The following is a 144,179-nucleotide window of genomic DNA, read 5'->3' on the forward strand; positions in this document are numbered from 1 at the left end:
ATTAGTACTTAATAGTTACTAAACGTTGCAGGACAGAATGGGGCAAGAAATTCCAGGAGCAGTGCAGAATCAAAAGTACAGCTGAAGCAGAAAATCATCTAACAAGGAGATCAACCTTTGGCATTGTAAAGAAGCAAAGCTCATATTTCCTTCTAATCTTCAAGTACAATATATTGAACTTTACAACCAGAAGCAGCCTCTTTTCTTTAGATAATAGAAGCTGAAACCCCATGTTCAGAACATGATCTTTGTTTCACTGGCCCCTTTTACAGGCTCCAATTTCACAAATTCCATAGAGTACTTCATTTTCATGAATTTTCTCAAAAGCAAAGCCCATTTAATTTTGCTTCTCCAAACTTAACTGAAAAGCATTGCTTCCCATAATGCCTGCTTGCTCCTCTTTCCCCAAATTTCTGCAACTATAAGATCTCAGAATTGCCCACAGCCACTGGTTGTTGTACAATATTTTCCCTGCTCCAATGTTCTGCTGCATGGGCTGGGTTTCTGGCTTGTCCTAGACTCTGATTTTGCCTCTCAGATTGAGTGTAAGGGTTTGAGGTTGGAGATACAGACTGGAAGATTAGGAAGGGTCTTGGGAATTGTATTAATCCAATAAATCAAGTATGTGTGTGATTTAAAAATACAAAGGTAGTTACTATCAAAAATATATAATCAACTAAAAGTGGACGGTAGCAGTAAGAAAAGGCCAAGGGCTTATACTGGTTTCATCTTTATTCACAGTAGGCAGTCAATAGGTGTTACACAGAGAGTCAAATATGTCACATAAATAATAATTATAAAGGTAATTATTAGAACAAAAACAAACTCTAAATTATCAGGCATTACACACACATACAAAACATTATAGGCAATATAATGAAAAATTATAGAAAAGAAAATCAATATAACAGAAAACATAATATGATAATATATTGGATGAAAACTAAACATTTATGACACATAAATAAAAGTAAGTTGATTAACTCCTCATTGAAAGAAAAGAATCTCAAACTGAATCATAAAACAAATCCTAATTATATTTTCAAATTCAGGAGATATACCTAAGATAAAATAACTCATAAAAATTGAAAATTAAAGGACGAGCAAAGGCCTATCAGGCAAATGTGAAGAAAATGTTAAAGGATACAATCCACCTCGATGATCTCATCATTAGGAATACCTATTAATCAAACAACATTGTACCAAAATAATTAAAGCAAAAATTACAGGAAACAAAGAGACAATAGAGACACTTTAGTTACAGGAGATTTTAATTCCAATATCTCAGTCCATGACATAGCAAGTGAATAAGAAATAAGTTTGTCAATAGAATACATAAATAATATAAATAATAGGTAGTTACAAGTGTTTTGCATGGAACTAAGTTCCATGACTTCACATTCTTTTTATATACCCATAAAACACTGGAGTTAACTGGACATTTTTTAGGACACAAATAAAACCTTAGTCAATTTAAGAAAGTTAGATGATAGAGATAAATAAGAAGTATAAATATCATACAGAACTGGTAAATAAAACAAATGAATTCATTGGCTGTTGGAAACAAGCCAATTCAGTAAGGTGACTGGTGACAAAATTAATATGATGAAATAAATAGGCTTCTTATATGAAAGCAGTAATCAATTAGAAAATGCAATAGAAGAAAAGACTCTATTGAAAATGGCAATAAACAGATAAAATAATTAAGAAAAAATTATGAAGTATTTAAGTTCTATTATATATTTTTTAAAAATAAAATGTTGTCAGGGCACATAAAAAGAGTTTGGGTAAGAAGACAAAGCATTATAAAGATGCCAATTTTCTTTAATGCATCTATTTGATAGGATCTCAATGAAAATGTCATCTGAGTTTTACTGTAATATAGAAGAACTGATCATAAAGATCTAATAAATTTGATTCTAGAAAGATAAAAAAAATTCTGCATGGCAAAACTCACATACACACTAAATGACAAAGAAGGCAAAATATTTGCAATATGTATTATATATAAAGGTCTAATTTCTTTATTGTATAAAGAACTCCTATAAACTAATTTTTAAAAATCAGTAATATAATGTAAGCCCAGAGATCACATCAAAAGAAATCCAAGTGACTTTTACAAAAAACAACGTGCTTAATCTTACTCTTCATAAGATAAATGCAAAGGGATATATTTTCTACCTGTAAATCAGCAAAGATTCAAATATTTGATAAAAAACCTTAGCTGGAGAAGGAGAAGAGAAGCAGGCCTCATACCTTACTGGTGAGGGTATAAATCAATACATCCCCAATGAAGAGCAATTTGGCAATATCTCTCAAAATTCCAAAGCTATGTCACTTGATCAAGTAACTCTACTTTTGGGAATTTATTCTACAGTTATGCTTGTACATGTGTAACATGACGTATCCAAATAGAATCAACATAGCATTGCTGGTATTAGCAGAAGATTGAAATGAACTACATGTTCAGGAATTGGTACAAGTTAAAGAAATTATTGGCAATCTAATCCGTTCAATGGAAGCATATCTAGCTCTTTATAAATGAAGTAGCAGAAATGAGTGATGTGGAAATAGCTCCACGGTGTGTGTGTGTGTGTGTGTGTGTGTGTGTGTGTGTGTGCGCGCACGCATGTGCCCATGCACGTGTTACCGACCAGGGTTCTTGGGCTCCTTAATCAATAGAAATTGATCAGAGATCAGACAAGAAATTCAGGCGAGGCTTTACTGGGGCCCTGCTGCAGCAGGGAGGAGCGAGAACAAATAACAGTTTCCCTTGCTCACCTGCTCTCTTGGTGGGGGGGGCAAGCTGGTTCCTTATATGGGCTGAGGGTAGGGGTGTGTCCAGGGGGTCTGGCTGGAAGGGTGGCTTAGGTGGGTTGCCACACTTTTGTGGTGCTGTGTGGAGGGGGCATGTACAGTACCCTGTATTGCTCCTGGCCCCCTGCTTTTGCTCTCAGCTCTTCAGAAGTGGCAGTTGGGCTTTTGGGGCTTTTTTGTGTCTTGCTGTCCATCATTTTCCCCAGCTGCACATGCATGCAGTTATTTTTAGTCCCTTACAGTTTCTTTGTATTTTGTTGCTCCAAGAGAGATTTGTCCGGGTGCAAGCACTGCAGCACTGCAGCAAAGGGTCCCAGGTCCCAGACTTATCTTATTCCCCCAAGAGACTCTACACCCTTATTTTTAAGCGGTAAGGGGCCGAAGGTCTCTTCTTCTGAAACTTCTTCCTGCTGGGCAGGGGCCACAGACCCTAGCCTACCCCAGAGGTGTAGAAGTCCCTCACTGACTGTTCCAAGAAACTGTAGGGACCCGGGCCACTCTCTGCTGGAATGGGTTGAATTCCTTGAGCCATCATGAGCCTTACTTCAAACTGTTGGAGCCAAGAAGACACAAACTTAACTAGAAGGTTAAACAAACAAGGGCTAAAAAGGGGAAGAACAACAATAGCCATTAAAGGGCTCAGAAAGGGAAGGAACCAGGTTAACTTTGGGCTTCCTTAACCGTTGACCAGGCAGTGGATGCGATATCGCCCCTGCCAAAATTGTGAAGCTGCTCTGCCCCGGGCGTATACCTCCTTCATATTAACTTCTACCTGTCCTGTCTCGTTGACCCGGATGCAGCAGGAAGTATTAGTTATCACACAAACTGTCGATGGGGCCTGTCTTTGAATAGGCATCTCAGGTTTTCCACTGGCTCACAGGTGTATTGTTCTTCTGTTGTGAACTGTGAAGGTAAAAGCTTTAGTCTAGACAAATGTACCCAACTAGATATCCCTTACAGTCTGACAGCAGTGAGGGTAGCTAAAATTACTTTACAGGGGCCCTTCCATCTTGGCAATAGTTGGTCTTCAGGGAACCCCTCTTTCCAGGTTTTAAGAAGAACTTGGTCCCCGGGGTTTATTTGTGAAGGAACTGCTCCTTCCTCTGTATTTTTAGTGGGAGCCAGCAGTGCCTTGCGGGCATAGTCCTGGATTGCCTTCTGAACTTGTCCTGGATTAAGAATATATCTCAGGGCCTGGTTCACGTCCTCATGCAGTAGAACATCAGTAGTAAGAAAAGGCCCCCCATAGGTCATTTCAAATGGGCTAAGCCTCAGACCGCTCCTGGGGGCTACACAGACCCTAAGGAGTGCAATAGGAAGCAAGTTGGTCCAGGGTGCATGAGTTTCTTGGCAGGGCTTTGCTAAGGTTTTCTTTAAAGTATGGTTCACTTTCTCTACCTTCCCTGAAGACTGGGGGTGCCAAGAGGTGTGTGGCATGTAGCCTATCCCTAGGGCCATTGTGAGCCCCTGTATGATTTTGTCTATAAAAGAGGGCCGTTGTCGCTCTGGAGGGACATTGGAAGTCCAAACTGAGGAATTCTTTCCTTTTTTAAAAAAGACTTACAGACTTCCATGGCCTTTTCAGATTGGGTGGGGAAGACTACAACCCATCTCGTGGGAGTATCAACAAACACCAGAAGGTATTTATATCCTGATCATGGGGGCATTTGGGGTGAAATCTAACTGCCAGTCTTCCCCCGGGGAAGGCTAGGGAGTTCACGGGGGCCAGCCACTAGGGCTATAATTGCTCAGGCTCCTGCAGTCGAGCTGCCTGTGTTGCAATTTGATCAGCTTTGCTGTTCCCTTGGCTCACTAAATATCCATTCCTCTGATGGCCCCTACAGTGGGTTACTACTGCCACCTGGGTCGGGAGCTGCACTGCTTCTAAAAGAGCCAGAATCAAATCTGTGTTTTATGGGGCAATTTCTAGCGATTAACATTCTTCTTTCTTTCCAAATGGTGGCATGAGCTTATAGCACGTGGAACCCATACTTAGAGTCAGTAAAAATATTTAATTTCTTATCCTTCCCTGATTGCAAATCTCTCATTAATGCAATTAGTTCAGCCTTCTGGGCTGATGTCTGGGGTGACAGGGCCTTGGCTTCTATGACTTCATCTAGACTAACTATGGCATAGCCCGCCTTTCGGGTTCCCATTTCTACAAAACTGCTCCCATCAGTAAACCTTCGACCTCAGGGCTGTCAAGAGGCTCATCTCGAAGATCAGACCTGCTGGAGTAAGTTTGTTCTATGGTCTCTATACACTGATGCACTAAGCTTCCACTCTTGGCCACTGGAAGCAGAGTTGCTGGGTTCAGGGTTTGGCACACCTTTAAGTGAATGGCAGGGGTGTCCATTAGGAGGGCCTGCTATTTTGTTAACCATCTTCCAGTTAACACAATGATGTCTTTTGTACCTGATGAGGGGTTAACACATCTAAGTGTTTTCCCAGGATAAGCTTGGAAGCCTCATTAACCAACAGGGCTGTGGCTGCTACTGCCCTCAGGCAGCTTGGCCATCCCAGGGACACTGAGTCTAGTTGTTTTGGAAAGTTAGCCACTGGTCTCTGATCTGTTCCCAGCTGTCGGGACCCCTAGTGCTCTCCCTGACCTCTCGTGAATGTATACGGTGAAGGGCTGTCCAAATTTGGAAGCCCCAGTGCTGGTGCTTTACTCAACTCAGTCTTGAGAGTCTCAAAGGCCCCTGGTGGTCCTATTCCATTGAAGGGGTTCGCTTTCTTCTCCCTTTAGAGCCTCATATAGGGGTTTTGCTATAAGGCCATAATTTGGAATCCAGATACGATAGAACCCAGCTATCCCAAGAAAGCCTCAGAGTTGCCTCTTTGTGGTTGGAGATGGTAATGCACTAATTGCTGTTTTTCGATCTATGGCCAGGGCTCATGCCCCTGGGGTCAAAACAAATCCTAAATATTGAACCTGTTGCTGTGAGATCTGAGCCTTGGTTGGAGAGACTTCATATCCCCTTTTTGCCAGAAAACTTAGGACCCTAACAGTATTTTGATCTGAATCTTTTTGGTCTCACTGCTTATCAATAAATTGTCAACATGATTTCATTTTTTTTAATTTTTAAAAGTAAATAAATTAATTAATTTATTTTTGGCTGTGTTGGGTCTTTGTTGCTGTGCACCAGCTTTCTTTAGTTGCGGTGAGCAAGGGCTACCCTTCACTGCAGTGCACGGGCTTCTCATTGTGGTGGCTTCTCTTTTCTTGTGGTGCATGGGCTCCAGGCGCGCGGGCTTCAGTAGTTGTGGCACGTTGTCTCAGTCGTTGTGGCTCGTGGGCTCTAGAGCGCAGGCTCAGTAGTTGTGGTGCACGGGCTTAGTTGTTCCGCGGCCTGTGGGATCTTCCCAGACCAGGTCTCGAACCCGTGTCCCCTGCATTGGCAGCAGATTCTTAAACACTACTCCACCAGGGAAGCCCCAAATTGTCAACATATTGTAACAGAGTTCCTTTCTCAAGGCCCAGTTCCCTCAGTTCCCTTGCTAACACGTTTCCAAAAAGATGGGTGCTGTCCCAAAGGCCCTGAGGAAGCACTGTCCAGCTATATTGGGTAGCCCACAGGGTGTCAGGGTCCCTCCATTCAAAGGCAAAAGGGTATTGAGAGTCCGGATGTAGGGGAATACAGAAAAATGCATCTTTGAGGTACAAAACAGAGAAATACTGAATGCTCCCTGGCACTTGGGTGACAAGGGTGCGTGGATTTGGCACCGATATGTGAATAGGGATGCCTGCCTCATGCACTGCTTGTAAGTCTTGCACAAACCAATACTAACCATTATGCTTCTGAACGGGGAGGATGGGGGTGTTCCGAAGGGATTGGCGAGGCCTAATGAGTCCGTGTTTTAGGAATTTGCTGAACAGCAGTGGGTTCCCCTCAGGACCTCAGACTTTTAAAGGATATTGTCTTTTCCAGGGGTATTTTTCCCCAGGCCTTAACCTTACTTTTATTGAGGGAAGACGTTTTGCCCTTCTTGGCACCAAGGTATCCCGAAATGTAGGATCTACGCGTTCTCTAATTTCTTGGGGGATGTCTTGGGGAATATTTTGATGACCAGCAGGTGGGTCACCTGGGGCTATCAATAGGTGCATTCTGTTTGAATTCTCTATCTCCTTGGGTTTCACCCTGTCCTAAGAATACACTGGCTCCTAATTTATTTAGCACATCTCTTCCGAGGAGGGAGACAGGGCATTCTGGCATACACAAAAGAGAGTGAGTAATAATAATGGACCTGATTCCACAGGCAAGGGGAGACGTAAATCGCCCTGCCTTTGGCTGCCCATCAAATCCCTTCACAATACAGTCATGGTTGGAGAGGGGACCAGCTGGCCAAGTCAGCACAGAGCAGGTGGCCCCAGTGGCTACAAGAAATTTGGTTTTCCTACCTGCCACATTGAGGGTGACCCGAGGCGCCACTGGAGTGATGAGGATGGATCGAGTGGGATTTGGAGCCGGGCAGGCACTTGGGCCCCATCAGTCAGCGTGCGGGCATCTCTCATCCGAGAGATTTGCAAGGACCTGGGGCCAGCCAGGTTTGCCCCTCGGGTATCCCACAGGAGGGCGCTCAGGACATTCTCCCCTCCAGTGCCCCCTCAAGCGGCACTGACAAAAGGCAGATTGGTTCAGGCCCTTTGGTGGTCTGTCCAGCCTTTGGTGGTCTGTCCAGGCTTCCCGGCCCTCCAGGGTCGTCTCGAGGTGGTGGGTGGATTAGAGCAGACAAACGCTGCCTTTTCTTTATTAGCCTCTTATACTTATTGACCTCCTCCATTAAGTCTCAGTTGTTATAGATCTTGAAGGCCTCCTCTACCAAGGTTGACAACGGGGTTTGGAGCCCAGCCTCAAGCTTTTGTAATTTTCTCCTGCTATCAGGGGTAGCCTGGCTGATAAAATACATAGCCAACAGTGTCCTCCCCTCCGCGGACCTAGGGTCTGTATTGGTGTACTTCCTGAATGCTTCTGTCACTCGGCTCAGGAAGACTGCCGGGTTTTCATCTTTTTCCTGTGTAACCTCTTGGACCTTATCATAATTTACAGGCTTCACCATGCACCTTTTCATTCCTTCTGATAGACTAGGAATGTAATGTCTCATCCTAGCCTGGAGATCTTCGTATTCCCAGGGCGGGTCATGTTCTGGGATTCCATCCCCACCTGCCGGATAAATTGTCGACGGTGTGGATGGGTGACCAGTAGGCCATCTGTGTGTTCCCTGGCCTTTCTCAGTATATGCTCCTTTTCATCCAGGGTGCAACACTGGGCTAGAATAACCATGATGTCCTGCCAGGTTAGAGAGAATGTCAAACCCAGCCTGATAAATTTGTCCATAAACTTGTCAGGGTTCTCTGTGAATCTGCCAGACTTCTTACAGATTCCTAAGTCTCCCATTGAGAAGGGGACATGCACTCTAGTAATCCCTCCATTCCCATCAGCTACTTCCCGAAGGGCATAAAGACCTTGTGGGGCAGAGATGGGGGCTAACTTTGAACCTGATCCTAGGTGACAGGAAGTTCCACTACAAGTTACCCTGGAGGGACTAATCTCTCCCTCCTGGGGCAAGAGAGGATATAAAGGGACATAGAGAGGCAGAGTTTGGGATTGGTCAGAGGGACCGGGAGAAGTAGGTGGCTCCAGGGAAGTAGGTGGGACTTGGTTTCCCTCCTGAGAGCTGGGGAAGGTTAGAAGGGGATCACCTAAAACATCGGGAGTGTTTTCTGATTCCTCAGGCTTTTGATTACAGGAGCCGCATAGAACGGGGTTTTGGTAAAGGACCATGAACACTTGAATGTAGGGAACCTCAGTCCATTTTCCCATCTTGTGACAGTACAGATCCAATTGCAAGATGGTATTATAATTTAGAGACCTATTTTCAGGCCATTTTTTTTCCATTCCCCAACTTATATAAGGGCCAGGCAATGTTACAGTAGAGTTTAAGTTTTTCTCTTTTCAGCACACCTGTTTTGAAAATTTTCCAATTTTTAAGGATACGCTTCAGAGGTGCTTCTTCTGGCTTAGAAGAGGATCCTCCCATGTTGAATAACCTGCAGCCGAGAAAGAGTGCTCCTAGAAATGATGTCCAGCATCCTGCAAACATTGACCAGGAGGCTTTTGTCCTATAATGTTTCCCCATGCTGGGGGTATTTCTTGAGATTGAGCATCTATAAAACCTAGGATGTTGGCTGCTTGGAAGTGGCCAGCCCAATATGTAACCTGTAACAGTGTCTGGGCTGCCAAGGCCTGAAGTGAAGAGGGTCCTAGAGGTGCAGAAAGGAACTCCTGGAGGAATTGGAGTCGGGGATTGGAAAATGCCATGGGGGTCAGGACCTGAGGGCCTAGAGGTGGGAGTATTCCCACAGGAGATTTTTTTTTTGGACAAAGAGTAAGGTGTGATATTAGCGGCTATCCCCTATCTGTTTCGCGGCTATCATAAAATTGGGGAGAGCCTGATGACTCCATCTGACACAGGCAATAGCAAGTTTTCACAATGTGTCCCATGTAATTTAACATACCAAATGAACCCAATTAGTTTAGGATCTCTCTTTATGATGCTCCAGGGGACCCTTGAAGCATCCCAAAGTTAACTGGAAGTCAAAAGAACTTTAATTAGAATTTGATATTTGGGAAGCCTGTCAAAAAGTTCAGAAAGTTTTAAAACACCCGGTCAGATAGGATCATAGGTAGCTGTGAAACAGTACTTATGCCTTGAGCTAAGGTGAAAAAAGATTTCAAAAGTAAATACAGATCACTTAAAGGCACAGGAACTCACAAGATCTGTTATAAAAAGCCACATTCCAGGAAAACTTTGTTCTCTTATGAGAGAGAGAAACCAAATACAGTCTTGCATCAGCATACGCTTAATAAAAACCATTTTGCTAATTAAATTAATCCAACCTCAGAAAGTCCTGACCACATAAAAAATTCTTTTCCCAATATTCCTTTTCTGCAAACCTTCCGCAACTTTCTGTAGCCATATTATCCTGTCCCTTATTCTTTCCATTCAGAAATAACCAGTTCCAGGACAAAAAGTCACCTTTTTCCTTTTAACAAAATATATTTCCATTCCTCATACCTTCTTTTTTGAAAACACGCATCCTACTTTCCTTAAGCAACCATGAACTGTCTTTTATATTAGCATTCCCTGATTGGAATATCCCATAACCTCTAGAAACATGTATCTTCCCAAAGCACAAGTTCTTTCCTTAACGTGGCTCAAGACGTGTCAAATAAACCCAAACATCTTTAGCTTCCCTCTTACAAGAGAACAAAAGTGGTAGTAGTCAATTTAGACCCGCTTAGCAGTTAATGTTCCAATATTTCGTTTTACTTGAAATGGCCTGGATATGCAATGGATTCCTATCATTTAACTTACTTTAGTTTCAAGTTACCAAAATTTGGAGAGACTATTTTAGATGGACATTTCCAAAACATAATTATTCCTATAGAGTTAACCAAAAAGCTCTTATCCCAGTTACGTTTACTTAAAAGTTTAATCATATTAGACAATTTTTCTTGTTGACAGATTTGATAACAGAAACAATATGTACTTATTGACTTGCAATGATCTTAGGTACAATGAATGTATTGTACTTAATGTTGATGACTCTAAAGACAGGTCTGTATTAAGTAAACCCACAAAATTAAGCCAAAAAAGCCAATTTCTACAGAACTAGAGATCTCATAGTTTTCCCACTTGAATTAAAAATGGCCCTTTTTCCCCTCAGTCTGGGGGATTACAGTTGAATCAGGTAGTTCCTGAGAGCCCAGGCAGAATAGTTACATTGCAAAGGCAGAGGAGAGAGATGCAAGCTCCTCTCCTTTCCTTTTTTTTCTTTAAAGTCCCACTAAGTAAACCAAGGCTGGAATCACAGGCAATGTGAGCTGTGTTTGTATCTCAAGTCTTAAGAACTGCACTGTGCCCCACGATGTCAGCAGAGACTTGCCGGAGCAGCTGGACAGACAGAACTACATCACAAACAAAGATGCCAATGCCAAAACTTAAAGACACGAACAAGGAGTCTTCAGGATGAAGGGGATGGGAGTGTAGGGGTGAGGACCAAGGGAGAGGTAAAGGGAGAAGGAACGGAAAAGACTGAAAAAGAGAAAGAGGCAGAAAGAGAGAGATTGCTGTTTCAATCCGCCCTCTGTGGGTGTCTATTCAGGCACCAACCTGTGTGCTTCCAGAAAGGGCCAGCGAAGGAGGGAGCACCCTGTCCACTGCCCACTGGTGTGATCAAGCCCAGAAACCAGTCAGTTGTACGTCATCTGTGGGACTCTAACCCGTAGGTGGGACTCTCACCCAGGCATACACCAGTATATAGAAATCTGCTGCTTCAGCCCATTCCCACCAGGACTACTCTTAGCATCAGGAAAATAAAGCTGAGAATATTGGGGTGATCAGACTTCCAGCCACTACATGATATGAGGTTTGAACCTCTATCACTCTCTTAAATATCAGGTCAGGGAGAGCCTGCTGGACCAGGATCTGCATGGTGTCAGGGAAGCCTCTGCCCCCTCTGCTTGTCACCTGTCAAGGTGAGCCACTGCTGGCCAGAGGGAGCGGGTCTCACAAGCTGAGAGGAGTGATGCTGTAGCTGTCCGACATCCACTCTCTTGGAAGAATAGGATAGAAGTAGGAGAGGACAGAGAGGAGAAGTAGAGTTTTCAGGAGAGGGAAAGGGATGGTGAGGGAAAAAAGAACAAAGGAGAGGGGGAAAGCATTGCCTGAATGAGGGTACTAAGGTCCTCAGGGGCCAGGTAGGCAGACATACCAAACGTGGTGATGTTGAAACAAGAGGTTCAGGAGGCTGCTTGCTACCCACAGGGAATCTGCGTTCAGTGGTCCTGGAGGTGCCCAGAGTCTCTCCTGGGAAGGGGACAATTGTCCCTTCGTGGTTGCCACCAAGTATGTTAACTGACCAGTGTTCTTGGCCTCCTTAATCAGTAGAAATTGATCAGAGGCCAGACAATAAATTCAAATTTATTGGGGGGAGCAAGAACAAATAACAGGTTCCCTTTCTTGCTCACTCGCTGAGTGGGGGTGAGTTTGTTCCTTATAAGGGGTGAGGGTAGGAGTGTGTCCAGGGGTCGGCCAGAGGGGTAGATTAGATGGTTTGCCCACCCCTTTGTGGTGGTGTGTGCAGGGGGCATGCACAGTACCCTGCTTTTGCTCCCGGCTCTTCAGAAGTGGCAGTTGGCCTTTTTGGTCTTTCCTGTATTTGGTTGTCCATAATTTTCCCCAGCTGCACACAGTTTTTTTTAGTCCCTTATAGTTTCTTTGTATTTTGTTGCTCGATGTTTATCCAGGTGTAAGCATTGCAGCACTGCAGCAAAGGGTCCCAGGCCTGTCTCGTACACATGTGTGTGTACACTCATGTGCATGCAGTATTTACACACACACACCAAGCACTGAGGTGTAATACAGTATATGTGGTGTATTTCCAGTTGGGTAAAAAACACAAGAAAAAGAGTATGCATTACATGTGCTTGTGAGATTCAGAGCAGTGGTTGTCTCTAAGGAGAAGAGCAATGAGGTTTAGAGTATAGACTTATGAGAGAAACTTGGCATTACACACTTTTCTATAACTTTGAATTTTGTACTGTGTGTATACATTACTAATGAAAAAAACATATCGACTCAAACTTTTAAAAAATGTTTAGCATCTGAAATAAAAATCTGAATTTATACTTGCTAAGTGAGACAGAGCTATGCTTGTAGGATCCAGTCCCTGAAAAGAGCCAACTGCTGACTTTTATAGGGACTGTATTTGATCCAGTCATTAGAAATACGATTTGACGGCTCTCCTTCCTCCACCAACTATATTCACCGGGCTCCCAAACCTGTTGAAGCTTTCTGTTGCTTTGTAGACCACAGTAAAGCTCTGTGGAAAAGTATCACATAGCCTGGAGTGGAAGCAGGTGGGCCCTTAGGAAACTAGTGAAGATTTCCAAGGCAGAGGTGATGACGTTGGCTAAGGTGACACCAGTACAGCAGAGGGGTGGGGTCGATACTAAGAATTTGCGAAAGGATTGGATGTGGAGGGTGAGGGAACGGAGGAGTCAAGGATATCTCTAAGGTGTTGTTGCTTTTAAATAAACTTTAGTTTTCAGAACAGTTTTAGATTCACAGAAAAATTAAGAAGATAGTACAGAGTTCTGTTATACCCCACACCCAGTTTCCTCTGCCACTAAAACATCTTACATCAGCGCCTTTGTCACAATTAATGAACCAATAACTAAAGTCATGCTTTTATTTGGGTTTCTTGAGTTTTTACCTAATGTCCTTTTTCAGTTCCAAGATCTCATCCAGGATACTTCTGAGAGACTGAATATAAAAATGGACAACGGCCAGACCACATATAAAAATAGAACTCTGACCTGCAACCTATAGCAACCTGCCCAGGAAGCCAAATAGTAACCCCTGCAGCAATCAGCCCCAAATGACCCAGAGTTGATTAATAACTGACAGCTTCCAATTTAGGACCAACCAGAGAAAGCCAAATATGTCCTCCTAACCAATCACATAGAATGTTGGGCTTCTAGATATCTCACCTACAGCTTCCTCATGCCACAGCCTCTAATCAGGGCATACCTGAAGCCTTCCCTTCTTTCCCCTAAAAGCTTTTCTACTGCACTGCCTGCAGTGGTGATGGCTGACTCTCTTGCAAGCTCTGAGTAAAGAGCCTTTTCTTGTTCTCCTTTGGGTGGCCTTTGTTTCCGCACCACATTACATTTAGTTGGCGTTGTCTCCTTAGACTCCTCTTGGCTGTAATAGTTTCTCAGACTTTCCTTACTTTTGATGAACCTGACAGTTCTGAGGAATAGTGGTCAGGGATGTTGTAGAATATATCGGGTTTTTTTTTTTTTTTTTTACATCTTTATTGGAGTATAACTGCTTTACAATGGTGTGTTAGTTTCTGCTTTATAACAAAGTGAATCAGTTATACATATACATATATCCCCATATCTCTTCCCTCTTGCGTCTCCCTCCCTCTCACCCTCCCTATCCCACCCCTCTAGGTGGTCACAAAGCACCGAGCTGATCTCCCTGTGCTATGCGGCTGCTTCCCACTAGCTCTCTATTTTACGTTTGGTAGTGTATATATGTCCATGCCACTCTCTCGCTTTGTCACAGCTTACCCTCCCCACTCCCCGTATCCTCAAGTCCATTCTCTAGTAGGTCTGTGTCTTTATTCCCGTCTTACCCCATAGAATATATCTTTATTCTCACCATCCCTCAGGATTATGGGTCTTGGGGAGGAAGACTACAGAGGAAAGTGCCATTTTCATCACATCATATCGAGGGCAGATTCTATCAACATGACTTACCACTGTTGATGTTGACTCTGATCCAAGGTGTTTTTTACCAGAGCAAATGCAAAAGCAGAATTGCCATTCACTGGGCACGAAGAGTGTAAGTGGAGTGGGGTTATTTTGGAAACATCAAGAGTTTTCATTTGCCTCCTGATGAGACTCCTAGGTAAGCTATTAAGTAGTTTAGAGTTTAGGAGAGAATTTATGGTTGGACACATAAATGGGAGAATCTCTGGAATATAGATGGTTTTTAAAGCCATGGACTAGTCACTAAAATTGAAAAAGGGGTGCAAGGAATAAGTACTGGATCATTTCAATAGGAAGTTTTACTGCAAATGAGAACAGTATTGGTTTTTACTTTCCCTGTTAAAAATTTTAATCTCTTTCTCCATTATTACTTATTTTAAGTAAAATCTTCTAATAGCTCACCATTAACTATGATATTTTCTGTGCTGTTTTGCAGATGCCCTTTATCAGGTTAAAGATGCCTTCTAATTCTAGTTAACCAAGAGTTATCATGAATGAGAGTTGAACTTCATCAAATGCTTTTTTCCGTATCTATGGGTGTTATCAGATTCATTTTCTTTTAAAATTTATTAAATCATCAGTACTTTCTTCTGAAATGGAACCACTCTTGCATTCCTGGGGGAAAAAAACCTAGTTAATCACAATGTATATCAATATCATCATCATCATCATCATCATTGTATCCTCCTCAATTCCATCTTCTAACATTTCATCTAGGACTTTTCATCTATGTTGGTAAGTACAATGTCTTATCAGTTTCTTTTCTTGTGTTGTTAGGAAGCCAACCATAATTAACATCCAGTACGGAAATCACTTATCTATCCTTCACTTGTCAGGGGAAGAAATTGAAGCGCAGGGAAGGTAACTCCAGAGTTGCACTGCTAATTAATGGCAGTATTAGATTTCTAAGCTAGTGCATTTTCCACGTTACTCTGATGACCTGCTCAGCAGCAGTTCTGAGAGAAGTGCAAGTGGGAAGACACCAAATGGCTGTGTACATGCAGTTGGGTTGGTATGTGGTATGTGAACTGGAGTCATTAATCTCCTAGGCTGTCTTCCCAAAATTTCAATCCTAAGCCTTAGAGAAAATGCTGAATTGCCAAAAGAATGAATACAAGTTCTGAGTTTTAAACATTGTTTGAAAATGAATGTGCTTGTAAGAACAACTGTTTTATATTTCCTTTTCTTTTCTAAACTATGATATAAAACCTAGAGGGGAAAAGTGGAGTGTTCTGTAAATCCAAAGACTTGAGAATCAATACTACAGGTATAAATATTTAGGAGTTATTATGCTTCGGGAACACTTAGTTAAAATTATGCAAACTAAACTTTGTGAGAAAAAAAGTCTAGAAAAAAATTAGAATCCTTTGTAATATGTTACTGCATATTATCAGTGTGTTTTTTGTTTTTGTTCTTGTTTTTGCCAGATAACTCATTTCAGTTGCATGGTTTCTTGTTCAAAGTAAAATTTCAAATTTTCCAAAGGAAGCTTATTTGCTCAGCCACCTACATGATTATTTTTAGCAAAATAATATTTAGGGGAGAAAAAAAGATGATTTTAAGTACTTTTTGCAATGTGTGTTCTACACATGGATCTTCATAGAAAGTTCAAATCAATTCAAAAAAGTTCATAGAATACTCATATAAACATTTGTTTTTTAAATTAATTTTTATTGGATTATAGTTGATTTACAATGTTGTGTTAGTTGCTGCTGTACAGCAAAGTGAATCAGTTATACATATATCCACTCGTTTTTGGATTCTATTCCCATATAGGTCATTAAAGAGTACTGAGTAGAGTTCCCTGTGCTATACAGTAGGTCCTTATTAGTTATCTATTATATATATAGTAGTGCGTATATGTCAATTCCAATCTCCCAATTTATCCCTCCCCCTCTTACCATAAGTTTGTTTTCTACATCTGTAACTCTATTTCTGTTTTGTAAATAGGTTCGTTTGTACCATTTTTTTAGAGTCCACATTTAAGCGATATCATATGATGTTTGTCTTTCTTTGTCTGACTTACTTCACTTAGTATGATAATCTTGAGGTCCATCCATGTTGCTGCAAATGGCATTATTTCATTCTTTATTTATGGCTGAGTAATATTCCATTGTATATATGTGCCACATCTTCTTTATCCATATATCTGTCGATGGACATTTAGGTTGCTTCCATGTCCTGGCTATTGTAAATAGTGCTGCAATGAACATTGGGATACATGTACCTTTTCAAATTATGGTTTTCTCTGGATATATGCCCAGGAGTGGGATTGCTAGATAATACGGTAGCTCTATATTTTTATTTTTTTAAAGAACCTCCATACTGTTCTCCACAGTGGCTGTACCAATTTACATTCCCACCAACAGTGTAGGAGGGTTCTCTTTTCTCCACACCCTCTCCAGCATTTACTGTTTGTAGAGATTTTTAAAAAAATTTTTTATTGGAGTATAGTTGATTTACAGTGTTGTGTTACTTTCTGCTGTACAGCAAAGTGAATCAGTTATATGTATCCATATATACATATACATATATATATCCACTCTTTTTTAGAGTCTTTTCCCATATAGGCCATTACAGAGTATTGAGTAGAGTTCTCTGTGCTATACAGTACGTCTTTATTAGTTATCTATTTTATATATAGTAGTGTGTATACATCCATCCCGATCTCCTAATTTATCCCTCCCCCATTACTGCCTGGTAACCATAACTGTGTTTTCTACATCTGTAACTCTATTTTTGTTTTGTAGATAAGTTCATTTGTACCATTTTTTTTTTAGAGTCCACATATAAGTGATATCATGTAATGTTTTTATTTCTTGCTTGTAGATTTTTTGATGATGGCCATTCTGACTGGCATGAGGTGATACCTCATTGTAGTTTTGATTTGCATTTCTCTAATAATTAGTGATGTTGAGCATCTTTTCATGTGCTTTTTAGCCACCTGTATGTATTCTTTGGAGAAATGTCTATTTAGATCTTCTGCCCATTTTTTGATAGGGTTGTTTGTTTTTTTGATATTGCGCTGCATGAGCTGTTTGTATATTTTGGAGATTAATCCCTTGTCAATTGATTTGTTTGCAAATATTTTCTCCCATTCTGAGGGTTGTCTTTTTGTTTTGTTTATGGTTTCCTCTGCTGTGCAAAAGCTTTTAGGTTTAATTAGGTCCCATTTGTTTATTTTTGTTTTTATTTTCATTACTCTAGGAGGTGGATTGAAAAAGATCTTGCTGCAATTTATGTTAAAGAGTGTTCTGCCTATGTTTTCCTCTAAAAGTGTTATAGTGTCCAGCCTTACATTTAGGTCTTTAACCTATTTTGAGTTTATTTTTGTGTATGGTGTTATAGAATGTTCTGATTTCATTCTGTTACATGTAGCTGTCCAGTTTTCCCAGCACCACTTATTGAAGAGACTGTCTTTTCTCCATTGTATATTCTTGCCTGTTTTGTCATAGATTAGGTGACCATAGGTGCATGCGTTTATCTCTGGACTTTCTATCCTCTTCCATTGATCTATATTTCTGTTTTTGTGCCAGTGCCATACATACTACAAAGCTACAGTCATCAAAATAGTATAGTCTGAAGTCAGGGAACCTGATACCTCCAGCTCTGTTTTCCTTTCTCAAGATTGCTTTGGCTGTTGGGGGTTTAACACCTACCATTCTGAAACTCTTCCAGAATATTGCAGAGGAAGGAACACTTCCAAGCTCACTCTACGAGGCCACCATCACCCCAAAACCAAAGCCAGACAAAGATATCACACAAAAAAAGAAAATTACAGGCCAATATCACTGATGAACGTAGATGCAAAAATCCTCAACAAAATACTAGCAAACTAAATCCAACAACACATTAAAAGGATCATACACCATGAGTTATCCCAGGGATACAGGATACTTCAACATATGTAAATCAATCAATGTGATACACCACATTAACAAGCAGAAGGATAAAAACCATATGATCATCTCAATAGATGCAGAAAAAGTTTTTGACAAAATTCAACACCCATTTATGATAAAAACTCTCCAGAAAGTGGACATAGAGGGAACATACCTCAACATAATAAAGGCCATATATGACAAAACCACAGCAAACATTATTTTCAATGGTGAAAAACTGAAAGCATTTCCTCTAAGGTCAGGAACAAGATAAGGATGTCCACTCTCTCCACTTTTATTCAACATAGTTTTGGAAGTCCTAGCCACAGCAATCAGAGAAGAAAAAGAAATAAAAGGAATGCAGTTGGAAAAGAAGAAGTAAAAATGTCACTGTCTGCAGATAACATGTCACTCTATGTAAACATGTGAATATATTGGGATTTTAAAGACAAAGTTATTGCCATCAAGGAGCTTATAAATGAACAGTGAATATAGACAAAATCAACAAAAATGCAACGCATGAAGGTTTATAATGGAAGAAAACTTTGAGCTGGTCCTTGAAAAATGAGGATTCCTCATTTGGTGGAAAGGGAAAAGGCATTTCAGGCAGAGGGACTGATCAGAGCAAAGGCACATGGTTTCAGGAGGGGGCATATCCTTGAGGCTGGTGCCTGGAGAATATGGAGGAAGATGCAGGAAGAGGAGAAGAGTCTAGAAAATAAGGATAAGTTGAGTTTTTAAGATTTTACCATGCAGGCAATGAGGAGTCAGAGTGTTTTTATAAATCCATATTTTAGAAAGATAAGTTAGTTTTTTGAAGCAAACTGTAGTGGACTCTGGTAATGACGATTACGTGTGTTCAGGTGAGGAGCAGGTACTGACATTTCCACACTGTAACTCACATGTGCAAAGAGAGTAAATTTTTTTTTTTTTTAAGAAGATGTTAGGGGTAGGAGTTTATTTATTTATTTATTTATTTTTGCTGTGTTGGGTCTTTGTTTCTGTGCGAGGGCTTTCTCTAGTTGTGGCAAGCGGGGGCTACTCTTCATCGTGGTGCGCGTGCCTCTCACTATCGTGGCCTCTCTTGCTGCAGAGCACAGGCTCCAGATGCGCAGGCTCAGTAGTTGTGGCTCATGGGCCCAGTTGCTCTGCGGCATGTGGGATCTTCCCAGACTAGGGCTCGAACCCGTGTCCCCTGCATCGGCAGGCAGATTCTCAACCACTGCGCCACCAAGGAAGCCCAAGGGTATCTTAATATCTCTGTAACTAGGATAAGCACAAGATTTATTGTCCAAATTGGAACACCTTCTTTTTTTTTTTTTTGGTACGCGGGCCTCTCACTGTTGTGGCCTCCCCCGTTGCGGAGCACAGGCTCCGGACGTGCAGGCTCAGCGGCCATGGCTCACGGGCCTAGCCGCTCCGCGGCATGTGGGATCTTCCCGAACCGGGGCACAAACCCGTGTCCCCTGCATTGGCAGGTGGACCCTCAACCACTGCGCCACCAGGGAAGCCCTGGAACACTTTTGAGAGTAAAATGTGGGTGGTTTTAATAATTATGCTGAGAATATGGCAGTAAATTGGGAGTGTCCTGGGCAAATCAAGAGGTTGAGTCACTCTGTTTAAAACTAAACTAAATTTTCTGTCGTTGGAAACAAACAAAGAAGCATATAAAAACTTTATTTGGAAATTACAACTCAGACTCACCTAAATAAAAATCTTTTTGGTTTAAAACAGTCATTGTCAGGTGAATATTTAGGCAATTTAAAAGTCAAAGAATATATAGAGACTATTACCTCTAACACTTATCTAGAGAATACTGTGATTTAGGCACTGTTCTAAGCACTTCACACATATTCAGTTATTCAATCCACAAATAAAAAAACTATGAGGTAAGGGGCTTCCCTGGTGGTGCAGTGGTTAAGAATCTGCCTGCCAATACAGGAGACACGGGTTCGATCCCTGGTCTGGGAAGATCCCACATGCCGCAGAGTAACTAAGCCCGTGTGCCACAACTACTGAGCCTGCGCTCTAGAGCGCGCGAGCCACAACTACTGAGCCCACATGCCACAGCTACTGAGCCCGCGAGCCACAGCTACTGAAGCTCAGGCACCTAGAGCCCCTGCTCCGCAACAAGAGAAGCCACCGCAATAAGAAGCCCACACACCACAACGAAGAGTAGCCCCTGCACGCCACAACTAGAGAAAGCCGGCACGCAGCAACAAAGACCTACACAGCCAAAAAAAAATAAATTAAAACAAAAACAAAAACCAAGAAACAACAAAACTATGAGGTAAGTATTAGTATAATTCTCATTCTATAGGTGAAAAAATCAAGACACAGTGAGTTTAAGTGACATGCCCAAGGCTAGCTGTTGACCTAGCAGGTGTAGAGTCAGGATTCAAATCCAGGGCATGTGGTACCAATATCTGTGTCCCAATCTACACTACATTGCCTCTCAGACTCTCGGTCATGGCTTGCTTTCCTCCTAAAGTTGAATTCCAGATAAACAATGAATAATTTCTTAGTACAGGTATGTCCCATGCAGTGTTTGGGACAACCATCCTCCTCCTTCCTAGGTGCCAAAGGAACTTACATCTCCTCTTTGCAGGAGTTGGATGTGGGTATGAGCCCCTGATCTCTATGCATGAGCCGGTACCCTTGACACATCTGCTGATGTGTCCTTCCTGATTGTATAACTCACTGACTGTTCTCTCAGCAGAGCCCATGGTCTCTCAAACAGATTCAGCCCTGCCTCTAATCCCAGTTATGCTGCAGATGCTCAGAGCCTCAGCCTGGTCTCCTCTCCACCTGGAGATAAACACATCAATATTCATATGAATAGTACAAACTTTATGGACTGTTTTAAGACTATTTAAGAATAGATCTATTAACTACAAATTGAGCTGAAAAAAGCCTCAAGTGGGAAGTAATTTCATTTGCCTCTGGTTTTGAGCAATAAAAGCAAAATTCCACTATAGCACTGTAGCTCAGAAATGAACTCTATTATGTGTTAGAGACTTCCTGTACAAAAAAATTTGATGAGTTCTGCTAGCTAAAACCAAAAAACCTAAGTAGGTCTGTCATTAAGCTATAATCTTCCATTGACTCCCCTCAATGCCCTCCGTCTAAGAACGTATCTTCTTACCCCACCACCCCAAAAGCAGGCAAGAATCTGGGGTATAGCTGAAGAATTCTGGCTTCTAATTCCAGGCCTACACACAATTCTCAGACCCTTAATTTTATTTCTTATATTGGAATAATAATAATACCTGCCACACAAAGTTGTTTTGAAGTTTAAATGAGACATGATGAGTAAAACAATTTATAAATGCAGTTCAAGGTTAACTTCAAAACCTATTTTATAATCCTGCTTATTTGGTTGACTCCTGTTTCTCATGACCCATGTAAGTGGGTAGAACAGTGTTCTTCACAAAAAAAGACGCGTCCACCTGGAACTTGTGAATAGGAAGAAATCTAGACCCTTATTTAGAAATAGGGTCTAGATCCTCAAGGATCTTGAGATGAGATTATTGTGGATTTAGGGTGGGCCCTAAATGCAGTGAAAGGCATGTTTATAAAAGAAAGGCAGAGGGAGATTTGAGACACAGAGACACAGGAGAGGAGGCCATGTGGACATAAAGGCAGAAATTGGAGTCAGGCTGGCACAAGCCAAAGAACATCTGGCTCCCCTGAAGCTAGAAGAGGCAAGGAAGAATGCTGTCCTAGAGCCTTCAGAGAGGCCCTGCTGGCCCTTGAGTTTGGACTTCTGGTCTCTAGAACTGTGTGAGAATAAATTTCTTTTGCTTTTTTTTTTTTTTTTTTTTTTTGCGGTACGCGGGCCTCTCACTGTTGTGGCCTCTCCTGTTGCGGAGCACAGGCTCCGGACGCGCAGGCCCAGCGGCCATGGCTCACGGGCACAGCCGCTCCGCAGCATGTGGGATCTTCCTGGACTGGGGCACGAACCCGTGTCCCCTGCATCGGCAGGTGGACTCTCAACCAATGTGCCACCAGGGAAGCCCAATTTCTGTTGCTTTTAGCCAACCAGTTGTGGTAATTTTTTTTGGCAGTCTTAGGAAACTAATACAGCTACATCCAATCGATCAGTAAATCATGACAGCTTAACCTTCAAAATATGTCCACACCATGTACCCGCTCTGCCCTCATCCCATTAGTTCCTCTAAGGCACCATCATCTCATTATGATCACTCTGCTTTAGTCTTTGCACCTGCCTACAGTCCACACAGCAATCAGAATATGATTGAAAACTGAAGTCAAGTCTTGTCTCTCCTCTGGTCAATACCTTCCACCTGCTTCTCATTTCTCTCAATATAACCCGAAGGCCTTAAGATGGCCTACAAGGCTGGCTACGATTTGGCCCAGCTATCTCTCTGACCTCATTTCTTACCACCCTCTCAGTCCCGATTTCCTTCTTGTTCTGCAAGTTTGCCAGTCACCCTCCCTCAGAGCCTTTGCATGCTCTTCCTTCTGTTCAGAGAACCACAGGGCTGCTTCCTTATGATCTGTACTCAAATGGCACCTCCTCAGAGAAGGCTTGCACATCTGTCTTATCCAAAGTGGCCTACCCCAATTAGTGTCAATAATAATCACCCTATTGACTTCCTCAAAGTGCCCATCACAAACAGTACTTAGTTCTTTTATTTTCCTGCTCATAGCCTGCCTCTCCTGTGAGAAGATCTGCCTCTCAGTGTAAGGATCTTGTCTGTCTTGTTCATTGCTACATTTCCAGTACTGATGCTCAGCACATTGCAGCCACTAATAAATATTTGTTGAATGAATGAAGAAAGGAACAGTTCTTATAGCTATTAAGGGTGTAGACCAAAGAGGGCAGAGATGCTAACTATTTTCAACACCAACCCAAACAGCACTTTCTGGCGAGTAACCTAGACAGCCATCTACACACATTCTCAGTGGGTGGGATAAGAGTCACTGCCAAAGGGAACAACCCACTGCAGCTGCAAGTCATTTTGTCTGAAATTAGGGCATAGTTAAATAGTATTAACGTTTCAGTGAGGTACTGGAATTTTTAAATGCTTTCAGCTGTCAAGTCCGGGATATTATATTAATGCTAAATCTACAAATGAGTTCCTGAAGGAATTTGGGAACAATAAAAACAAGTTTTTCATGTGTTTACCTCTCAGTTTAAAAAGTGCTTTCGTATGTCTTATTTTAACTGTTATCTGCTTGATTAGAGATGGCAAACAATATTATTCCTATCTTACAGATGGAATATTGAGACTTAGGAAGAATAAGTGACCTATACAAGGTCCCATGACTGCTCAAGTAGCATTAGGGCACTCCTGGACCTAAACAGGACTTCTGATTGCAAATTCTTTATATTCCTCCATTGCACTCTATTCATTGATTTATCTAGTGTACATTATTGAGCACCGACTTTCAGGAACTGTTTTAAGTGCAGCACGTAAGGTTAAGAAAGTGGATAATCTTTGGTTTTCCATTAAAAAAAAAGAATGTGTAATACATGAACTTTGGGGGAGAAATCAGTATGGTAGCTGCCACCGTGCTCTCTCTCTTTCTTGATGCAACCGCTATTATTTGGAAATCTTTGAAAATACATAGGATAAGTCTCCTGTTTCCGGAGCAAGGTCCTTCCTGGAGGCGGGGACTGGACTGGACGACCCGGGCTGGTTCATCGTCATCCCCGCGGGCGGCCACGGCACAGAGTAAGTGAGCTACACCCGGTAACAAGGGTTCCATTCTCGCGTACGGAGGTTGCGGCGTGGAAAGTTGGGCAGCCCTGCTGGAGAATGCTGCTAGAGCTGGGCAGCACCCAGCCCTGCGGGCAGGAGGATCTTTGGCCCCAAGTACTCCAGCAGGTTAAATTTGCGGCCACTGGTCGGGGCTCCGGGCGAGCGAGACGGGGCGGGGCGCGGGGCGGGGCGGCGCGCGGCCGACGTGGCAGCGCAGGGAAGTGCACCTACGGTGGCCATCTTGGAGGCGGGGGCGTGAGCGCCGAGCGGTTTCCTGCATCTTGCTTTTCCTCGTAGTCGTAGTCCTACAGCTCAGCTTCCGTAGTTCCCGCTTTTCACTGCCACGCAGACACTCTCTCAGGCCCGCAGGTGAGCGTCAGCCTGGCAGTAACGCGGGTGCGTGCGGGCGGCCGGACGGGACGCGGGCTCCCAAACCGGTGCCCAGGGGCGCCGTGGTGCGAGGTGGGCGGGCCGGCAGGCGCCCCGAGAGCGAGGGTAGTTTGGGAGTTACGCCGTCGTGCAGTCCGGGCGCGGGCCGTGGGTGCATGCAGGGTTCAGGGTGCGCTTCAAGAGGCAAGCTGTTCTCGCCGCGGCTTACACGGTGGGTGCGGCCCGGGGGTCTTATCCGGCACTTTGCTCCAGTTCCGGGACCGGCGCCGGCGCCCCGGGTTGTTTGGCTCCACCTTCCACCGCGCTGGCCGGAGGGGAGATAAGGAGGCAGGAGCCCATTGACCTTAGCTCGGCCCGGCCCGGCCTGGAGACGTGGCAGAGCTTGGGGGGAGGCCGCTACCGCCTGGGAGACTCCTAGGTCAACAAACGGGGACGGGCAATGGAGACTCCTTTCCCGTGGAAAGGAGTCTCCATTGGAGTCTCCAATGGAGACTCCTTTCCCGTGGGTTCCCCCATCGGTGCCTAGCGCCGCTCCAGAGGGCTTTTGGACTGTGCTGTCTCTTTGTTCGTTCCTGGGAACTGCTTCGGGAAAGTTTGCCGGATAGCCTGTTCTGTAGATTGGCAGAATTTGTCCAATCCAAGAGAGTTTTTGTCATTCCAAGTAGTTATTTTAAGAGACAACATGTAGATTTCTGCGAACGTGACGCATTTTGGCATTCCAGTCTTTTCCCTGTACAGCTGCTATTTTGTCAGTGAACGTTTATGGAAGTTATTTTGGGATAAGAAGTGGGAATGCAGAGACAAAACTCAGACCTTCCTGTAGCAGTGCTCACTAAAGGGTAGTAGAGATTATCTTTTGAACCGGTAATCAACAATAATAATCGCTTTTAACAAGCTTTTACATTTATCAAACCTTTTCTTGTATCTTTATAAGTAACCACCTACTTTCTTTAACTGAAGAACCAAGACACAAGCAAATTGGAAGATCAGGGTCGGTCCAGAGACTGAGGACTCAATTTTCCAAGCCATTTCCATCACTTTTTTTTCATCACTTTTTGTTTAATGCTGATACATTAATATCCTTTTTGTGTCGAGAATGAGCACTAGAACCTTTACCAACTCTGACATTTTGCTGTTACTTTTATCACAAGAGCTTTTCTTTAGTAAAAGGTATGTTTATGCATCCAAAATTTACCCAATATTGTCATTAAGCCAATTCTCAAATAGTGTGGCTTTTAAAGACAGAAAGAAATTGACCAATTATTCCATTTTATGGGTTGTATTCATTGTACAGGTTCTTTTGCAAATGCATTAATTAATATTTATCTTTAAATATGATTTCTACTAATTACTGTGAGAATTGGTAGCATCTGTAGGAGGAAGATGAATAACCAGTAGAAAAATGAGATGAAGAAAAGAGGTAGCTATATCAGGGGGTGATAAAATCCCCAGAAGGCCATTCTGTCCCTGATTATCTTTGTCTGTAGGTATTGAATGAAAGGATTTTGCTTCCCTGGATACGTGTTTTCTACTTACTGCCATAGATCTTTCCTCTACATTCACAACAGAACTTTTTGAAAGTGTTGTACACATTTGCTTCACCTCACACCTCAGTCCAGCTGAAATTGGCTTCTATCCCCACTCCTTCTATGGAAACGGCTCTCACTAGGTTTTATCTCCAGTTTGGCAAATCTGTTGACTTTTTCATATATCATCCTATTTGTCTTTTCTGTAGCATTTGATACTGTTGCCCATTCCTACCTTGAAACAGGCTTCTCTGGCTTTTGGACACCACAGCCTCCTGGTTTTCTTCCTATCTTTCTGGTCTTTCATTCTTCTCTGCAGGCTTTTTTTTTTCTCCTGGGCTCTTCTTCAAGGGTTCGTTGGGCCATCTTCTTTTTTCTCCTGGTCTTCTCATAGAATCTCTTTTCAGCACATGGCTTTAGAGACTATCAGTAAACAGTTGAAGCCCGCATTTATGTGGTTGCTGAGCTGCAGACCAAGTCACCGGTACTTGGACGTTTCAAGGAGCTTGAACTTAGCAGGTCCAGTATTAAATACTGCATAATCCCTCCTCTCCCAGGATGTCAGACATACACCTTGACCTCCTCCAGTGATCCCTGTCTCACTGAATGGCACCACCATCTCTCCAGTTGTGCAAGTCATGCCTCTCCCCCTCCTGGACCCCATATCCAGTCAGTCACTGAGTGTTAACCACCTAAACATTTCTTGAGTCTATCCACTCTCTCCATCTCCACTATCATCACCTTAGTCTGGGGCCAGATAACTCTTTTTTGTGGAGGCATCCTGTGCATTGTAGGATTTTTCGCAGTATCCCCAGGCTTTACCTACTAGATACCAGTAATACCCCCTAGTTCTGACAACCAAATTTGTCTCCAGACATTGCCAAATGACCCTTGCGGGGGAGAGGGGCAGAATCACCCTCCTCCACTCCCCATTTGAGAATCACTAACCTAGGATGTTATTTGAACTACTTCTATATCCTTCTTAATGGTCTCTCTGCATCTACTCTGACTGCCCTAAGGCACAAACTGCATACTGTGGTCAGAGGAATTTTTCCAAAACTCAAATATGAATGGCCAGAAGCTGGAATCAGCCTAAATGTCCTTCAACAAATAAATGGATAAGCAAACAGTGGTACAACTACAAAATGGAATACTCTTCAGCAATAAAGAACCAACCATTGATATATCCAGCAATTTGGATGGATCTTAAGAGCATTCTGTGGAGTGAAAAAAGCCAATCTCAAAAAGTTGTGTGCTGTATGATTCTATTTACATAACATTCATGAAATGAGAAAATGGTAGAGAACAGTCGGTTGCCAGAGTTTATCGTTGATGAGAGGGTGTGACCAAGGAGCAGCATGTGGGAGTTTCGTTGGGGTGATGGAACAGTTCTGTGTCCTGACTGTGGTGGTAGCTACATGAGTCAGTGCATATGATGAAACTTCATAGAACTACACACACACACACACACACACACACACACACGTGAATGTAAAAACAGGTGAAATCCAAATAAGGTCTGTACTTCAGTTACTCGCATTGTGCCAGTGTTAATTTCCTGGGTTTTATCACCATAGTCTAGTTACGTAGGATGCCATCATTGGCAGAAACTGGGTTTAAGGTACTCATGAAGTCTGCTCTATTTTGGCATCTTCTTGTGAATCTGAAATTTCTTCAAAAAAGTGAAAAGACCCAATGTGTCATTCCCAGTTTGAATGCCCCACAGTGACTTTCTGTTCTTAAAAGACCCAACTCTTTAATTTGGCGTATACGTGTCAGCGCAGTCTGAGTTCCTCTCCATGTCTCCGGTCCTCATTATTCCTTTCTGCTGCATGCGTTTTCTTGAATGTGTCAATGTCCCTCAACCTTCCAGGGCCTTTATACCTTCTCTATATTCACTTTTTCTGGCATGTGCCCTCTTTAGCTCCTTTCCCTTGCCTAATTAAATTCTGATCGTCCCTCAGATCTCAGCTTATATGTGACTTCCTTGGGGAACCCTTTTCTGTCCGCAAGTCAAAACCGTATTCCCAGCGAGCAGAATTGTTCTTGCTCTCAGAGCACATCATTCAGGCTATAGTTCATTGTTATGTTGCTGTCATTGTTTGACTGTCTCCCGGACCGGACTATAAGTATCCCGTTTGTTTTGCTTACACTGTATTTCCAGAGGCATCAGTACAGTGCTTGGCAAGTGGTTGACCGTTACTGAATATTTGTTAAATGAGTAAAAACTTCAAAAACTTATTTGGTAGGTTTAGAAGTTTTGATTTTATACTTGAGGCAGGCTTGAAAATTTGTAATTTTTAAGGAAGTTTTCCCACATTTTGTAACCCATTTTTGACTGTTAGGTCAAAATGCTATCTAGTGGCATTTTTGCTACAGTTAAATTTTCTAAAACCCAAGACATATCATTTAGCCATTATGGGGCACATTTTAGAGTGTAAACTAAGAAAACCTGGGAATCGAGCACAGTAAAAAATTTTTTTTTTACTGTTAACAGGAGTAGCCCTCATACACTGCTTAATGAGAGAGGAAGTGTTTCAAGAATACTTTAAATAACTTATTTTTATTTTAAAAGTAATAGTGACTGGAATCTAGATATAAATCTACCATGCATCCATGTGGCAGAAATTAAATTAGTTAATTTACTATTTGAAATATATTGGGTAATTAATTACTTAGTTAACGTAAAATTATTTCTCAGTAATGGATTAGGTGTGTGAAAATGTCTCAGATTGTTTGCACGCTAAATATTCTCACAGACTATTAGGAATTTTGACAAACCCTTCACCTGGAGATAAGTGGCATTATAAACAGTAAAAACAGACATCTGTCTGTCTCTAACTATACAAGGTTTAAAAATATAGTTTTTATTACTGTGTAATATTTATTATATTTTTACAGTTTTACCGTAATTGAAGAAAAATGATGGAAGAGAGTGGAATAGAGACAACACCACCTGGGACTCCTCCACCAAGTTCAGCAGGACTGGCTGTCGCTGCCACAGCGGCACAGCCATCTTCCCCCCCAGCCCCTTTAGGTACGTGCAGTTGTCTAGCATCAGTATGTTTTGAGGTTAGTCAAGATACTGTTATCTTTTCTCAGAGTCATTTAAAAAAAGCATAGAGGCATACCTCAGAGATACTGTGAGTTCAGTTCCAGACCAGTACAATAAAGTGAATACTGCAATAAAGTGAGTCACATGAATTTTTTTGTTTCCCAGTGCATATAAAAACTATGGTTACACTATACTGTAGTCTGTTAAGTGTGCAATATATTATGTCAAAAAAAAGAATGTACGTACCTTAAGTAAAAACTTTGCTAAAGTATTGCTTAAAAATGCTGATCATCATCTGAGCTTTTAGCGAGTTGTCATCTTTTTGCATTAGTAACATCAAAGATCACAGATCACCATAACAAATATAATAATAATGAAAAAGTTTGAAATGTGAGAGTTACCAAAATGTCACACAGAGACACGAAGAACAAATGCTGTTGGGAAAAATGGTGCTGATAGACTTGCTTCACACAAGGGTTGCCACAACCCTTCAATTTGTAAAGCGGAGCAAAATAAAATGAGGTGTGCCTGTATATTAAAAATTCTGTAATCTTTGCCAGGATGAAGGGAGATAGCCTTTTTTAATTTAAGCCCAAAGACAGAAAACATATATGTTTTGCTTTATTCTGACTTTCGTTTTTTATGTTCATACTGACTAGAAATCTTCTTTGTTATGACAGAGACATCCTAAAAAGTATGTGTTAGCTTTGTCTAATGTTCTGTGACTTTGTGGTGATTAACCTTCTGACCAAAGTTTGAGCCTTAAATTGTGAGGTTTTATGCTCATATCAGCAGGGATGAAAAACGGCTTTATTTTATTAAAAGCACATCAAAACAAACAAAAACACAAAGGTCTGCAATACCATAACTTAATTTTACATATCTGCTGCTTTTACTGATGGGAGTTGAAAGTCATTTGCACTCAGTCATAATCATATATTTCACATCACACATTTAAAAATAACTCTTGGGATAGGGTCTGTTAAATTTTAAAATTTTCCAAGAAGACAGTAATGAGACACTTTGAAAACTAAGTGAAAAACATTTCACTGACGCACTTTTTCCTGCCCTCCTTTTTCTAGCTGCGGCCAGCGCTTTCTCTTCTCCAAGCGTGTCCTCTGTGCAGCCCCCGCCGCCACACACTTTCTCCACCCCTCAGCAGTCCCTGCCTCCTGTGAGGCCTTCGCCACCCTTGCCCTTTGTGCCTCCTTCACCGGTTCCTTCTGGTCCTCCACTCATTACCTCTTTACCACCTCATGTTTCTCCACCAACTGCTGCTGCCTTCAGTAACCCTCCTTTATCCCACTTCCCACCTTCCACTTCTGCCCCAAACACTCTCTTATCTGCCCCTGCTTCGGGTCCTCCTACATCAGGATTCTCTGTCGGCTCAGCCTATGACATTACACGAGGACATGCAGGAAGAGCTCCCCAGACACCCCTGATGCCGTCTTTTTCTGCACCTCCGGTGACAGGTAATTCTCTCTCTCACTGATACTTTGAAACAAGTGGTTATGGTGAATGTTTTATTTTTTTTTTTAAACAGCTTTATTAAGGTATAATTCACATACAATTCAGCCCTTTCATGTGTACAGTTTAATAGTTGTTACTGTATTTATCGAATTGTGCAGCCATCACCAAAATCAATTTTAGAACCTTTTAATCAGCCCCAAAGAAACCCCATACCTATTAGCTGTCACGCCCTACTTCCTCCCAATCCTCATGGCCCTCAGAACCACTAATCTACTTTCTGTTTCTATGAGTTTGCTTATTTTGAACAGTTCATATAAATGGACTCATAATATGTGTCTTTTGTGACTTAGTGTAACATTTTCAAGATTCATCCATGTTGTAGCGAACTTCCCTTTTAAGACTGAATAATATTCCATTGTATGGATATACCACGTTGTGTTTATGCATTTCATCAGTTGATAAACTGTTGGGTTGTTTGCACTTTTTGCCTATTGTGAATACTGATTCTATGAACCTTTGTGTGCAAGGTTTTATGTGAACATGTTTTCATTTCTCTTGGGTTTATACCTAGGTGCAGAATTGCTGACTTTTTTTTTTCCTGGAGGGTTTTTTTTTTTAACTGAAGTATAGTTGCTTTATAACATTGTGTTAGTTTCAGGTGTACAGCATAGTTATTCAGTTATACATATATCTATATTCTTTTTCAGATTCTTTTCCATTATAGGTTATTACAAGATATTGAGTAGAGTTCCTTGTGCTATACAGTAGGTCCTTGTTGTTTATCTGTTTTATATATAGTAGTGTGTATCTGTTAATCCCAAACTCCTAATTTACCCACCTCCTTCTCCTTTGATAACCATAAGGTTTTTTTGTATGTCTGTGAGTCTATTTCTGTTCTGTAAATAAGTTCATTTGCACCATTTTTTAGATTCCACATATAAGTGATACCATATGATACTTGTCTTTGTCTGACTTACTTCACTTAGTATGATAATCTCTAGGTACATCCATGTTGCTGCAAATGGCAGTATTTCATTCTTTTTTATGGCTGAGTAACGTTCCATTGTATATGTGTGTGTGTGTGTGTATATATATATATATATATCTCCATTCATTTGTCGATGGACATTCAGGTTGCTTCCATGTCTTGGCTGTTGTAAATAGTGCTGTGCTGTGAACACTGGGGTGCATGTCAGAATTGCTGACTTTTGAACAACTACCAGACTATTTTCCAAAGCAGCTGCACCATTTTACTTTCTCACCAGCAGTGTATGAGGGGTCCTGTTACTGTGCATGAATGTTTCATTCCCTTTTCCTTGATCTCCAGAGCTTCCTGTTTTCATTTAAATTATTAAAATAAAGCTGATGTTACTTAATATATGATTTTTATATGATATAAAACTTAGTACATGATTAGTATGTGGAATGTCAAACAGAATTCGAAACTTTTGTCCTAACATTTTGTGCAGTTATAGAGAAACATCAAGGTGAAGTCTGAGAGTTTTTTTAAAAGCTTTACTTAAAAAATTATTAGGACTGAATGGTCCAGGGAGTAGTTTTATTTAGCCAGGTAAAAGTTCAAAAACAAATAAGTGTATGTGCCATGAGTTGGTGGAATTGGACTATTTTATTTTCTAGGTCAGTTACACCTACTTTTTCGACTTCCCAGGAATGGTTATTGGAAATCAATATCAAAACTTCATCCTGTCATATTCTGCCTATTGTTTCTCATTTTAGGAAAAGAAACAATTTTGTTGTGATTTTATAATCCAACTTGGCTTGTCTACCTTAACAAATAAAAATTTTTCGAGAGTACAAGTATGACACCCATGTGTATGTGAATTTTTTTTTGAGTTAAAATAGGGTATGTGGATATGTTTACTAATTTTTACATGCTTTTTTTATGATGGGCTTGAGTGCTCATATCAGCTATTTTTATGCTTTAAAGAGATTCAAACTGTAGCTGTCTGCATCCAAGTGCTCATAGGGCAAACATGAAGTACTTTTGGATGTATATTTTCTGTCCATTTTCAGGGCACTTGGTGTAAGCTTATGAAGAGGGAAAGAAATTTCTTCTTTGGAATTTTGTGTATTTTATAAAGGTTTAGGTGATTCTTTGAGCTCATATCTCAGTGTTGAAATGCCTGAGTATATAGTTACATTATTAAAGCTGTTTTGAACTACTCATCTCATATGTTGTATCTTCTTTTTATAGGAAATAGTTTATGGAATAAATTACATATATTGACATTTTTGCCATTAACTAGGTATTTTGCCAACTCCCATTACTCAGCAAGCTGGTTTGACGTCTCTGGCACAGGGAACTGGAACCACATCAGCCATAACTTTTCCAGAGCAGCAAGAAGATCCTAGAATTGGTAGAGGGCAGGATGAAGCATCTGCTGGTGGACTCTGGGGTTTTATTAAGGTAAGGGGTGTTTACTTTAAAAATCACGTTTAATTTTTTAATTATAAAACTAACAGATATTCATTAGAGAATTTTGAAAATACAAAGAGGTGTAAAATACAAAGAGGAAAAATTAAAATACCTTTTATTCTTATTACACTTTTTCTATAGTTCCTCTGTCTTTTGGATGCGCATATCTATGTAAATCTATCTCTTTTTTAGTGAAAAGCAAACTGGAATAGTGACACATGGACACAATTTTGTGTCTTTTGTTTGTCTACCTAGCGTGTATCATGAACATCTTCCCAGCTATAATCTTCAGGCTACCTTGCCCAACATGTCATTGCATTTATTTCCCATGTTTTATTTCACTTACCTGTTATTGGCATTTTCTAATTGTAATTCTTATTAATTAAATTATGATGAGCACTCTTGTATGCCAATCTTTATGTGCATCTCTGTTTTATCAGAGTTAATTCTTGGTAAATGTCAGTGTGGACATTTTAAAAATTACTGATACATATTGCTCTCCAGGAAGGTTATACCAAGATACACTGTCATAACATCATTCATTTGCCAGCAGTGATTTTATTAATTGAAATGTAGTATTTTCTAATTTGATAGGCAAAAAAATAATACCTTGTTTAAATTTGCATTTCTTTGTTACTCAATTTGAACTTTATTTAATGTGATTTTTGGCCATTTGTATTTTTATTTCGTGAAGTCTATATTCATGTTCTTTGCTCAGTTTTGAATTGGGATGATTTTCTTTTTTAATGAATTGATAAGAACTCTTAATGTAAGAAGAATATTTTATTATATGCTATCATATGTTGCAGTAGCCTCCATTTTTATCTTACATTTCAACTTTATTATGCTTTATTGACACAAAGCCTTCTAAATTTTGGGGAGTCATTTCTATCAATTTTTTTTCAATTTTTTTAAATGTTAAAAATCACATTTACCTACTATATTATATGATAATTTTTTTTATGATTTCTTCTAATTTTCTTGTGGTTTCATTCTTTTTACTTACCAAGTTGATATAGCTGATACTTACTTTACTATATTATATGAGGTAGAAATCAAACTTAATTTTTTTCCAACCACTTAATCGACTGTTCCAAAATCATATCCCAGTGATTTGATATGTTACCTTTACCTTAGTTACTAAATTGTGTGTTAACCTCAGTTTCTGCACTCTGTATTTTATTTCACTGCTTTGCCTGTCCTTGCAACAGTACCACAATATTTTAATTATTGTAACTGTTTATTTATTACACTAATATTTATTGAAAGCCTACTCTGTGCTGAGGTGGGGATGAGTATTCTTAGATGAGTCAGATAGAAAAGTCAGTTCTGAGTCTCTGCATTCATAAAGGCAGATCAGCATTTGGTTGTGTAAGTTTGCTGTTTTCAAAATTTTTCTTTGCTGGTCTTTTCTATTTATTTTTCTTAATGAATTTTAGAATCGCTTTGTCAAGTTCCCCTCAATATTCTGAGGGTTTGGCTGCAATTTAATTACATGTTAAACATATTTTTAAATTGGTAGCTGGTTAAACTGATTTACAGTGTTTGAGTTTTATGTATCAGAAAGATGGCATTTTTCTAAGCTTGCTTCTTTATATCACTTTGTGCTTTTTAAAGGTCTTCTTTATGTAGAGACTGTCACTTCTTTTCCTCATTAAGAGCATGTGTCAGCATGTCAGTTACCAGTTGTAATACTCAGTTCAACCCTACAGATCTTGTAAATAACTCTTCTAATATTCAGCATAAGATGGGTGGACAGTCTTAAATATCAGTGTTATGAACTCATCTGTTTTTCTGAATCTCCTTAGTTTAGTAGTAGGTTGGGACAGGTGGAATCCATGGCCTGTTAGCCAGATGCCATCTCTAAGTCTCTTTGACTGTGGAAGAAGCATAGATGGAAGGAAATACTCAGATCTGGTTCCTTCTGTCTAATAGTGTGGTTTTAGGAATTCAGAGGACTAGGTCTGGCTTTATTAAAAGGGAGAATTTGGGAACAAAACAAATAGGAAGTAGGAAAAAAGAAACTTTCATAGAACAGAGTATTATATATTAAGGTAATCAGTAACTCTGGGAAATAAAGATAAGAAATGTTTTTACTGTTTTTATTTTTATATTAGGGAACAAAATATGAGTCTTCAGAGACATCCAATTGCAGTCTTTATTTGGGACCTTGATGGACAAGTTTTGCCTAGTCTTTTATATAGATAAATAAATAGTAATGAAATGAAATAAAAATATAGGTATACATAGAAATAAAATAAACATATATACATACACACATACATATATATGCAGTAAACATACTTCCGAGGCCAGTGTTGCTCGAAGTGGGGTCAGTAGATTGCTGTCAATCTATGATGAGATGAGAAGAGAAATTGAGAGGAAGCATTTTGAAATTTCATAGCAATTTGACATTGCCATAACCTTAGTTTTCTTACATTTTACAAAAGTATAGGTCTGCAATGCATTGGAAACTTAAAAAAAATTTTTTTTTTCCTCACCATCCGGTAATCATGGTGTTCTTTGCTTAGAATGAGTATTTACATGTGAATTTGTTCTGTGCAGGGTGTGGCTGGGAACCCTATGGTGAAATCTGTGCTTGATAAAACAAAACATTCAGTAGAAAGTATGATTACAACGCTGGACCCTGGCATGGCTCCATATATCAGTATGTACATAAAATAGAGCAGCATCTGCCGTATAAAGTATGTGCTCATGTCAGCCACTGAGTGTAATCCCACAGGTCTTGTAATTAGTGAAAATCCTCCTATATTCTTACATTGATTGTCAGTCTTGGTTTTGATACTTTTAATTCATCTTTTTCTTAGTCACCATTAAATAAATTTTGAAAACTTCCCAGAATGAACTTTGGAGGAGTAAAAATAATTTGAATTATTAGTATACTTACTGATTTTAATTATGAATATGGTTAGTGTTGCTTTATATGAATTTTACCATTCATTGTTGACATTTGAAGTGTTGCTTTGTTCATATTTGGTTTTGACATTTCTCCAGTTATCTATTTTAATTAAATGTGTTTATGTGTAACTCAGGAATAACATTTTTATAGGCTGTTAATCTATTTACTAATAATATATCATTACTAGATTTGTTGGGAAAGCTACTTTAATCACCTTTGAACCCTCATTACCAAGAATCCTCCAGACGGTTAACTGGAGGATAAATTTTTTATGTACATATCCAGTAAGTGAAATAACATAATCTTTTAGCAGGATTTGTGACCAATTATTAGTAATTCTGTTGAAGATAACAATTTAGTGGCCAAAGCTATGCACCAGGTACTTGAACAGAGATTCTCAGTAGCAATAAAAAGTCAGTAGCTTTCGTAAGTCTTGAGTCTGTTGGTAATTGTCTAGTAAATGTCAAAGGGCAAGACCTAATAATGATAAGTACCATTTATTAAATGCTTGATCTGCCAGATACTAATTCCCATAAGAGCTCTGCACGCTAGGTGTTATTTTTCTCAAGTTTTAGATGAGGAACTTGTGTTCAGAGAGCTTTATTATTATCCTAGGTTACACGACGTGGTGGAGCTAACACTTAGCTTCTTTGCTTCCCTTTAAGTGGAAAATTGAATCAAAGAATTAACTCAGCTGAATTGTTCTCTGTGTTTGTAATTGCAAGTGTTTAGAAATTGGACCCTACCATATATACTGATTTCATATATTCATAATAATCAAGTTCGACATAATTAATGCAGTATATATTTTCTTCTCTTCACAAGCTCTTATTTTTAGTGAGAAAAAGAAAGGAATTAATATTTTTGGAGCTCTTGTTGTTTTAATGGGTACTGTGTTAGATGGTGAAATCAATTACCTTGTTTAATCCTTAGAGCAAGCCCTGTGAGGTGGCAGGAACTTTTCTGTGAGGAAACAAGCTCAGTGACTTCCCCAAGGTACCGAAGCTAGTAAGTGATAAAATCAGGACTCAAACCAAAGACTTTTCTCAGGCCAGTACTCTGCATGACCTCCAGAAAAAGGAAAATAAAACGGGGAGAGAAAGATACAAAATAAAATTTCTATTATTAGAAGATATAATAGCATATAATCTTCATCACCTATAAAAAGCAGTAATACTGAGTGTGAAAAAGCTATTGACAGGCAGCAAAAACGAGACCATTTGGATCTAACAAAACTCTAGTAAAACTTACCATGTTTTTATATAAATATTTTAGAAATCACCATAACAATTTCAAATGTATCAAGAAAGCACAAGAACTATTAGAAATGGACTTTAACACAGTTTCAACATTTTTTTGATTAGCTCTCCCTTTATAATCATTAAAAGTGGCATGAGTCATGACAAAAAACCGAAAAGCTTTTTGAGCTGAAGCCTAATGGAACAGTACTTAGCTAGATACGGTTAAGAGATATGTCCCACGTGGAGGAAAAAAAAAAGAAAAACATATAGTCTTCCTCTTCTTTCCTATGGTAACCCTTGCTTTTAGGTTTTAATAATTTAAGAAATTCCAGTAAAGATGGGATCTGTGGAACATTGTTTCAATCAGGAAAAAAGAAATCCATAATAAAAAGCCCAGATATTTGGAAAATATTTTCAGCTGTTTCAAAAGATACTTAACTGAGGAAAAGCATTGTTTCTAGGGCAAAATATTTCACAGTACAAACAGCTTTCTTGAGAAATCTCAGAGTAAGATGCTATTAGATGACAGGGTGAAATGTGTCTGCTTGCATCAGGCAGTGTAGTGAAAAGATACAGACCTAGATCTGAGTCCTGACATCATTGCTAAGTAGCTGTGTTACCTTGGGTGAGACCTTATCAGCCTCAGTTTCCTCAGCCAATAAAAAGGTAATCTATAGCTTGCATTGTTTTGCCAGGTTAAGAGTAATTATGTAATAAAATGTTAGTGCATGGTAGTAATTATGAGAATTTCATTATTTTAATTTGGAATTGAAATTTTCTTCTGGTCTTTGTAGAATCTGGAGGTGAACTGGACATTGTAGTGACCTCAAATAAAGAAGTAAAAGTTGCCGCTGTCCGAGATGCCTTCCAGGAGGTCTTCGGCTTAGCTGTGGTGATAGGGGAAGCTGGGCAGTCCAGCATTGCCCCACAACCAGTGGGCTATGCAGCTGGATTAAAAGTGAGCAATGGAGCATCTTTTTCGGGATATAGTAGCTGGCAGTTCATTTTTTAAAATTTCTGATGATAATCCTATGGTCTGTATGGAGCTTTTGGGTTTTTACATACTGAAATATTGATTTGGTTTTTAATTAGACAATTCTGTAGTGTTAGGAAGATACAGTGGAGTTTTAATTTAAAGAAACATAAAGTAGGTTTTGATTATCGGGGGAGGGGAGGAACCACATGCCAAGAGCACAGAAAGAGAGCAGTTTTAGTCCTGAAAGAGATCTTCTTAACCCAGTATTAACGTTTAAATCCATTACTGAAATTATAATATCCCTTGAATCCCGTAAGCTTTTTATTACTATCACTATTAATAATACTTTACACTTTATGTATTTCTTCATGGTTTATGGGATTCTCATATATTTGGAAGTTTCCAGAGTAGTAATGGGGTTCTAGTAAGCAGGTTGTAAATACACCTGACAAAGTCCCCCTTTTCCCTTGTATTTTCCGTTACGGAAAAACCCGAACGAAGTTTTTGGCCAAGCCAGTACTTGACGAGGGGACTCGGCGCTCATCCAGAAAGTTTTCTTAACTTACTTTCTTTGAGTCTTCCCTTTCCCTGTCCTTTTAACTACCTTGCCTTAGAGACCTGACTAGCTGGCATGTTATAGGCACAAAGCCTGTATATAACCAGAGTGTGCCAAGGTCTCATCAGCATATAGAGACCTATTAAATTACATTACCAGTAGTAATGCACTTACCAAAGGAAGACACTGCCATAGTTTTTGGTAGTGAGGGAAGAAGACCTTGTGATTAAGTCTATAGATACCTATATAATCCCTGTGTAATAGTGGCAGATAATAGAATGGCTTATTTTGAAAACAAATTTCACACACTTGCATACTCACACCACCACTTGAATATTGTACACTTTGTCTTCTGGACTGCTACCATTAAAAAATTTGTCACATACACAAGCCAATCCCATTACCATAGTAGACCTGGCCCCCTCTTGCGTGCTAAGTGCTAAAATTCCAAGAGTTCTGCCCTCCCTCTCATACACTTTTTACCATCAGTATACAAACACACAAAAACAAATGAACAGTTCATCAGCATGTAAACACTGCTCCCACCTTAAAAAACAAAAATAAACTAAAGAAAACCTTAACAAATTTTTTTACCTTACTTTCCCCATCACCTCCAACCCTAGGTTTTCACTTCGTTTTGCAGCAAAACTTGCAGAGAGTTGCCAACAGTTTGATCTCTAGTTCTTCTCTTCGGTCTCTTACACCCACCCCAGCCAGGCTCTCACCTTCACCCCTCCACTGAGAATGCTTTCAAGGTCGCCAATGTTGTGCATCTTGTTTGACCTACGACTGGCTTTGAGACTCCTCTGTAATGTCTTTTACGCTTGCCTTTGGGGATGCCACACTTGGTTTCTTCCCTGCCTCACAAATTCCTCTGTGCTTCCTTTGCTGGCTCCTTTTCTCCACAACCTCCTGATGGTCTCCTTCCCTTCATCTACGTTCACTCAGTGATCTCAACCAGTCCCACGGCTTTGAATACCAGCTGTGTGCTGACAGTTTTGAGTTTGTATCTCCAGCAGAGACCTCTCATGTAAACTAGGTTAATATAAAAGTTGCCTTTTTAATACCTTTACTTGAATGTCTCAAACTTATCATGTCTAGTACTCAACTGCTTTTCTTTCCTTCCAACCTGTCCCCCGCCGCAGCTTTCTCCATCTCAGTTGATGACGGCTCTGTCCTTCCGTTTTCTCAGTTGAGAAACCTTGGAGTCATCCTTGACTTCTCTCGTTATCCATGTCCAGTTCGTCAAGAAATCTTGTTCACTGTACCTTCAGAATACATCCAGCCTCTGACTGCTTGTCACTGTCTCCATTGCTCCCACCCTGGGTGAAGCCACCACAAAGCCTTGTTGGAATCTTGGGTTCACCTCCTAACAGGTCATCCCGTTTCTACCTTTGTGGCCCTATATGTTATCCTCAACAGAGTAGCCACGGTAATTCTTTCAACACACAAGATCAAACCATTTCACTATTCTTTTCAGAACTTTATATTTCACTGAGTGTAAAATCCAAATTCCTTACCAAGGCTTCCACAGCCCCATGTGGCCTGGCTGAACTGGCCTTCTATTTTTTTTTTTTTTTAAATTGAAGTATAGTTGATTTTCAGTGTTTCAGGTGTACAGCAGAGTGATTCAGTTATACCATATATATATATATATGTATATATATACATATATGTGTATATATATATCCTTTCTCAGATTCTTTTGCTTTATAGGTTATTACAGGATACTGAGTATAGTTCCGTGTTGTACAACAGTAGTTCCTTGTACAACAGTTGGTCCTTGTTGTTTATCTTTTATATGTAGTAGTGTGTATCTGTTAATCTCAAATTCCTAATTTATACCCCCACGCTTTTTCCTTTGGTAACTATAAGTTTGTTTTCTATGTCTGTGAGTCTATTTCTGATTTGTAAATAAGTTCATTTGTACTATCTTTTTAGATTCCATGTATAAGTAATATCATAAAATATTTGTCTTTCTCTGATTTACTTCACTTAGTGTGATAATCTTTAGGTCCGTCCATGTCGCTGCAAATGGCATGATTTCACTCTTTTTTATGGCTGAGTAATATTCCATTGTATATACACACCACATCTTCTTTATCCATTCATCTGTCGATGGACACTTAGTTTGCTTCCATGAGCTGACTATTATAAATAGTGCTGCTGTGAACAGTGGGGTGCGTGTATCTTTTCGAACTAGAGTTTTCATCTTTTCCAGGTATGTGCCCAGGAGTGGGACTGCTGGATCGTATGGCAGCTCTATTTTTGATTTTTAGGAAACCTCCATGCTGTTCTCCACAGTGGCTGCACCAGCGGCCTTCTGCTTTTCTCTGGTCTTCCCCCTTGCTCACTCCATGCCAGCCACATTGGCCTCCTTGCAGGTCTTTGCGCTTGTCTGACAGGCTGCTCTCTTCTCACAGCCTTTTCACAGCTCTCTCTGAGCCACTCTTTCCTCAGTTATCTACTTGGTTGAGTCCCTGACCTCCTTCCAGTCGTCACTAAAATCTTCCCTCCACAGTGGGGCCTGTCCTGACCGCCCTGTTCAGTACTGCAGTCTGCACCTACCTGCCCTGCACTCCTGATCTCTCTAGCCCTCCTCTGATCTTTCTCCTATAGCAGCCAGCATCTTCTGATTTAGCATATAATTTACGTTGATGTAATTTTATTTTTTAATACTTTTTTCCCACTAGAATTAAGTTCTACAAGAGCAGAGATCTTTGTTTCGTTTACAGATATAAACTTTTAGAATAGTGCTTCATGTTCTTTAAAATGAATATCTAGCAGTCCTATTGAGATATATTGGTATAAAACCCCAAACAGTAGAATTTAAAGTGCTAGGGTAAACTTTTTAAATTAATAATTTATTTCCTCAAGTAAGCAGTCTAATGCAGAAGATGTTTTCACTCTGGGATCTGTTTTGAATTTTGGTTTAACAACATGTCAGCCATATGAGAATAGAGATTTTTCCCCTTAACAGAGCTCTAGCTGCCCACCTGTTGCTGTACTTTGATAGTACCTTTACCATCAAACAGTGGTCTTCAGACTTGTGTATAAGTACCTCTGGTGACATGCAAAGATTTTACAAGGTCCAGGTAGACCCAGATAGTTTTCAGGAACTCAGCTTCTCCTTCCTCAACTTCCGTATGTATGCTTTCCTAAAATTTTCTGCCTGAATACATACTTGTAATGGAGGCAACGTGCCATCTCCTTTCTCATCTCCTCTTCATAAGCTCTGACCTCTCCCATTAGAAAGTAAAGATATACCGCTCACCCACTGATTGCCTCAGAACCTAAAATCCTCCTGAGTGTCATACGAAGGGACAATTCAAAATAATGTTTTAGATGTTAAGAATGCAAATGACATAATGACTCGGTAAGATCTTCTTGCAAGTCCTGTGGTTTCTAATTGTTCTCAAAAAAACTGATAGGGTTGTCATTCATAATTTCTGATGATAGATCACCACATGATTTTTGGAACATAACTCAAAATTTATGGTTTTTAAAACATGAGTCTTAAATATTTTATGTTAAATATCATTGCATAAAAGACACTTCAGATCGGTATAAACTGAACTTGAAAGGCTGATGGAGATTTTTTTCTGTTAGAAAAATCTTATTTTCTGAATATTAATAGTTCAGTTTATATTGTGATTTTATTAGTATTTGACAGATTTGTTTTAGTATTGGTTTTTGCCCTTCAAATTTAGAAATGTGTTCCTTTTCCACAATCTTTAATACAAGCTTAAAATTAAAGTTGATTGAAACTGATATATATAGGAAAGTGATTAGTAATTTTCCCAGCTGTTTGTTTTTTTTCAGAAGCAGTAGAGGGAACTAACAAAAAGAAAATAATGTAGAATATTAAAATTTCAACCCAGATTTTTTTCTCCCCATCAGATTTTATTTGAAGTGAATGTCTTTTTTGACTAAACTTGTTTTCCTTTAAACATATGAAATTGTTTAAGGAAATAAATCAGCTGTAATTAAAGTTAGGAAGCTTCTGAAACTTCTCCAATGCCAAGTATTAATTTTACTGAAAAGCCAATTATATTTCTGACCATTGTTTTATAGCTTATAGTCAAGAAAAATGTAGTTAATATCTGTAAGAATTTTTGAAGAAGCATGGAATTTTGATTATCTGAACCAAGTTGCTTAGTATAAGCTCTCAGAGTACAGTATAAGCTCTAGAGGCATTTCTGCATCTTACTTCAGTTCTGAGACAGTTACTTCAGTGTGGCCTCTAAACTACCTAATTTTTGGTACCCTGCACTGCTGAAAAATAAAGTTAAAATTCCCTTCTCAAAACATTGGTAGTGACTAATATCAAAGTGTCTCTGTGACGCCAAAAGATGCCATGTAAGTAATGTTGTGGTCAGAGGAGGAAAGAGGCTGATTTACCCCCTCTTCATTTTCTCTTCTGGATTCCATAAAAACAAGCATTACACTTGTCTACCTAACTCATTATCCTATCTTTATAGGTGCTAATTAATTTCAGTTCAGTATTTTGTGAACCCTATGAAGTATAAAGCCCTGTAGGATAGTAGGATAGTAAAAAATGAACCAACTTAGTTTCTGTTTCCTGGGAGCATAGAATCTAGGAATATTTTGTCGTAGTGTGTAGCTGAAATAGCACCTTTGAAGAGTTGCGAATGAATCTCTAAACATCCCACTAATCCCCTAATAGTTTTTTACTGAATTAACATTTATTTAAACTTCTTTATAGTAAAAATTAGACATAACTACCTTTTGGGAGGAGGGAATTATTTTACTTTTCGGAACAGATTTACATTATCCAGTACAAAGAATTAGGTTCATCTTAGCTATTGTATTTTCTTTCAGGTTCAACAGTGACCTCCTCGTGCACTATTAGATTTGGTGATGCCATATTTACACTCTTTAGATTCCTAATATTAGCCATATAGGCCTTCAGAAGCCCTTAGTTTTTATCCCTTGTTCACTTTTTCATGTAGTAAGTTCTCACTGGCTGCCTATTAGGTTAGACACTATGCTAGGTACCAGAGATACAAGAGTAAGCAAAAATACAGCTTGACTTTATTGTAGTTTAACTCATATCTTCTTTCATGTTTCATGTTTATAAGCTAATGACAGATTGGCCTACATGTTCTCATGCAGTTGTCACTTCTTTATTTATCTGAAATAAATTCAATTGTCTCTAGAAGTATCTTAGCTTTCTTCATTTTCATTTGAAGAAGAATTGACCCCTTAATCTCATTCATCTCATTCACTGCTTAGCTCTGCTGTTCATGATAAAAATAGGGGTATTATCCATGACTAGTTTTATTCAGAAATAGCTTTATCTTGCTTTTTGAACACATTCTCATCATATCATTCATGATCACTTTTATGAAGTGATTCAAATAAAAGTAGTAAACAACAACCTTGTCCTCATTAATCCAGCTTTTAGTTTTCTGCCATAAGTATATATTTAATTCATGATTTTGAGTTATCTATATAGTGTTCTCAGCCCCTCAATTTTGTTTCATAAATGGTACTAATTTTCTTGAATAAGCTTTGATGTAATGCATACATTTGAAGTTAAAATAACTGTTATTTTGGTGCAAACTTTAAAGGCTATATATAAAAGGAATCAGAAGAAAGAGAAAAAACATATTTGCTATTGATACGATTGCCTGCCTAGAAAAATTCAAGAGAGAATCAACTAAAAAACTACTAGAATTGATAAATGATTTTTATTTAGTAAGATGGCCTCTTGCCATATCAACATTAAAAAGCACAGTTTCCTTTTATTAGTAATAACCAATTAGAACATGTAATATAAAAATTATCCATTTCATGATAGCAACCAAAATAATAATGCATATAGGAATAATTTGGAAGATGCACTGCAGACTCTTAGTACTGAGGGGAATACAGTGGGGCTTTTTCACTTTTTACTCTCTGTGTTTCTGTATTGTTTTCATGTTTACAATGAGTATATATGTGTGTTTCTGTATTGTTTTCATGTTTACAGTGAGTATATATGTGTTTGTGTATAAATGTATATGCATATTGCTTATACAGTCATAAATTAGTATGTTTAAAACCGAATAATTTAAAATAGTTTCTAATGTACACTGTTTCAGGGTGCCCAGGAACGGATAGATAGCTTGCGTCGAACTGGAGTGATCCATGAAAAACAGACTGCTGTGTCAGTAGAAAACTTCATTGCAGAATTGCTTCCTGACAAGTAAGAGGATTTTTTTTTAACATAGTTATAATTTTTTTAGAAAACTTACAAGACAAAATCTATTCTCTTAGCAGCTTTCAAATGTACAAAAAGTATTATTAACTATAGTCACCATGCTGTACATTATATTCTCATGTCAACTGGAAGTTTGTACCTTTTAATCCCCTTTATCCATTTTACTCCCCCTCCCACCCCTGTCTCTGCATCCACCAATCTCTCCTTTGTATCTGTGAGTTTGCTTTTCCCCCCACATGTGAGATCATACAGTATTTGTCTTTCTCTATTTGACTTACTTCGGTTAGCTTAATGACTTCAGTGTCCATACACGTTGCTGCAAATGGCAAGGTTTTCCTTCCTTTTCAATGGAATAATATTTCATTGTATATATACGTACATATTTATGTGTGAGTGTGTGTATAAATCACATTTTCTTTATCATCAGCAGACATTTAAGTTGCTTCCATGCCTCGGTTGTTAGAAATAATGCTGTAGTGAACAGGGGGATGCATATGTCTTGTTGAGTTAGTATTTTCGTTTCCTTTGGATAAATACCCAGAAGTGAACTTTATGGATTATTTGGTAGTTCAGTTTGTGAGGAACCTCCATACTGTTTTCCATAGTGGTTGTACCAATTTACAGTCCCACCAACAGTGCACAAGGGTTCCCTTTTCTCCACCTCTTCGTGAACACTTATTTCTTGTTTTTTGATAATAGCCATTCTAACAGTGTGAGGTGTTATCTTATTGTGGTTTTGATTAGCATTTCCCTGGAGGATTAGTGATGTTGAGCACCTTTTCACGTATGGCCATCTGTATGTCTTCTTTGGAAAAGGAGGCTAATCAGATCTTCTCCTCATTTTTTTATTGGATTGTTTGGTTTTTGCTGTTGATTAGTATGAGTTCTTTATATATTTTGGATATTAGCCCCATATCAGATATATGATTTGCAGGTATTGTCTGTCATTTGGTAGGTTTCCTTTTCATTTTGTTGATAGTTTCCTTTGCTGTGCAGAAACTTTTTAGTTTTATGTAGTCCCACTTGTTCTTGATTTTGTTGCATTTGCTTTCGGTGTCAAACCCAGAAAACATCATTGCCACAACAGATATCAAGGAGCTTACTGCCTATGTTTTCTTCTAGTTTTTTATGGTTTCAGATGCTATGCTCAAGTATTTAATCCATTTTGATTAATTTTTATCTCTGGTGTGAAATTGTGGTCCAGTTTTCTCAACACCATTTATTGAAGAGACTGTCCTTTCCCTATTGTATATTCCTGGCTGTTTTGTCATAAACTAATTGGCCATAAATGCATGGGTTTATTTCTGGGCTCTATTGCATTGATCTATATTTTTGTTTTTTATGCAAGTACCATACTGTTTTGATTACTGTTGCTACGTATTATAATTTGACATCAGGGAGCATATTCCCTCCAGCTTTGCTCTGCTTTCTCAAGATTTGCTTTGGCTATTCAGGGTCTTGTGGTTGCATACAAATTTTAGGATTGTTTGTTCTATTTCTGTGGAAAATACTGGAATTTTGATAGGGATTGCATTGAGTCTGTAGCTTCCTTTGGGTAATAGGAGCATTTTAACAATGTTCATTCTGCTAGTCCATGGGCATGGAATATATTTCCATTTATTTGTGTCTTCTTTAGTTTCTTTCATCAATGTCTTACAGTTTTCAGAGTAGACAACTTTCACCTGCTTGGTTAAATATATTCCTAACTATTTTATTCTTTTTGATCTAATTGTAAATGGTATTTAAAATTTTTTTCTTCTGATAGTTTGCTATTAGTGTATAGAAATACAACAAATTTTGGGGTATTGAATTTGTATCCTGCAACTTTACTGAATTTACTAGTTTTAACAGTTTTTTGGTGGTAGCTTTAGGTTTTTCTATATATAATATGTCATGTGCAAATAGTGACAGTTTTACTTCTTCCTTTCTGATTTGGATGCATTTTTTTTTGTTGCCTAATTACTCTGACTAGGACTTCCAATACCATGCTGAATAAAAGTGGGAAGAGTGGGCATTCTTGTCTTGATCTTAGAGGTAAAAGCTTTTTAGCTTTTCACTGTTGAGTATATTAGCTATGGGCTTGCCATAGATGACTTTGATTATGTTGAGGTATGTTCCTTCTGTATCCACTCTGTTGAGAGTTTTTGTCATTGAGAGTTTTTGTCATTAATGGATGTCGAATTTTGTCCAATACTTTTTATAGCTCTGTTGACATGATCGTATGATTTTATCTTTCATTTTGTTAATGTGGTGTAGCACATTGATTTATTGGCACATTCTGAACCATCCTTGCATCCCTGGCCCACTTGATTATGGTATAGATCCTTTTAATGCATTGTAGAATCCGGTTTGCTAGTATTTCACTGAGGATTTTTACATCTCTGTTTTTCAGGGATATTGGGCCTTTAATTTTCTTCTGTGTAGTGTCCTTGTCTGGGTTTGGTATCTGGGTTTGGTATCAGGGCAATGCTGGCCTTGTAAAATGAGTTTGGAAGTGTGTCTCATCTTCTATTTTTTGGAAGAGTTTGAGAAAGATTGGTATTAATTCTTCTCTAAATCTTTGGTAGAATTCACCAGTGATACCATCTGGTTCTGGACTTTTGTGTGTTGGGAGGTTTTTGATTACTGATTTGGTCTCCTTACAAGTGATCCGTTTGTTAATTTTCTGTTTCTTTTGATTCAGGTTGTGTGTTTTTAGGAATTTATGCATTTCTAGGTTGTCCAGTTTGTTGGCGTATAATGGTTCAGTAAGAGGCTTATTATGTTTCTCTTAGGAGCAAAATATGATTGCTTACACTGAACATCTAGTAAAAAAATGTATCCTATTTTAGAACCAGAGAGAAAATTACGTTCTGGTCTAGCTCTGTCATCTAACTAGCTATGTGACCTGTGTAGCTCAGCTCACCTTTCTGCTCGTTTCTCCTTTTTAATTATAAAATGGACATTGTGTTCCCTGCATGCTAAGATTGTGTTAATAATCAATTACATATGATACAGTGATTTAGTTATTGGCTTGGATGTTGACCTCCAGTAACAATCATTTACGCAGTCATTCAGAGTAATGGAAGGTATGGCAGGAGGGCCTGGAGGCAGTCACTAGGTTTGAGTTCTGTTGAACACTACCTCTCATCATCTATTTAGTTTGGAAAAACCCTCCAGCAACATAATTCATCTTTTTTTTTTTAAAATATCTTTTCACACTGATAGGTATCACCAAACACCTGTCAGTAGAGGAACATATTTTTTTATTTTTTAAATTCTTGGCTGCATTGGGTCTTCGTTGCTGCACGTGGGCTGTACATAAAATGCTATGTACATTTTCAATGGGATTAACTTGATGTGGAGATGGTGTCAGATAAGATCCGTGAATGATTGGGACTTGAGCTGAATTTTGAAGAGTAGGTAAAATTTGGTTAAGTAGAAAAGAATAGCTAGGACGTTCTGCATGGAGAAGTGTGCAGATGATTAAGATGTATTCAGGGGTCAGTGATTTTATCAGCTTGGCTGAACACTGTTGGATAGGAAATCAGAAAGTAGCTTGAAGAGCTTTGATTGCTAGGTTGGGAAGTTTGAACTTTCTGTGTAAGCACCAAGCAACCATCCAGTGATGATGACTATTAAAAGGTTAACAGAGGGGGAAACTGAAATATTCATTTAAGGGCTACCTTAGAGATTCCATTGTGCCTTTTTCCATGTATTATGTTTTAATAAAAATTATGACTTTGATAATACTGAACTACTTTCAATACCATTTACCCCCTTCATCTTTTGCAGTATTAAGTATCTTAATTGTGTACATATTTTAAACTCCTAAGATATTAGTATAGTTCTGTACACTCTATTCACTTATATTTATTCTCTGAATTCTTTCCTGCATTTTTGGTTTTTCTGTCTGGGATCATTGTCATTCTGCCTCAAGAGCATCCTTTGGTACATATACATTGTGATGGAAGACTTTAGCCAGGAGTTCTCTCAGCTTTTGTCTGAAAGTGCCTTTAAAGCACCTTTATTTTCACAGGGTGTTTTTTTCTGGATGTAGAAGTATGGATTGGCAGATCTTTTCTTTCAGTACTTTAAAGATGCTGTTGTACTGTTTTCTGGCTTCCATCATTTCTGTTACAGCAGCTATCCAGCTTGTTTCTGTGAAGAGAATGTATTGTTTAGCTGCATTTAGGATTTTTTCTGTCATTTTATTTTTGCAGTTTTGTATGGTAGGTACAGGGGTGTGTGTTTGCTTAGGTATTGAATTTTTGTGGATTCCCTGAGCTTGATTCTTTCTTTCATTGGATTTTATGTCTTTCATCAGTTTTGGAAAGTTCTTGGCCATTGGATCTTCAGAATTGGCTTCTGGCCCATTTTCTCTCTTCTCTTTCTAGGACTATAATTACATGCTTGTTCACCTTCTGACTGTGCCTCAGAGTTCTCATTTGGTCAGTCCCCTCTTTCCCCTACTTCCTCACTCTGATTCTTCTGCTGTGTAGCCCATACATTGATTTTTTTTAAAAAAGTAGATTTAATTTACTATTGAATACCTGTATTTTCTATTTCGACTATCTTTACCTCTCTCTTTCCTTGAATATGAGTCATATTCATTTTAAGATCTTTGTCTACTGAATCCAGCGCGTGGGCCTCTTTTAGCCTCCTTTTGGTGTGACAATAAGGTGCTGTCTTTGTGGATGCCTCATAATCTTTGAAAGCCAGGCATTGTTTATAAGAAACTCGAGAGTCTTGAGGTAATTTTGAGAAGGTTCACTCTTCCCTCTAATAAACAGAGTAGTGAGGTGTGTGGACGGGGTAGTTTGGTGCACTTTAGATAGACTGACCTGAGTCCAGGCTGGGTTGTGCTCAGGGTCAGCTGAAAGTCTTCAGCATACCTTTGAAAGGTTGTCCCTGTCCAGAATGTTACTCCATTTTGTCTTCCTTGCTTCTACAGCTCTTGGATGCCATTAGGTATGACTTGTATACTCATCCAGCTTTTCATTGGGAGCACTGGTCTGCCATCAACTGCTCCATCATACCTAGATGTGCTATTTTTCCTACCTTTTTTTGAGCAGAAGACTAGCAAATAAGGAAGATTAGGAATAGTAATTGGTATTAGGAAGTCTGTGGATGGTTTCCAGTATGGTTTAAGGAGGAGAGGGTGAAAAGGCTGTAATATTAAGATACAGAAGGGGACTAGAGGAAGGACATGAGAACAAACAGCAAACCCATGACGCAAAACAAACACTTGATCGTTTGCTTTGGCTACTTCTCTCTGTGGTGTTCCCATGAAAAATAAATGGACAGAAGATAGTCAGGAAAATACATGCTTATAACTGAGTCAAGAAAAGACCATTGGTGTTTGCCTCCTAATAGTAAAGCCAGTATAGACCTAGCTATTTGTGATAAACTTTGCATCAGTTCATGCTACATGAGGGAAATTAGCATGTTTTATACCAAAATGGAAAAATAACCTGTGTGAACATGAATTGTCCTTATTCTGAGATTAACCTATCAAGTTCTAAAACCAAGGGTTATGTGTGAAATGGGTTAAAATGTCCTTCTGTGAAGTGACTGGTGGTAGTGGATGGTCTTTCTTTGATAAAATACAAATTGGCATACCTGTGTCAGCTCCTCAGGTGCTATTTTGATTTTTTTTCTGCTACATGAAATCTAAATGTCTTGGAACCACCATTCTTAAGCCTTTTTTAAGTCTAATCGAGTCTGTCTTATTTCCCCAACCGCATGGAGAGGGTGTGGAGAAGGAGAGCATTCTTTAGCAATTGTCCTTGAGTGTGAACAGTGGAGAGCACCACTTTTCCTCCTGCTGGGTGGGGAGTGGGAGTGGGGTGGAAGGACAGGAGGAAGGAGAGAGAAGACAGCGTTTCCTCAGCCAATAGCACTAGTCAGGGAAATGGAAGAGGTCTCGGTGGGCTTGACAGTGACGGCAGTTTAGATTTGAGTTGAGAAGGACGGGATATCCAGGTTGACACGCTCGGGAGTGTGACAGTAGTTTGGAGAGGAAGGGGAGTTTTTCTCGTGTGATCACCGGCATTGTAGGGGAGACTGCTCGTACCTTCAGGGTTGCTGCTTTTCAGGACGTCCGTGCTGTGCCTGGAAGCTTAGTCACTACAGTTATTCTCTGCCATCTGCATAATACACAAATCATATAAAATAAAACACTGATTCATCATATACCAAATAAATTATTTAAAATAATGATTCATATAATAAATAAAATAACTAAGGTTCTTAATTTAAAGGAAAATTTTAGGATGTGAATACTACAGACATTATAAACACTCAAAGTTATTCTACATATTGTTTTGTTGTTTCTTTGAATATGTAAATAAGTTTCCTAATCATATTGTATTTCATTGCACTTTAATCTGTATATTTTAAAATTTTCTTGCTCTGTATCTTATTTAAACTCATGATTTCCTGATTCTGGCTAGTTAAAATGCTAGTGATATTACAGATGACCTCACCTAAGTCAGTTTATAACTATCACTTTTTACGTGTATCTTTAAATTGAAGAAAGTTTTCTTGATTTCATGAGGCTGTTTTCAAACTGATTCGTTGTGAACAATTCAGAAAGTGTGATTAGAAGGAATTATCAGGAATGAGGAGAGGATTTGTTATTTCCTGAATGAGTTTATTTTTATAGTAACTTTGCAACTTGCCTATATATTATAGAGTTGGTAATATAAATTTTCCCATATTTTAGCAAGTGACATTTTTAATTACGATGTTATTTGCATTTTCAAATGAGTAGATTTATCTGTTGCATATTTGAGCACCCCTAATTGCCATTCTTTTCTCCAAATCTTAGCAAGAAAAGGAACTTTCTTCAATTATTTTTTCTTTGTTGTTTTTCCTTCTCTGAATTAAGCCAACAGGGTAATTTTATATGTTGTTTTATAGATTGTCCTATTGAAAATTTCAAGGAAATGTTTTTCTAGTCAATCTGGTAATGTTTTATCGGAATGTTAGTACTTTATCTATTCACCATAACTCATTTAGCACATACACAATGTGAAACTCATACATTCTGTTGCAGATGGTTTGACATTGGCTGTCTGATAGTTGAAGACCCTGTGCATGGTATTCATCTAGAAGCATTTACACAAGCCACACCAGTACCCTTGGAATTTGTACAACAGGTTAGTTTTATCCTTTTCTTTTTCATTATGCTTCAGAGAAACCTGAAATACTGTTTTCAAAATAAGATTTTTCATTGTTTTGCTTCACTTGTTCCTTTTAGCCTTTTCTCTTTGCTTTTCAATTTTCTATTCCTTCCATGTTGTTTTAGTACCTCCCTACTTTCGTTTTCCAGCGGTCTTTGTCAAGGTAAGCCATTACATGGTTAATGCTCTTTTTCTCATTGTTTTCCCTCTTTTTATGATTGTGTTCACTACCTTGTGATTGGAAAAAAAATTTGTGTTCACCTTTCATTAACTCTCCTTTATCTCACATTTTATTTTCTGCTGTTACTCTATTGTCCTCATTTTCCTCTTTAGTTTGTTCAGCTCTAAAAACATGTAGAAACACATTTAGAAGTTTACAAACCTTGGATGAAAGTCACATGTCTTTTCAGTTTGTTGAAAACATAGTTTCCAGAAGAATGTTAGCATTAATATAAAATGGTTTTCATTCCTTCTATATTTTTATGTACTTTTAATCCTTAAATGAAATAGAATGTAAGTTTGTTTACATTGGAATCTTTGTACTCTGAAATGATATTTTTCCTGTCTTCCATTTAATTTCCATCACATTTTTATGTATGTACCTTGTTAAATGTCATTTCAAAACTCTCTAAAGTTATTTGGGACTTTAGGTATTTGAGAATTTGCTAAAGCTACTGGGTTCTCCCCCAAAAGCATGCATGTATGATGTATGCACTCACATATAAATTTGGCTCACATGTTTACAGAGCCCCTGAAAGCAACCTGTGGCCTTCTTAGGGGTTTACAGGTTAGATGGGGAATAAGAATTTATGCTTGGAATTTTTAAGTTTATTGAACCTTTACTTACACCATAATTTTACCAAAATTTCTCTTCAGAAGTTTTCTCTTCAGAAGTTGAAGACATTTTTATACATGGTACTATTAAACTCACTCCAATGTGAAGGTGATTAAAAGATTGTACACTATTATACAATAATTTAGAAAAATTACAGAAAATGGTTGATTTTCTAGGAAAATACTCTTGAATCAACAATGGCAGTTTATAACCATTAGGTTGATCAAAACCAGTCACATTTTGGCAGTTTCATATGATTTAACCTAATTATCTTAGTGAAGCCTTTTGATGCAAGAGTTTCATCTAGCTCCAAAAAAATCACTGAGTTTTAATGGTGTTGTGAGGTCTACAAGGTATTCAAAGAATACGTGATTCTCGTGCATAGAGGTAGAAAGTTTTCCATTTTATTCTGTGAGACTAGCTTGTAACCTAACGAAAAAATAAATTATAATACAGTCAGTATCACTTAAGTAAACAGTAAAACTAATAAAAGTTTGAAATGTATTTATTAGAACATTAAAGTGTGGGGTGGGTAGTTTTCCCCATGCCACCTAGCAGTTCTTAGGAACAGCTGGATATCCTATGGATATCCTATAATTCAACTCAATTCTGACACCTATCCCACAGGTTAAGGGCTCAGTCTGACAAGACTGCCTGCACCCTTCCTTTCCAGACACCTATCAATCACAAGTCCAGGTTGTTACCTGAACTTCTGACTGACTGGCTGTATATCAGAGGAAGTCAGAGATTCTCATTTGCTAGAGTAGCTCACAGAATTCAGGAAACCCACTTCACCCTAGATCACAGGTTTATTATAAAAGGATATAAGTCAGCAGCAGCCAGATGGAAGAGATGCATAGGGCAAGCTATGGAGAAAGGAGGTGGAGCTTCCATACCCTCTCCTAGTGCTCCACTCTCTCCAAATCTCCACACCTTCACCAACCAAGGAACTGTCTAAACCCTGTCCTTTATATTTTATAAATCAGAATATCACAATCCACTCCCTGGTCTTTGAACATGTATCCCTTATAGTAAAACAGCCATAAATGTTAAATGATACCTGGCATCCCAGTTTGTCATTAATAACTATTTAGTACATTGTCATATCATGAGAAAGTCTCCCAGCATGAGGGCACATGGGTTTGCAGGTTTCAAAAGCAGGAGTGGAAAATTGTTTTCTTAAGTTCTCAGAAAGAGAAATTAAGGAAGAAATTAATGAAGCAATCCCATTTACCATTCACATCAAAATGAATAACATACCTAGGGATCAACCTATGTAAGGAGGCAAAAGACCTGTACTCCAAAAACTGTTTAAGACTGAATGAAGAAATTGAAGATGACACAAACAAATGGAAAGATACCATGGTTTTGGATAGAAGAATCAATATTGTTAAAATGACCATACTACCTAAGGCAATCTACAGACACAAGACCCCTAATAGCCAAAACAATCTTAAGAAGAATGAAGCTGGAGGAATCACACTCCCTGACTTCAGACTATGCCACAAAGCTACAGTCATCAAAAACAGTATGGTACTGGCACAAAATACACAGATTTAATGTAACAGGATAGAAAGTCTGGAAATTAATTGACCTCAGGTGTGTCGGTTTATCTACAGCAAGGGAGATAAGGATATACAATGGAGAAAAGATAGTCTCTTCAATAAGTGGTGCTGGAAAAAGTAGACAGCTACATGTAAAAGAATGAAATTAGAACATTCTCTAACATCATGTACAAAAATAAACTCAAACGTGGATTAAAGACCTAAATGTAACACTGGATACTATAAAACTCTTAGAGGAACACATAGGCAGAAGACTCTGACATAAATCACAGCAATATTTTTTGGATACGTCTCCCACAGTAATGGAAATAAAAGCAAAAATAAACAAATGGGACCTAATTAAACCTTAAAAGCTTTTGCACAGCAAAGGAAACCATGAACAAAATGAAAAGACAACCTGCAGAATGGGAGAAAATATTTGCAAAGGAAGCAACCAACAGGGATTAATCTCCAAAATATACAAACAGCTCATAAAACTCTACCACAAAAAAACAACCCAATCAAAAAATGGGCAGAAGACCCAGAGACTTTTCTTCAAAGAAGACATACAGATGACCAACAGGCACATGAAAAGATGTTCAACATCAATAATTATTAGAGAAATGCAAATCAAAACCACAATGAGGTTATCACCTCCCACCAGTCAGAATGGCCATCATCAAGAAGTGTACAAATAATAAATGCTGGAGAGGGTGTGGAGAAAAGGGAATCCTCCTGCACTGTTGGTGGGAATGTATGGAGAACAGTATAGAGGGTCCATTAAAAAAACTAAAAATAGAGCTATCATATGATCCTGCAATCCATATACCTAGAAGAGGCAAAAACTCTAATTTGAAAAGATACGTATACCCCTATGTTCACAGCAGCACTATTTACAATTGCCAAGACATGGAATCAACCTAAGTGTTCATCAACAGATGACTGGATAAAGAAGATGTGTACATATATACAATGGAATATTACTCAGCCATTAAAAAGAATGAAATAATGCCATTTGCAGCAACATGGATGGATCTAGAGATTATCATACTAAGTAAGTCAGACAGAAGGAAAAATACATATCACTTATATGTAAAAAAAAAAATGGTACAAATGAACTTATTTAGAAAACAGAAATAGACTCAGAGACTTAGAAAGCAAACTTGGTTACCAAAGGGGATAGTGGTGGCGTGGGGCAAGGAGATAAATCAGGAGTTTGGGGTTAACAAATACACACTACTATATAAAAAGTAGATAACAAGGACTTACAGTTTCCTGTGCTATACAGTATTCAATATCTCGTAGTAGTCTATAATGAAAAAGAATCCGAAAAAGAATAGATCTGTACATACATATGTATAAATGAATCATTTTGCTGTATACCTGAAACTAACCCAACATTGTAAACCAACTATACTTCAATTTAAAAAAACAGCAGGAGGGGTGTCAGAGATACAGTATATGGCTTCACCCTTTCAGGCATGTAGTATAATAGAGCTAAGAGATGGTATCATCTCTTGCTCTGTGCCTTTTTTTTTTTTTTTTTTTTCCCTTTTCTCCATTCATATCCAAACTTCTCCACCTTTGGAAGGGACATTAGGTTCAGCAACTGTGCTGGTCTAGATTACAGACAGCAATACTAGGCTAGCAGATGCCTCCCCCTCATCCACTTCTATTCAGATAAGTTAAGGTTACATAGGTGCAGAACAGGTGGGCTGTCTTTACCACCAGCCCATATAGCAGCAATCACTGTTAGCCCCATTTTTTCAGATGGAGTGAAGGCACATCTTGCCCTAAAGGCCCTTAGGAGTTGTAACAAAGATTAAAAACATAGTTACAATAAAGGTGTTAACAACAACAACAAGAGTGCTGAACCAGAAACTGTAACTGAGCATTTACCTCTACCACTGGGTAAGAAAAGCCCCACCTAGAGTCACTGTCTCTACCTGTAAAGAACCGTTTGTAGTCCCCCAGGGCTACCAACTAACTTGCTATGTTCAGGGCCTTCCTAACAGGAAATCTGCCACATAGCCATCTGCAGTCTCTGTCTTTTTTGCTGGTCGACAGAACAGTTTTTATTGGCATTTTGTGACTCAGAGTGTACAAGAAGAATGGGTCTAGATTCAGCCCATCTCTGCATTGCTGCACTAACCCCATATTCACTCACTTCATGGACCCAGGTGGCTGTCTTGAGAGAGAGCAGGGGGATATCTGATTGTTGATTCCATTCACCTTCCAAGCCTGGAAAGGAGTTCTTCTGATGGGCATCAACATGTTCTAGTTTAATGCATCCCTCTAGTTCCCACAGTGATTTCCACAGGGTTGTGTGTCCCATATGGGCATCCTGCTAATAGGCCAGGTTTCCATTGCCCTCCTGCCTGACCATATGGCCAGGCCATTGACCACTGCCCATGACTCAGGAAAAACCAGAAGATAGGAGATTATATCACTGTTCAATTCTTTCATCACTGCTGGGAAAACAGCATGCAGTTCAGCCTTGCCTGTCTGATTTGTTTTTACCTTCCTCAGTCAGAGCAGTGGACTTCCAAATAGTATGTTATCCATCCACCTTGGAACTGCTACCCATAAACCAAGCAGCTCTTGGTTGGTCAGTTAAGAGCTGTTCATAGGGCACTGTCTACATGCCAGTCGGTTCCGGCAGCTTCTCGGGTGACTCCAAAATCTGTCCTAGAGGAAAAGAGACACCGAGCTTGTTAGTCTCCTCCCTGTATTCCCCAGACAGCATGTTCCTGTATAAACCGTTTCCATTATGGTGGAACTCTTCCGGGCACTGCCATCCCTATTAGGGTGTTTCTCCATCATCCCAGACATTTTGGGTATTTCACATTTCAGTATCATTTTATGCCCTTTAGTCATATGAGTAGCTTCAATTAATAATGTCCAGTGGCTAGGTAGTAAACATGCCTCAAATGGAAATTCTGTAGTTCGAAGTTCAAGTAGTCATTGCTGGGAGGCACTCACAGATTTTTGCCATAAGCCTCAGTCTACGTTCCACATAGGGCTGTGGCGCAGAGAGTTTTGTCCCTACCAGCACTCCAACTTCTGTTCCACACTGCAGGCTCAGACAGTCTTACTGGTTCCATAGAGCATGTCCAGTTAATAATGCTTGAAGGGTGGCTTTCCATCCCTTCTGTTTTACAATACTAGATAAGGGAAACGTTCCCCAGTGAGATACAGTGTCCATCCCCAAAATATAATCAGGTGAAAAAAAACACCATCACTTCACATGAAACCAGTTCAAACACACCAAGTCTCCTACAAACTTATACTGTAATTCCATCATCACTTATGTTCCTCACTGTAGCCCCCATTGAGACTTCATCAGTGGGTTTTGGTTTTGTAATACTAGGTAGGGGAAGTGTCAACTTTCATAATCCTATCAACCATTACATTTTTACTTTCTTTCAGTCTAATTGTAGCACACATCAGGCCTTCACTAGTGGACTTTGGTAACACAGCTCAAGGGAAACTTCTCTTCTCCACTCCTGACCATTTTACTCACTCTTGTACAAAAGTCTTTGGGTCCCCAGCTAGGGATTGAGCCAAGGGGTTTTGGCCCATTTGTCAGTCTTTATCTTGATTAATCTGCCTAGTCACTGCCCCAATTGATTGCTGCTTAAATTTCTCATTGTCATTTCTACCTTCAGACTTTTAAAATTTCTCCTAACTAGGATAAATAGAGCAGACTTATTTGGGGCCCTTCAGTGTTGGGGAACCAGCAGGGAGTCCCACTCAACCTTTGGTAATGCTGTGTTAAAACCTGTTTTAATCCCACCTATGTCTGTTTTATTCATCCTGTTTCTTAATGGCCATCTGAAGATTTCCACCCTGCTGGGATAAGTTCTGTGAATCTCCTGTTTCCTCTGTTTCATCCCAATCAAAATTTACTTTATTCACCTATGTCTTCATAACTTTTTAAAATTTCCACCTTGTTGGGCAACTAGAGAAAGAAGAACAACCAAAAAAAAAAAAAAAAAACCCTAAATTAGCAAAAGGAAATAAATCATAAAGATCAGAGCAAAAATAAGTATTGGGTTGGCCAAAAAGTTCATTCGGTTAGTAAATACATTGTTCAATAAAATTCTTGGTGAAAATGAAAAACTGTGTCTTATTTTTACTTAAAACTGAAAGAACTTTTTGGCCAACCCAATAAAATAGAGATGAAGAAAAAATAGAAAAGATCAATGAAACTAAAAGCTGGTTCTTTGAAAAGATAAACAAAATTGATAAATCTTCAGCCAGACTCATCAAGAAAAAAAGGGGAGGGTACAAATCAATAAAATTGGAAATGAAAAAGAAGTTAACAACAGATGCTACAGAAATACAGAGGATCATAAGAGACTACTACAAGCAACTATATGCCAATAAAATGGACAACCTAGAAAAAATGGACAGATAAGAAAGGTATAGCCTTCCAAGACTGAACCAGGAAGAAATAGAAAATATGACTCACAAGTACTGAAGTTGAAACTGTGATTGAAAATCTAACAGCAAACAAAAGGCCAGGACCAGATGGCTTCACAGGTGACTTCTATCAAACATTCAGAGAAGAGTTGACACCTACCCTTCTGAAACTCTTCCAAAAAATTGCAGAGGAAAGAACACTCCTAAGCTCATTCTACAAGGTCACCATCACCCTGCTACCAAAACCAGACAAAGTTATCACAAAAAAAAGAAAATTACAGGCCGATATCAGTGATGAACATAGACACAAATATCCTAAACAAAATACTAGGAAACAGAATCAAACAACACATTAAAAGGATCATACACCATGATCAAGTGGGATTTATCCAGGGATGCAAGGTTTTTTCAATTTCCACAAATCAGTGTGATACACCACATTAACAAGCTGAAGAATAAAAAACATATGATCATCTCAATAGATGCAGAAAAAGCTTTTGACAAAATTTAACACCTGCTTATGATAAAAACTCCAGAAAGTGGGCATAGAGGGAACCTACCTCAACATAATAAAGGCCATATACAACAAACCCACAGCAAACACTGTTCTCAACGGTGAAAAACTGAAAGCATTTCCTCTAAGATCAGGAACAAGACAAGGATGTCCATTCTCACGACTGTTATTCAACATAGTTTTGGAAGTCCTAGCCACAGCAATCAGAGAAGTAAAAGAAATAAAAGGACTCCAAAGGAATCCAAATTGGAAGAGAAGAAGTAAAACTGTCACTGTTTGCAGATGACATGATACTATACATAGAAAATCCTAAAGATGCTACCAGAAAACTACTAGAGCTAATCAATGAATTTGGTAAAGATGCAGGATACAAAATTAATACACAGAAATCTCTTGTATCCCTATACACTAACAATGAAAGGTCAGAAAGAGAAATTAAGGAAACAACCCCATTTACCATCGCATCAAAAAGAATAAAATACCTAGGAATAAACCTACCTAATGAGGTAAAAGACCTGTACTCAGAAAACTGTAAGATACTGATGAAAGAAATCAAAGATTACATGACCAGGTGGAGAGATATACCATGTTCTTGGATTGGAAGAATCAATATTGTGAAAATGACTATACTATACAAAGCAATCTACAGATTCAATGCAATCCCTATCAAATTACCAATGGCATTTTTCACAGAATTAGAACAAAAAAATTTACAATTTGTGTGGAAACACAAAAGACCCCAAATAGCCAAAGCAACCTCGAGAAAGAAAAACGGAGCTGGGAATCAGGCTGTCTGACTTCAGACTATACTAGAAAGCTACAGTAATCAAGACAGTATGGTACTGGCACAAAAACAGAAATATAGATCAATGGAACAGGATAGAAAGCCCAGAGATAAACCCATGCACCTATGGTCAACTAATCTATGACAAAGGAGGCAAGGATATACAATGGAGAAGACAGTCTCTTCAGTAAGTGGTGCTGGGAAAACTGGACAGCTACATGTAAAAGAATGAAATTAGAACATTCTCTAACACCATACACAAAAATAAACTCAAAATGGATTAAAGACCTAAATGTAAGACCGTATACTATAAAACTCTTAGAGGAAAACAGGCAGAACACTCTTTGACATAAATCACAGCAAGATCTTTTTCAATCCACCTCCTAGAGTAATGGAAATAAAATAAAAAATAAACAAATGGGACCTAATTAAACTTAAAAGCTTTTGCACAGCAAAGGAAACCATAAACAAAATGAATAGACAGCCCTCAGAATGCGAGAAGGTATTTGTAAATGAAGCAGCTGACAAAGTGAGAGAGTGGCATGGACATATGTACACTACCAAATGTAAAACCGATAGCTAGTGGGAAGCAGCTGCATGGCACAGGGAGATCAGCTCAGTGCTTTGTGACCACCTAGAGGGGTGGGATAGGGAGGGTGGGAGGGAGGGAGTTGTAAGAGGGAAGAGATATGGTGATATATGTTTATGTATAGCTGATTCACTGTTATAAAGCAGAAACTAACACACCATTGTAAAGCAATTATACTCCAATAAAGATGTAAAAAAAAAAAAAGAGTCAAGACTATACAATGGAGAAAAGATAGTCTCTTCAATAAGTGGTGCTGGAAAAACTAGACAGCTACATGTAAAAGAATGAAATTAGAACATTCTCTAACAAAAATAAACTCAAAATGATTAAAGAGCTAAATGTAAGACTGGGTACTGTAGAACTCTTAAAAGAAAACATAGGCAGAACACTCTTTGACATAAGTTGCAGCAATATCTTTTTGGATCCACCTCCTAGAGTAATGAAAATAAAAACAAAACTAAACAAATGGGACCTAAGTAAACTTAAAAGCTTTTGCACAGCAAAGGAAACCATAAACAAAATGAATAGACAGCCCATAGAATGGGAGAAAATATTTGCAAAGGAAGCGACAAACAGGAGATTAATCTCCAAAATATACAGACAGCTCATGCAGCTCAATATAAAAAACAAACAAACAACCCAAAAAAAAAAAAATGGGCAGAAGACCCAAATAGACATTTCTCCAAAGAAGACATACAGATGGGTAAAAAGCACATGAATAGATGCCCAACATCATTAATCATTAGAGAGATGCAAATCAAAACTACAGTGAGGATCCACCTCACACCAGTCAGAATGGCCATCATCAAAAAGTCTGCAAATAATAAATGCTGGAGAGGGTGTGGAGAAAAGGGAACCCTCCTACACTGTTGGTGGGAATGTAAATTAGTACAGCCACATGGAGAATAGTGTTGAGGTTCCTTAAAAAACTAAAAATAGAGTTAATATATGATCCAGCAATCCACTCTTGGGCATATATCCGGAAGCAAACCATAATTTGAAAAGATACATGCACCTCAATGTTCATTACAGCACTATTTATAATAGCCAGGACATGGAAGCAACCTAAATGTCCATTGATAGATGAATGGATAAAGAAGATGTGGTACATGTACAATGGAATATTATGCAGCCATAAAAAAGATCAAAATAATGCCATTTGCAGCAACATGGATGGACCTAGAGATTGTCATATTAAGTAAGACAGAGAAAGAAAAATATCATATGATATAGCTTATATGTGGAATATACAAAAAGGGTACAAATGAACATACTTACAACAGAAACAGAGTCACAGATGTAGGAAACAAACTTATGGTTACCAAGGGGGGGCTAGGGGGGAAGGGATAAATTGGGAGATTGGGATTGACGTATAAACACTACTATATATGAAATAGATAACTAATAAGAACCTACTGTATACCACAGGGAACTCTATTCAGTACTCTCTAATGGCCTATAATGGAAAGGAATCTAAAAAAGAGTGGATACATGTATAACTGATTGACTTCACTGTACACCTGAAACTAACACAACATTGTAAATCAATTACACTCCAATAAAAATTAAAAAGAAAAAAAAAAGAAATTACAACCGTGCTAATAACTCTTAGCTAATTAGGATTAGAAGGGTATGTGTATACTGGAAAGTCAAAGCAAAAATCAGATCTAATGGTAAAACATTAGGAACCTTGTAATTGTAAGGCTGCTTCTGTCACTGTCATTCTTACATTGCTTGAAATCAGGGACTAGCACAAAAAAAAAAAAAAGAAAAAAGTCTTACAGCCAAATCTGGCCTGACCCCTGTTTTTGTAAAGAAGTGTTTTTTTGTAAAGAACATACGTGGGCCCGTTTGTTTACATACTGTTTACAGCTGCTTTTTTGCTACAGCAGGAGAATTGAGTAGTTGCTATAGAGACTGTCTGGCCCACAAAGCCTAAGATATTTACTACGTGACCCTTTTCAGAAAATGTTGGTGACTCTTTTGCTAGATGTCTGATCACTGCAAGGACAATTTTTATTCTGTTTTAAAAATATATATTGGAAAGAAACAGACATTATGCTCAAGGAACAAAGCATCAAAAGTATATATACTAATAAAACTATATATACTAATATTCAAATTTGTCTGTGACATTGCTAAGTGAAAATAAACTGCATGTAGTATCCATATATATACACACACACATATACCCATATATACTTTAAAATGTATATAAATGAATAGGACAAAAAGGCCTGGAAAAGTACACACAGGCTCTTAATGTGGTTAACTGTGAACAGTGGTATTCAAAGAGTGTCGTTTGCTTTTTGTTTTGCCATTTCTGCTGTCATTTCATTTCTTTCACAAGGTACAAAGTTGAGATACAAAAGTATAGGTATTGAGATTCCTTCCTCTTGTCCTTGCTCTTCAGTTCTACGCTGTTTCTTGTTTTATCCACTGCAAGATGTTCAATTCTATGTTCCCTTGTAGTTGAAATTTTTAAAGAGAATTTAAGAGACTAGAAATCAGCCCTTAAGGGGATTATAATCAGCATATATCAATATATTAGTGAAAATCAGGAAAAATTTTTATACAGTTTATGCTGGTTAAACAAATGTAAATGATCCCTCCTCCCCCAATTAAAAACCCAGTTTCTAGATGTTAGCTGATAATGTCAAGTATTTTGATCCTCAAAAGTATGATCCTAGGCCTAGCATCATAATCATCACCTGGGAACTTGTTAAAAATGCACGCTTGAGGAAGGGTGGTAGGAGAAAGGTGGTCATAAGGTACAGACTTCCAGTTACGGGAGAAATAAGTACTGAGGATATGATGTATAGGATGGTGACTGTAGTTAACGCTATTGTATGCTATATGAAAGTTGTTAAGAGAGTAGATCTTAAGAGGTCTTGTCATAAAGAAAAAGGTTTTTTTTTTTTGCTTCTTTTTATTGTATCTAAATATGGGGTGATTATCATGGTAATCGTTTCACAATAAATGTAAGTGAAGCCATATGTGGTGTACATCTTAAACTTAAATAGTGATATATGTCAGTTTTATCTCAAAAGTGGAAAAAAAGGATTTGTGCATTGCCCATTTAGTCTTAAAAAAAAAAGTACTCTTGGGCCCTAACCTAAGGCTATGGGATTAGGATCTGCAACTTTAGAAGCTCCCCAGATGCTTCATGTGCACATCGCACTTGAGAAACACAGTTCTGAGGACCATAGTGGTTTATCTACTATCTCTCTTTAAAACATAGTAGAATACTGATAGTGCAGTGTACCCTGTGGAAGGGAAGACAGAGCAGGCTCCCCAGCAAAATTTCTCAGAAACTATTTTATAAGTATTGTGCTCTTTCTCTTGGAACCATCTGTGAGTTTCCAATTCATTGGCCTTAGGTGGAGCATGAAAAGTGGTTTTGTTAAAAAAAAAAAAAAAATGCATCTCAGGCGATTGTAATATATAGCACATTTGGGAATCACTGCATGGATCCTTTCTACATATGGGTATACTCCTCTGGACTATACTTACCACCCTAAAGCCAAAAAACTATCATTCTTGGATATCAGGCAGTGGGTTTATTTTTTCATTCCTGTGTAGGTGAATAAATGATTGCCATGGAGCAGATGTAGGCTGGGTCAAGTACAAGTGATGTAACAGTGGTTGATGCTCTCTCCTGGACTGGATGTTGTTTGATATATATTGGTACTAACTTATTCACACATAAATGAAGTTTCCAGGAATACTCTTCTGCAGATTAATTTAACAATTCTTTTCTGATAGGGTTGAAGCCTTAATATATGCAGTATTATCTCTCTTTCTTGTAATTGTAAGGAATTTTATTACTGTAAAAAGATAAAATAACATTTCTATTTTAGCACTAATCTTATTAACCTAAAGTGACACTGAATATAGAACTGACACTTAGGCCCTCTGACACTGAGCTCTGTTAGATAGAGTCATTAGCTTTAAGACTTAGATTGTATTTAAACAACAAAATGAGCTTAGTGTGGACATTGTAAATCAAGTCCATGCGTGCAATATTGTTTTGTGTTTTTTTTGTAGCCTTGTAACTTCATACATTTGGCAGCATAGCCGTGTTTCTCAGGGTCTGTCATAATCTCTATGAGAAGTAACCTGAGAGACTTTGAAATGTCACTTATGACATAACTACTTCCAGTGATGTTTTTTAATGTATTAAAATATCGATTTCTTTTTTCCTTAGGCTCAAAGTCTAACTCCCCAGGACTACAGTCTGAGGTGGTCGGGCCTTTTGGTGACAGTGGGCGAAGTCCTGGAGAAGAGCTTACTCAATGTCAGCCGGACTGATTGGCATATGACTTTCACTGGCATGTCTCGTCGGCAGATGATCTACAGTGCAGCCAAAGCAGTAGCAGGCATGTATAAACAGCGCCTGTCCCCCGGGACCATGTGAGAAGGCTGGCCTGGGATACTGACACTTGCTAACTTTGAGCTGCTGGTGGAGAAGAGACAGTCCCTTCTTAAACTGGACAACTTCAGTCAGTCCAGCTGTTTTGATCATTTTCCTGTGGGCTGCAGTTTTTTTCTTAGAAAGGCATGGTGTCATTCCAGTAGATGAAAAGAAACAGATCCTTTTTCTGATTATATAATTGCACGTACCATAGTTCTCAAAAAATATATAAATATTTTTATAGGACAGTTTGATACACCAGATTTACAAGGTGCAAATTCATGTGCTAAGATATTTAACTTAATGATATGTACTTGATTATTTTGTTTTTTAAGAAATAGTTGACTAAAGAACATGTTTACTGAACACTGTTTAAAAGCATTGTTTCTTTTAATTCATGATTAATCTCTTCCCTGTCCATCTTGGAAGCTTTTCGTGTGTCCATGTGATCACAGGTCTGATGCTAAGCCGTGTGCTCAACAAGAGACTCTAACACACCTACTTGTAGGGAGATGGTGCACTTGTCTATGCATATTTTTAACATAGGCCAGAATAACAGAATCGATCATTTTCTTTTTGGTTATCATGTTATACACATAGCCTGAAAAATTCCATTTTTTTTTTAATGTTTCAGCATTTCACATTCATACTGTACAATGAACACTGGGATAATGCATTTTATTTTTTTCATTGCTCTATGACAACTAAGGGGCAAATGAGTCAAGCATATTTAAATTAGAAGCATTTGGGTTTTTTTGCATAATGGTATTCAGTGCTTCCAAGTAACTCTGACAACAGCCATTATTTCTGCTTTAATTCATTTCTCCGACTGTAATAGAGAAATTTTTGAGAGGAAATTACTTTGTTGTTTATGGGATCATATGACTTACTTTAAGGTTACTTATTTAGTTTGCCTTAAACACAGCTTTTCTAACTTCGTGCCATTCTGCCTTTACTTTTTATGGACGTTTTCCAAGAAACTGTTTTATAGTGAACCTGGTTTATTTAGTCCATTATGTTTGTATTTAATGAAAGCTTCTTTTTCCCCCAGATAATATATTTTACCATTTTGGGATTTATACAAATCAAAAATAGTTCATCATATACTTTTGAACTCTATATTTGAAAGTTCAAATAACTTTTTGAAGATAGTTTCTTATATAAACATAATTTAATTTTTATTTACTCTTCTATACAATTCTTTAGATGTAAAAGAATCAGCACAATCTTATAAAATCTTTTAAGGTATTGAAGCTGTTATCCTGTGCTGTCATTTCATGTAATGTTTGCTTTGTATTAATATTTCAAGTACTTGTTTGATTTCTATTTTTTTTACCTGAGGATGAGAAGATTAAGTACTAATTTTCCATCTGTGTTATGTGTTAATTTCTATGCACTGTATAGTTGTCATTCAGTCTTCTGTGTCATTAAAAGTAATGAGAGAAAGAAGAGAGATGTAGGCATCAGTGCATGACTGACTCCACAGTCAACTTTCCCAGCCTCTTGTTTACTTTTTCATTCTTGGATTTCCCTCTTGTACAAGGGGCAAGAAAAGTAACTCATTACCTCTCACACACCAGGGCAGCGTGAGCCAGGAGGTCTTTTACTGTTGGTATTTTGTATGAGATATGCTGGTCATCAACCTAAGGCCACGGCTCCCTTCACCAATCATCCAGCTGCCCTGTCCTTTTCTTGCTTGTTTCCTTATAATTCTTGCACTAGCATTTTTTGGGAGAGTTGAGCTGGGGAGTTTTACCCTCAAGCATCTTGGGACAACCTATCTTTAACACAGTTCTTTGCCACTACTATTTTGGTCACGTTTGTGTTTTCTTTTCTTTTGAAGTGCTCCCAGAACTACTTACTGAATTTGATAAGTTGTATACTTTTTTTTTTTTTTGGCGGTACGCGGGCCCCTCACCTCTGTGGCCTCTCCCGTTGCGGAGCACAGGCTCCGGATGCGCAAGCCTCAGCGGCCATGGCCCACGGGCCCAGCCGCTCCGTGGCACGTGGGATCCTCCCAGACCGGGGCACGAACCCGTGTCCCCTGCGTCGGCAGGCAGACTCTCAACCACTGCACCACCAGGGAAGCTCAGTTTGTATACTTTTTAATTAAGTGTTGTGAAAGAGAACAGGAAGAAATGCAGGAAGAGTAATTTTACATCAGCCTCAATTGACAGAAGGTACTCAGATCAATATCGTCTTGTTATTAAGTTTATCAGGTAACCCTGGACTTAGAGCTGGGCCCCAGACTTCTGGGTGGAAAAGTTTGAGCTAATACCTGTAGTTTTCTCCTCTGAATTTCTTATTATTACTTCCCCATTCTTTGTTCTTTCTCTCAAGGATTAATGAGGTAGAAAATTGAGATGAATGGATATAGACAAAATGGAAGTATGATAAATATAAGTAGGTAACAGTACAGATGAAAGTGTATTATATACATTAATTCAAGTTATGCAAATTAGTAATATACTCAGGGTCAGCTAAATTAATTTAAGATGTTGTTGAATTTATTTTGTTCCTTGGCTAGAAAAAATTCTAAACAGGAATTTGTGTTCTGTGAAGCCAAATTGGTAATATTCTGTGTTCTAAAAGATGTTAGGTTATACATAAATTAAGAAACTTAGATTTTTACTCCCAGAATATGGTATTGTTTTTTAAGATACTATGCAGGATGATGTATTGGATAAAGCCAATTTTGTACGTATGTACATATGTCATAAATAAAAAATACCTCGACTTATATCCCAAGTGATTTTTTTTAATGCTAATCATATTCATATTATATTAGAAGGACCCATATTCCTTTTTGTCTCAACTGGCTACTGGATGCCAAGAATTATGTAATAGCAGCTTCAAACATCATCTTTCAAGTGGAACTGTACCATTCAAATACAGTTGACCCTTGAACAATGAGGGTTTAGGGGAGCTGACCCTCTGTACAGTCTCAAGTCCACGTACAACTTTACAGTTAGCCCTCCATATCCATAATTCCACATCAGAGATCATCGAACCACTGATTATGTAATACTGTTCTGTTTATTTATTGAAAAACAATCTGTGTATAAGTGGACCTGCACAGTGCAAACCTGTGTTGTTCAAGGGTCGACTGTGTACCAGAGTTTAACTTCAAGGTTAAAGAACTCAAGAATATTTGGGGGAGAGGATACATTGGCAGTAATAGGCAGGAAGTTAAGGCCTGTGTTCATAAGGAAACCTCTCCAGTGGGGAGTTTAATTTACCCTTGACCTGCAGGAGTATCTTTTCTTGTAAAAAAAAAAATATATATATATATATATATATATATTTACTCATTACTCTTTGCTATCCTGAGCCTATGATCTCCAGACGAGGGATTTCTCTTTTGTTTTGGTGGGGGAAGGGATACATGCCAAAAGACAGTAGGATATTGATTTGGGGATTTATTTGCCAAAAGACAAACTATTAATAGTTTTCAATAGACAAGAAAAACGCAGTTTAGGGCTCAGGAAAAGCCCTGTTAAATTTATACTTTGTTTCAGAATTAACTGGAAGAGGGGAAAAAATGACAACAGAAACAAAATTGGAAAAGGTCATTATCAAGGAAATTAAAAAATTTAAGGATGAAGGAAATCTTTGGAACTATCCATAAAGTGAACTCATTTTAAGGATTTAAAGCAGTAAGAAAGGGAAGAGAAGCTAACATTTATGTGATAAGTACCTATTGTTAGTTAGGCAATGGAGTAGGCACTTATTTTTATAGATGACATAACCAAATCAGATTAAGCTGCTTATCCAGGATCATCCCAGCAAACAAGTTACAGAGATAGAAGTCAAATGGAATGTGTAACTTGGTAAACCATATTCTCTTCCGAAACGTCCTGAATATTTGCTTCAGGAAGTTATGGGTAAATCACTTATAATTATTTTTTGAATTTAACTGAATTCAAATAGTGGCATGAGGACTTTGCCCTAGTATACTTTTAATTTTACAATATTATGTTCAAGGGAAACTATTTTATGCCTTGCTTTTCATTTTAGTGTGAGAGGGCTGCTTTGGCTTTGCTGCTGGTATGAAAATATATTTGTGATAACTGGTTATTCTAACTCCCAAAATTGAGAAACCATAAACTAGGTTTACCTTCTAGTATTTTTAGGATAAAAGCCAGAGATGTCATTATTGTTAAGCTAGTTTTCAAGCAAGGTACTGACCACATACGTTTTTAAATACTGTAAAAATACTTATGGCTGCTTCAGGGACCACACTTTGAAAACCACTGCTGTAATACAAATCCTGACTCATTCTGCATATACTAAGGTATTTTAGAGAGAGTGATGTCACCAAGGTAGCAACATAGGTTGTTCCTGACTTTGCTCCCTCTCACAAGAAGGCCAGCTAACAACTATTCATGGACAAGCTGCCACTGAGGGAATTCCAGGCCATGGAGATGAGGCTTAAGCATCTCCCAGTGCCACAGAGACCAAGACAGACCACATTAGATGGTTAAGAGGAGTGGATACACACTGACTGCACTGTCCCCCCCCCGCCCCCCTCCCCCCAGCAGGCTGGAGCAGCACCTTGCTGTGAGCCTGTCGTGGAAAAAAAAGAGGCCAGGTGACACCCAGCACTGTGGGTTGCTTTGTGGGAGCTGCTATTCTGGTCTCCAATGGAGGGTGCAGGAGAATCTTCAGGGGTTGACCACTGGGAATCTGACTGTGATGGAGAAGGCGGAGAGGCTTAAAATCACCAGCATTCAGATCTTGAGAGATTGAGTTCATACCTGCAGTGCCCAAGTGCCAAGAGCAGCTTTGCTTATCTGCAGAACCAAGTCAGTGGAGCAATGTGACTAGGAACTTGGCAGGTACATGTCTATCTGATTCAGGCCCTCAAATGAAGAGCCTCAGTAGTTGTGGAACCTGTTCTGCCCCAATCCAGGCAGGGGGGCTTAGCCACAGGCCAGCTGGCAGGTTGGGTGTAGCTCTTGGCCCTGCCTAACCAGAAAGGCTGGCATGAATGCCTGGAAGCTGCACAGCCCAGCAGCACAAGTAGAGGATCAGTAGGCAGAGTTGATAGTCTGTAGAGCAATCCAGTGGCCCTGTTCAGCCAGAGAACTTGGGGCACAGGATGACTTGAGTCAAGACCGCAAAGAGCCTTACTGGCCTTGCGGTTGGGTCTCCCACTGTGCCCCAACGGGAACATTTGCAGCCCCACCAATTCCTGAATACAGCCTTCAGCCTACCCATAGGGAACCTAACTAGAGCACAGGGAAGCTGTAGAGCCCATCCAACAGCCATGCTTGCTGTAGAGCTTGACACAGCACATCCCATGGTTTTTGCAGAATAAAACCATTGGCCCCACCTGACCAGGGAATTCAGTACATAGTCACCTGATTCGGGTCTCCGGAAAACAAGCTGTGCAGGCCCTGAGATCAGTCCTGCTATCCTGCCGGAGCAGGGAAGCTAATTCATAGGTCCACCTTTGCTGTGTATAGTACCCAATCCTGACTGCCTAGTAAGCCTGACCAGAGAACTCAGGTAACTGCAGAGCCCATCCTCTAGCCTCACTTGAGCAGAGAATCAAGCCAGCAGTTTTATGCAACTGTTTTCAGCCAGTGGCACCCACCCCTTGAACCTCAGAACTTGGCAGCGGTCACACCCAAAAATATACCAAGATAGCAAGCACCACCTGCCCAAGAATATCACCAGCAGACATGCCCAGCAGCCCAGACTGAGCTGACCGGTGATTAACTTTTCTCTGACAGTGGGAACCTGTAAAGTCTGGAACAGAGGACCGCTTACTCAAATGCACAGATTCTAATGTAAGGAATCAAGGATCACATAAAAGGAGGTAAACATGACACCACCAAAGGAAACTAATACAGATCCAAAAGTTAACCCTAAAGAAATGAAGATCTAGGAACAATCAGACAAATAATTCAAATTAACCCTCAAAGCAGTTCAGTGAACTACAAAAACACACAGACAGCTAAACCAAGTTAGGAAAACAATGCATGAACAAATAAGTTCAACAAAGACATGAAAACCACTAAAAACAATCCAGGGCTTCCCTGGTGGTGCAGTGGCTAAGAATCCGCCTGCCAATGCAGAGGACGTGGGTTTGACCCCTGGTCTGGGAAGATCCCACATGCCGCGGAGCAATTAAGCCCACACACCACAACTACTGAGCCTGCGCTCTAGAGTCCACGAGCCACAATTGCTGAAGCCTGTGCACCTAGAGGCCATGCTCCACAACAAGAGAAGCCACTGTAATGAGAAGCCTGCACACCTCAACAAAGAGTAGCCCCCACTCAATGCAACTAAAGAAAGCCCACGTGCAGCAACGAAGACCCAAGGCAGCCAAACATAAATAAATAAATTTTTTAAAAAATCCAGAAATCTTAGAGCAGGAAAATACTATAACTGAACTGAGCAATTAAATTGAGAGGTTCATAAGCAGACTTGACCACGCAGAATAATCAGTGATCTAGAAGGCAAGACATTGAAATTATTGAGTTGGGAGGGGGGAAGGAATGAAAAAGACCTTCAGGAATTATGGGACACCATCAAAAGAAACAATATCTGCATGATGGCAGAAGGAAATTTCAGAAGGAAAAGAGGGACAGGAATTATATTTAAAGCAGTAATGGTCAAAAACTTCCCAAACCTGGGGAGAGAAATGGACATCCAGATCTGTGAGTCACAAAGGACCTCAAAGAGGTTGAACCTGAATAAGGCTACACTACAACACATTATCATTAAATTGGCAGAAATTAAAGAAAATTTTGAGAATGGCAAGAGAAAGAGAGAAGTTACATACAAGGGAATCCCCATAAGGTAACAGGCAGATTTCTCAACAGAAAAATTTCAGGCCTAGAGAGAATGGGATGGTATGTTTAAAATACTGAAGTCAAAAACCTGATCAACCTAGAATTCTACACCTGATAAAACTGTCCTTCAGAAATGAAGAAGATAAAGACTTTCCCAAACAAACATAAGTGGAGGGAGTTTGTCACCACTAGACCTGCTTACAAGAAATGCTAAAGGGAGTTCCCTGAACGGAAGTAAAATGCGGCCAATTAACGTCATAAAACAATAAGAAGGTAGTGTAAAACTAACTGAAATGGTAAGTATATAGTCAAAGAGTTAGATTCTGTAACAATGAAAAGGAGGTGCTTAATGCACTTAAACTCTAGTTTAAAAGTTAAAAGTTAAAATAACTCAATAATCATAACTCAAATAACAATTACTACAATAATTTGTTAGTATTAACAGAAGAGAAAAAATATGTAAACTGTAACATCAACAACCTAAAGTGTGGAGGGGAGGAGAAAGTGTAAAGTTTACGAGTGCTATTAAAGTTAAGTTGTTACCAGTTTAAAATAAGCTGTTATAATTTTAAGATATTTTATGTAAGACTCATTGTAACCAAAAGGGAGAAACCTATAGTAACTGCACAAAAGAACATGATAAAGAGGTCAAGCATACGGATTCCAAAAGACATCAGAAAAAAACAGTCAACAGGATAAGAAACCAGGAATGAGTCTACACCACAGCAAGAAGAAATGAAGGAAATGGCAATAATAAGTCCTTTCCAATCAATAATGACTTTAAACATACGTGGATTAAATTCTCCAATCAAAAGACATTAAATAGCTGAATGGATAAAAAACTTGGAAAAATGATATGCTGCCAATAAGAGATTTATATTTGCTTTAAAGACACACGGAGACTGTGAGGGAAGAGATGGAAAAAGATATTTCAAGCAAATGGTAGCCAAAAAAAACCCCCCAAAAGAATACAACAGCAGGAATAGCTATACATCAGCAGCTCTACTGGTGAATGTTACCTAACATTTAAAGAAGACTCAATGCCAGTTCTAACTGAACTCTTCCAAAAAATCTTACAATGAACGCTACCAAACTAATATTGTGAGACCAGCATTACACTGATACCAAAGCCAGACAGGGATGCTACCAGAAATGTACAGGCCAACATCCCCGATGAATATAGCTGAAAATTGCTTAATTAAATATGAGCAAACTGAATTCAGCAGCACGTTAAAAGGGTCGTTCACCATGATCCAGTGGGATTTATCCCTGGGATGCAAGGACCGTTCAGCATACACAAAAATAAGTCAATATGCTATATTACATTAATAGAATGGAAGGGGAAAAAAGCACATGATCTAAAAAAACTGACAAAATCCAACAACTGTTCATGATTTAAAAAAAACTGGAAAACTAAAAAAAAAAACCTCTGGAAAATTCAGTATAGAAGGAACACACTTCAACATAAAGGCCATATGTGACAAGTCCATATGTAATATCATACACAGTGGTGAAAGGATGAAAGCTTTTCTTCTAAAATCAAGCACAAGAAAAGGATGTTTCCTCACCACTTGTATTTAACACAGTATTGGAAGTCCTAGTCAGAGAAATAAGGCTATAGACAGAAGTAAAAGGCCTTGGAATTGGAAAGAAGGACAACTGTCTCTATTTGTAGATGACAGTATTTTATATAGAGAAAGTCTGAAAAATTCTTCGATCTAATCATCCACCTGAGTTAAATGGCAGGACACAAAATTAACAAACAAAATTCAGTAATGTGTCCATGCACTAACAATGATGATCCGAAGAAGAAATGGAGAAAATGATTCCGTTCACAACAGCACCCCTATGTTCACAGCAGCATGATTCATAATAGCCAAGACGGAACAACGGAAGCATCCACGGACGGGTGAATGCGTAAAGAAGATGTGGCGTATATACCAATGGAACTTTACTCCATTTAAAAGGAAGAAAAATCTTGCCATTTCCAACAACATGGATGGACCTTGTGGGCATTATGCTAAATTATACAAGTCAGAGAAAGAGAAATACTGTATGATCTCACTTATACATGGAACCACAGAACAACAACGGCAACTGCCAAACTCCTCATAGAAAAGGAGATGAGATTTGTGGTAACCACAGACGGGGGTTAGGGGAAGGGGGAGCTTGATCAAAGTGGTCAAAAGGGACAAACTTCTGGTTATAAGATAAATATGTACTAGGGATACACTGTACAGGAAGGAGACTATAGTTAACACATTTGGGTGATATATATAAAACTTGTTAAGAAAAGTATATCCTAAAGAGTTATCATAAGAAAAAAAATAGTGTATGTTTTTCTTTTTTGCTTCCTCTTCTTAATTGTTTCTTAATGAGATGAGGGATGCTAACTAAATTTACTGTTGTGTTCATTTCACAATATAGGTAAGTCCAACCATTGTAATGGTGTATACCTTAAATGTGCATAGTGGTGTATGTCAATTTTACCTCAATAAAACTGGAAAAACATTAACAAGTGTTGGCCAGGAGGTGGAGAGAAGGAACACCTGTGCACTGTTGATGGTAATACAAATTGCTGTAAGGCCCTGTGGCAAACACTGTCGAGGTTCCCCCCAAGTTTAAAAATCGAACTACCTCCTGATCATAAATGGGAGTTTAATACCCCATTCTCAACAATGCTTAGGTCATCCAGACAGTGAGTCAATAAGCAAAGAGAGCATCTGAACAACACTAGAGACCAAAGTTACCTAGGAGACATGTATAGAACATTCTATCCAACAGCATCAGAATACACATCCTTCTCAAGCGATCATGAAACATTTTTGGGGACAGATCATGTGTGAGACCACATTAGCAAATTTAAGAAGAAATAAATCACACCAGCTATCTTCTCTGACTACCATGGTATGAAGCTAGAGATCAATAGCTGGAAGAAAATGGGAAAATTCACAAATGCATAGATATGAACACTCTTCTGAGCAACCAATGGATCAAAGAAGAAATTAAAGGAGAAATAAATGTCTAGAGACAAATGGAAATAGGAACAGAACATACCAAAATTTATGAGATAAAGCAAAAGCAGATTGAACAGAGAATTTTAGAGCAATATGTGCCTACTTTAAGAACAAAAGATCTCAAAAAAACACCCTAACTCCTGCCTTAAGGAAGTGGAAAAAGTAGTATAAACTGAGCCCAAAATTAGCACGAGGAAGGACATAATAAAGATTACAGCAGAAATAAGTGAAATAGAGAATGAGAAAACAATAGAAAGAATAAACAAAGAGTTTGCTCTTTGAAAAGATAAGCAAAATTGACAAACCATTAGCTAGACTAACAAAGGAAAAAAGAGAGAGGATCCAAATCAACACAATTAGAAATGAAAAATGAGACATTACAACTGATACCACAAAAATACAAAGGAACCTAACAGGCTACTATGAGCCACTGTATACCAACAAACTGGCCATCTGGAAGAAAAGAAGAAATTCGTAGAAACATACAACCTACCAAGACAGAATCATGAAGAAACAGAACATCTAAACAGACCAGGAAGCAGACTGAATCAGCAATGAAGAACCTCTGAATGAAGAAAAGCCCAGGACCAGAAGTCTTTACTGGCGAATGTTACCTAACATTGAAAGAAGATGCAATGCCAATCTCCTCAAACTCTTCCAAAAGATCTTAGAAGGAACACTACCAATCTCATGTTTTTAGGCCAGCATTACCCCGATACCAAAGCCAGACAGGGATGCTACCAGAAATGTACAGGCCAATATCCCCAATGAATATAGGTACAAAAATGCTTACTTAAATACTAGCAAACTGAATTCATCAGCACATTAAAAGGATCATTCTCCATGATCCATTGGGATTTATCCCTGGGATGCTAGGACGGTTCACCATACACAAAAAGCAATCAATGTGCTACAATACATTAATAAATTGGAAGGGAAAAATAGCACGTGATCATCTAAAAAAACTGACAGAAGTCAACGTCTCTTCATGATTAAAAAAACTGGAAAATTCAATATAGAAGGAACACACGTCAACATAAAGGCCATATATGGCAAGTCCATATGTAATATCATACTCAGTGGTGAAAGTCTGAAAGCTTTTCCTCTAAAACCAGGCACAAGAAAAGAATGCTCCCTCACCACTTGTATTTAACATAGTATTGGGAGTCCTAGCCAGAGAAAAAAGGGTACAGAAAGAAATAAAAGTCCTCGGAATTGGAAAGGAAGAACAAGTCTTTATTTGCAGGTGACAGTATTTTACATATAGAAAATTCAAAAAATTCTTAGATCTAATCATCCACCTGAATTAAGTGGCAGGACCCAAAATTAACATACAAAATTCAATAATGTGTCCATGCACTAACAATGATTATCTGAAAAAGAAATGAAAAATATTATTCTGTTTACAATAGCACCCCCATGTTCATAGAAGTATTATTTATAATAGCCAAGACATGGAACTGAAACATCCATGGATGAATGAATGGATAAAGAAGATGTGGTGTATATACGCAAATGGAAAAGTATTCTATTGAAATAGAAGGAAACTCTTCCCATTTGCAGCAACATGCATGGACCTTGAGGATATTAGGCTAAATAATACAAGTCAGAGAAATAGAAATACTGTATGATCTCACTTATATATGGAACCACAAAACTACCATCACCACCATCACAACAGCAATAGTAACCACCAAACTCCTCATAGATAAAGAGATGTGATTTGTGGTTACCAAAGACAGGGGGTTGAGTGAAGGGGGAACTGGATCTAAGTGGTCAAAAGTGACAAACTTCCATTATAAGGTAAATATGTACTAGGGATATGATGTCCAGGAGTGTGATTATAGTTAACACTGTATATATATACCATATATATATATATATATATATATATATATATATATATATATATATATATCTTGTTCAGAAATTATATCCTAAAGAGTTGTAATAAGGAAAAAGAAACAGTTTTTTATTCTTTTTTGCTTCCTCTTTTTATTGTTTCTTAATGAGATGAGGGATGCTAACTAAATTTACTGCGGTGTTCATTTCACAATATAGGTAAGTCAAACCACTGTAGTAGTGTACACCTTAAATGTATATAGTGGTGTGTGTCAGTTATACCTCAATAAAACTGGAAAAAAATTAACAAGTGTTGGCAAGGATGTGGAGAGAAGGGAATCCTTGTGCCCTTTAGATGGAATGCAAATTGCTGTAGGCATTGTGCCAAACAGTATGGAGGTTTCCCCCCGAATTTAAAAATAGAACTATTTCATGGATCCATCTGTTCCACTTCTGAGCATTTATCCAAAGGAAACAAATACACTAACGCGAAATGCTGTCTGCACCCTCACATTCTTCGCATCATTATTTACAATTGCCAAGACATGGAAGCAACCTAAGTGCCCACTGATGAAGAGGAAGTGGTATATATATATACAGTGGAGAATTATCCAGTCATAAAAATGAAATATTTTCATTTGCAACAATACAGATGGACCTCGAGGGTATTATGCTAAGTGAAAGTCAAGTACAGGGAAATACAAATACCTTATATTCTCATTTACATATGGAATCTGAAAAAAAAACTACCCCAAGAAGTCAAACTCATAGATGAGGAGAACTTATTGGTGGTTTCCAGTGTTGGGAGGTGGGAAGCAGGTGAAATGCATGAAGTAAAAGGTTAAAACTTCCAGTTATAATATGTAAGTACTTGGGACCTAATATACAGCATGATGACTATAGTTCATAATACTGTACCAGTGCACAATTACTAAGAAAATAGATTTTTGTTCTCACCACAAGAAGAAAATTTAGCTCTGTGGTAATGGATATTAGCTAGACTTATTGTGGTAATCATTTCACAATATACACAAGTTTTTAATCATTATGTTGTACACCTGAAATCATATGTTTATTAAGTGTCAATTATCTATAATATATATGTCAATTATATCTTAATTTAAAAAATGGTGGAGAGAGCTTGATGGAAAGAGAGGGGACTAATAAAGGGTTGGGGAGGCTGAGTTCTGGAAAAAGGACAAAATACAGAATGGTCAGGGAGAACAATGCAATGAACTCTTCCAAATCAGAGCAAGGGTCTCATCTAAGCCAAAGAGAAAAACATTTGCTTAAGTGGAAACCAGTGTAGTACACTCCAGAGATTCCGTTTTTCAATCTCTGTTTGTGATTTTACATTTAGGTGCTATTGCTTATTTCCATGAACCAATAAGACTTCTAGTTTACAGACCACATGGACCCATTTACCAATTTTGTTTACGCTAATTGTTAAAGAAATGCGGATGGTAGCAGAATAGACTGAACTTAATATTTGTTTTGTTATCTTCAGAAATTTTAGGGGCTGAATTGTGCCCCTCCAAAATCTTATGTTCTTAGAACCTGGAGGCAGAGTTAAGATGGCGGAGGAGTAGGAGGGCGTGGAGTTCATCTCTCTCTATGGATGCATCAGGAATACATCTACAGCTGCAACAGTTCTCACAGAACACCAACTGAACACTAGAAGATGACCTTGGACATTGGAAAGGATTATAAAGATCCCTGGGTAACTGAGTAGGACTGAAAAAAGAAGGGAGAAGGAGGAGGAGAGGAAGCGAGACAGGACATGCACCCCAGGGCAGGGGAGTTGAAGCAAAGGAGAGATTCCCGAATTCGGGGAAAACCCCTCTCTGATGGGGAAATCGACTGGGACAGAAGGGAAGCATTTGGTGCTGTTGGAAGTGGGTGAAGTGGCCGATCTGTGGCAGACGAGACAGAGTGAGAACTACACAGACAGTCCATACCACAGCCCTATATGCCCCGGACTGGGAAGTGTGTTCACAGGTGTGCAAGGGGGCTGGAAACTGGAGCATGGGAATTAGAGAACAGACCCAGGGCGAGAACTGCTATTGGCTGTGGGGAGATGGACTGAGGGGATGGGAGGGAGGAAATCTGCAGCAGGGAAGCAGGGCACTGCTGCTTAGTCACACACAGGGGGAGGAACCATTATTGTAGCCTCTCTCTCCCCACACGCCGGTGCCTGCTGACGGACAATAAAAGAAGCCCTCTCAGGTCTGGCTCTCGTGCGCTGGCTGCAGAGCAATAGAAAAAGCCCCCTCAGGGCTGGCCCTCATTCATCTTCTGGTGGGCACCAGAAAAGGACCTCACTAGGGCCAAATCTCTTGTGCCCGTGACCGCTGGCTTCCCTGCGCATTTGACATTGCCAGGGCTCCTGTGATCCAAGAAATCGTACCACCTCTGTGCCCTGTCCTCAATGGGGCAGACCCAAGAGCTCCAAGGCAGCCTCAGGACCAGACTCCTGTGGGTGGACCACATGCAAAGGTGGGGATAAAACCAAAGCTGAACCCCAGGGAAGGGGCGACTAAGGAAGAGGATCAAAAATCTTTCTATCAGCCCCACAAGCTGCAGATTAATCCCCGCAATCAGCTAGGTAGACCCTGCATCTATGGAATATCTGAGTAGACAATGAGTGTTCCCACAAATGAAAATGGTCTAGCTCAGGTAGCTGTGGACTTTGGGGCAACACACGCAGGAACTGGGCAAGATCAGAGTCTGAGTTGTCCCCACAGGACTCACAGCACATCCAGAGACCAGCCCAGAGGCAGAGGAGGGCCTCTTGGGGAGGCAGAGGTGGGCTGTGGCTCACAGTGTATGCAAGGACACTTACAGCTGAGATCCCAGGGAAACATAAATATTACTAATATTTTTATTATGTTTTGATTCATTCTGTTTTTGGTTCTGGCTTTTTGTTTTTGTCTGTTGTTTGTTGTATTTTTTTTAATTTGGTCTTTTGGAATCTTTGTGTTTTATAACATTTTAAATTTTTATTATTTTATATATTTCTATTTTTACTATGCTTTTCTGTTGTTCTGTGTTCTTTTCCCTTATTTGTTTCTTCTTCTTTAATATATTTTTTATTTTTGTATATTTCCATTCATACTTTGCTTTTCAGTTCTGTGTTTTTTCCCCTTTTTCTAAAAAGTCATTATTTGTTTGTTTTGTCTCTTTGCTTTATTTTTCAGTTGGCACAATGCTTTGGTTTTGTTTTTAGGTTTTGTGTTTTTGTTAGTTTTGATTCTAATTGTTTGATTTTGTTTTGGGGTACTTCTGTTTGTCTGGTTGTTCTCTTGCTTTTTGTTTTACTTGGTTCTGTTTTTGTTTCCTTTGTGTGTGTGTGTGTTTCCTTATTTCTGTCTTTGTTTGATTTTCCTTTTTACCATTTGGGGTTTTGCTGGTCATTTTTTTTTTTAATCCCCTTCATTGCTGGGACAAGCGACTTGCGGGGTCTCGGTTCACTGACTGGAAGTAGGCCTGAGGATCTGGGGTGGCAGCACTGAGGCCAGGAAACTGGACCACTAAAGAATTCCCAGCCCCAGGGAAGATTAATCACTGAGAGGTCTCACAGAGGCGTCTATCTGAATCCAAGACCCAGCTCCACCCAACTGCCTGCAGCTCCCAGTGCTAGATGCCTCACACCAAACAATAAACAAGACAGCAACACAAAACCACCCATCAACACACAGACTACCTAAAGTCATACTAAGCTCACAGACACCCCAAAACAAACTACCTGACATGGCCCTGCTCATCAGAGGGAAAAGACTCAGCTCCATCCACCAAAATGCAGGAGCCAGTCCCTCCCATCAGGAAGCCTACACAAGCCACTGGATGAACCTCACCACCAGGGGCAGAGAACAGAAGCAAGAGGAATTACGACCCTGCAGCCTAGGGAAAGGAGACCTCAAATACTGTAAATTAGACAAAATGAGAAGAGAGAAAAATATCTTACAGAAAAAGGAGCAAGATAAAAGCCCACAGGAACAAATAAATGAAGAGGGTATAGGCAAACTACCTGAAAAAGAATTCAGAATAATGATAGTAAAGATGATCCAAAATCTCAGAAATGGAGAAAATAAATGTTTAACAAGGACCTAGAAGAACTAAAGAGCAATCAAAGTAATGAACAACACAAAAACTGAAATTAAAAATACACTAGAAGGAATCAATAGCAGAATAACTGAGGTAGAAGAACGGATAAGTGAGCTGGAAAAAGGAATGGTGGAAATAACTGCCACAGAGCAGAATAAAGAAAAAAGAATGAAAAGAATTGAGGACAGTCTCAGAGACCTCTGGGACAACATTAAACACACCAACATTTGAATTATAGGGGAGGGGTCCCAGAAGAAGAAAAAATGAAAGGGTCTGAGAAAATATTTGAAAAGATTATAGTCGAAAACTTCCTCAATATGGGAAAGGAAATAGTCAATCAAGTCCAGGAAGTGCAGAGAGTTCCATACAGGATAAACCCAAGGAGAAACTTGCCGAGACATAATAATCAAACTAACAAAAAGTAAACACAAAGAAAAAATATTAAAAGCAGCAAGGGAAAAACAACAAATAACATACAAGGGAATCCCCATAAAGTTAACAGCTGACCTTTCAGCAGAAACTCTGCAGGCCAGAAGGGACTGGCAGGACATATTTAAAGTGATGAAAGGGAAAAACCTACAACCAAGATTACTCTACCCAGCAAGGATCTCATTCAGACTTGACAGAGAAATCACAAGCTTTACAGATAAGCAAAAGTTAAGAGAATTCAGCAGCACCAAACCAGCTTTACAACAAATGCTAAGGGAACTTCTCTAGGCAGGAAATACAAAAGAAGGAAAAGACCCACAAAAACAAACCCCAAACAATTAAGAAAATGGTAATAGGAACATACATACCGATAATTACCTTAAATGTAAATGGATTAAAGGCTCCAACCAAAAGACACAGACTGGCTGAATGGATACAAAAACAAGACCCATATATATGCTGTCTACAAGAGACCCACCTCAGACCTAGGGACACATACAGACTGAAAGTGAGGGGATGGAAAAAGATATTCCATGCAAATGGAAATCAAAAGAAAGTTGGAGTAGCAATACTCATATCAGACAAAATAGACTTTAAAATAAAGACTATTATAAGAGACAAGGAAGGACACTACATAATGATCAAGGGATCAATCCAAGAAGAAGATATAACAATTGTAAATATTTATGCATCCAACTTAGGAGCACCTCAATACATAAGGCAAATGCTAACAGCCATAAAAGGGGAAATTGATAGTAACACAATAATAGTAGGGGACTTCTACACCCCACCTACACCAATGGACAGATCATCCAAACAGAAAATAAATATGGAAAAACAAGCTTTATATAACACATTAGACCAGATGGACTTAATTGATATTTATAGGACATTCCACCCAGATACAATAGAATACATGTTCCTCTCATGCACATGGAACATTCTTCAGGATAGATCACATCTTGGGTCACAAATCAAGCCTCAGTAAATTTAAGAAAACTGAAATTGTATCATGCATCCTTTCCAACTACAACGCTATGAAACTGGACATCAATTACAGGAAAAAAACTGTAAAAAATACAAACACACGGAGGCTAAACAATATGCTACTAAATAACTAAGAGATCATTAAAGACATCAAAGAGAAAATCAAAAAACAGAAACAAATGACAATGAAAACACCATGACCCAAAACCTATGGGATGCAGCAAAAGCAATTCTAAGAGGGAAGTCTGTAGCAATAAAATCCTACTTCAAGAAACAAGAAACATCTCAAATAAACAACCTAACCTTACACCTAAAGCAATTAGAGAAAGAAGAATAAAAAACCCAAAGTTAGCAGAAGGAAAGAAATCATAAAGATCAGATCAGGAATAAATGAAAAACAAATAAAGGAAACAATAGCAAAGATCAATAAAACTAAAAGCTGGTTCTTTGAGAAGATAAACAAAATTGATAGACCATTAGCCAGACTCATCAGGAAAAGAAGGGAGAAGACTCAAATCAACAGAATTAGAAATGATAAAGAAGTAACAACTGACACAGCAGAAATACAAAGGATCATGAGAGACTACTACAAGCAAGTATATGCCAATAAAATGGATACCTTGGAAGAAATGGACAAATCATAGAAAAGTACAATCTTCCAAGACTGAACCAGGAAGAAATAGAAAATATGAACAGACCAATCACAAGCACTGAAATTGAAACTGTGATTAAAAATCTTGCAACAAATAAAAGACCAGGGCCAGATGGCTTCACAGGTGAATTCTATCAAACATTTAGAGAAGAGCTAACACCTATTCTTCTCAAACTCTTCCAAAACATAGCAGAAGGCGGAACAATCCCAAACTCATTCTACGAGGTCACCATCACCCTGATACCAAAACCAGATAAAGATGTCACAACAAAAAGAAAACTACAGGCCAATATCACTGATGAACATAGATGCAAAAATCCTCAACAAAATAGTAGCAAACAGAATCCAGCAGCTCATTAAAAGGATCATACACCATGATCAAGTGGGGTTCATCCCAGGAATGCAAGGATTCTTCGATATATGCAAATCAATCAATGTGATACACCATATTAACATATTGAAGGATAAAGACCATATAATAATCTCAATAGATGCAGAAAACGCTTTTGACAAAATTCAACACCTACGTATGATAAAAACTTCCCAGAAAGTGGGCATAGAGGGAACCTACCTCAACATAATAAAAGCCATATATGACAAACCCACAGCCAACATCATTCTCAATGGTGAAAAACCAAAAGCATTTCCTCTAAGATCAGGAACAAGACAAGAGTGACTGCTCTCATCACTATTATTCAACATAGTTTTGGAAGTTTTAGCCACAGCAATAGGAGAAGAAAAAGAAATAAAAAGAACTGAAATCAGAAAAGAAGTATAACTGTCACTGTTTTCAGATGACATGATTCTACACATAGAAAATCCTAAAGATGCCACCAGAAAACTACTAGAGCTAATCAATGAATTTGGTAAAGTAAGCAGGATACAAAATTAATGCACAGAAATCTCTTGCATTCCTATACACTAACAGCAAAAAATCAGAAAGAGAAATTAAGGAAACACTCCCATTTGACATTGCAACAAAATGAATAATACCTAAGACTAAACCTACCTGTGGAGACAAAAGAGCTGTACTCAGAAAACTATAAGACACTGATGAAAGAAATCAAAAACAATACAAACAGATGGAGAGACGTACCATGTTCTTGGATTGGAAGAATCAACATTGTGAAAATGACTCTATGACCCAAAGCAACCTACACATTCAGTGCAATCCCTGTCAAACTACCAATGGCATTTTTCACAGAATTAGAACAAAAAAATTTACAATTTGTGTGGAAACACAAAAGACCCCAAAGAGCCAAAGCAATCTTGAGAAAGAAAACCGGACTGGAGGAATCAGGCTCTCTGACTTCTGACTATACTACAAAGCTACAGTAAACAAGACAGTATGGTACTGGCACAAAAACACAAATATAGATTAGTGAAATGGTATAGAAAGCCCAGAGATAAACCCATGCACATATGGTCACCTTATTTTTGATAAAGGAGGCAAGAATATACAATGGCGAAAAGACAGCCTCTTCAATAAGTGGTGCTGGGAAAACTGGACAGCTACATGTAAAAGAATGAATTTAGAACACTTCCTAACACCATACACAAAAATAAACCCAAAATGGATTAAAGACCTAAATGTGAGGCCAGACACGATAAAACTCTTAGAGGAAAACATAGGCAGAACACTCTATGACATAAATCACAGCAAGATCCTTTTGACCCACCTCCTAGAGTAATGGAAATAACAAAAATACACAAATGGGACCTTATGAAACTTAAAAGCTTTTGCACAGCAAAGGAAACCATAAACAAGATGAAAAGACAACCCTCAGAATGGGACAAAATATTTGTCGATGAAGCAACTGACAAAGGATTAATCTCCAAAGTATGCAAGCAGCTCATGCAGCTTAATATCAAAAAAACAAACAATCCAATACAAAGAAGACATACAGATTGCCAACAAACACATGAAAAGATGCTTATCATCATTAATCTTTAGAGAAATGCAAATCAAAACCACAATGAGCTATCACCTCACACCAGTCAGAAAGGCCATCATCAAAAAATTAGAAATAAATGCTGGAGAAGGTGTGGAGAAAAGGGAACCCTCCTGCACTGTTGGTGGGAATGTAAATTGGTATAGCCACTATGGAGAACAGTACGGAGGTCCCTTAAAAAACTAAAAATAGAACTACCATATGACACAGCAATCCCACTAGCGGGCATACACCCTGAGAAAACCATAATTCAAAAGATACATATACCACAATGCTCATTGCAGCACTATTTACAATAGCCAGGACATGGAAACAACCTAAATGTCCATCATCGGATGAATGGATAAAGAAGATGTGGCACATATATACAATGGAATATTACTCAGCCATGAAAAGGAACGAAACTGAGTTATTTGTAATGAGGTGGATGGACCTAGAGTCTGTCATACAAAGTGAAGTAGGTCAGAAAGAGTAAAACAAATATTGTATGCTAATGCATACATATGGAATCTAAAAAAAGGTACTGATGACCCTAGTGGCAGCGTAGGAATAAAGATGCAGATGTAGAGAATGGACTTGAGGACACAGTGGGGGAAGGATAAGCTGGGACAAAGTGAGAGAGTGGCATTGACATATATACACTACCGAACGTAAAATAGATAACTAGTGGGAAGCTGCTGCATAGCACATGGAGATCAGCTAGTTGCTTTGTAATGACCTAGAGGGGTGGGATAGGGACGGTGGGAGGGAGGCTCAGGAGGAGAAGTTATGGGGATATATGTATACATATAGCTGATTTACTTTGTTGTACAGCAGAAAGTAACACAGCATTGTAAAGTAATTATACTCCAATACAGATGAGAAAAAAAAAAGTATGTTGAGGTACTTGGAAATAAGATCTTTAAAGGTAATTAAGTTAAAACTAGGTCATTAGCGTGGATCCTAAGCCAGTATGACTGGTGACCTTATAAAAACAGATTAGGACACAGACTAGTAGAGGAAAGACCATGTGAAGACACAGGGAAAAGAAAGCCATCTCCAAGCCAAGGAGAGAGGCTTCAGAAGAAGGAAACCCTGCCGCCACCTTGAACTTCTAGCCCAAAGAACTGTGAGAAACTAGTTACTATATTAATAAGCACTTGAAAAACCATGTTAGGATTTCCCTGCTGGTCCAGTGGTTAGGACTCTGGGCTTCCACTGCAGGGGGTGCAGGTTTGATCCCTGGTATGGGAACTAAGATCTTGCATGCTGTGTGGCACAGTCCAAAACATAAGAAAAAGAAAAGAAAGAAAAAGAAAAAATGATATTTTTCTAGGTATAGTCAAATGCTGTAGGCTCAGGGAAGCAACAGAAGTGGGAAAGGTGGATGGGCTGCCTTGGCAAACACATAGCCCACCCACGAGGGAAAGGTGTTCTTAGCTTCATCTAATTGTTGCCCTGGGGGATTGTGGGCCGTCGTGTGCTAAGATCTGACTTTCTTCCCCCCAGAGTATCCAGATGTCTGGATTTTTATATAAATTTGCCCAATTCTTAAAACTCTGACCAAAGAAATTATGACAAAGAGGTTGGGTCCAGTCTCTGGGCTCCCAGTTGTGACCTGTTGGAATCTAACAGACTGTAGAAATCTTATGTGTCAATTCCCCTGAGAGTTTTAAAATGGGGAGAGTTCTGTGACTGTTGTGTGTGGTGGGATCCCAAAGTGTGGGTTTATATCACCTGAGCTCAAGGTCTGGTTATTGCTGGAGCTGCACGGGATGCTACATAATGTGTATTATAGATATTGAGATCGGAGTGAAATTCAATTGCCTGTCACTTAGATTACCTGTTCTCTTTTACTTCCCTATCACTGGGCTGTTTGATCCGTGCTTTCCTCCAAATAGTGTCAAGGTGAGTTTCCTTCTTTTCTGCCTTTGCAGAGTTGCTGTATCCAGGATAAATCCCAACACTTTGTGAAAAATTACGACCTAATGCATTAGCCTAAAACTCTTCCTACATTTTGCTTTTCACTACTTTATTTAACATGGGAAGAACAGGTAGAAAAAAAATCAAGTGTATCTAACAAACATACCTAATTAGATTCTGAGGTCTCTTCTGTAATATAAAAACTGAAATACTTTTGCAGCTGAAGCACCAGTTAGCAGGGCTTGTCACGGAAATAACACTTATAAAGAAAAACTTAGTACCAAAGTTTTAGGTTTGCGTAATGGCTTTTTGGCAAGCCGGGTCTTTTTCGCCTGTTTCTTTGCCTATGTTTAATGCTTTAAAAGGGTGTAGGCAAGTATCCTTGTCAGCAGGAACTTGGCATTAATGTCTCCTTCCTGGACCCCCTGTGACTTGCTTCAGCCTCCTGACAGTGAGATGGCCAGCCACCCATGTGATGCTTTAGGAATCTGATGCTAATAAAAGGAGGGCAGTAAATTAGGGAGCTGGAGTCTGTTTCTTTCAGAACACCCCACTTTGGGTATATGAAATGTGTGTTGTCAGCAGGAGTTTCTGAGACAAGACGATGAAGTAGAGGTCTGCTTATATGATTTTGTTTTTTCAGCTGACTTGGCCCTAGTAGATATATAGGAGGTGAGAGAGAGACCAAAAAAAAGGTTAAATTATCTAGTAGTAAAAACATACCTTCCCCTTGCTTCTTAGTGTGAAACTAAGGAATGGTAGATAAATATTTCCATGAAGTAATAATTGCCCCTTAAATAAGCTTCCATTAGTTTAAAAAAAAAATCAGTCTCTGCCAAATTCAAGTTCGAGTGAAAATGTACATGGAATCATGGTGGAAAGAATAGAAATATTCAGCATGAGATCAGAGAAACAAGTAGATATTCTGAGTTTCAGCTGTTGCAACAGCAAGAAAAAATCCACTTAATCATATACCATGTATATTACATAACAGATGGACTGATTAAATTTCGTTCAATGAGTGCCTAGTTCCAGGTGTTCCTAGGCACTTCACATGCATTACCTAATTTAGCCTTCACTTTGCACGGAAGGTACTATTATCTCTATTCTATAAGGGAGGTTCATCACTTGCCTAAGGTCACACAGCTAGTAAGAGGTGGCAGAAGGACTCAAACCCTGTCCTGTCAGGGCTGAATTTCACGATCCTTCCATTTTGACTGGTGAGATAGAGATAAAATGAAGCCGACCTTCAAAATTGTATAAAATTGTATCTGTCTCGTGTGTGTGCTGCTAGATGCCAGGCAACTCCGGGCCATATGAAATAAATAAGCCTGATTAAGCTAAGTGAAATAACTCAGAGAAAGACAAATACCATATAAATTCACCTGTATGTGGAAACTTAAGAAAAAAAAAAAAGAATTCATAGATACAGAGAACAGATTGGTGGCTGCCAGAGGTGGTGGGTGGGGAAGTAGATGAAACGGGTCAAGGTTATCAAAAGGTACGAACTTCCAGTTATAAAATAAATAAGTCATGAGAATATAATGTACAGCAGGTTGCTATAGTTCTTCATTGTATACTCATGTATATGTAATATACATATATTAAATAACAATATACATAATTGTATATGTGAAAGTTGCTTACAGAAGTTTAGCTAGATTTATTTTGATTATTTTGCAATATATACAAATACCAAATCATTATGTTATACATTGGAAATTAGCGTTATATGTCAATTATATCTTAACAAATATAAACAAGCATGTTCAGTTATCCCTTTAGTTTTAGCAAATATTTGTGTGCAGTATTTGTGTATAGTATTTTATAGTATAAAAGAACATAAAATATTTTAAAAAATGAAATAAAAGAACAAGGCTTGAGTTTTGTTCTGGAGGAGGTCAAAGTGGAGACAAAGGCAAAAGCAAGCGATACCAAGACTCCAGGAGCAACACTGCTGTCAAAGCAGCTGTGGGATCAGGGGTGGGAGACATTAGGATGTGGAGGATGCTTCCTAGAGGAGATGACACTTGCAGGTCAGGAAGGGTGGCCAGTGGGGAGGGGGCAGAAGTTCTGCGTAGAGGGAAAAGCAGGAAGATGAACATGTGGTATGCTCAGTGAAGGACAGCATGTTCTGTGTCTGGGAAAAGGGGAGAAGGGGCTGAAGAAGTGAGTTGGGGTCATTTCATGTTACTGTAGTTTCCCATAAGATCACCAGATACTTTTTTTTTTTATAGAAACAGCTAGTGGCAGTGTAAAAGAGGCATTAATTAACAAGGGAGCGAGAAGCCAACTTGGAAGATATAAAAACAGTCTCAGTTGGAAACGAACAAGGCCTGGATTACGGCAGCAGTGTCCAGGACAGATGAAAGCAAGATGTCCCATAGCCAGGTGATGATGCCAGCCCAGAGCAAGTGTTGTCTCTGCCCCCAATGTCGGTACCATCCGTGAAGATGGTCTTCCAGGCCAAGGATCTGGTTCCATAGCAAGAAAGGCTTTGGACAGTGGATACATACATACAGTGGATACATACATCTTTGGTCCTCTGCTGGCGCTAAAGGATTTCAGCTCATGAGAGGTCCATGTTCTGTTCTGGCTACGGACTGTGGAACATTTGCGTTCTGCCTCATTATTCCAGTGTCTCAAGCCAAGAGGAATTGTGTAATTTTTGGAGTGTATCTGAATTATCTGAGGCAGGCTGGAAAAATTCAGGTCCCATACTAGGCAGGCTCTCAGAGATCCCTCTCTGAAGGATGTCCTCAAGCTCTCTCCAGGCATGTAAGACCCCTATTGTGTAAACTGCAGATAGCTGCTGGGATTTGCCTTCTGAGTTACAAACGTACTCCAAAGCACCTTCTTGCCTCCCAGCTTCTCATCTTCTCTCCCTTTCTTGTAAATTTGGCTAAGGATACTTTACATTGAGTGGAATTCTTTGGCTTTCAAATGAGACAACACACGGCCAGAGCCTGCTCCCCTGTCGCTAGAGGGCGCCAGTTGAACATAAAATGTCTAGACATGACCGCCCATGAACTTCAAACACAGCAAAATCTCACAGAAGTGGTTTGCAATAACGTAGCGTCCACACTACCCTGTCCTTATTAACTCCATTTCTGCTATTAAGTAAAACAAACATGCTAACTTTGACTTTTTAATGTTTTCAGAATTCTCTTTTAATTCATAGATCTAGTAAGTTGGAGACATGGAGAACATGTTTGTGTGTGTGTGTGTGTGTGTGTGTGTGTGTGTGTGTGTGCGTGTGTGTGCGTGTGTGTGTGTGTGTGTGTGTGGTACACAGGCCTCTCACTGCTGTGGCCTCTCCCGTTGCGGAGCATAGGCTCCGGACGCGCAGGCTCAGCAGCCATGGCTCACGGGCCCAGCCGCTCCGCGGCATGTGGGATCTTCCCGGACCGGGGCACGAACCCGTGTCCCCTGCATCGGCAGGCGGACTCTCAACCACTGCGCCACCAGGGAAGCCCAAGAACATGTTTTTAACAAAACTACATGGCTACATAGTCTTTGCTGCCGCTTTTCTGGCTCTTACCATGTGTTGGTTCATGTGTAAAACCTTATATGAACTTTGCACACGGTTTAGTTTTTGATTCTGCAACAAATGAAAATGGTTGGTATGGGCAGAATGTCTGCCCCGGATAGCAAAACTGCAAGATAAAATTCTCTAAGTCTCTACCCTGTAGTGTATAGTTGTTTCCATATAAGACCTAGTCGTGATGTTCCATTGAAAGTTAAGAAAAACTGCTCAGATGCTGGTTTATGCAACCCTGCATGGGACTGCACAGAAACAAAGCCTTAAGAAAACTGCCAACCATCCAGTTTCCACTGCTTTGCCTCAGGGTCCCAACCCCCTGTGCTACGACCTTGCTGAAGTTCATACAAGCAAAACTGGGCTGATTCTCTCGCATCTGCTATGTTTTCCCTAATCCATAATCTTGTGCTTTGAAAGAAAAACAAAAAAGGAAAGTGAGTATTCACCACGGAACTATTTGATTCTGTGGAGTGCTGACAGGTACTCTGTACTGAGTGGAATGACAGGGACTCTGCCTACCCCAGGCAGACCCAGTATCAGGTGAGCTATAATTGGCATCTGGTGGGGGGACACGGAACACAGGCTGTAGAAGCAAGTGCATTAGGGGCTCTGTGACAGCAGCTGCCGTGCATTTCTGAGTGCGGCCAGGCAGGATCTTCAATCACAGTGCTTTGTGCTGTGCGCTCTAAAAATGGAAATTAAACCCTCAGGTCCTCACCACGTTGTGAGGCTTGATAGATGAGCTTAATGAACCCAGGATAAAGGAATTAGCCTAAGTAGAAGGCCGAAAAAGGGTTAAGCAGTGAGAGGTTTTCATGCCCTTGGAATCTCCATCTTCTCCAGGACTGAGGCAAGCGGGGTGAAGGGGGAGCTCCCCATGTGAGGGCATGGCCAGCCGGAGGACAAGTTCACATCACATATTGAGAAGCCACTGACTACCTGGCTCCAGGCTAGGTTTTTGGTTGTTTAAGTAGTATCAATTTTTTTTTCTATTTATTTATTTTTTGGGGCTGCATTGGGTCTTCGTTGCTGCGTGGGGGCTTTCTCTACTTGCGGTGAGTGGGGGCTACTCTTTGCTGCGGAGCACGGGCTTCGCACTGTGGTGGCTTCTCTTGTGGAGCACGGGCTCTAGGCGCACGGCTAGGTTTTATATCAGTTCAACTGTCTTAGGAACATTTATCCCTGTTTTATGGAGGAAGAAATGGGGCTTACACTTATTTTAAAAACTTGCCCAGGGCTTCCCTGGTGGCACAGTGGTTGAGAGTCTGCCTGCTGATGCAGGGGACACGGGTTCGTGCTCTAGTCCGGGAAGATCCCACATGCCTCGGAGCAGCTAGGCCCGTGAGCCATGGCCGCTGAGCCTGCGCGTCCGGAGCCTGTGCTCCGCAACGGGAGAGGCCACAGCAATGAGAGGCCCGCGTACCACAAAACAACAACAACAAAACTTGCCCACAATGACACTGCTCATTGTAAGAGGTATCAGAAGAGTAAATAACAGCCCGCATTGACCATACACATACCCTGTACCAACAGCCATTCTCTGCTCTGATCCTCACAACCCTTCAATGAAGGTATCATCACACCCACTTTGTACCTGAGAAACCTGAGGCCGCGAGCAGTTAAATCACTTACCTGTATGCACCCCCTACACCTCCTCCCAACTCTCTCGGCCCTGTTGCCACCCTTCATGTATCCTCAGCCACACCATGTCTGCAGATCAACTGCTTCATTCTAGAATTAGAAAACAAAAAAGCCTGATCAATGAATTTATATGCATACCTGGGAAAAATTGTTAAAATCCGGTCACCAAGACCAGCACCTCCCAGGCGTCTTACATAACAATGGCCCTGTGCTTCTGGCCACACCAGGGGTCCTGGGGCCAAACACATTTAGGACATTGACGATGCTTTTTATCTTCCTCTCAGAGACTCCTAAACTTACCACATGACGTCTGGGAAAACAGAAGAAACTTTCCTGATAAAGGACAGCTCGTTTCATTTGCACGAAGCGCCTCTGCTACGTGACCTCGAACCTCAGCCTCCTCCCTGTGAAATGAGCACGTAGAGCAGGTTCTTTATAAGCAGGGAGATTATTGCTACTATCATCTCCACCTGAAGACAAGCCTCCTGGAGCACGCCGGGGGCACACCTGCGGCCTCATCCAAGGGTGTGGGCGGGTCTTCCAGAACCCCCTTGACACAAACAAAAGGGTAGTTGGGGAAAAGCTTGGGATTTTCAATCAGACAGTCACAGGCCACACTCTACTTAACCTTTCTGTGTCTGTTTCCTCATCATAGGATGAGGAATAAATACTCTCTTCAGGCTACTCTTTGTGGAGATTAAGAAAGCAAAAAGCTCAACAGGTGTGGGTTGTTATCATTAGACAGTCAAGGGACCACACCTGTCAAACATGAAGCTCTGATGCAACCCAGGAGAAACTTAACTTCCCCAAATGCATCTTAGAAGCCACTGTGGGAACAATGGCTTAACATTTATTTGGTCCAAAGCATATTTGAAGGTTAATCTTCTCATTCCTTCTTGGGAGAAAATCTGATGAACCAGCAGTAAAGGAAGGAACTGACTGGATGGAAAAACATTTAAGAGTGAACAAAATCCCTGAAAAAGGCTGCAAACCACTCTCTCCCCTTTGCCGGAGTGAGTCTGAGAAGGGACCTCGGACTCCATCTGCTGGGAGGAAGCCGGGGAAGGTGTGCAGGGGCCCAACCAAGTGAGGGCAGGGGTGGCAAGGTGGAAATGCATGCCCATAAGGGACACTGTCTATTAATTTCTCAAGATTCCTCATAACACTTTAAATAAACTCAACCTGTTTCCATCCGAGTAACTGTCTCATTCCACTGATGTCTAATCTGAAGGAATAATAGATATTTCTCTGGAAAAATACTGAGCAATTCGAGGTCCTTCCTCCCTTGCTTGGCTCCCATCCTGTGTAAGATGGAGCACGTGGCCTTGTAGACTCCGAGAGCCAGAGGACGCTGACAGTGGGTGAGGCAAGGTGCGGGCAGAGGAAGCAAAGTTTGGGGAAAGTCAGAAAGTTATTCGGAAGGACAGAGAGACTTCTTTCCTCAAGACTGCTTATGTTACACCGTCTTCCCAGAGGCTAATTAAGTCCCACAGGGGCAGAGAGAACCAACAGCCAAGAAAACTTAGCATGCAAGTTACCAATACAGAAGAAGAAAGAACATGTTTGTGCTTGTGTGTGTTTCTATATCAAAAACAGAAAATGTATCCTCTGCCAATCACATGGGAGGGCATTAGTTTAGTTATGACTAGACATATTAAGTCATTCAAAGGACTCTGACATCTTAAAACAGTGTACTTAATAAGTTGTCTTTGTTACTTAAAAAAATAAATCTCTACTAAAGCGAATTCACTGGAAGCGCAACTGGCTTTTTCAGATTAAGCCAGGGGATGCGTGCTTATGGTTGCTGAATACACACGGAAACACTTGTATCAAAGTAGCTGCTCAATAAATGTTACTCTCTCTCTCCTTTCCTGTTCTTTCATCAAAAAGGGATGATAGGGGCTCCCCTGGTGGCGCAGTGGCTGAGAGTCCGCCTGCCGATGCAGGGGACACGGGTTCGTGCCCCGGTCCGGGAAGATCCCACATGCTGCGGAGCGGCGGGGCCCGTGAGCCATGGCTGCTGAGCCTGCGCGTCCGGAGCCTGTGCTCCGCAACGGGAGAGGCCACAACAGTGAGAGGCCCGCGTACCGCAAAAAAAAAAAAAAAAAAAAAAAAAAAAGGGATGATAAAAACAAAGGCAGGTAGGAGGGAGAAGAAATAGGGAAAGAGGAAAGAAAGAAGGAAGGAAGCTGAAGAAAGAAAAAATTTCCCTAAAGACTCTACCTGCCAAGACGTGGAAGAAATTTGTGCGTTTAAATAATGATGATATTTGTAGATATTTTAGGCAGTTTTCCACAGTACGTGAGTAAATCCCATAGTATGGGAGGCTTTTTAAAAATTAGACTTTACAGCCAATTCACTGTGTAACACCAACTGCATATCTTAAAGAGACATGACCACAGGGCAGATTGCACAGTTCCTCCTATGCTTGTTTCTTATCTCTGAGTGTCTAAAATAAAAACGGGTTTTTTTCTTAGCAGCCGTAGTGAACTGTACCTTTAAAAACTAACCTTTGAAATCAGGCTGTGACCATTTTGTTGACCTTTGTCGGACCATATGATTCTCTTGAAGTCCAAAGGCATGAATAGATCTCTTTGTGTGCTCAGCCCTCATCCAAGCAGGCTGGCCTGGGTTTTGTTTTGGCGTGTCCACGAGAATGCCACAGACAAGTAGGTTTTGATTTCCAGATACACATAAGTAGATGTGATTTCCTTTCCAGGAAAAGGGCACAATGGCTAATACGCTTTAATTTATACAGACGGCGCTCTTTTAGAAGCCTGTCCTGCAGTTGGGGCTTGGTCAAAGTGGGTCCTTCAGCAAGAAGCATCGCCCCCAAATTCTCACTGGTAGACTGTCAGTCTGGAAAGCCACGGAGGCAAGGAGGTGGGAGGGGAAGACGGACGGAGGAAGAATTTGGTGGGCAGGAGCCCAAACAGCTCACTGTAAAGGTTTCCTAGATTTCACATGCGTCCAAATTTTATTTCTCTGGATCTGGTTTTCTTTGTTTTGGTTATTTCCTGTTTTTCAGGCACAGGTGATCCTTTTATCTGGAAACACGGACTGCTATATTTTTTTCTGATGTATAGTTTTCTTTCTTTCTTTCTTTTTTTTTTGCGGTACGCGGGCCTCTCAATGTTGTGGCCTCTCCCGTTGCAGAGCACAGGCTCTGGACGCGCAGGCTCAGTGGCCATGGCTCACGGGCCCAGCCGCTCCGCAGCATGTGGGATCCTCCCGGACCGGGGCATGAACCCGTGTCCCCTGCATCAGCAGGCGGACTCTCAACAACTGCGCCACCAGGGAAGCCCTGATATATAGTTTTCTGCTGGATAAGATTTCTATAAAAATTAGGTTGATTTGGTCCAGTCAGCTTGGTGTCAATTTTCCAGTTGTGTACAAGGTTCCTTGGTGTCACAAGCGAAAGCTGCAACTTAACCACCCCCAAAGCTTAACAACATTTACAGAGGCCCCAGAACAATGACTTTTTGGATAAGTGAACTTTGGTAAGTTTAAGCAAAGAGGAAAATAAGTAGTGCCTTTTTGAGCATCAGGACTCGTCTCTGCTAGGTGGCCACTCGGCCGGTTTGACCACAGTGCTGGGAAGGTCGAGTGAGGCTGCCTCAGTTTCCAGGCTGGCTAGCTTTGCATAGATGCCAATTTTCACTTGACCACAGGCTGAACCCCTAAGCCTGGGGACCTGTCTGTATTGCTTAGTGGGGACTTTAAAGAAAAGCGTCCATTGCAGCTTTTCCAGCCCCGTACTGCACATTTGTCCTTTGTTGCCTGACAAGCCAGAGAGACAAAGGCACCTCTGTCCTTTGTTTGGTTGGCCTCCCCTCTGTGGGGCTTTCTGCTCCCTCTCTTATTCTAACTCCATTAAGACTCTTCCTGTGACCGGAAGGTGATAAAAGAAACACATTTCAAAGAGTAAAAACAAGTGTCCAGGAAGGCTCTTGTCATTAGGTTGAGAAAAATGAAAAACCAGGCCTCTTTCTCCCTCTGGGTCTGGAGTAGCTGAGGGGGAAACATCACTGAGGCTCTGAGCGGCCATCCGTAGAGCAGGCACAGGCGCTGGGCTCCGCCCCTGTGTGCGTATGACAGAGGCGGGACCCTGGGGGCCAGGGCGCCTCCCAGCAGCTGCCCTGTTTGCAGTTTGGATGGCTCTTGCTTCCCTTTGTCCCATGTCAGTTTCCTCCCTCCCCCTCTCTAACACTCTCACCATCCCCCTTTTCTTTCTTTACTTGTCAGTGTTTACCCTCTGCTCAAAACACTTGACTCCAATCACCTCCCATCCACCTAGCAGATCCCCTCAAGTCCCAACTCTATAGCGTGGCCCCCTCTCTGTACCATGTAATGCAGTAATGGCTATCAGCTATTGAGGGCTTATCATGTGCTTTTTATCTTGCTTAGGTGTTCCAGCCACCTTTGAGGTGCCGTGCTAATCAGGACAGGCTGAAGCTTGCAATTAAACAGTCGCAGAATTCAGCGAGACTGTTTGTTTCCTGCTCTTGTGCAGAGTCTGGAGCACAAATTCCTGGCTGGCAGCACCTCCTGTGGGGCTCACTTTTAAGCTGTGAGCACTGGGTTCCATGCCCATCCTGGAGTTTTGGTGTAGAAGGCAGAGAGGGTGAGAAGGATCGCAAGGATGTTTTAGGGAGACCTCTGAGTGGTACCCCCCTACTTCCCCCATCTTCTCTGGGCCACCAGTCTGACATATGGTCCCTCTTAGCTGCAGGGGAACCAAGAAATGCAGGATGAAGACAAAACTGCATGGTGGATGCATCATGGTCGCTTCGACAGGTGGGTGCTATCATCCCCTCCACATAGGGAAATTGAGGCTCAAAGATTCAGAATCATCAGCTAATACATGGGGAACCCCAATTCCAACCCTGTAAATCTGACTCCAGAACTACACTCTTCACCTTGTGTTATGATTTCTGTGACTCTCCCCTAATAAAAAGCTAGTCCCTCTTTTGTGCTAACACCTTACCTTTTACAAATCTTTACTCCCCCCATTACCACAGGGCTGCACCTCTTATACCAGACTACAAATGCCCCAAGGAGAAGGAAAACTCTTTTTCACAATGGTATCATCAGCAGAGAGCACTGGGGTTGGGACAGGAAAAATATAAGATAAGCCTGGAGCATCTTAGAGTAAGTATCAGGAGAAGAAGATATGCTAAAAGCAAAACAAAATAAAAAACAGGGCATGTCAAATGGACACAGGAGCCAATGTGAAAGACTTCCCAACGTCCAAAGCCAGAACTATCGGAGAAACAAAATAAATAACAATAGTATCAGATTACAATCCAAAGAACAAAATGATTGTCCGTGAGTTTATACTCATATAAATAAATGAATAACTGAATAAGGGAAAAGGCACAGAAGAATTCCTTACAGAAGAATTCCAAATATTAAACATAGAAGGAATTAAGGAAATAGAAAATCAACATTAAAGCACCACTCGTTACAGTCAAGATCCACTGATAGATGCCAATATTAGTGGGCAAAACTCTGAGAGAAGCAGGATGTTTTCATTGCTTCAAAGTACCTCCTCCTAAATACTCATTGCAGGAATACCAGGAAGTTATCTGGGTTTGGTTCCAGACCACTGCAAAATACAGCAAATATTGCAATAAAGCAAGGCACACGAATGTTTTGGTTTCCCAGTGCATAGGAAATTTAGTGTACACTATGTTGTAGTATATTAAGTGTGCAATAGTATTATGTCTAAACACTGTACATTCATTAATTAAAAAAATACTTTATTGCTAAAACATGCTAACCATCATCTGAGCCTTCAGCTGGTCATAATCTTTTATGCTGGTGGAGGCTCTTGCCTCAGTATTGATGGCTACTGACTGATCAGGGTGCTGGTTGCTGAAGCCTGGGGTGCCTGTAGCAATTTCTTAAAATAAGACAACAATAAGGTTTGCTGTATCGATGGACTCTTGCTTCCACTTGAACACTTAGAGGCCGTGGTATGGTTATTAATTGGCCTAATTTCAATATTGTTGTGTCTCAAGGAATACGAAGGACCAAGGAGAGGAGGAGATATGGGGAATGGCTGGTCAATGGAGCAGTCAGAAGTCACACAACATTTACCAATTAATTTTGCCATCCTATATGGGTGCAGTTCCTGGGGCCCCCAAACCATTACAATAGTAACATCAAAGGTCGCTAATCGTAGGTCACCATAATAAATATAATAATAATAAACATATTTGACATGTTGTCAAAATTACCAAAATGTGACAGAGATACGAAGTGAGCAAATGTTGTTGGAAAAATGGTGCAGGTAGACGTGCCAAATGCAGGGTTGCACAAATCTTTGATTTGTAAAAAACACAATATCTGTGAAGCACAATAAAGCGAGGTATGCCTGTAATAACTGAGGCGGTTTTAACATACATCCGCAGATTCTCTGATACTCCTCACTCCAGGATGTGCAAGTTATTTCTCCTCCTCCTGGGAGTGGACTGGACTTTTGATTCATTTTCTAATGAATAGAAGCTGAAAAGGGGAAAATAGTAAATTTGCAGCAGAGAAACCTGGCAGATGTCGGATCAAGTGATCAAAGTTAACAACCCCAGTAGTAAACCATGGTGACATCGTGCTCCCCATGATATATGATGAGAAGGTCACTTCATTTTTGTCGTCTTTCTCCCCAAAACCCATAACCCGCATTGTGAGAAAACATCAGACAAATCCAAATTAAGAGACATTTTACAAATACCTGCCTGGGACTCTTCAAAAGCACCAAGGTCACAAAAAACAAGAATGAGAAGCCGTCACCGATTGGAGGAGAGTAAGGAAGGATGATGACTAAGCCCAGCATGGAGTCCTGAGACAGGAAAAGGACATTAGTGGGAAAACCATGAAATATGAATTAAAGTCTGAAGTTTAGGTATAGTTTCAAACCAACATCGATTACTTAGTTTTGGTAAATGTGCCGTGGTTATATAAGATGTTCACATGAACGGAGACTGAGTGAAAAGTACTTGGGAACTTTCTGGATTATGGCAATTATTCTATAAATCGAAAATTATTTTAAAATAAAAGGTATCTAAAAACGCTGAAGAAAAAAAACCTCTCCGTTTTACACTGAGTCAAATCTAAATTCCTTTTCAATAGCCTAAAAATCATGTCATCATGGTGACACAATGCTCACCATCCCCTTTCTGTCATTCTCTCCCCTCGTTCCCTCCCCACCTTCAGCTGCACGGCTTTTCCTCTTGTTCCTCAGACACTCCCAGCCTGCTCCCACCTCTGGGCCTTGGCACTTATTGTTCCCTTTGGCGGGAAAGCTTCCCCCCAGATATCTTCATGGCTAGTTCCCTAATCTCTTGGAGATCTTTACTCGGATGTCTCCTAATCATGAGACGTTCTCTGATGCGCCTGTGTAAAAGGCCACACATGTCCGGCATACCCCACCCCCTCCCCTGCTTTGCTTTTCTCCACTGCTCTTAGCATCATCTGCCACTAATATATTTTGTTTATTTTATTTATTTTGTTTATTTCTGTGGTAGGCAGAATAATGGCCCCCAAAGGTGTCCAGGTTCTAATCCCTGCAACCTATGACTATGTTGTCACACAGCAAAGGGGAAATTAAGGTTGTAGATGGAACTAAGGTTGTTAATCATCTGGCCTTGAGATGGGGAGGTTATCCTAGATTATCTGGATGGCCCAGTATAATCACAAGGGTCTTTACAAGAGGGAGGCAGAATGTAAATGGGAGGGATTTGCTATAAGAATGACTCAATCCTCCATTGCTGGTTATGGACAATGAAGGGAGCTGTGAGCCAAGGACTGTGGGCAGCCTCTAGATGCTGAAAAAGATGAGAAAACCCTTTCTTAGGGTCTTTAGGAAATTGTAGCCCTGCTGACACTTTGTCTTTGGCCCATTGCGACCCACGTCGGATTTCTGCTTTAAAGAACTATAAGAGGAGTATTAAAAAACTCTTAGAGGAAAACATAGGTAAGACACTCTTTGGCATAAAGCACAGCAATATCTTTTTGGATCTGTCTCCTAGAGTAAAGAAAATAAAACCAAAAATAAACAAATGGGACCTAATTAAACTTGAAAGCTTTTGCACAGCAAAGGAAGCCATAAACAAAATGCAAAGACAACCTATAGAATGGGAGAAAATATTTGCAAATGATGCGATCGACAAGGCCTTCAGTTCCAAAATATACGAACAGCTCATGCAGCTCAATATCAAAATGGGTAGAAGACCTAAACAGAAATTTCTCCACAGAAGACATACAGATGGCCAAAATGCACATGAACATATGCTCAACATCGCTAATTATTAGGGAAATGCAAATCATAACTACAATGAGGTATCACCTCACACCAGTCAGAATGGCCATCATCAAAAAATCTACAAACAATAAATGCTGGAGAGGGTGTGGAGAAAAGGGAACTCGCCTACACTGTTGGTGGAAATGTAAACTGGTACAGCTACTATGGAGAACAGTATGGAGGTTCCTTAAAAAACTAAAAATAGAGCTACCATATGATCCTGCAATCCCACTCTTGGGCATATATCCAGAGAAAACCATAATTCAAAAAGGTACATATGCACCCTGATGTTCATTGCAGCACTGTTTACAATTGCCAAGACATGGAAGCAACTTAAATGTCCATCAGCAGAGGAATGGATACAGAAGATGTGATACATGTATACAATGGAATATTACTCAGCCATAAAAAAGAGTGAAATAATGCCATTTGCAGTAACATGGATGGACCTAGAGATTATCATACTAAGTGAAGCAAGCCAGAAAGAGAAAGACAAGTATCATAAGATATCACTTATATGTGGAATCTAAAAAAAAAAAAAAAAAAGAAAGACACAAATGGACTTATTTCCAAAATAAAAAGAGACTCATAGACAAAGGTGTGGAGAGGGATAAATTAGGAAGCTGGAATTAACATATACACACAATTATGTATAAAATAGATAACCAGCAAGGACCTACTGTACAGCACAGAGAACTATACTTATTATTTTGTAATAACCTGTGGAAGAGAATCTGAGACAGAATATATATATATATATATATATATATATATATATTCGCTGTGCTGTACAGCTGAAACTTAACGATATTGTAAATCAACTATACATCAATAAAAAATTTAAAAAATAAATATGAACAATAAGATTAAAAATATGTGTTGTTTTAGGCTACTAAGTCTCTGGTAATTTGTTACAGCGGCATAGGAGACTGACTCATAGCATGAACGAAATCAGTGACCCATTGTTAGTGGCCATACGGCATCCTGGGCCTGACGAGTGCTGACATTTGGCCAGTGTGAGAACTGCTGTACCAGGTGAGGACTTTTATCACACAAGCTCCAGAGGTGATCAGCAAGTCAGTCAAGTTCTGGGAGCACAGGGTGTGTCTGAGGGTGTGCTGAGCGGGGGCGAGTGAGGAGGGACAGTACTATTGTGTTGAGTTCCTGCCATTCACTCAGAGATGTCACAGGAATGATCCATATCTTTGGGGTAAATGTTGTGAGTAAGGCCTTTACCATTTCTTGTGTTCAAGATCCCTGGTTTCTAGGTGGACTTGGACAACATTTCCAGGCACCTTGCCTGAGTGCCTGGCACCACCCTGTCTGCTATAGAGAGAAAACAGTCATCAGAGCATCCTGCAGTTTTAGGTTTAAGGCTGACTCGGAGACATTAAAGAAATCTTACAAGAAGTTGATTTATGAACGCAGTGCAAGCGCCTCTCTTATTTTTACTTAGAGTCCTTCTCAACTAGAGTCAGAACTTGGAGGGGTTATAGATTGATGGGTGAATTTGCTTGTTTTTATTATGTAGAATAACAGAAGAGCCAGAAGCAATATAACCAAAATACAAGAGAGCTTTATAAATAAAATATGAATAATAGATACTTGAAAGATAATGTCCCCAAGCACTTTAGAAATGATGAAAGTGCCCTAGAAATTTTTAGATGAATGGCTGTAAATTCATTTTGGAATGGGCTTTGGTTGTTAAATTTCCTTTTCTGAGTTAGTCAGCGAAAGTTCTAACTAGATATAAAACACAAATTGAGTACCAGGCGCATCCACCATAAAGTGCTCATTGATGTACTTAATGTAGCTATAATCATGGTGTAGCAGTAGAAGACTTTGGTTAGCATGTGACAAGAAAACCCAACTCAGCTTGGCTAAAACGGTAATAGGAATTTACTGGCTTATATAACCATAACGTCCCGAGGTAAGGCAGGCTTCAGCAAAGTTGATCCAGAAGTTTACAATGTCACCAGGACTGTGCTTTTGTTCCCTGCAGTTTTTTCAATGCTACTCTCCAAGTTTGTTGGCTTTTTCTTGGACTGGCTTCTCTCACCACTACTGGGTCCCAGAGGGGTCAGCATCCCTACTCACATATGGTGGCAAAGCCACCCTGAAAAAAAATCCCATCCCTGGGAAATTGAGTTGATGACAGCAGAGCAGAGGTCCCCAAACAAGGCCTGCAGGCAAAATCCAGCCAGCTTCCTGATTTTATAAATAAAGTTTTACTGGATCACAGCCACGCCCATTCACTTATACATCGCTCACGGCTGCTCTCACACTACAAGGGCAGAGCTGCGTGGTTAGCACGGAGACCTTCTATCACGCAAAGCCTGAAATATTTACTATCTGGCCCTTGACAGAAGAAGTTTGCTGACCTCTGAAGCACAGTCATAGGGGATAACTCTGAGAAAACACTCAGCCCAGAAGCTGTTCTCTTCTCACCAATAGCAGTTAATTCATTCTATTTCTCTTTTCTTGTTCCCACGAAGAACAAATGGAACATTTTTCTCAGGCAAATACAGTAAGCAGTTTTCAAGTCATGAGTCAGACTTCCTGAAGTTTTAGGATTTACATGGATCCTCATAATAGCTAATGGTTCCAGCAATAGCTATAGTTAGGAGAAATGGAATCATTGAGGACCATACTGTAAATTAATACTAATGGCACTACTAGAGGCCAGATTCTGTACAACACCCTCCCTATATTAACCTCTCACAAACTCTTGTGACGTGTGTCCTATAGTCATGCCTGCAGATGAGGCACCGAGAGATTAAGAAATGTCCCTGGTTTACACAGCTGGTAAGTGGCCGTGGCTATAACTGAAAGCCAGCCTGTGGGACTCTGGGGTCCACAGTGCTGACTGGTCTTGGAGGCTGCCTCTCTGAACTGGAATTCACACTGAGCAAATGCAGACAGAGACTAAGAATTACCTGTTAACACACAACATGAAAATTGTGAGATGTTAAAAGAGAGCAGGGGTCTTCCCTGGTGGCGCAGTGGTTGACAGTCCGTCTGCCGATGCAGGGGACCTAGGTTCGTGCCCCGGTCTGGGAAGATCCCACATGCCGCGGAGCGGCTGGGCCTGTGAGCCATGGCCGCTGAGCCTGCGTGTCCAGAGCCTGTGCTCCGCAACGGGAGAGGCCACAAGAGTGAGGGGCCCGCGTACTGCAAAAAAAAAAAAAAAAAAAAAAAAAGAGAGAGAGCAGGGCCCTTCACATGACCAGACCAGGAAACAAAACAGAGGAAGTCAGGGACAGAAAATAGACCTTTCCTTTAGCCGCCGCTCGCTAAACATTCAAGCAAGATCCTGATGAGGAGGGCTTCGGGAGGGAATGCCTCAACCACATCAATGTCAGACAGAATGAGTTTCCTGGAATACGCTCCCCAGAAGTTGCTCTGTGGAAAAATGGTGCTGGGGTCAACTCATTTGTGGGAATACAGCATCCACTAACCCACTTAAGGAGATTCCCAGTGCAGACATTAGGAGACTTTCCGAAAAGCTAGAGTAAGGAAACCTGTTTGCCATTTGCTTAACCCAGGACTTACTGAGTTTATCTGACCACTGAACACTCTTTTGGGTACATATGAGGTCTACAAATATCCCAAAGAATAAACTTTTTTTTAATTAAAGTATAGTTGATTTACAATATTGTGTTAGATTCGAGTGTGCAGCAACGTGATTCGGTTATACATAAATTTGTATATATCTATATTCTTTTTTCAATTCCTTTCCATTTATAGCTCGTTACAAGATATTGAATATAGACTAAACAGACTCACAGACATAGAAAACAAACTTATGGCTACCAAAGGGGAAGAGGGGGCGAGGGATAAATTGGGAGTATGGGATTAGTAGAGGCACAGTACCAAAGAACAAACTTTTGATCCATTTTGTTGTATAATTTAAATGCATCATTTAAATGCTTAATAATATGAGTTATTCCATAGTCCATAAGGTGAAAGCATTGCTTCTCAATTTATCTTTTTTGGTTGTCTTTTTATAATCTTAGTAAAAGGGCCCTTCCAAGGTAATTAAAATAGGAATCTGAAGCAGATGGATTTCTGGGGGCCAGATGGACTGACCCAGCCAACCAGGTGAGCTTCCTTGCCAAAAGGTGCTGTGTAAGACCAGCTCATGGGAAGGCCTGCAATATTAGGTTCACCCATTACAATGGAGCTATCATAAATAGTATTGTTATAATATACTGATATATGAAAGGGCGAAATTGTGCAGGATAACTAAGTAGGAAATCAGAATACAGAAAAAAAAAAACTGCAAATAGTACAAGCGACAAATTCAAAGGAATTTAAAGACTGAAGCTACTGCCATGGCAGGGACTATTGCTAACAGGGGAGTGTGCATGGCAGGACTGAACGGCTGAGCTGGAGCTTAAAGCGTCTAGTGGACATGGGCGGGGCAGGGCAGGGGGAGAAGTTCGGGTGGGGCTCAGACCAGCAGAAACAGAGGTAGCCTGGATGGACACAGGGCTGGAGGCTTGGAGTGGCTGGAGGGTGTTGGCTGTGGTTAGTGAGATCTAAGAGGTAAAGCAGCCCATTGCGTGGACGACCCTGAAAACCTGGCACAGGAGTGTGGCTTTAATTCAGCTGATAACATTGTAGGTTTCCAAACATGAGCAAAGTGTGCGTTGTTTGACATAGATCTTGGGGGCTGCAGCATAAAAATGGATTGGGAGCTAGGAAGCTGAAAGAGGAAGTAGCATTCCCTTATGACGGAGGAGAAAGAGACTGTTAAGGACTGTTTAGTTTCATGCTTCCAAGGGGGCGAATTTCTAAATTACCAAAGTTAAAGTCATTGATTTTATTTTTCATATATTTGTCCATAGGCACTGATTCTGTAAGCAACTGTAATTGACCCGATCCATTGTTTAATCACTGTCTTAATTTGGAAGATGATTTGCTTGCTGTCTTTGAAAATAACGTGTATGTCAAGGGACTATAACCGTATATATTATTTGCTTATCACAACGTCAGAAACGACTGTACGTTTTGGGAGCATTTCCTCCTGGATGCAATGCGGTGGGGCCTGTGTGAGGTGGTGGCCGTGCTCAGCGATCACTGCAAGGATGCCTGATGGGAGCCCTGGTGTCCCACTGAGGGGAAGAGCCGGAGAGGGGCAGGAGCGGAGCCTCATCTGTCTGGCTCGTAAGCACGTGCAGATTAGGGTTAATTGCTCTTGCCAGGCTTGGGCCATTTCAGTGACTTTTCATTCTCAAGGGCAGAGCCTCAAATGCCATCATCTAATTTTGTGACCCTGTCGCATGCCGCCCAAATCGTGGGCATCGAGTCCTGCTTTAAGGTCCGGTCCAAGTCAGTAGCATATTTTAAAGAAACTTCTGCTTTCCACAGGCTTGAAACATAATGTGAGTCCTTACTGAAGTCTTTTGAGGGGGGATTGCATCTTATAGTGTATAAATGAACTGCCTTGAAACCTCTCTGCCTGTTCAGCTCCGTGAAGCCCCACGTTGCCAAGCAGTGGCTTCCTCCGAATCTCTTCCCACCATCTCTATGAGTCTTCACGACCCTCTGGCTTTCTTTTCATTGCTTTTGATTATTAGGCTTGTCTCCTCCTTTCTCTGTTGCTTCTGAAAGTTTTCCTTTTCAGAGAGCTCAAGCTTTTTCTTTCTTTCTTTTTTCTAAATTTACATTAAAAAATGTAGCATCTCTAAGTATTTTTCTTCAATTTTACCCACGACACCACTCAGGAGACAAAGGCTGGGAAGTTGAGAAATTCAGCTAAAGAATCTTTCTTAGAAAGCGGAGGAGAGTAGAAGATGGTGAAAGCTATGTTTGCATAATATTGTACCTGCCTCACACACAGATGGGGGGTGACCCATATTACTAAGAGGCTGGAACTTTTTAATCCAGATTATCTGCCGATTAACTCAGGCAAAGATGATCTCTGGAAAGTAGAAAGCTGATTACTGCTAGCAAATAAATGGGCTCTAAACCCTAGTAGGTGCCTAAAGAAAACACTGGCTTCAAATGAGTTGGCTCCTTTGCTGAAGTTTTCTGCCACTTAGAAGCAAGTGTTTGGACACCCTGATTTATAAGATTAAAAGACTCGCGCACCAGGCCGGGGGCCCTGAATGTTGAGCGAGGCCACCTTGCTTCCCGTGGTTGTAGTTTTATACAAACCATTTCAGAAATTTCTGGGTGTTATTTGAAGGCTGAAATGATGACTTGCCAGCCTCATGTTCTCTAGAGGTTATCATCAGCAAACCCAGAGTATTACTATATCAGGCATCCGGGTCAGGTCCTGTGTTAGTGTTATGACAGTTAGAGATGGCTGGGTGTGGTCTCACTTCTGAGAACGTCTATGGGCTTTCCTTGGAGTTTCCAGGCATCTGTAGGGAAATCTTTCTTTCCTGTTCTTCCTTGCATCTGTGGATCTGTTTTCCTTTACACTTTCCTTGTCCTTCTAACTGTCTCACAGTTATACATACTCCTGGCTATACGTATGGGTATCTTCTCTACTATAGAGCTTTGCCCCAACTCGTCTTTGTGGTTTCTTCCGGAATTCCTTGAGCACAGAGTATTACTCTTCCTTCCCTTTAGCCATAAGAGATGGGCTGTAAGGCTGGCATTGGAAGTCTACAAAAAGGATTTTGGCAGTTTATGCTAACATATTTAAGGAACAAGAAACAACTAATGGGAAGGGATTAACTGTATACTAAAATTATCCCCAGATGCCAGAGAGATTAGATTGAGGACATATATTTTAACTGAAAGTCAGTCATGATGACCAGTAAGGCTATGACTCCTTCCTACTTTAGCCAATAATTTGAATTCATGAAAAAGGCAAATTTTATAAGGATATCAGTATTTTGAAGAGTGGTGTGTTTTACAGTCAGAAGGAGCTTTAAAAATTACCTTGAGCAGCTCCCTGACTTCGAGGATAAAGACCCAAGGCCTACAGCAATGGAATAACTTGTTCAAGGTTCTTCTGGCCAGTGGCTAGAACTTCTTTAGTTGGGGATCTAACATGTGCCAGATGTTACTCTAGGTCCCAGATAAGCCAGAGACAAGGTCAAGGTCGCTGCCTTCTTGGGGTTTAAACATCAGAGGGGGAGGCAGATCATAACAAATAGCAAGAACATTTTAAACTGCGATGACTCCTTGGACATCATCCAAGGAGGGATACGATAGAGAGATGGAAAGAGGCTCTGAAGACAGGACACTGGTGCTGAGGCCTCAGTGGCGAGAAGTACCAGTTCAGTAAAGTGCTGTAAATCTAAACGTGTGGGACGCCACAGCACTGCAAATGCTTCCAAAGAAAACACCTTCAGCAGTTCCATGGAGAGTCTGTCATCTCCTGACAATGCTCCCAGAAAGGTAAGTAAAAGCCGTATTAAGGATATTCTATAAATAAGCATCATGTAACAAAACCTACCATATACAGCAACAGTTCTAGAGCCCTGAAAAATTTAATTTACACAGCATCCAGTCCCTGCCTTCGAGGAGTTTATAGCCTGCTGAACAGCTTCTCATTACAAAAGCAACCTCCTGGGCCTTGACAATTGCTCTGAAATCTATCCAGGTTGAAGGAAGGGAGACAGCTAATTCGACTTAAACAGGGTCTGGTCAAGATCCTGTCCTCTTCTAAAAAGAGCTCTTAGTCATTGTACCCAGTGCTTTGGTTTTATATTTTATCTACCACACATATTGGTGTTTAATTATATTATTATACAGTATTAAAAAAGTCAACATATATATTCATAATATTGACCCTAAGACTGATACTAATCATTGGAAATAAAAGAGAAGAGCCAGTGAAATTTCAATGAGCAACTGCCAATGTTGCAAAGCATTGTTTTCTTTTTTAAAAAATAAATTTATTTATTTATTATTTATTTATTTTTGGCTGCCTTGGGTCTTCGTTGCTGCACGCAGGCTTTCTCTAGTTGTGGCGAGCGGGGGCTACTCTTCATTGCGGTGCTTTGGCTTCTCATTGCGGTGGCTTCTCTTGTTGTGGAGCATGGGCTCTAGGCACACGGGCTTCAGTAGTTGTGGCACGCAGGCTCAGTAGTTGTGGCACATGGGCTTAGTTGCTCCACAGCACGTGGGATCTTCCCGGACCAGGGCTCAAACCCATGTCCCCTGCATTGGCAGGCGGATTCTTAACCACTGCGCCACCAGGGAAGTCCCTGTTTTCTTTTCCAAAATAAAATTTAGCTAAATATATTGGGGTTGAATGTGAAGAATTCAAGCTTCAACTTGATCAGTATTTTTTAGCCTGTGATCACCTAAGGAGCTGCTATGTGATGGATTAAGATATATATAACGCCGATAATAGAAAATACATTTTGTTGAAAATATTATCTCCATGCCTATTTTCAGAGAAAATTTCTCCCAGACTCTATGGGCTTCACATTATGATTGAAGAGATAAAAATAGAAGCCTTAGATAGTGGTATTTAAAGTTTGGAGAAGAGGGCTAGTCTAAGACAGGGAATTTTTTTTTTTTTAATTAAGTTTAACAGAGATGTTGGGATTCTTTAAGACATTTCCAAAGGATCTTTACAATGGTTATAAAATTGTTTTCAGTCTCATCGCAATAACATTTCGTAAATTGTTGAAGGGGATGGGATGACTCTAAGGAATCTAGAAGAGTTTCATAGCCTCAAAAATGTGAAAAATCTACGTGGCCTATTCTTCCCCCAGGAAGTGCGGGCTTATGTCCAGTCACAATGCGAGAGCCAGAGTCGGGTGCACTGTTTGCTACGCAAGAACTTGACAATACAAGGCAATTTGATTGTCACAAAGCATAGAATTTCTCAGAAAGTGTGAGTGATGGAAGGGTGGGAAAGTGAATGTGCACCCTTCCTGGAGTATAATAGGACCTCAACGGCTTCTCTGTGGTTTCCATTGAGCTTCCAATCCGGGAATAAAACATGAGGTGCCAAAGATGTTATTTCCCATGTGCAGGTGTGTTAAGGAGATGGCAGAAGCTCTGTGAAACTGATCAAGGGTTCACAGATGTTTTCTTTGGATGCAGTTTGCAGTGCTGTGGGATTCTCTACTCTCTTTCTCTCTCACCCCAAGTCTGGCTATGGAGAGAGGAAGAATGTCACCCTTGGGCCAAGGGAGAAGAGCTTCAAGGGGCCACTCAGACAGCTAACCTTGTGTCTGCCACACTCCATCCCCAGGCTTGAGTTCACGGCAGGGTCAGCCTGGAGTTAGCAGAGCAAAGGCAGGTGTACCTCCTTGGGGGCGAACAAGATGGCAGGGCGAAAGCGATGGTTTTCCACGGATCTGATGTGGGTCTCACATGGGAGAGCCAGCTTGTCCACGAGGATAGTCTGGAGCGGGGAAAGGACCCCTCAGAGGCAGACACTCCTGAAGCTCAGAGGCTGAGGGGATGTAAGCGGCTAGCCAGAACAGAGGCATTGCCTGTTCAAGGGCACTGTGGTCCGAGGCCGCAGCTGGGTTCTCTGAGGAACCTGTGCAAGTGCTTCACACAAATAAAAGCCAACCTCAGACATCCCCCATGCCCAAAGGGCACTGGCATCAATTTAATCTGCGCCTTCTCTCCCTAAACCCTACCCCTGGGCCTAGTCACAGGGAGGGTCAGAAATAGAAACTGGTGGGGGAGGAGAGATGACAGGAGGTTAGAGGCCAGTGGTTTGCTTCTCCCCTTCCGCATGGCAGAACTCCAGCGGGGAGCGGACCTGGATGGAGTGATGGAGAGAGGACAAGTTTTAGCTTTAAATGAGTTTGGAGTTTTGTTACTCTACCAGAACAGATTGAACACTGTAATTGTCACCGGAGTGGACGGGATAATGCTTAAAGGTGACCAGAGAACTTTTCTCATCTGAGCGTCATCAGAAACCAGAGACATCCCTAACATTTCATTTCAGGGTCAGGAGAGAACAGATGAGGGCATTTACCAGGCAGAGAAAAATAAAATGAAACTGGTTTTTAAATCAATTAATTAGCTGCTTTCCTGACTTGAACACACATTGAGATTATGTGGCTTTTGGGTTCCAAGGAAAAGGTCAAATGCTGATGACCATAGACGGTATTTGCTCTACTGGCGTCCTCTCTGAGACAGTGTCTGTAAAGTGCTTAGAACAGCACAAGCCCTCCATAAACAGTAGCATTATTATTCTAGTTATCTTTAATTATTATTACAGGGATCTGATTTAAGACATATCCAACTAAACTCTGAGTGCATCTCAACCAGCAGGTTAAGAAGCAGGGGCAGTTCCAGGCCTCAGTAGAGGGAGCTCTAAACCCATCTCTCTGCAGACCAAGCGGTGGCGGGCCCTCTACCGCTGCAGCTTCCCTGGGAAAATGATTTAAGTGATGCATTGGATTCTGGGGAAGTACCATGGCAGAGGTATCAGGTCATCCTAACTCGGCATCTGGGCTCCAGAGTCAGTAAAGGGACAAATTATTAACTTCTCTGTACTTCAACTTTTTCAGCTTTAAAAATCCAAAAATAACATGTACCTACTATGGGGGGGATTAATACCTACTTAACTGGGCTGTTGTGTGCATAATGGATATTCCATTTGTTTGCCTCCTTCTTTCCAGTTCACCTGGCCATGTTCCTCTTTTTTAATTCCTAAAACCCCTCTATGGAAGGCCAGCTTCCTTAAACTTTCCTGCTCTGTGCCCCGTTTCCTCCACTTATGTGGGAAAGTAACCTCATAAATGAATCTCTACTAAGGTAGAAATAAAAGATCATTGCTTAGACTGGAGATTACCTTTTAAAAGAGAAATTTGGAAGGCAGAAGGCAGAGAAGAGATCTCAGACCCTGAACTTTCACACTTGTGCCAACCTGATGGGAAAGGTTGAGGGTTGGAGGGACCACATGAGGCACCCCCCAGCAGGCTGGGGCTCCCCCGTGACCTTTTTTGTCACGTGGGCATCCGACTCTTACAGCCACTGACTGGTGCCTGCTCTGTATGCCTCTGTGCCCAGCTCTAAGCTCGAAACTTTGCAACAGAAACACACTGGTCTTTGTTAATCTGAGAGGAAGGTATGTTACTCAAGAGAGGTGACTTCTCAAACCCCAAGCCAGACAGACTTCAAAGTAGTGATTCATCTCAGACATACCCCCATGAGAAGACGGTGATAAATACAAGTGTGGGTGAAAAAACGATGAAAACTTTGCAAAGAGGAGCAGAGGGCGCAAAAAGATGAAAAGTCCCCAAATTTAAATGCTCGAGGTTGTCCTTGAACTCTTTATCTTTCCTTCCTCGTGAGTTAATACTCATTTCTGTCAGATCAGCACACAAGCTACTTTCCACAAATCTGCCAGGTACTCAACCAGCGTCAGGAGGCCACAGCCTAATTCCTGTCCACATCCTTTAATCTGGGGCTGGCAAGTGTTTGTGGGAACCTAACTTTAATTAATTGACTCCTTAGGAATAGAGCTGACAGTTTCCCTTTTATGGATTTTAGACAGTTGAATTATTTTCCTCAGAGAAACTCGCAGGGCTCTAAATCCCTGGGTCTGTGGAGGAAGCTACCACAAAACAGATGTCTTCTCTCAGAGGGTGGCTCTCTTCACCGCCAAACACAAGGTTATTCCGCCTTGCTAGACAACGTAGGTTTTAAAGGATAGTCAAAGGGATATTCGGTGATGAAACCGAGGAGAAATAAAAATGTTATAACCGAGCTGTGGCCCCTCTCCCCAGAGGTTCTGAGCCCACAGTCCTCAGTCATCTCTAATCCAGAAAGTACCTGTGACCTCACGCTGCAGGCAGGAGCTACAGGGGGAGGCTGACCTGCACTCACCTTGAGGTCCAGGCGTGCGCGAACATGTCTGCACAACAGCGGATGGGCTGCCAGGCTCTGCTTCCGTGTCTGACCAGGGTACCCGCTAGGCAAGATGGTGCCCCGAAAGCAGTGAGTCATGCTGCAGGCATTGCACAAAGTGAGTTCTGGGGAAGCGCAGGGTGGAACTGTAATTGTCCCCAGAGGTGTTGCCCTGTGTCCAAGGGAGGGGGCTAAAGTGAGATGGGGCAAAAGCTAAAGACCTCGAGACGAGGTGCCAGCCATCCAGGCCTTCAGAATCGGCGTTGATGGAAGACAGCTGCCTTAGCGGGCTCAGCGCCTGCCCTGATGTGGCTTTGCTGGCAACTGCCAGTGGTCTTGCCGTACCTTAGTGCCCTGGCCACGTAGGAGCCGCAGTGGCAGCACTCTGGTGCCTGCCCACAGTGCCGTGCTTCTCGTGAGCATGGCCCACAATGACAGACAACAGGTTGCAGTTGGAAGTCAGCCATGACAAGAGACAGCTCCCCGGTGAGCAGCAATGATAGCTGTGAAGACTGTGAGAAGTGAAATCTGTGAACACTGAAAGAAATACTTCAGGCGGCTTGTGCAGGCTGCCTCTGAGAATTCCCAGAAGTATCCAGCTGTATTCTGAGAGTTTCCTCAGACCTAGTGGAGCTGGATCAGAGAAATACTATGTAATTGTACTGTTTTAAGACTCTTGCTACCCCAGGTTGTTGTGTTATGGGAAATCAAGCATACGTGTATTAGGATAGTGGGTCTATATTTTGATCGTTGATGGTGGGCCATGGGGATGAGACAGTCAGAGTGCTGACTGAGAAGCATGCTAGGTGAGGAAATTACTGACCTTCCCTTCTCTTTGAGGTGGCTGGACTATATTAGCAGCACCACTGGTCTGTGGATCCCGACCTATACCTATGTTTCTAGTAAAGCAGCACAGGGGACTCATTTTCCAAGGAGAGTGGACTAACTGAGCCATGGTAGTAAGTGGTGTTTGCATAGGGGGATACAATTCTGGGCAGAACATGTGTTAGATGACTGTATACCTCTGGTCCAGCTACTTTAGCATCATGGAATAGTGGTCTTGGGATGGTGACTAGGTTTTTGTGTAGGGCAGGGACCTGTGTCTCTAGAGAGCTATAGGGCTGAGAGCAACCTTAGCTGAACAAGACACCAATGCTTCTCTCCCCTGAATGGGGAGAAACTCCTATGAGGTTAGCACTGGCAGATGTGCTGTGGTCTCTTCAGTAGGCAAGGGCTGCACTGGCACATTGGCAATAACAACCTCTGCAGCTGAAGATCACCAACTACTTGCTGGACTGTCGTAGACTGAATACTTGTATCTCCCCCAAATTCATATGTTGAAATTCTAATACCCAACGTGATAGTATTTGGAGGTGGGGGTCTTTGGGAAGTGATTAGGTGATGAGGATGGAACCCTCATGGATGGGATTAGTGCCCTTATAAAAAAGATTCCAGGGACTTCCCTGGTGGCGCAGTGGTTAAGAATCCACCTGCCAATGCAGGGGACACGGGTTCGAGCCCTGGTCCGGGAAGATCCCACATGCTGCAGAGCAACTAAGCCTGTGCACCACAACTAATAAGCCTGTGCTGTGAGCCCGCAAACCACAACTACTGAAGCCCACGCGCCCTAGAGCCCACACACCACAACTATTGAGCCTGAGTGTTCTAGGCCCAGCATGCTGCAACTACTGAGCTGCATGCTGCAACTACTGAAGCCTGCATGCCTAGAGCCTATGCTCCGCAACAAGAGAAGACACTGCAATGAGAAGCCCGCGCACTGCAACGAAGAGTAGCCCCTGCTCGCCGCAACTAGAGAAAGCCTGTGCATAGCAACAAAGACTCAACGCAGCCAAAAAAATAATTTTTTAAAAAAAGTATTAAAAAAAACTCCAGAGAGCTCCTTCAACCCTTCCATCATATAAGAACACAGCGAGAAGAAGGCCCTCTATGAACCAGGAAGCAGGCTTTCACCAGACACCACATATGCCAGAACCTTGATATTGGACTTCCCAGCCTCCTGAACCACGAGAAGTAAATGTTTGTTGTTTAAGCCTAATAGTCTATGGTATTTTTGTTACAGTAACCTGAAAAGACTAAGACTCTGACCAAGGTGGGTATTCCATTTACTCATCTGAAAGAGTAAAATGGACCCATTGGACTGAATAAACACCTCTGAGCTTTGGAACTTCTTTTAGGAAGGAGGGCCCCAGAGATGGAAGAGATATTTTCCTCCATGGGTGGATTGAGGGATGAGAGTAACTTAGTTAGAATATTAAAAAGAATGGTACCTTACTACCTCACACCAGTCAGAATGGCCATCATTAAAATGTCTACAAATAACAAATGCTGGAGAGGGTGTGGAGAAAAGGAAACCCTCCTACACTATTGGTGGGAATGTAAATTGGTGTAGCCACTATGGAAAACAGTATGGAAGTTCCTCAAAAAACTAAAAATAGAGCTATCATATGATCCAGCAATCCCACTCCTGGGCATATACTTAGACAAAACTATAATTCAAAAAGATGCATGCACCCCAGTGTTCATTGCAGCACTATTTACAATAGCCAGGTCGTGGAAGCAACCTAAATGTCCATCAACAGATGAATGGATAAAGAAGATGTGGTACATACATACAATGGAATACTATGCAGCCATAAAAGAGAACAAAATAATGCCATTTGCAGCAATATGGATAGACCTAGTGATTAAGTGAAGTAAGTCAGAAAGAGAAAGACAAATGCTATATGATATCACTTATATGTGGAATCTAAAATATGGCACAAATGAACCTATCTACAAAACAGAAACTGACTCACAACCATAAGAGATCAGACTTGTGGTTGCCATGGGGGAGGGAGTTGGGTGAGGGTTGGAGTGGGAGGTTGAGGTTAGTAGATGCCAACTATTACATTTTAGGATGGATAAACAAAAAGGTCCTACTGTATAGCACAGGGAACCATATCCAATCTCCTGGGATAAACCATAATGGAAAAGAATATTAAAAAAGAATGTATATATGTGTAAAACTGAGTCACTTTGCTGTACAGCAGAAATTAGCACAACATTGTAGATCAACTATACTTCAAAAAAAAAGAGAAAAGAATGGTACCTTATTTTGTTTTGCTGCTGGTGAAGCAGTACAGAACAATTCCACATGTCACTGCACAGATTCTTGAGAAGACAATAAATGTATGTGTCCATTCTGACTGTCTTCAGAGCTGATGTAATGGCCTCAAGAGAACTTTGAAAAATTTGAGAAATCAGTAGTTCCTGCTGGGAGCTGTCCTCATGTAAAGATAGGGAAGAACCTGCAAACACAAGATAGACAAGTGAGAAAACAAGTTTGAAGCTTGTCTTCATGAATTAATTATAAAATGCCTGAAGTAGAAGATCGGCTCTGGTTTGAAAAAGAAAAATGTCCTGCGGTTTAAATCACTGAGCTGTCCGCATGCCATCAGCCTCTGGCAATGATCTCTGAACTCAGTATTTCTTTTCACAGTCTTTGTGAAATAATGAATCACTTCTCGAAGATGACACGTAGATAAAATAAGAGATGAAGCAACAAAAAAGAAAATAAAACATTTTCTTCCAGGAAAAATGGAACTAGGCACCTTCAAATCTCATAGGCTTTGCTGTAAAAGGTTTTCTTTCTTAAAGCATATATTTAATTAAGTTCTGCCACATGTCCAGGACCAAGATTTAAGAATGAGTTGTGGTCTTGTTTCAAGTGTTTCACTGCTAATGGAATGATTCATAATATAAAGGCTTTATTTTTAACACACTCTCTTCTGAAACATTGTATAGTTAAAACTGCCAGAGGCCAGCTTGATTTTGGTCAGGCAAATTAGATTATGTCCAGCAAGTGTCAGAATGAGCAAAGGATGCCTTAAAGACTATCAGGGAGACCATCTCAGTCTACAGGTAATAATCAATTGATTAGAAACTTCGTTCATGTCATCATGAGGGTCAACATATCTCTAATTATTATTGCTGTCTACTCGAAAACGAGGGAACTGTATACTTCAGAGCCTGACTTCACCTTCCTTTCCAATGGTAATTAACCTTTGAGGCCTGTTCAGGCTATCTTGAAACTGTCCTTCAAATGGAGATTTGTGTGTAGTAATTTATTGATGTAGACACTCGGGAATAATACCTATAAGGGAGTGAGGGAAGCGACTGACCAGAGGAAGAAGTTGAGCTGCTACTGTTGCAACCAAGGCCTTAGCCTGTCCCACAGGACCTCTGGAGCTGTGAGGATCCTTCTGTGTTGCCTGAATTGAGGCAAAGGAGGCAAGGTCTCAGTATCCCACATTAATCGCTATTAGATGTGGGCTGTCCTCGGGGAGGGGCATACCGTGGGTGAGTCAGCTTCCTTTGGCTGAGGGTAATGCCTGGAAAGGGGCGCAGCTGTGAGCCCTCAGGGCCAACATTCCTCTCATCTGGGGGAATGAGTTCCTTGGTTCTGGGATGGAGAGAGATGGAGGGAGAGTCTGGACGATACATACAGATCCACTGCAAGGTCCTTTATTGAAGAGGTCCCTTAATTAGAGAAGTTTTTTTTCCTGTGATCTAATACCGTGTCTATAACACATTACTCCCAAACTTGCTGGCTTAAAACAACAGACGTCATTTAGTATTGCTCCTGGTTTCTGTGGGTCAGAAATGCCCAAGTGGCTGGGCTGGGAGTGGGTGCTCTGCTTGAGGTGTTTTGTGTGAATGCAGTCAGGTGGTGGCTGAAGCAGTGGGGCTGGCCGGGCACCTCTCTCTCTTCCTGCTATCCTGGGGCCTCCCCTTGTGGTCTCTTTGTCTTTGGCCTCGTTTGGCCTTCCTCACAGCATGGCCACCTGGCACTTCTCACTGACTTGGAGGCTTAGGGCTCCGCAAGTGAGCATCGCAAGAGAGTCTGGAAGACGCCGCATGGCGTCTTCTGACTTAGCCTTAGAAATCATGTGGCACCGGGTCTTCCCCACTGGATTTGTCAGGGGCCCACCTAGTCTCAAGGGGAAGAGACAGGGATCCCACCTCTCGACAGGGAATGACAAGATCTGTGAGAACACAGGATGGGACAGTTTTTGAAAATACAAAAGGCAGTAAAGCTAATATTTTCTGATGGTAATAAATCCAACCAAAAAAGTTTAAAAATAATGGTATAATTCAAATCCTTTGATTTCTAAAATTCTATATATATGCATATAAATTCAATTATTCAAGTATTATGGATCTGCATTAGCAATAAAACACTTGAAGTGTGTAAGTTCAGCCCAGAATAGTCCATCAGTTGTAAGGAACCAGACGTAGACAGACATCAAATCCCGTGTAACTGTCTTCTGTTAAATACTATATATGAGCGTACAGAGACACTAGCTAAACAAAGTTATTCCTGGGTCACAAAAGCCAGCTAAATGAATAAATGCATTCTACATTAGTTTTCATTCATTATCAACATAAATGTTTACCTTTTGTAATGCATAGAGCTCAATAGTCAATCCCCGTTTTTGTGGCGGTGTTAGGACATCATGAGATCAGCACTCATGTTTTCAACACTTGGAACCTCAGTTTTAGACCAATATTTAGAGACACTATCGGCTCCCATATTTTTACTTGGCCAAAGACATGTGGTCCCCACCATGGGAATCTGGACCTCACATTCAGTTCCAAAACTCACATAAACTTTGTTATCAGGAAAATTATGTTAGTTCTAATTAGGATAGACTTTTGGATCCGTTTGGTCAATGCTAATAGGTTTGTTGCTTTGATGTTTATTTGATGTTTCCCAAGAGGAAAACACAAACACCTCTGTGTGATGTAATGTGAAAACCAAAACCCTGTCATCAGGCCTCAGAGTTTTGCTCTTTGGTGATGGGATTCAGACACTTTTTGCATCTCTGTCATTTCATCTGACCTCTCAGTGCCGTTCTAAGTGACCAGGATTATTACCGAACCCTGCTGGACAAACCTATTGAAGCAGCCACACAATCAGCGTTTGTCATGGGGGAACAATAAGATTTCTTTTAGGCTTGGAATCCACCAAATCATGCTTTTCACAATGTCTCAATTGTTTTATTATAATATCTTTTGGTCTGGATAGGAAAGGCTGTTCAGTTTACAACGTGTTGCTATCAAGTGTACAATTTGGATGATAATAAATGAGGTTCCAATCCTTTCATGATGCAGAGCATTTTCGCAGTGCGTGGCAGTGTAATCAATGTTGTTTTCACGCCTTATAGATAAAAGCACTTGATGGAATACTGCTGTTGCAGAATGCCATTGTATTTTGGTGCTTCCACCAAAAAATGAACATGTCTAAAAATAACTTGCAAAAGAAATGATTAAAACCTCAAAGATATAATGTTATCTTAAAGTAGTTAAAGCATGGATAACTGTATGTTTTAAACTATGTCCTAAATTTGGAGATATTAAAAGCAAAGAATTTTCATTGTTGGACAAATATTACATACATTACTCTCTAGGAAGAAGCTTTTCAACTCTTTATCTCTCTGAAGCTAGAGGAACTGGTTGGGAGATAGGCTTGAATATTTGTTTGAAAACCTTCAGAACTATTCTCAGTTCAGTCTCCGTTTGGCCTCAAGTCAGGAGCTCTGACTGGAGTTGGTGTATTGTGTCTCAAAATGCGAAAACACAATAAAGGGTAAGGCTTGAGAACATTTTAAACTGCTGAATATTATCACAGGTGCAAAGAGTAGCATCGACACATATACACTACCAAATGTAAAGTAGATAGCTAGTGGGAAGCAGCCGCATAGCACAGGGAGATCAGCTCTGTGCTCTGTGACCACCTAGAGCGGTGGGATAGGGAGGGTGGGAGGGAGACGCAAGAGGGAGGAGATATGGGGATGTATGTATGCATATGGTTGATTCACTTTGTTGTACAACAGAAACTAGCACAGCACTGTGAAGCAATCATCCTCTAATAAAGATGTCTTAAAAAAAAATGCTTTGAATGCTCCCCCTACTACCTTTAAAACTAGCTGAAGGGAGAGAAAAAATGGAAAGGGACAAAACAAAAGGATGGGAAAGAAAGAGGAGGAAAAGTGTTCCCTGCCAACTGGGAAATGGCTTAAGAACTCAACACTCTGTGTGTGTGTGTGTGTGTGTGTGTGTGTGCTGAGTGTGTGAATTTGAGCTTGGTTGTTATTACTCAGGAGGTCATTATAAGGTAGGTTGGTATGATACTTCTATGCATTTTTATTTTTAATATTGAAGGGAAAAATTCCTCAAGGAGCTTGGATAATAAAGCAGGGGCCATGGCTGTCAGCTCAGGGAATGCAGATCTCTGTCTTCTCAGGTACCTCTTCTGGTCAGCAGTGATGAGGGTCAAGGGTTTCACCATTTTTTTAAGGAAGAACCCCTAAGGGATTCTGGGGAAATGTCCTTGAATGGTCTCTCAAAGAAAGAAGGCAGGCAGTTCTACTCTATATTTTTCAACCTCTGTCCTTTGCTCTCCTCAGACTCTCTGAAATTTGTCACTTTTGTCATTTTCCTTTTCAGAAAGTGACAGTTCCCCGGAAATTTTTTCACTCCTCATGATCTCTTGACCTTTCTCTGAGAGGTTGTTTCTCATTTCGCTGCCAGCTTGCTGCATGGCCCTTTATTATTTGCAAGTTTTTCGGGTGAATTCTTTCTTGTGTGAACTTTCTGTACTTCAGGCTGTATTTTACACTGGGGCCAACTCTTACTTGCTAAAGAGAAACTGATAGCTAGGATAAGATAAACTAATAACCTCCTAGGTTTTCCTGCAAGTTCTTGAATTCTACCATTCAGACTTTCATATTTCAAATCTTATGCAAATTTGACTTTGGAGGATTTCTCTTTATGCTTTGTAGGCACCTTTACTGAGAAGAAACATGGCTCCACTGAGATTATTACAGAAACATCAAACCCTAGAGAATTTGACATTCCCTTTTCTCCTTAATATGTTTTTTTTTCCGTGTGTGTGTGATGTGCAAGTTCAATATTAATAGATGATCAAAACCAGTGGCAGTTATATTTTACCCTTCCTGGTTTGAAGAACCACTTATATAATATAAATGGATAAGATACTAAAAAGGAATCCTTTATTTAGTGATACATTCTAAAATAAGAAGGAAGAAATAATTTGGAGAAAAATGTCTTTGACAGCATGGAATTATTCCTGAAGTTTTAATGATGGAGAAAATATTTTACCAAGTGTTGATTTAAAATAGCTAAATTACCTTATTTGTTGAAATGTAGTCTATTTGGACTTCAAACAAATCACCTGATTCCATCCAAAGTAAATAGTAAAATATACATCCAATATGGAAAATAACCTGGTAATATTATAGAGATACAAGAAAGAGAAGGGAAATGAATCCATCCCTCTTTTTCTTGTTTTAGAAACTTCTGTATAAACCAAGGTAAGCAAAGATGAATCAGAGAAATCCTAGAAATTAATATAGCATTCATGGAAGACAGATTTATTTATAAAACTGCAGTAGTTTAAATATGTTCTAGTAAGTGTAATATCTCTACTTATCCAGTTTGTTATGTATTCTTACCTCTCTAAAATTGCACTATTTCTGAGAGGTTACATCAAAAAAATTTTCCATCATGGAATTTTTCAGATTTTTTGGGTGAGTAAGCAAATTTTTCATCCTCCATTTCCTGCTGTTAAATGAGCAGCGACTGATGAAAAGGTGCTCAGGCTAAGGCCTGTTTTGGGTGGGATGTGTGGGAGGACCCTGTATCTGTTGTAAGAATAAACACACTTACTCCAAAGTAAATGTGGTACAAGGGGCTCCCCCTCTCTATTTTCTTGTATTATTTTTTTTTGAGCTTGGTAAATGTATTAGTTTCCTGTTGCTGCTGTAAGAAGTACCACAAACCTGGTGACGAAAACAACACAGATTTATTCTCTTACTCTTAGTAGGTCAGAAGTCAGAAGTCAGTCCCACTGGGCTAAGCTCAAGGTGTTGGCCAGGCTGTTCCCCTGTGGAGGATTTAAAGGGAGAATCCATTTCCTCACCTTTTTCAGCTTTTAAAGGCTGCCAGCATTCTGTGGCTCATGGCCTCTTCCTCTGTCTTCAGAGCCAGCTGGGTAACATCTCTCTCCTCTGACTCCTGCTTTGGTCCTTACACCTTCTACCTCTGACTTTGACACCCTCTGCATCCCTTTTGTGAGGACCCTTGTGGTTATCTGGCTTACCCAGCTAATCAGGATAATCTTCCCGTCTCAAGGTCCTTAACTTAATCACACGTGAAAAGTCCATTTTGCTATGTAAGGTTACATATTCACAGGTTCTGGAGATTAGGATGCGAAGAACATCTTTGGGGGGCCATTAGTCTGTACACCCTAGTAAACAAATGCTCTACAGTCCTCAACATTGTTCTAGCCGAGCTGTCTTTTAAACATTAGAACACCAGGATGCCTTAGAGTTAGCAGGTCCTATTCTCATATCTGAGGAGAAACTTATGAAAGGGTAGTGTAAAAGTTTAAACTGCAAGCACTGTTATAATTCTAATATTTATACCACCTTGTCTCACAGGGGCCTCTCTGGTAAACATTTAATTATGAACTTTAGGCTTAGGAACTTAGCTTTTAAACTTATAGCACTGTTTGCAAGAAAGAATGAGAGCAGGAATATGTAGATGCTGCGAAATAAATTTTAGGAGTGCTTTACTTTTTTGGAGTTCTTTTCAGCAAAAACAACGTTTTCCATTATCCATTTATAGTCTGGGCCATTTTGAAAATGACTTGTCAAGTTTTCTAGAGGCTGGTCAATGAGTTTCAAATATTCTTATCGATGGACTAGATTAATTTTTACACTAAGACTTTGTCCAAAAGCATTAAATCAAGATGCAGATACTTCTTCCTTTTTGACCCACCTCCTAGAGAAATGGAAATAAAAACAAAAATAAACAAATGGGACCTAATGAAACTTCAAAGCTTTTGCACAGCAAAGGAAACCATAAACAAGACCAAAAGACAACCCTCAGAATGGGAGAAAATATTTGCAAATGAAGCAACTGACAAAGGATTAATCTCCAAAATTTATAAGCAGCTCATGCAGCTCAATAACAAAAAAACAAACAACCCAATCCAAAAATGGGCAGAAGACCTAAATAGACATTTCTCCAAAGAAGATATACAGACTGCCAACAAACACATGAAAGAATGCTCAACATCATTAATCATTAGAGAAATGCAAATCAAAACTACAATGAGATATCATCTCACACCAGTCAGAATGGCCATCATCAAAAAATCTAGAAACAATAAATGCTGGAGAGGGTGTGGAGAAAAGGGAACACTCTTGCACTGCTGGTGGGAATGTGAATTGGTTCAGCCACTATGGAGAACAGTATGGAGGTTCCTTAAAAAACTACAAATAGAACTACCATATGACCCAGCAATCCCACTACTGGGCATATACCCTGAGAAAACCATAATTCGAAAAGAGTCATGTACCAAAATGTTTATTGCAGCTCTATTTACAATAGTCAGGAGACGGAAACAACCTAAGTGTCCATCATCGGGTGAATGGATAAAGAAGATGTGGCACATATATACAATGGAATATTACTCAGCCATAAAAAGAAACGAAATTGAGCTATTTGTAATGAGGTGGATGGACCTAGAGTCTGTCATACAGAGTGAAGTAAGTCAGAAAGAGAAAGACAAATACCATATGCTAACACATATATATGGAATTTAAGAAAAAAAAAATGTCATGAAGAACCTAGGGGTAAGACAGAAATAAAGACACAGACCTACTAGAGAATGGACTTGAGGATATGGGGAGGGGGAAGGGTAAGCTGTGACAAAGTGAGAGAGTGGCATGGACATATATATACTACCAAATGTAAAATAGATAGCTAGTGGGAAGCAGCCGCATAGCACAGGGAGATCAGCTCGGTGCTTTGTGACCACCTAGAGGGGTGGGATAGGGAGGGTGGGAGGGAGGGAGACGCAAGAGGGAAGAGATATGGGAACATATGTATATGTATAACTGATTCACTTTTTTATAAAGCAGAAACTAACACACCATTGTAAAGCAATTATACTCCAATAAAGATGTAAAAAAAAATAAAAAATAAAATAAAATAAGAAAATAAAAGATGCAGATACTTCTGTCAACTGTTCTGTTATTACCCAGGTACCACGTTCTGTGCTGATTTTCTATTCCCAAACAGGGGAGCTTTCAATAAAAGGGTACCTTGGAGTGAGATAGGGACAAATGAGCTCCAAAAATGCTGGCAAATAGCAATTAATGACAGACTAGTTGGCAGAGGGCAAAATGAGATGAATTGTCGCAGTCCATGCACTACATCCCAGATCGACTCCCAATACACAAGGTGGTTTCAGAAGTCTGAGGGTCATCTCAGTGGGTCTCAAGAAATACCGTCAGCAATCTCTGCCCCAAAATATCCCACGGGCAAATCTTTATGTGCAACTTTCTAGGTTTTTCATTCATTCCTGGAGCAGACGCCAAACTGGAATCTTATTCTACTGGTGTGGACCTTCACAGCCTGACTATCTATGCATCACAACACAGGCAGCTGCTGAAAAGTTCCAGAGCAAGGGTAGAGACCAGAGCAGCATCTATCAAGTGCCCATGTTTGACATCACGCATTAAGATGCCAAAGATGTCATTCCTCCCACTGAGGGTTTACCACAGTTTTTCTCATAATGAAATAAGTCCTATAAAAGCCTCTTTTAAGATTTTTAAATCCCAATAAATCTGTCTGCACTTCATTTTAATAAAAAATGTTCAAATTAGTCATCAAAATGCCAACAAAACCCAGTCATCATAAATCCTACTTTAAAGGTTATTTAAGGTGAATAAGATTTTTTTTTTTTTTACCCTTCAGCACGTAAGGCAAGTTAGGGATTTGACTTTCAGGAAGTCATAAACCTATTTTCTTTTTACTAAAGTACCTGTTTTTCTAGAGAAACATGAATATTTTTGAATGTTTATCTATAAGTTAGTTCACATAGGTAGTGGTGTTTCTTTTTCAGTTAATCTATGAATTAGATTTTATTTGTTACTGTGGGTGTCTGTTAATTGCTTATGAAAGTGAAAATATTAAATCCATGGCTTTCACATTTTTTTTTACTGTGCTCCACAGTAAGAAGTGCATTTTATAGTGTAGCCTAAAACATATACATACTATAGATACACACGCTTAACATATTCTTGAAACAAAAGTTTTACGAAAAATAATTTCCCTTCTTGTAGTGGCACTCTATTTTCTATTTTATTCTGTTTCATTAAGAAACTACTTGTTATGACCCTCTAAATTGGTTTCATACCCAGCAATATGAAAAAAACTGTTATTAAATGATATAAAAACCTATTTTATTTTGAGTTAAAAAGAGAAAACATGATCACAGGCAATCCAAATTAATTGCCTGACATTTTCCATCATAAAAAGATTAAAAAGTTAAATTCTTGAATCATGAAGATTATGGTCCACATTTTTGTGGAACTTGTTTTTGCTAAGATATATAGTGACTTTTGGAACAAAGATATTGAGTATCCCAGACTATCAAGATAAATAAGATTTTATAAAAAGCTGTAGACATGGTTCAGCCCTACCTTGTCGATACAATCGACAGTCTGTGTACCTCTTACACACCTGTGGTCACATTTCAGCACATAGAGAATCTCATCAAGGGTGTCAACACAAGATAAATACCTGTATCTAAAGGGATCAAATGCTAGCCCTTTTTCTTGATCATCTGTAACCCCCTTCCCCACAAAAATGGAGTTACAAGGGTTGAGTGTTTTTATTTTGGAATAATATCAAGATTATCTCCAGCTGGCAGAAGCTTCCAGATGCTCTAAAGGTGCTCTACTGGGTCAGAGGAGAAGGTATTACTAGGAAAGGTAAGGTCTTGCCCGGTGGAGGATGGACTTCCCTTTTTCAGATGAGCTGAATGGTCCTCTAGAAAAGGGCCAAATGACCACCTTGAGAAGTCAAAGCCCAGAAAAGATTAAGATGTTTCTCTACACCATAATTCAAACTTGAAACAAGACTAAACTGTAAAGCAGGAATAATAAACCAATCAAATTCTTATTTTTCCATTTGGTCATCACTTTTATGTCTTGAACATATATAACTGTTTCCAGTTTTTCCTCAGACCCTGTGGTGCTTCTGTTTTGGAAGTACCCTAGGCACATCCTCATCATCCTGCCTGTTGCCTGGCCTGGCCACTTCTGGGAAGAGGGAAGTTGTAACCATAGTTGGTGGCTGGTGGTCCATGGGTACTTCTTTTTTTTTTTAATTTTTTAAAAATTTATTTATTTATTTATTTATCTATTTATGGCTGTGTTGGGTCTTTGTTGCTTTGCGTGGGCTTTCTCTAGTTGTGGCAAGTGGGGGCTACTCTTCGTTGCGGTGCGCAGGCTTCTCATTGCGGTGGCTTCTCTTGTTGCAGAGCATGGGCTCTAGGCACGCTGGCTTCAGTAGTTGTGGCACGCAGGCTCAGTCATTGTGGCTCATGGGCTCTAGAGCGCAGGCTCAGTAGTTGTGGTGCATGGGCTTAGCCGCTCCGTGGCACGTGGGATTGTCCCAGACCAGGGTTCAAACCTGTGTCCCCTGCACTGGCAGGCAGATTCTTAGCCACTGAGCCACCAGGGAAGTTCTCCATGGGTATTTCTTAACCATGTATAAAGCACTTTTGCTGGAGAGACACATTTTTCTTACTTTACTCCTCCAACACATTTTTACTGAATATAAATAACTTCAATTCATCTTCACTTTTATATTGCCTTAGTTGCTGTTTCTACATGCATTTTGCATCAACCGAAGAGTTTGTTAAGTGGGTGATCTTCACATCCTTTCATAGGAGAAAATACAAAATGAGGCCTGGGATTACCATTTTAAATGGAAGAGCCATAGTTGGAAGCGAAATATCTCCTCAAGGTCCTTGAAGCAGAGTTGATTAGTCACAAAGAGCTAGAGGCAAAATATCTTCCCTCTCTTTGCACTGTTATTGCTGAATTTCTTGACTCGTTTTTAGGTTCTAGGTTTTAAAAGGAAACCCCTATATGCAAAGAAGGAATGACTAAGAAATGGGAGATAACATTTGCTCAGTGTCAGGGACTTCGCATCTGTACTCATTTAACTGGCCCAATAATACCATTTATTTGATCATCAAATAGTCATGGAGCACTTCCTATGTGCCATGTTCTTACACACACACACACACACACACACCCCCCATATACTTTCTATAGGCATATATGTATCTTCCAGTAAGTGCTAGAGGAAACAACAATATATCAAAGTAAGAGATAAAAGGAGTGTGGTAGGCAGGCAAGATCTCTCAATTATAATTACCTCCGACCAGAATCCTAAATAAATGAGGGAAAAGAGCCCTGTACATATGTGCAAAGCCCTGACGTGGGAGCTGCTTGGCACGTCTAAGGGGAGGTCCACATGTCTGCTGCTGAGGAAGTGAGTAAAGCAAGAGGGAGTCATGGAGATAAGTAGGGGAAGGGGTGGTGGCTGGGGATGTAGTGCACAGAACATACTTATACTAAAAAACTATTTTCTGCTTATCTGAAATTCAAACTTAACTCGCTGTCCTGTATTTTTTCCTTGCTCTATCTGGCAACCCTTTTCCTTCTTCCCTCCTTTCTTCCCTCCCTTCCTTTCCTTCCATGTGGTTGTAGTATCCATTTGCCATACAGTTTGATTCATTTGTTTCAGTTTGCATTCAGTTTTAATTTTACTTTTCCGTCCTTATTGATTTAATTTTATTTTCAAATATGTAGAATATTAACACACTTTCAAAAATCAAAACTGTACAAAATTATGTCCTCAGAGAAGCATCACTCCTTCCTCTATCTCCTCCACTACCACTACCTGTTGGCCACCAACTTCATCACTCTCGGGGTTTATCATTTTTATATGTTTTGTTTTGTTTGTTTTGTAATGATAAGAAAACAGATACATATTTTCTAATTTTCACTTCTTTATTATTCAAATTTTGACATTCTAAATATGTTCTTTTGTACTTTGCTTTTTTCCACTTAATAATGTCTCCAGAAAATCACTCTGCATCAGTTCATAGAGATCTTTGTTATTCTTTTTAAATAGCTGTATAGTATTCCACTGTGTGATACAATAGTTTATCCAACTAATGTCCTATGCTTGAACATTTAGGAAGTTTCCAATGTCTTACACTTACAAGTAATACTGCAAATGAACAACCTTTATGCCTATGTATTTTTGTATCAATCCACGTGTATCTTCAGGATAAATTGCTACACGTGGGACTGCAGGATCAACAGTAAATCCATGTGTAATTTTGTTAGCTAATGCCAAATTGCCTCCATAGGGATGATATCATTTTACATTTTGAACAGCAGTATATGAGACAGCCTGTTTCTCCACATCCTCCCCGAGAGATTGTGTTGTCATGCTTTTGAATTTTTGTCCATCTGATGAGTAAGAAATGGTATCTCAGTGTACTTTTAATATGCACTCTACTTATTATGAAATGGAACATCTTTTTATATGTTCAAGAGACATTTTTAGATTCTTTTTGTGAATCATCTGTTCAGATCTCTCACCTATTTTTTCTATACGCTTTTATTCTCTCAAAAATAATTCATTGTCTCTTAGGGATATTAGCTCTTTATCTAAGATATATGTTGCGAATATTGTCTCAGAGTTTGTCATTTGATTTTGTTCATAATGTTTGAAAGCTGATCAATTTCTGTACTTTATATTCAATTCCATTAATCTGTCTCTCAATTCATGGGCCTGGATATGTTTTGAAGGTAGAGCTGACAGGGTTTGGTGATGGATTTGATGTGGGACATCAGAAAAAGAGGAGTCAGGCATAACTCCAAGATTTTGACCTGAGCTACTAGAATGTTAGAGTTTCCACTTACTGAGGAGAATTCAGGTTTTGTGGGGAATACCAGGCGTTCTGCTTTGGCCATATCAAATCTGAGATGCCCATTAGACCTCCTGGTAGAGATGTGGGGGTACAGATGGCTATGAGCATGAATCTGGGGAAAAGGCAGGAGATAGACATTTAGAGGCAGCCACGTAGAGACAGTATGTAAAACCATAAAACTGCTCGGAGGTTTTAATGAAAACGTTATGTCCATTTTGAGGATATTTTCAGGGTTTAAGTCACTTTTCCAGAGCTGGGCGATGAATCTAGGTCTTATCCTCTGGATTTGTTTGCTAGGGCTGCCATAACAAACACCACAGACTGGGTGGCTTAAACATCAGAAATTTATTGTCTCCTAATTCTAGAGGCTGGAAGTTCAAGATCAAGGTGTTGGCAGGGTTGCTATCTTCTGAGGCCCCTCTCCTTGGCTTGCAGACAGCTGTCTTCTCCCTGTGTCTTCACATTGTCTTTCCTCTGTAACATGTGTGTGTCCTAACCTTTAAAAGGACTCTAGTCATATTGGATTAGAGCCCACCCTAATGACCTCATTTTAAATTAATTACCTCTTTAAAGACTTTATTTCCAAATACAGTCACATTCTAAGGTACTAGAGAAGAGGCTGTCAACATATGAATTTTGTGGGCATACAATTCAGCCCACAATGCTCCTCTTTCCATGACACCAACTTGCTGTATATTTGAGAAGAAACAGGAATGTAGAGTCTGAAAACATATTGTTTCGTAAAGGAATGAAAATGATGATGACTCTAATGCCTGGAAGTTAATATTTCTCCTCTCTTTGGGGGATAGTTATGTGGAGGATATAAACGTGAATGATATTTAATATGAGCCCACTGTCCTCAGATCTGTTCCCAGGGAAAAGGCCTTGTTCTCCCTGGAAAACACGGGATCTGGAAAAGCCCCTGACACAGAAGTTCCAGCAGTAAATTTGGGTCTTGTCTGGGCAGGAGGGAAGTTGGGTGAACATATTTTAGAACTGAGGTTCATGTTTATCTTAGAGAAATCATTCTTTGACCACTAACAAATGTGGATTAATGTAAACCAGAAACATCTCTCAGGTAAAAAAATAATCCCAAACTCTCTACTTTCAGTTAGAAGTAAACTCAAGGAAATTTCTCCTTTTATGTATAGTCTTGAGTTACAGGGGGAAATCAAGAGTCAAGACTTACGAATTTTTGTAGTTAAATCACTAAATATTTGTATATTTTGTAAATACATTATAAAGAGAATACTAAAACTCTCTGGGCTTCGGGAAAGGATTCCATAACTTCTCCAAGTCACCTTTACTTGGAAAGGTCCTAAAAATTCTTTCCTGCACTATTTTGTAATCTGTTTTGGTTATTATTCACTAGACTGCAATGTCCTGGTACAGGAAAACATCTTTATAAATTATTAACTGAAATTCATTGAGATTCTATGGGAGACAAAAGACTTTGAGTTTGCCTTCTAAGAATTTATAGTCATTTCCTAGTTACTTTGTCACTGACATCTGTGTTAATTTCTTTGGAATTAGAATATGTTATCTAACATTTCTACTTCTCAAAATAAATTATATTAACTGAATAGAATTTGCTTGAAGATGTCAGACTTAAGGTTGAACAACTTAAATTTTAGCTATGATAGTCTAACAGAATTTTTTAAAGTATAAGATTGAAGGGTGAGTCAGAGAGAACATTCCAGTTGCCTAGGTTCCTTAGGAAGGTGACACCAGGGTGTTTGGATATGGGCAGCTTAAAAGCTGATGTCATGTGTGGATAACGGATGGGAGAAAGCACAGACACTGCGAGATGAAACAAACAAAATTCACACAAAAATGTAAATGTTGATTTCACCCGTATACCAGTTAATTAAGGTTAACTCACCCTTAAAAATGAGAAAATCTACCCTAGTGAGAACAAAATGTGGAAAAGAGATAACTCCTAAGTGTAGTCACATGTACCACCCCATCTTAATTGGATGGACCCTCCTCTTCAAGAGCTCTGTGCTCTGCCTTGGGCCCAGGTCTCCTACGCAAACATTACCTCCAAAGTGGGTTATTCAGGAGGTCACAGAGGTACACAGTCAAGACGGAACACTTAAAATGTTGACACAACACTGAAACCCTATTTTGGCGTTTCTTCTTTTTTCAGTAAACCAAAGTAGCCTGGGCCTCTCTAGATCGTTGAGAATCCTAACACATACGATTACTTAAAAACACGGCCAGTGAAACAGCCTCACTGGTTGTGGATTCGTACTGTTAGGCACTGCATTCCTTAAATGAAGTGGTTTGGGGCATAAGCCTTCCCAGACCTGAGTCCCTCTCTCCTGTGGGCCTTACGCTGCTTCCAGTCCTCTGCAACTTTATTCTGAGGGACAGTCATGCAGGACTTGGGTCTCCAGATGTTTTTTGTTCCCTTGGTTATGGCTGCTGCCTTCCAGTGAGGTTTATAATCTGACCTATTTTGAAAACATACCAAACTCATCCCAACCCAACCAAATAAAAAGTCCATCTCTGTTATGATCAGCCCTTCCTGAGTCACTTGCTTTTAAGACAGGTGCTATCTCAGCACATTGTCTGCTTTAGAGAGTGTAACATGACAGCAGAAGTGAGTGTGCTGAGCCATTTAAATGCTATCCAGTGGACTTATTATACCACTGGATCACCGAGAGAGATAAACGCTGAGATCTTTCCATGTGGCCTAACCCACAGTTTGGGTTAGCTTTATTTTTGTTACATTCCTGATAGGATCCACTGGAGTGGCACCAGAACCATAGCACTGGCATCACTGGGGGAACTGGAAGAGTGGAACACAGCAGAAGGGCCTGGGCCTTGTTCAAAACCATATGGACATGCTTAGGAAAAAAGTGAAAACCCCTTGATCTCTGAGACCACCTTCCCCATCCCCAATAAATGTGCAATCAGAAATATGCCTTTATAATGCTTTCTCTATAAATTCACATACATAGACAATTAATGAATAGAGTTCCCATGGTAGAAATAAATGAAGACCACCCAAATGAGATCAAAGTCTATTGATTCAGGGCTTGCTATAGCAAGGGAGTTAGCCACCATCAGTTGCGTTTGGCAGATACACAAAGCCAAGGAAAGGAGAGGGAAGGCTTTACAGCGGAAAAAGGGAAAGTTGCAGGTATGCCCTGATTGGAGGTTGTTGGCATGAGGAATCTAGAGGCAGACTAACCAGAAGCAGGGCATCCTATATGATTGGCTAGGGGTGCATATTTGGCTTTCTCCAGTTGGTTTGAAGATGGGAACAGGGGGCAAATTAGGGAAACTGTCAGTTAATAATCAAGTCTTGGTTGTTTTGGACCAACGGCTACAGGGGATGGTTGCTGCAGGTTGTGGGTTAGAGTTCTATTTTTGCTTATGGTCTTAGTTGTTTTGGACCAACGGACTTTAGGGGCTGGTTGCTGCAGGTTGTGGGTTAGAGTTCTATTTTTGCTTATGGTCTCACTGTTCAATCTGTATACTGAGCCTCTCACCATAGGTAATTATTTATTCATAGGGACTCCTTCTATATCCTGAAACAGATCCTATTGTCTATTGTACACTGCAGACAATAGTTTCCCCCAGACCATTGATTTTCATGCTGGAGGTTTTATTTTTTTGTTGTTTTTGTTGGGTTTTTTGGCTGTGTTAGGTCTTCGTTTCTGCGCACGGACTTGCTCTAGTTGTGTCGAGCGGGGACTATTCTTCATTGTGGTGCACAGGCTTCTCATTGCCGTGGCTTCTCTTGTTGCAGAGCACAGGCTCTAGGCGCTTGGGCTTCAGCAGTTGCAGCACATGGGCTCAGTAGTTGCGGCATGTGGGCTCTAGGGCACACGGACTCTAGGGTGTGGGTCTTCAGTAGTTGTGCCTTGTGGGCTCTAGAGCGCGGGCTCAGTAGTTACGGTGCATGGGCTTAGTTGCTCTGAGGCATGTGGGATCTTCCTGGACCAGGGATCGAACCCATGTCCCCTTAATTGGCAGGTAGATTCTTAACCACTGCACCACCAGGGAAGTCCCTCATGTTGGAGTTTCATCTTTCTATATAATCAAACCTTTTTCTTTATGACTTTGGGAATTCGTAGGTTTACTAAGAAGGTAATCTCCTTTATAATATCACAACATATGCCTCCTAAATTTCCTTTTAATGTTATTATAGTTTAAAAATAATTTTGAAATCTAGATAAACTTTAATTTTACATTGAATGTAAAAAGGAACTACAATCCAGAGAAAACTATAAACCAAAAAGATACATGTGCCCCAATGTTCATTACAGCACTATTTACAATAGCCAAGACATGGAAGCAACCTAAGTGTCCATCGACAGAGGAATAGATAAAGAAGATGTGGTATGTATATATATAAGGGACTATCACTCAGCCACAAAAATAATGAAATAAAGCCATTTGCAGCAACATGGATGGACCTAGAGCTTATCATACTAAGTGAAGTAACTCACACAGAGAAATAAAAATATCATATGATATAGCTTATATGTGGAATCTAAAAAAGATGATACAAATGAACTTATTTATAAAACAGAAATAGACTCACAGACATAGAAAACAAACTTATGGTTACCAAAGGAGAAAGGGGGGGGGATAATTAGGAATTTGGGATTAACAGATACACACTACTACATATAAAATAGATAAACAACAAGGACCTACTGTATAGCACAGGGAACTATAATCAGTATCTTATAATAATCTTATAATGGAAAAGAATCTAAAAAGAATATATATATGTACACACATATATATAAAACTGAATCACTTTGCTGTACACTTGAAACTAACACAATATTGTAAATCAACTATACTTCATTAACAATTTTAAAAAAAGATGTCAGAAGAGAAAAAAAATGAACTACAGCTTTATTTCGTTTTCCAAATAGCTAGCCATCTGGAAACATACATCCTTCCTGCATTGACTCAAAAACCCATCTTTAACAAATACTAAATTCTGTTATCTATCTGCATTTGTTTCTGGACTTTGCTCTTTGGATCTGTTTGCCTGCTTTAATTACTAGGACATCACAGTTTATTTTGAGGGAATTATCCTCTTCATTTCAGTTTTAAGTTTTTTTTCTTTAACTTGAGTCATTGAAAAAGGTATTTTCTAAATTTCAATTTTCATGGGCTTTTTTTCCCTTTGACTATTTAAAACAGTTATTGCATCATAGTACAAGAATGTGCCCTGTATGATTTTTGTTTTTTGACTGTTAAGGATTATTTTGGTCTAAGCTATGTCAGTTTTTGTAAAGTTCTTATTGATTTTTAAAAATAATATATATTCTCTATTTCTTGGGTAAAACATATACGGCCAATCTTATAAACCTCAAATCCTCTACGCCCTTACTGTCTTAAACAGTATCTAAGAAAGTTATGTTAAATTCTCTCTGTATGATTTTAGGTTTGTCAATTTTCCCTTTGAATATCTAACAGATTTTGGTTCATATTAAAGCAATGTGATTAATTGTGTAAATGTTCACGACTACTGTAATATCTTGGTGATGTCACATCTATCTTGAATGCCTCTTTCCTAGTATTGGAAGGCAAATTCATAATTGGGACGTAGTTGGAAATTAAAAAGGAGAGTGACTAGACTTGAATTTTTTTTTTTTTTAACCTGGACAGAACTGGGACTGCTAATCTCAAAAGAAAACATCTCAGTGACAAAGTCCTTCTGTTTCTGAGAAGCAACAGCCCTCTTCCTAAGACTGTACTCAATCAATACAGCCACAACACTCTAGAGCCCTTCCTCTCCCAGTGTTTGTTTCCACATGGTCCATCGCCCATTTATTTACTTCTTTTTAGATACTTAGGATCCATCATTAGGAAACCGTCAAGTTTGCTAGGCTTTTTGTCTTGGCAATATTCTTCCTTTTATGCTCTTACTATTATGCATTGATTTTATAGGTCAGGCTCTCCAGTCCTAAGGACCTTTTACTATGTGCTCTTTGTACTATCTTTAGATGAAAATGTTGGGAAAAGAAAAAAAGTGGCTGTCTAATTGCTATTAGATTGCTCTTTGAGTTGAGATGGCAAACATTCAATGAAATGGTCTCTGATTTCCACTGGCCTAGAAGTCTATTTTGTACCTATCAAGCCTGGAAACCCCCTCTTAATTCTAAAACACTGTGATTTCTAGGTAAAAGCAAGAAGTATGAAATGCCCAGGACTACATAGGGGCTGGGAGTGCCATAACCACACACTGTGATCTTATGGGACAGTCTAGTTGTCACTGATTTTTTTTCTTTTCAATAGAGGCAATCGATTAAAAGTATAAATAATGAAATTAAATTTCTACAATGTTAGCTGGCTTCATATGTAAATTAACAAATTCTAAAAACCCATTTATTTGTCAGACAATATGTCTGGTTTTTTATGCAAAATATATGGTAACTGTAAACCACTATAAACAGTAGAGAACACAAAGAACCTGAAGAATATTCCCTCAAGTATTAACAAACATCTTGGGAAGAAAACACCCTCCCATTAAGACCATTAGAGAATAGTAGAATACAGTGTACAATGAACTGTTAATTTACACAGCATTGTCTATAAACTTTCCGAAAGTTCAGAAACTTTTTTTTAAATTTAGATACACCTTGATTACCAAAGACATAACTTTTTTTTTAGATAAGGTGCTTATTTCCATCCCTATAATTAAGAGCAGACCAGGTAATTTAAGGAGTTTGGGAGCAAATAACATCCTTTCCCTCAGTCTTGGAGTCTCAACCTGTGCCACCCACGTGTAAGAAAAAGCCAAGCCTAGATTTATTGGGTGCCAGCCATCTGCCAGGTACTTCGATGAAAATCTCCATTTTTACAGACAACAAAACTGCAACTCGGATTAAGTTTCGTGTCTGAGGTTACTGAGGGAAGAGGCAGCAGGGCCAGTGTTTTACACCAAGTCAGAGTTCCTAATCTTTCAAAATCGTTCTCATGCCTTTGGTGGGACTGCACACATGCTAACAAAAGCATCCTATGCATTATTTATTCAGCCAGTTTTTTTCCATATAAATGGTTAGAAAGCAGACATTTTACCTTTTCTGCAAACTACATGTCATCCTCCCAAGCAACATGCTGGAGTATTCTTCTTTAGATCATTTCATGGCCATTAGAACCAGGGGAGGAAAATAAAGGATCCTCAAAATCCCCTAGCAGTATTGCCAGTCTCAGCAGATAAAAATACAGGATATTCAGTAAAACATTAGGGATATCCTTGTGCTAAAAACTTTATTAAATTATTTACTTGAAATTTGTGTTTAACTGAATATCCTGCTTTTTATCTGGCAGCCCTATTCCTTAGCCCCAATTTACAATTCCATCATTCTTCTCAAAATAGCAGATTTTTCTTGTTAGATATTTAGATTTATTTTCTTTCCTATAAGCCCCGTGTAAGAGAAAAACAGATGGGAGAATAGCCAATAGGTGCTTATCAAAAGGAGAAATTTTGTTTGGATAATTGTCATCAGCTCTCTGTGCATGGAGTAGTAACTGTAAATTTCATCCCTGATTCTGAAAGTCTCTGACTGGTGCCACAACGTTTTAAATGATTTTATCCGGCGATAATTGTTCTATTTCCTTCATAAAGTTGAGATAATTGTTCTATTTCCTTCATAAAGTCTTAGTTGAGAATACAGGGAGGTAGGAGGGACACCTATACTACCTATACCATGAAACTTGAAGCTAAACTTGAAGCTATACATATATTAAACTTCAACTTAAAGCTTTTTTTTTTTCAAATACACTTCAGGAGACAATTTTCCTAATTTCTACACTACTGCAGTCATGTTGGTGATCACAATCTCTGATGGATGGTTGGTTAATTAAATGATGCAAAATCAATCTGGAAAACTTCCCAAGAATCTGTGGTCAGTTGGAGGTAAATACACCTGGGAATCTCAGATAAATTCACTGTCAAGACTGCTGTGATGAGGGTATCAGAATTCACCCATGGTTTTCCAACACAAGGAAAACAACTGAACGTGGGTGAGTGCACAATCGCAGAAAGACGACCTTCTTATTTTCAAAGGATAAAAACTTCATCAAAAACTTGAAAATAGTTTCTGAATGTGATGGAAAACAGAGCATGGAGAACATGAAACAAGACAGTAATAGAAGAAAAAACTCCGGTTTTGGTCAATGTCTACACAGGGGAATTTTTTTATGCATATGTCACCCCTGGAAGACAAGTTTTCATTGCATTCATGACATGTTCCTGCACACTGTTTTAGATATTTCTCTATTAGTTATCCCAGAGGGATGTGTAGGAATGTAAAGCTGATGGAGACTGCAAGGTGACCTGCTCCAGCTCCTCCCAGAGTGCCAGGGAAAAGGCAGTTCCAGTCATTGCTTAATGGAGAGAGGTGGCGATGGGAGTGGGAGACGGAGGCACAAATACTTATTTATAAAAGTTTTAAAACTAATTGCTAAAAAGTTCCACTGAGAGAGATTATATGCTCTTCAAAATCAGCCATTCAAGTATCTCATTTACCTGATATTTTTTCTTAGTCCTTCATTAAAATCTCTTTCATTACATTGTGAAAACAAAGAATAAATCATTCTTTTAAAATAAATTATAAGATAGTTTCTCCAGAGAGAGGTACTTGCCTCCAGCTTCAGATAAGGGAAGGTGGTAGAGATGTACTTCCAGACATGATGGGATCCTGGCGCTCCAAGTGTCTGCACTCACTTTGAAACATAATTCAGCATTTTCTTTACATCCCAAAGAACAAATCCAATTCCACAGAACATGACAAGTATTTTAGATGTTAACAGGATTTAGTAGGAATACAGGGAAGTAAACTGACATTGCCCACAAAGAGAAACAAACTCCAAACAAAAATAATCTAAACAATAAAATTTCACATTAAATATTTCAGAACTTCACCATAATTTCTCTCCTGCTGCCTCAAATTTCTACTTTCTTTCCCCTTCCCCCCTCAAACCTCTCTACTTTCTGGAGTAATACCGCTCCCACCCTCAGCTGGTATATCCCACTCAGCAAAACAACAGCCCTACGGACAGAGGGATCCATTCCCCTTGGCAACTGCTCTACTACTGACTATCATTATCTCCCAAACCCCTTGGGATCTCACATCCAACACCCAGTGGCTTTCCAAGTGTTCATTAAACAAAGCAAGTTTTTTCCTTTGTGGTAATGAGCCTCTGGATGGCCCCCAATGATTCTTGCTTCCTGGAATCTACTGTTCTTGTGTACCCTACACCTACAATGAATCATGGTTAAATAATCATGGCCTGTATGACCACGAGAATATGGTAGAAGTGACAATGTGTGACATCTGAAGATAGGTCTAAAAGTCATTGCAGATTCCACCTTGGTCTCTTGGGTTACTCACTTTGGGGGAAGCCATGCCTCCAGGACACCCAAGCAGCTCTGTGAAGTGGCCCATGTAGAAAGGAACCGAGGTTCTGCCAACACCAGCACCCACACTGCCAACCATGCGAGTGAACCATCTCGAAGCAGATGATGGAAGTCTTGACTGACATTTGACTGCAACTCATCAGAGACCCAAATGCAGAACCACCCAAACTACTGCTGAATTCCTGATTCTCAAGAAGTGTCAGAGAGAATAATTATTATTGTTTTAAGACACTAAGTTTTGTAGCAATTTGTTATGCAACTGTAAAGTAATAAGAAATACGTATTGGTCTCTGCCCTAGTTCTTGCTAATATTTGGTCTTTGACCTGGTTCCTGACACAGAGCTCCTAAATGTTTGTAATTTCCTATTGATAGGAGCATCTTTTGTTCTAAAGAGATGACTCTTGGTGGGCTCCTGGATGGGGGCTGGTCACCAGAAAGACCAAGCCATGATTAGAAGCTCAGAACTTTCAGCCCCACTCCCCATTCTCTGGAGAGGAGACAGAGGCTAAAATCTGAGTTAATAATCTATCATGCCTATATGATGAAGCCTCCATAAAAATCCCCAAAGTATGGGGATTGGAGAGCTTCTGGGTTGGTGATCGCATCCATGTGCCAGGAGCATGGTGCACCCCAGCTCCACAGAAGGGGAGAGAAACTCCTGTGCTCAGGACTTTTCCAGACATTGTCCTATGTACCCCTTCATCTGACTGTTCATTTGTATCCTTTAAAATATCCTTTGTAATAAATTGGCAATACTAAATAAACTGTTTTCCTAGGTTCTGTGAGCCCATCTATTAAGTTACTGAGCCCAAGGAGGGGGTCATGGGAACCTCTGATTTGTAGCTGAGGCAGACAGAAATTGTGAGTAGCCTGGGGACCCACTACTTGTGACTGATGTATGAAGGGGTGGCAGTCCTGTGAGATTGAGCCCTTAACCTATGGGGACTTGCATTAATCCAGGCAGTTAGTGTCAGAATTGCTTCGTGTGGATAACCCAGCCGTCTGGCGTCAGAGGTGTTGTAATAGAGTAGAATAAATATAGGAGTGTTTCCTATTCAGCAACAATATATAATCAATGCATATTCTTAGTGGAGGCAGCGGTTCTAATGCTTGACTCAGTTCTGAGGTATGAAGAATGCTGCAGGATTCACAGTATTGGATGATGTCTCTATTTCTTATCTTCTATCATGTTTTCTTAATAAAAAACAGCATGGAGAAACACAGAAAACTATTACCCTGAGTTTCTAATGAATTAATTGTTGAAAGTATATTCTATCCAGTACTAAAGACAGTAAAGCATCGTAGTTAAGAGCATGGCCACTGGAGCCATGAAAACTAGATTCCACTTTTTTCCAGCTACATGGCCTTTGGCACATCATTAATCTAAGACCCAGTTTTTCCACCTGTAAAATATGCAGTGTAATCACAAGTATCTCAACAGAGATCTGAAGGGATGAAATATAATAATGCATGTTCTCTGTACCCTGCCTGGCTTGTACTGAATGCTCAAGAAATGTCGGCTATTACCAAGCTGCTGTCCATATTAAAAGTATGTCTATTCTGATTACATTTAAAATGGAAATTTGGCAGATGAAGGATAGAAGTTCGAACCCAAATCTTGCCAGCATGTTATTTTTGTTACCGGTATTAACCGGATCTGAATGACTTTCTATTCATCTAACCTAGCTCAGAGAAAACTCACCGACACTGTGAACTTGGATGTTGTGGAATGCTAATCATTCCTAAGAATGTCAACTCGGGGGAAGCACCAGGTGGAGGAAATTTAATCAGGGATATCTTCCACATTTTCTGTTACATTTTACGTACACTTAGCTGGTTTGCATGGAAAAAATCCTACAATCATAGAACATTCGTGAGGTGTGTTCGTATACCTCTCATGCTTTATTTCCAGGGTTTATCCATTCTTCCGTCTCTCTCTCTCTCTCTCTCTCTCTCTCACACACACACACACACACACTCACTCACACACACACACACACACACACACACACACACTTAATCTACTCAGAAATCATTTACTGGTTGATTTATTGGTAATTGTGAAGATCCGTTGGGTAGAAGGTGTCATTGATCATGAGATTACTCTGTAAATGAAGCAGAGAAACAGGTGTTTCTCTAAAAAGGAGTTGGAGAAGTAGCAGGAAAAAAAGGAAATAAAAAACTCTAATAGAAAACACCAAATAGAAGAGAAAAATCATAATTAATGAAAATATGAGGAACAGGGGAAGCCATAACTAAAGTGAAAATTTGCTTGGTGTGAAAAATTAGTGCAGAAATGACTCAAGGGCAAGCACTATATAAGAATTTTGTATGCCTGTCACCAGCCTTTATATTTCATTTTGTTTCCCTTAGCTAATTTCTTTAAGAAGGAGAAGTCTATTGTTGATTAACAGAGCTAAAAGGAAGTAAAAGTTGAGCTTGTAGACACCTTAAACATTTACCATGAACCTTATACGCTTACTGCTTATAAACACTGGCTTAAGTTTGCTGGCTCTATATCCTCAGCACTGGAAGTGGAAAAAAGGTTATATATTGAGAAATAAGTTGATTAATTGGGTTCCCAGGTCAATAGGGGAGATTATTGCTTAGAAGACCCTGTGCTGTCACTGAGACACAGTTTTCCCATCTGTATACGGAAATCATATGTGTCCTTCTATCATATCTGAGCAATAAGTGGGTCAATGACTAGATCTGGTTAATGAGATGAAAATACACTTCTCATATTTATTATTTTAAGATGGCAAATTTCAAATGCACTCCACAACAAAAATGGGAAGGCCAAGGAGGGGGCAGCAATGGGAATTTAGACCACCAGTCCTCACCCTGAAAACCATCCTGAAAACAACAACTTAGGTGAATTTACACATTTTGGATGCTTAGTGCTTACTTAGGTGCCCCACTGGGCTTCCATCACTCAGGACTTAGAAAGTTCTCCTATGGGGAGTCTGAGAAACCTAAGAAAAAAGACCTAAAGTCACGGACATCATAGTTTTCTGATAAATGGTCCACCCAGATCACATGATAACGAAGCTCAAAGTCAACAAATCTCACACATTTGTTCAGAGCTTCCAACTAGAGAAGACCTCCAAGATGGAAGATAAAAACCAGAACAGATAGGGAAAACACAATAAGGAAGGGAAAGAAACCAGTGAGGAAGAAGAAATCTTCCAAAGCTTGTTTTGCATTGTCCAGAGAATTAAAAGAAGTTAGTGCATCCATGAATTGAAAACAAGATGCTAGGAAAAAACATTCAGTAAACCAAAAAGATTTTTTTGGAAATTAAAAAAGATGATGGCAAAAATTAAAATCTCAGTGGAAGAGTTGGAAATAAAGCTAGAGACATAGATCAGAAAGTAGAACAAAAAGACAGCAAATAGGGGGGGCTTACCTGGTGGCACAGTGGTTAAGAATCTGCCTGCCAGTGCAGGGGCCACGGGTTCAAGCCCTGGTCTGGGAAGATCCCACATGCTACGGAGCAACTAAGCTTCGCCACAACTACTGAGCCTGTGCTCTAGAGCCCTTGAACCAAACCTACTGCAGCCTGCACGCCTAGAGCCCATGCTCTGCAACAAGAGAAGCCACCGCAATGAGAAGCCCGCGCACGGCAACCAAGAGTAGCCTCCGCTCGCCGCAACTAGAGAAGGTCTGTGCACAGCAATGAAGACCCAACACAGCCAAAAATGAAATAAATAAAATAAATTTATTTTTAAAAATACAGAAAATAGGTGAAGGGAGATAAGAAGTTTAGAAAACAGTCCAGAAAATCTAACATACAATAATAGATATTCATAAAGAGCAAGGACAGAGGAAATTGAAGATAGGAAATCATCAAGAAAATAATTGAAGACATTTCCCCGGGACTGAAGGTCATGAATTTTCAGATTAAATGGGTTCATAGGAGGCTTAAACAATAAATGAAAACAGGCCCACGTAAGGTACATCATTGTGAAATTTCAGAACTGGGCACACAGTAGATTCTAAAAGCTTCCAGATGGAAAACCAAGTCATATACAAAGTGTTAAAGCTCATATCAACTCTGTAAGCTAGAAAAATTCTTCAAAATTCACGAAGAGTATTATTTCCTATGTAAAATTTAATACACAGCGAAAATATCCATCAAATAAGAGGAAAGAATGCAGATACTGTCAAACATAAGAGCCATTTTTCCCCCCCAGGAAACCAGATCCATGATGACTGAGAATGAATGATGAGATAATTAAAAATTATGGCTTACACTAAAAGTTGCTCTCTGTCTTTCAATTGAAATCTGGGTAAGAGCCCGTGGTTCCCACAGACAAGAATGAAGAAGGAAACACAATTCTCCCTGAATACGACTGAATCTCCTTTATATCTCATCATTTAGACTCTATTCTATTTTTCTATCAATAAGGGTTGAGTATCCTTCTGGTAATACGTTGGTTGTCACTCTTTAAGAGGTCACATTAGTTTTGCATCATGGAAGCAGGACTGTATCAGAGGCACCCTCTGCAGGAAATCTGGAAGGCTGGGAAACTCTACCCCCATGGAGCAGTGGGTGAGAACAGGGTTCTTATAGGACAAGGTCTGTAACTCAGTTTTCCTTTAAGGAATCCCCTGTTCTTTATATGGAGAACTAAATTGAAGTGCATAGAACCTTTGTTTTTACACTGCGGCAGCTGAGGCTTTCTACATAAATCTGTGCTTCTCAGTTCAATCCTGGAGATTGTCTGATTGAATCATTCCTCACATGGTTTACTCCAAAAATATGTCCCTATATTTATTAATCTTAAGATCTAGAATTTCAGTGATTTTGTAAAAAAAAAATGCAGTTACTGAATTGTTTTGGTATATTTTGCATAAATTAATGCTACTCAATTTAACTATAGTCAGTTGTTTACAATATGTAAGCATTTAGAACGATAATAGAATTGGAAAATGTCTTTCAAAATTTCGTAGATGAGATGTTGCTTTTTCTTTCCGCCTCAGCACATCAGGAAGACATGCCATAGTCCCATTAGAAGCAACGACTCCCAGTATGTAGAACCTGCCTCCATACCTATATTGGTGAGTATATTCTCTTCTCAGTTGACTTTGATCCATGCTGTTTTTCAGACAATTTGAACACTGCTGTCAAAGTTAATCTGTTCAATTTATTAAAGTCTTCCCTCCTTAAATTTGTATTGGGAGTTGACAGATGAAATAATGATAACTAATGGGAATTATTGAAATGAAAATGTTTCTTTACTTTCATTTATAGAAGTTGCTAATGAAGTTCAAAGTCCATTTTTGTTTTATTAGAGGAAAAATCATCTTAAGTTTATTTTCACAGATTGGGAAAGATCAGAAATATTTCAGTTGCATTTTACCTGAATTAATTGCTTATTCAGAGAACTTGCATTTCCCCCTATGACAAAGTAATTCTTGTGTTTATGTTTTATATCCCAAATCCCAACATCGGATTTAAAAGATGGATTTCTTAGCTGATATCTTTTGCGGTTTATCCTCAAGAAAACATTATTTGTCATGAGTGATTCTGCATAGTCTCTTTCATTTGTCTTGAAAACATATCCTCTAATCCTTTTTATTTGCTTGAAAATAGACAATGAGGACAAGACCACTATGATGCTATCAGACAGTAACTTTTACAAGCATACAGATTAAAATAGATATTGAACTTTGGTTTTAAAGACATAAGAGTTTTTAATACAGTCAGCTTTGCATTCACCCAGCAAAACTCCTACCTTATGTACAACTCAGTATTTTGAGTGCCATTTTGTATTTCCAGAGCTTCTGAATATTACCTTTGAATCTTATGTTGTAAATCAAATTGAAAATCACACAATTGGCTGTATAACTTATAATCATAACCCTGAAGTATGTGAAATAAATGCAACTTTATTTTTTAATTCTGAACTCAGAATAGAATGGTTTCTGTTTCTTATTCTGCCTAATAGAAAAATTTTATCTAGTTACTTCTTTTTTTTAAATTTTTTAAAAGATTTTTTTGATGTGGACCATTTTTAAAGTCTTTATTGAATTTGTTACAATACTGCTTCTGTTTTATGTTTCACCTTTTTGGCCGCGAGACATGTGGGATCTTAGCTCCCTGACCAGGGATGGAACCCGCACCCGCTGCATTGGAAGGTGAAGTCTTAACCACCGGACGGCCAGGGAAGTCCCTATCTAGTTACTGCTAAGTAATCTGGGTTACTTGCAGATTCTTTCTCAGTCTCTTGGGTAAATATTCAGTCAGGTCCAGGGTTTCTAACCCCTCTTTCTTCTCCCTCTTCCCCCAGGGTCGAGCAGTGCTCAGTGGTGGGGTTGAGAGGGGCAAGTATTTTCACTCCCAATGGGAAAGGCACTTGAGCGTCTCACTAATATGAGTGTGTGTCCCTGTGTCTGTGTCTGTGTGTCCTTGTGTGTACCCTCAAGGAGCAAGGTATCCCTGCTTAGTGTATGACTTTGTTGTTAGCAGTACCACTTTGGATTGGGTTGTAAAGGATGATTTCATGAAATGTGATATTTTGGAATACAAATTGTGAATCTAATTTAAAAATCCCAGAGTATGGAAGGTGGTTGAGGAGATTTCAAGTTCCTGGTTGCCCTTTAATCGGGAAGTTCTAGGTTCGTTGTGGAGGAAAAGGGAGGCTGGATGGCCCCGCCAATTTTAAAATAAGATGATTTGACTAATCAAGATATATATTGATGCATATCTATACATAAATATACATATATATGATTACATATTGTATTCACACTATACTTCTACTATTTGAACTGATGGTATTTTTATTCATACCCCTGTATATGGTTGTGGGTTTTCTTTTTGGCTTGGCCTCTTTTTTTTTAATTTTTAAAAATTGTTTATTGGAGTATAGTTGATTTACAACGTCCCTGTATATGTTTGAAATTCTTAAGACTTTGTGTGTGTTTATCATACACTCACGTGAAGCAAGTAATGCTCTCCATTCTAACATTTGCACCACTATTCAAGATATTTAGGTGAAATACATTCTTGGAATACAACTAGTCTAAAGAAAACTTCTGTGAGACTCCTGTGAATAAACTTTTCACT

General features: G+C 39.8%; 1 protein-coding gene and 1 long non-coding RNA gene across 7 annotated transcripts; one reads left to right on the plus strand and one right to left on the minus strand.

Annotated features, from left to right (window-relative positions):
• The first annotated feature begins 23,602 nt into the window (after positions 1-23,602).
• PRRC1 (proline rich coiled-coil 1) lies at positions 23,603-67,585 on the plus strand. Of its 5 annotated transcripts, none has more exons than XM_067731622.1 (9): positions 23,603-23,748; positions 28,593-28,728; positions 29,829-30,218; positions 32,484-32,644; positions 35,219-35,321; positions 37,609-37,772; positions 44,454-44,557; positions 51,612-51,714; positions 64,637-67,585. In XM_067731622.1, exons 2-9 carry the CDS (start codon positions 28,614-28,616, stop codon positions 64,844-64,846), a joined length of 1,350 nt encoding a protein of 449 aa, XP_067587723.1. In that variant the 5' UTR covers positions 23,603-23,748; positions 28,593-28,613; the 3' UTR covers positions 64,847-67,585. The 5 variants fall into 5 exon arrangements, with proteins under 5 accessions (XP_067587723.1, XP_067587724.1, XP_067587722.1 ...); XM_067731623.1 differs by lacking the exon at positions 23,603-23,748 and adding an exon at positions 23,756-23,901; XM_067731621.1 differs by lacking the exon at positions 23,603-23,748 and adding an exon at positions 23,988-24,144.
• Positions 34,750-115,250, minus strand: LOC137221624 (uncharacterized). Of its 2 annotated transcripts, XR_010942082.1 has the most exons (7): positions 114,918-115,250; positions 91,705-91,803; positions 56,638-56,805; positions 55,387-55,426; positions 50,628-50,700; positions 36,491-36,641; positions 34,750-35,005 (listed from the first exon to the last, which is right to left on the minus strand). It is a non-coding gene; the product is annotated as an uncharacterized lncRNA (long non-coding RNA). The 2 variants fall into 2 exon arrangements; XR_010942081.1 differs by having other exon boundaries at positions 36,491-50,700.
• Between the last annotated feature and the right edge of the window lie 28,929 nt (positions 115,251-144,179).

The sequence above is a fragment of the Pseudorca crassidens genome, chromosome 3, assembly GCF_039906515.1.
Source record: "Pseudorca crassidens isolate mPseCra1 chromosome 3, mPseCra1.hap1, whole genome shotgun sequence".
NCBI lineage: Eukaryota > Metazoa > Chordata > Mammalia > Artiodactyla > Delphinidae > Pseudorca > Pseudorca crassidens.

Excerpts from the sequence above, each read along its gene's own strand:
- PRRC1 (XM_067731622.1), top strand. The coding sequence starts at position 28,614 with ATGATGGAAGAGAGTGGAATAGAGACAACACCACCTGGGACTCCTCCA. Across the intron at positions 30,219-32,483 it reads TTCTGCACCTCCGGTGACAG|GTATTTTGCCAACTCCCATT; the intron begins GTAATTCTCTCT and ends GCCATTAACTAG. Across the intron at positions 37,773-44,453 it reads GCTATGCAGCTGGATTAAAA|GGTGCCCAGGAACGGATAGA; the intron begins GTGAGCAATGGA and ends ACACTGTTTCAG.